Source organism: Scomber japonicus, chromosome 4 (assembly GCF_027409825.1).
Source record: "Scomber japonicus isolate fScoJap1 chromosome 4, fScoJap1.pri, whole genome shotgun sequence".
Lineage (NCBI taxonomy): Eukaryota > Metazoa > Chordata > Actinopteri > Scombriformes > Scombridae > Scomber > Scomber japonicus.
Window position 1 is genome coordinate 25,248,076 of NC_070581.1, and position 121,896 is coordinate 25,369,971.

Sequence of the window (121,896 nt, forward strand, 5' to 3'; positions counted from 1 at the left end):
TGAACATAAGTTTTGGATTGTGCCCTTTTATTATTTCCCCCTGTTAATGTTTCTGTTGGTTTTGTGTCTGTTATGTACTGTGTTGTACAGACAAGAAAGTAATAAAATGTCAAACTTCATCTTAAAAGAATGTATTTTCCTCATCGGGATAATAAGATCTCTATCTTAAGTAGAGGAAAAATGCAGTTCCTTCCTTTACCACACCATGTCATCAGAGACCTGTAGGGAGCTGTGTTTTCTTAAGGATACATCATCGAGTACATTATGTAAAGACTTGTCTCAAGGATGTTATTGCTGCTTTTTAAGAAACATCTCATTGAGGAGGAGCTGTGGCATCTGAAATGGTGCTGATCCAGGTTAAGGAAATGAGAAGTTTAACCACAAAGCTCAAAGAGAAAGGAAAGAGAAAGAGAGAGAGAGGGAAGCACGACTGACCGCTCTGACCCTGCTCATCTCCTTTTCGGTCTAACCCAGACACCCACATGTTTTTCCACGTCTGTTATTCTCTCTTGCCAGCCTTGTTCTCATTGTGGAGCCTAATCCGTCACCATTGTGGTCACTGGAATGTGAAATCATGTGCTTTAGCAAATACTTTGGGAGGTGATTGGTTTCTAAAACGTGCACAGAAGTTCCCCATACTGAATAAATATGTTTCAGCATATAAATGACAAATATATTCACTAACTTGTGTTTTGAAAATATATTGCACAAATAATTAAGGCCAATTTGCAGTGTTGAAGGAAGTATTCAGAATCATCATAAGTCTGTCTGCAAAGCTAACCTTATCACATAATTAAATGTGAGTATTAATGAATAAATTAACTTAAAGTATCAAAAGTAAAAGGTACTGAATGTAGAATAATGGCCTCTGTGATTATATATTGTACTGTTTAGATGATTAATGATGCATTAATTGGCATTTTACTGTTAAGGTGGAGCTTTTATTTGTTTTAGGAATCTAACAGTAGATTTTAAAGCCTTAGTAAAAACCCTTATTTCCAAAGTAGCCGTCTATGGAAAGATGCAACAATACAATACATAGACATGCAACACCAAAAGATAAAACTATAAGTCCTCCTTGTCATTTCACAAAGATCCAGACTCCCCTCCTATGAGAGGGGTCTCCTCATAATGCCGCCTTTACTTTTTGCTTTAAATAGTGTCTTTGTTTGGCTTTATTTAATATGCAGGGATGGTTTGTTCCATAAGGAGATCCCAGTGTAGAAAAGTGAACTTTGTGCAATTTTACTATGAACCCGAGGAACACTACAAGACATTGTGCTTCTTCTTGTGTTGTACTCGTGTTGGCTATCGGCCAACTCAATGCAGTTCAAAACATATTGTTCAGTTTAAGGTTTAAGTTGTTTGACTTGATCTTCCAGTTTATAATAATCCAACTTCCTTCATCTCCACACGTCCTGTATGTGTCTTGAGAGGTGCATTGAGCATATAGCTAATTATGTTTTTCTGTGCTACCTGAAATGAGTTTTGAAGCTTTTAGTGAGTGTAGTGATGTAAAGACTTTTTGCAGTTTTCGATACAATTGTAGCTGCAATTTCCTCAGATTGACAGATCGGCTGACGACACTGGTTTTGCCTTCAGTAACATTTTCTTCACACTCTACCTAAATTGTAGCGCTTCTCTTAAGCTTGTGTTTACAGCCAAATAAAATGTACTCTGTCATTCCCAGGTGTAAAGACAGGTTGTCAATCAGTCCGTCAATCAGCTTGAGTCATCTGCATTCAACATCATTTTAGGTGTCACTGTTGCCAGCATATCATTAACGTAAATTAAAAAAACAAGCAATGGACCCAAAATGGAGCCCTGTGGTACCCCACATGTGACATTCAAGACTGTGGTCAGGACATCACCCACGTTACACACCTGCTTCCTGTTTGCCACGTAAGATTTCAACCAATTCACAGGTAGGTGTTTTTATTCACACACATTTCAATTTCATTAACTCAATCCTGTGATCAACGATGTCGAAAGCCTCCTGTAAGTCTAACGTGACTGTACTTGTTTCATTCTCTTTCTTGCTTTCCATTTCAAGCATGTGATTGTAGCTGCTCTGAAACCAGACTGGTGCTTAGGTGCGGGGGTTAGTCCAGTACACTAGTATCACCACCCACTATAGTAATAAACAATTAGTTTAAAATCACAGTGGTGGATAGTAACTACTTAACTACAGTTTTTGGGGTTTGCTTGTACATTACTTTTTATGCCACTTCCACTCCATTTCACATTCCACTACATTTATTTGACAGCTTTAGTTACTTTCAGCTGAGGATTTGACACCATGGATAATATAACAAGCTTTTAAAATAGAACTCATTGTTAAAGATTAAATCTTTTGTGTAGTCAGGCTCACATTTCAGATGTCTGTGAGTTGTTAACAGCTCCACCAAATGGGGATTTTTCCCTCTAAACTCCTCACATGGTTTCATTTCAATAAATGTTGAAAAAAAAAATCAAAGATTAGAGAAAAAGACCAAAACCTGAAAACAGATTTGTGTATCAGAACTTTGTTTTTTCTTCTTTCCTCTCCCATTAATCATCTCATGACCCCTCAAATGTATCTGCTGACCCTTGGGAGGAGGCCTGACCCTTAGGTTGGGAACCACAGGACTAAACTAGCTAACTGTAGGTGGAACTGATGTCTTATATATAATAATATATCAGTCAGAGGGACCAAACCACTACTTTTACTGTAATACTATATCTACATCAAGCTCATACCACTTCTGTACTTTTACTGTAATACTTTAACCACATCAAGCTCATACCACTTCTATACTTTTACATAAGTAGGATGTTTCCTGCAGGACTCTTACTTATAATGACTATAATACATTACTGCAAGTAAATGACCTGAATACTTCTTCCACCTCTGTAAAAGCTCCACTTAGGACAAATGAATCATATATATATATATACGGTATGTATCAGCACTGATTTTTCTTCGAGTGGGCTGAGTGGTAATTGCATTGTTACAGCTGCATAACTCCTGACAAGTTTGCAGATGTGTGCAGAGCCGGTGTGTGTGTGTGTGTGTGTGTGTGTGTGTGTGTGTTGGTTAGCAGAGAGGGCGCAGAGAGCGGGCTGACTGAGGCGGTGCTTGACAGGAGAGGGATCTGCTGCTTTGCTCTGCTGTGCTGTACTGTGCTCAGTCAGTCAGTCTCAGCTCTGCACTACTTCACAGCTTCCACTCCGCCGACCTGCCACCGTCGCTGCTGCTGCTGCCGCTACTGCTGCTGCCTCCATTTAAAGTTAGCGGCCACTTTCCTTTTTGCCATCGGTCGGTAAACAGGATTTTTTTTGGACGGGATCTAGGTAAAGACAAACGACGGGAGCGGCGATAGGAAGGTAAATAACCCCTACACACACACACACACACACACACATACACAGTCACACACATACAGTCACACAAACACTAAGAGAGGCGAACGGGGTTTGAAGTTTCAGTGCAGCTCTGTACGGGTTTTTTTTGTGCTGCAGCAGTAGAAGCAGTAGAGAAAAGAGGACAGTGAAATACGAAGGGAAGGAGATCATTTGAGCTTTTTATGCGCTCTTGTCAGGAACTGCATGTAAAACCCGACGGGATGCATGTGTTTGTCTAAGTGGCAGCTTTCAGTTAGTCCACTGAGGGTTGTTTTTTAGTGAGTGCTGCAGATAGTCGTGTGTTGATAACAGAGTAATTCACTCAATGGAGAAACAACCGGCAGGGCTTTTAAATGCACAGTTTCTTTTTAATCCTTATAAATATTTCTGCTCCTTTTTTTGTGTGTGTGTGCAATAATGTCACTTGCCTACTTAAATTACCTGCGGGGGAATCCTCTCTCTCTCTCTCTCTCTCTCTCTCTCTCTCTCTCTCTCTCTCACTGTCTGTCTGTCTGTCTCAGTCTGGGCTATTTAGAGAATTCATCTGTCAAAATTGACACTCTTGAGCCAGTAAGAGGCATTTCAACTATCTAGGGTGTCATGTATGTCTGAAGATACTTTGGTGTAAAGCACTCCTCTCTATGTTTAATTTAAACTTGCCAAGACATGTAATATTGAGCAATAGTGTTCTTGTCTTATCAGAATGACTCCCATTTGAGATTGGGTGTTTGGGATGCAGGACACAGTAAGGGCTGAGTCTTCAATCAGAATAGATATGACACCTGGGGGAGGGTGTGTGTGTGGGGGGGGGGGGGGGGGGGGGGTTTCGCTGTGTTTTTGTCAGCAAAAAAGGAGGGGATAGTGAAAGTAAAAATCCTTTCCATGGTGGGTGGGAAGGAGGTGGTGGGTGGTGGGTGTTGTCACTGCCCTGTGTGGTCATCGTTTACTACAAACGGTGAGAGTGGTTTCCTCTTCCTGATGCTGAAAGTCAAAATATACAAGAAAGTCTTAATACTACGTAGTGAAGTCTGTACCCCCCCATCCTCCTCCTCCTCCTCCCCCCTTACCGCCCCCCTGTTTTTTCCTCTCCTTGAATTCTCAGCTTCAGAAGAGCCGCTTTATTTCCAGATACTCTGTGTGTGTTCATTAGGAGCTGGTTATTTAAAAGCTTGGAGGTCTCAGTGGTATTCATTTATTTTGTAGCTGCAAGAGAGTTTTCAGGCACAGGCAATCAATACTGCAGTCAGGTCAGCTGGCCCTTTTGTTAATGTCTAAATCAGAGGGCCAGAGGCTGTATGTAAATCAACCAGAAATGAGCTTGTTTTGTGATTTTTTTTGAATAGTTTGTTAAACGTTAGCTTGTTGCATTGTGTGGTGTGATCAGAGAAATGGCATGGTCCTTTGTTTATGGACTGTTTCACTTCTCTAAATACATCAGTGGCGTCTATTTAGCCCTCACTTCCTTCATTGTATCATCAACAGGAGTCTGGCTGAGTCCTGTGTGAATGACAGTCATCCACTAAACTGCCATAGGTGATTCAATACTTAATTATCAAGTCAAGTAAGTGATTAGGATTTTCCTTTAGGGCAGCCTGACTCACAAATGCAGGAATTTATCACCTTGCTTATTCACCCTCGGCTATGTTAATTCTTATTTTTCATAGTTATTCACATTAGCAGATATAATAATTCATATTTGACATCTTTCTGAACCCCCCCCCCACCCCCACCCCAGACTCTTGAAGATCACTGGAGAATATTATGCGGCTGCGTTTTTTAGATTGAATAATTGAAAACACTGAAAGATGTGACATTTAATGTTTAATTTTCAGTAGCGGATCAATCTGTGGGCGAACCAGGCGAGACTCCTCTGATACGTGCAAACTCTTACAACATAAAAGCAATGTGGCTGTTGTACGACAGCGTGCACCTCACAAGTCTGGGCAGGTTTGAGGTTTCTTTTTTTTTTTTTTAATGCAGCGTGATGTTCAGCAAGGCTGCCTCCTCAAAAAAAAAAAAAAAGTCTATTATATAAATCACATTCAAGTCTGAACTCAGTGTGATGGGCAGTCCTCACTTTGAAGCCACAGAGCGAAGAGGGAAACAAAACAGAGCCTCGCCTACATTTTCCAAGAAATCTCTGATTCATACTGTGGTGAAAGTCTTTCGATTTGTTTTTCATCTTAGTTATGTGCTTTTGTCTCATTTACAATCCATGTTTACTGTGCTCAGGTTCTCCAGTCTTCCTACACACTGATGTCTGCTACAGAGAGCATTCAGTTCTTCCAACATTACTCTCACCCTCCTTTTTCCATTATTACCCAACACTCTTATTCAATTGATAAGTCTTACACTATGCAGATTATCTATCCAAAGAATAATCCCCCCCCCCCCCCCCTCCCGTCCTGAACCAAAATACTGTATGCATAGTCACACTGTGTTTGCCAGTTCAACACTAATATTACACTGAACTAAAGTGAAAATGTTAAACAACCAGGGGAAGTAGTGGTTACAGTTTGGAGCTCTCGGGTTAAATAAAAGTTAAGAGGTACCTTTTTTTCTCTTCCTTTGATAGTTAAATATTACTTGTGGTATGTAACTTCTGTCTCGGCCTGCAAAGTGACCCCACGAGCAAACAGTGTATTTATAGTAAGGGAGTATTCCCTTGTTCATGCAATGAGTCACAGTAGCATCTGCATGTAGAAAGCAATTTAGAGCGTGGCCTCTGGTTTAGAAGGCCAAACGAGGCTCATGGCGTGGGAGGAGGTGGAGCTGCAGGGGAAAGACTCACTGTCACAGACACTGGGCTCCCCCTTCCCGGAGCTGGCTGCCTCCCTCTCTGTGTGCCTCCTCCTACCTGTTAGTCACCCGTGGCAGCGCGCTGACGGGGAGCAGCTGATGGAGGGAAACACTTTCCATAGCAACCAAGCATGTCCGTTCCTCCCCCCTCTGTTCACCTAATGCGATCTGTACACACTTCACTAAGAGAATTGTTGTAGTTTCAGGAGGAAAACAAATGCTAGACCCCAGATGCAGACTTTGTCGTCTGTTCAAAGAAACTACGCAGTGTTTTCCAACCACAGAATGACGGAGTCAATGGCTTGCACTCTGCAAGTGTTGCAAAACAGCAGATTTCCTTGACACAAAGCGTGGGCGTTACAACAGCTTGCACAAACATTAGCCTACATGGAAAAAGGTCATCCCCGAGTATACCTTGAAATGCTACGTTTTATGAGTTGTTGACAGTTTTACAGCGTTTTACAATAAGGAATTGAAAGTACATTATTAAACTAACAGCATGTGTGAATGGAAATGTCTACTTAGCTGTCCACTCCAGTTATTTCACTGTGGGGTTTTTGTTTTTTTGTTTTTTTCTCCATAGCAGTTGTTTTTACCTTTGGTGTTTTTCATTTGATTGGTCAGCTGGAGACGCAGGTGTTAGGCTCCAAACTGACGGTTTTTCAGAGGATTACGGGGGAGGAGATGCTGCTTTCATAAGCCATTGCTACTTGAAGAACTGCTTTTTTATTTAAATTATCCTTCACTGTTATTTGAAAAACCACTGGTGGCCCCAGGTAGAGCCAAAAAGCTGCAGCTCTTCATTTCAGCTCAGAACATGTACCACACCATATATTTTATACTGAATATACCGAGTGACATTCTGTTCAAACAGAATTATACCTCAGAGTATCTGTCAGTGGAGCGATCCATTCATCACACTGATTGATGGCTATGTGACTCCTGTTAACCCACATTTAAAACCCCTCTCAACTTGTCTCTACCACATAAATGTTTCTATAAAGCCACATAAACATTTTCTCTCATAAAGCATCCACCTTTTAACTTCAAGCCCGGCGATGTGTCCTTATCGAGAGTCAGGCCAGAAGCTGTCGGTCACATGGTCTGTATTAAGACTTACAAGACTCAGACATTCCTGAAACCGCCTGAAATATTTATAACTTGCCTCAGTAAGCTCATTTAGTCGGTCGCTTTTCAAAAACTCCATCCAGTGTTTGAGAGAGTGAGAGTGAAGGATACATTACTATACTCCTCTCTTTCCTCTCTTTAAGTGCAGGGAATGCCTCTTCCTGTGCTATGTGCTCTGACTGGTTCTCATTCCCTCTCCTCTCTGCATCGTGCATGCAAATCATTATCTAATCAGGAAGCGAGGAATCAGATTACTCAGATTGGCTCGAGATCTTGTTGGACCAGACAATAATGATGATGGTACTCAGCTGTTAAGGAGACAAAATAGAAATGATGATGCTCAGGACATCACGCTCCTCTGGAAAGCATAAAAAAAAGAAAAACAACACCCTGGAGTTATCTAAAATGATAAATGTGTTTTATGTGACACCTCCCAAGCTTATTTTTAGTTTATTTATAAGAAGAGGGAGTCAGGAGAATTTTTATCTTAGAATAAACTGTTCCGACTCTAATCAGGTGACGGGTAGCTTTTTCTCTTTTCATGATTCCTTCATGTGTCACTTCACTGTCGGGCCCACCTGATCGGCTGCATAAACAAAACTGCTAGGCAACGCTGCTGACCTTTTGAGGGAATTAAGTGAGGACAGTGTGAACCTTTCAGAGTCCCAGAGCAAATGTAATCACATGTAAGGAGTGGGTGTTGCTTCAGATGATTTCATTTCTTTTTTCTTCTTTCTTTTTTTTTTCTCGGTACGCTCTTTGTGCTGTAAGTACTCTGATTTTCTGCTCAGTGCAGGCAGCCGTCACGGATACCTGCACTGAGCACTGGCTGCACCTCAATGTGTGATAACACCTGAGGACAACTGTGTGAACGACACATTTACAGTCCTATTCATCTCACAGAACTGAAACCCACCACATGCGCTCTTTTATTCGCTGTATTTTTATTTGTATAGCTGATGAGAGAAAAGTTTTTTACATGTCATAATTACCCTTTAAAGCTGTCAGCATCCGCTTCAGTATATTTATTCAATTATATTTTAAACTCTTTCCCTTTGCAATTTCCTTTGTAGCAATCATATTGTTCCGTGGGAAATTACAGGAATCAGCACACATTACTTGGTTTTAAGCCAAAAGTCAGCTCTTGTAAACCCTGAAAACATATTTAACTTGTGACAATGAGCAATATGCTGCTACATAAAATATAAAATATACTGTCAAAGTTGGCACAGTTTTGTTTTTTTTTTTCATATGAGAGAGTTCCCTCTTTGTTGTTAGCCAATGCTAGCAGCGTAGCTCGAGGGTTGGCAGTTTCAGTCCACCAGTTTTTTTTGTTTTTTTCTTCTAGATAACAACTAAAATGTACTGCAGATATTCAATATCTCTGGAGGATGTGTTTTAATGATGGCAGCGATGCTCTAATGTCATCTATGATGCCACCAGCAGCTCAAAGATTTCACATATGCTGCAATATATTTCAACATCTACTGTACTTTATGTATCGGCACAAAATTGGGTACAGACATTCATGATTCCCAGACAAAGTACTCTAACAACAACTCTACCTTTTCTTTTAGCATCACCATGATATTGTCTTTTATGTAACTTTATTCAATTAAGACTACAAGACTATAAACTGATTGCTTTGAGTAGGAACTGTAATAACTTTGATCTCCTGACTTTTCATCCAGCCTAACTTGATTGAAATTTCTTGGAAAAACTCACAAACTTCCCGTCAGTCTCAGCTGCACTAATTAACAAACATTTGCATGTTTGGACACTAAACCAACACAGTGAACACGGTAAATATTACACTTGCTTAACATGTTCACATTATTGCTGGGAGCATGTTACCATGACAATAGCCACACATAGCCATTAGCACACTCTTAATCTTGTTTTCTTTTCTGGTTTTGTGCACCAATCATCAAAATTTGCATCCAAATTTGATGTGGAGTAGTTTGTTTAGTGCCATGCTGTCAGTGTAAACAGTAAAAGATTGTGTACATAGTGTAATGGAGTCATAAAGTCAGTAACCGGATGCAGTGTCATCAGTTATATCAATTATACAATTATATCTAGCCTAAGTTTGCTAGCGTTATCTGCCTTAATTTACCATGGCAACAAAACCACTGAGAATATTCAATAGATTACTTAAGAATTTCATTTTTTATTAACTCATGTTTATTTGTAAGTGGGAGAATTTGTTATTTAATCTTTATTAATTCTTAAAAATTACGAGGTCTCTTTGACATAATTTTTATGCCTCCAGGCTGGTGACAGCCGGAGGCATGAATGATCTTAGGAACGCCTCATGGGAATTTCTTCATATTTAGAACAAATGTTCACTTGGACTCAAAGATGAACTGATTAGATTTTATGGCCAAAGATCAAAGATCAAGGTCACTGTGAGCTCACAAAACACGTTTTTGGCCACAATTCATAGAACAAAGACTTCATATGCTAATAATGACAAAGTTTCATACATGTCTCATAGGATAAAATGAGGAAGTGATACTATCAAAGGTCAAAGTTTAACTCAACTGTCACATCTTAATGTTCTACAAAAGCACTATTCTGGACATTATTCAACATAGATTGTGACCATATTTCACATTTGTTCAAATACTGAATTGTTGACATCTTGGTTGAAGCTGTAATGATTGTTTAGATCTTCTGTGCTGCTGGGTTGAAGATGAGTGTGAAGCTTCCACATTTTAGCATTTGTAGCGTCTCTGCAGCAACATCCACATCTGAGGCATTGTCTACTGTCGTGGCTACAACTTTGTGTTCAATCAGAAGCAGCTTTACTGGCCAAACATGTGAACACACACAAGGAAAATACACTTACAGTAATATCCTTTATTAAATTCCTTCAAAGTCTTCACTACAAAAATGATATCAGTGTGGACAGAAATGGATAAAAACTGCAACTCTGCAGAGGCAAAAACCACAAGGCAATATTTCTCTGAACTTTAAAGTACTCTTCATACTGAGAATGAATTTATTGATGCTTATTTTCACACACTTACCCGGAAACATTCAAGTTCTTAGCTAACATAATTGCAAAACATATTGATTATCAACTGCATTAGTCTTTCTGTATTGATCTATCTCTACATTTCTTATTGCACTATTTTATTGGCGTGCATCTACCGAAGCAGCATTACACAGGATGTCAGCGTGGCAACTCTCTCCTCTCCATTAACTTGTTCCTCCCCTTTCTTCAATGATTAATGAACTTTACATTTGTGGGTTAGTTTTCCCGTCATTGAGGAATCTCCTTCCGTTATAAGAGCATGTTTGCCTCTTATGGAAGTATTCATTACCAACCGGCCCGCGTCATCCAGACTCCATCCTTTTTCTGTGTCAGGGGTTCAATTTCATGCTCACTTTCAGCCGTGTATGACATTTAAGTCTCTTCCTTTTATCTGGAGGGGGAGGTCCCTTGACAGAGGTGTTATTATTTATCACTATAATTTCACACTTAACTGTTCTTTTCTGTCTATATCTTGTGTTTTATGAAGCTAATATGGGCCAGTGAGTGAGTGGAAAAAGATTTTGGGTGCAGACAATCCCAAGAGTGGAAGTATCATGGGTGCCTTTAGCCTGACACAATTTTTTACCAGAGTTTTGGCCCAGTTTTAAGTGTTCCTGATGACGAGAGATGTGAAATACAGACACGGTATAAAGACATGAGTACACAAAATTGTTCAATCATCACATAGGTGTGCCTTTAACAACTTTATGGGCACGTTGAGTAAACATTTATGAACATGAGCCACTGTGTCATCACATATGATGGCAAGGCTATTAAAAATTGTTCTCACCTAAAGTAGAAAGATATTTCACACGTGTACAGCGTTGGCTATAGATGTCCTGAATGTTCTTACTGGTTTCTGAGTCACTCAAAGTTTGGATGTGGAGTGTGAGTCTCCCTGTCTACCATCATGGATTTTTACCATATGAGATAGAAGATACTATCTTTTGCTTGCAGCCATGCTTTTATTCTTTTACTCAGAAGCAGGCTAATGTGCACCCACTTTCTCTTTTTCTTTCCGTCTATATACCTCTCACTGTTTCTCTCGTCTGTGCACAGGCAGTTCGTGCAGAAGCAGGCACCATGTCCACCCCCACAAACCCAGAGGTGAAGGAACTGAACCCTGTCGACTTTATCCAGCTACAGCAGTACATTGAATGTGAGTACAGACAAGCGGGCAGGCGGGCAGGCAGCTTTTCTCAACGCTTAACGCCCCCCTCCCCTCTCTCCACTTCCACTTCCACCCACACATACACACTCATTTATACTCGCTCATGCTTCTCATATCTAGAGGAGGTAACAGTCTGCCACAGTCTGTTTTTTGCAAATAAAGCACACACATATTCTATTTTTCTTCGGATAAATTTGTCGTGTAATGATATGATGTTTCAGAAATATCAACACGGATTTATATTAAAAAATCGACACTCGTGAGCGAGCCTGATGTACAGAAATACATGTGTATCCCTGTGTGACCTGTGTGTGTGTGTGTGTGTCTTTGCCTCCAGACTGCAGCTTGAAGGTGAAAGACGTGCTGAGGGAATTTGATGCAGATGGCAGACTGGCCCGGCACAGACACGGAGAGGTGAGGGGACGGTGTGTCCTGATTTCCCCCCCCATCAGGTCTGCCACTCCGAAACTCACTCACAGTGATATCAGCTACAAAGCACATAACCAAGCTGAATTATAGCTCTCACTGGAGCAGTTTAGTGAGAAATGAGCATGTGATTTATGAACATTACTCAGTTATTAATTGTCCTACGCTGATTAATTAGATTCAAACACATCGATCATGTTGACTGGGCTGTCCATGAGAAATATCTTCGATGCATTCGACCGAGGTTGCAAATGTAAATTACCTCCTTATTTTTGCCCACGCAGCAAGGTCTTGCTGAACAGTGTGCTGGCTGCCACATGCAGTGTAAGCTCAAATGTGACAGAAAAAGATCTGTACAATACTGTACATCAGTGGCTGACACTGCCAACTAATTGATGCAGGAAGCAAATGTAGTAATTTCTGATGGATTATTATTATGGCTATATACAAGTTGATTTGATAACCGGAAGGAAATGTTGGGATTTTTTTATGATGAACAAACACTGCCATAAAAATAGTTAGCAGTTAATGACTTGCAAAAATGCAGAGGACATTGATGGTATTTCCTGTAAATACCGAATAATGATGCCGTTTCCTCGCTCTCGCTCGCCTCTTTTTTCTTCTCTTTTTGTGGTCCGGCTGCCATGCAGTAACATTATTTATTACTGGGGCAGCTCTGCAGGGTATCAACCAGGGAATGGAGTAATGTCAACAAGAAATGGGTTTGTGGTTCACCATTATCGAGGGAATGTGGCTTCTTCGCCCTACAGCATACAGTCACATGAGAAGATACCAGGTCAAACAGATGGACTGAAATCTTGAACCAAGAATTTTTTTGTTGTTGTTTCATTTCATTGTCACATGAAAAAACTTACAGTCTAATTTTGGATACATATTTAGAGTCATGTTTCTATTCATAAATGATGGGTCAAATGTCTCTTTGCAGCCTGAGAAAAGTCTTTGACCTTTGAAAGACTTCTGAAATATGTTTTTCTTTTTTTCAGTTACTGAGAAACAGTTATCAGTTACAAGGCTTTCACATGAGTGCAACATTATGATGATCTTCCTTTATTTTTATAAGAAGTGAATTTGCAAAATGCAGAAGTTTGTGTGCGTAATCATTGTGTGCACACCACACACACACTCAGACTTTTCAGACATTTGGTTTTAATTTTCTCTGGATCACCATAAACTAAATATGACTCTCCCATTCATTTTTTCCTCCTAGTGCATCAATGAAGAAGGATTTCGTCTGTTCCTGAAGACTTATTTAGAAGTGGAGGATTTCCCTGTGGATCTCTGCCAGCGACTCTTCCGCTCCTTCCAAAACTCTGAACCCACCCAGGAAGACAGCGCCAGTGAGATTAAACACAGCATCTTAACACAACTCATTGCCTCCACACAACTTTGCAGCAGGCCTTCATCAATTTACACCATGGCCTATTTGGCATACATTCATTTATCACCACATGCCTGTGCAGTAGTGTGTGTGCAGCTATGGTAACCATAGTATTCACCCCCCCCCCCCTCTCCTCTCTTTCTCTCTTTCCTCTTTCTATCCCGTAGAAGAAGTCTTCCTGAAGGATGTTTCATGTTACTTCTCCCTGCTGGAGGATGGCCAGCCCCGGGATAAACTGGAGTGTGAGTCATTTGTTTCATTCCTGCTCAAAAATAATAAGAGTGATGACTTGGACCAACACTTCCACTTTCATTTCCCCTCACTATAGTTGCTTTCAAGCTCTACGACAGAGACGGCAACGGAGTCCTTGACAGCTCTGTAAGTTTTTAAGAAAATATGATGTAGGCTACTGTTAATATCACTGCCAACTGCACTACTGTACTGACACGAGTGTTTTATTACTTTTTCAACTAACAGGAAGTGGATAGGATTATTGCTCAGATGATGCATGCTGCAGAATACCTCGGTTGGGATGTGTCAGAGCTCAGGCCGGTAAGTCCCAGCATGCTCTTCTCTGAAATGTAAACCACCTGAAAAAACACATGAAAGCCTGCCTATGTACTGCACCTTAAACCACACATTATAGTCATTGTATATATTAGTTCTTTTCTAGCCCAGAGACTCATTAGTTTGCACAAGATATGATTTACGATGTTGTGTACAGTTTATGGCAGCACTTGTAACTGATTTACTAGGGTAGGTAAAATGATAAGCAACCCTGCACCCACAAAATCCACACATTCCCACACGTGAACAGTCTGAGAAAACACATGGCCTTCTTAAGTGAGAGGAAGTGTGTGTGCTGATTGGATGATAACAACCAAATGTCATTTCACCAGGTACTGAAGGACATGATGACAGCGATAGATGCTGACAGCAGCGGCACAGTCTCTCTGGAGGAGTGGGTGGAGGGAGGCATGAACAACGTTCCCTTACTGGTCTTGCTGGGTTTGAAGGTATATTAAAGCAGCATGTTCTCAATTTTATGAAGTGTTCCCTCCAGAAGTACTGCCCAGATATATATCATTTTTACAGCAGGTATCATACCACAAAGCGGTAAAGCCTACTTTTACTGCTCCATGGCCTTGCGTGCCTCTCCCCTGTCCTTTGCCTCCTCCCAGTATACAAAGCCATTTTTTGCCGACTCAGTGTTACTGGGTGTGGTAATGTCATCTCCCCCTCATGCAAGCTCTGCACCATCCGAGTGCTTTAGTGTTTTCCATTTACTCGGCACAATCTGTGCCCACATTTTACAAAGTGCTGGCACAAAATAGCCATCTCTGAGCTCACACACTATATTTGACTAGAGAAATTAATGATATAAATATTGGAAGTATACATACAAATGGTTGCCTACCTCAAGGACAAAGCAGTTTTCTGTTTCCGGTGCTTTTTGACGTGTTACCCGGAATGTAAAAAGCGGCTTATTGTCAGTAAGTGTCGGGCTAAAACCATGAACTAAACTCTGTCACAGGGTTTGGCTTCTAAAACAATGCCAGGGACTTCCCCTCAGGCTATTTACAGCCACCAATGGACATTTGAAGCCTGGGGTGCATGAATCCAGCCCCCTCACATGTTGCTACGTGCTGCTATGAGGGCTACCCGCTATGTCTCATGCAGTAAGTGATAGGATGATGCGTCATGGTTAAAAAGAAAGCTTCTCAGTCTGTAATCTGGATAAGAGTGCTGGTCGTCCCATTAAAGGATTGAAAGCAAACCTTATAATCGTGAGTTTGAGAATGTGAGATTACAGTCAGTGTTGATTTGAATATCCATAGTGCTGCACAGTATGTCATGATATGTAGAGCCACTACATACTGCATAATCAGCAATCTCATCAAGGCAAGGTTAGTCATGAGTGGGTGTTAAAATCAACTGTGAAATACCGGCCTTTGCCACAAGTACGTTTATAGAAAGGGTTTGTGTAGTTTGATCCTAATTTGAACAAAGAAACAGATAGGTAAGTTAAGTTAACTACAAACATTTAGCAGGGAGCAGCCTTCATGCTTCATGTACGTTTAACAATTCTCTACTTTCACAAACACAGTTGCATCATCTCAAAGATCCTTAAACCACAATTTACTTTTCTTTCTTGCATTGCCCACATCGACCAGATGACTCAGAAGGACGGGCAGCACCTCTGGAGGATGAAACATTTCAACAAGCCGGTTTACTGCAACGTGTGCCATAGCATGCTGCTGGGTCTGAGGAAGCAGGGCCTGTGCTGCACCTGTGAGTACCTGAACACACCAGGAGAGGGCGACACTGATGACAAATCTATCACTATAATTGTAAACTGCATTATACAATTAGTGCCATAATTGAGAATTAGATTATCCGGTTTAGATTAATACCCTTCTGTCAGCTATACATATGAGAGGGAGATTATTTATATGATTATTATTGTTGTTATTATTATTATTAATGAATGGGAACATGATATGACTGTGCTGTGTTTTGTGTCCCATTGTGCAGGCTGCAAATACACAGTCCACGGACGATGTGCCAACAGGAACCCTGCACCTTGCACCAAGACTTATGTGAAGTCAAAGAAAGAAACAGGGGTACGGCAGTGTCTACATCACCTTTATCCTGTGTGTGTGTGTGTGTGTGTGTGTGTGTGTGTGTGTGTGTGTGTGTGTGTGTTTTATGTGGTGTTAAACAGTTATCCAACATTTCAGGTTCCAGCACATGACTGGGTGAGTGGGAACTGCGACTCTAGGAAGTGTGATAAATGCCAGAAGAAGATCAAGAGCTACCAAGGCTTAACGGGCAAACACTGTGTGTGGTGCCAAAGTATGGTGAGGAAACATATACCGTTATATTTTCCTTCTTTCTATTATATTTATATTCTTATGTATTCCATCAATCAAACTGTATCTATTGCTATCTACAATGCCATTTTAATCTAGATCATTGGTTAGAGTAATACACTACATATGGCCTTCTAATTGTTGCATCTTTATTTATTTATATTTATTATTATTATCATTATTATCATTATTATTATTAACCTTTTCTCTCTTTATTTGTATTACTCTATTTGCATCCTGTCCACTTTTCTGGTTTCTTCTTGTGCTGCTGTAATGTGAAATGTCCTTTTTAGGATCAATATAAATTAAATTAAATTAAATTAAATTACTTTTAATTTAATTTAATTTAATTTAATCTTAATTTTATTATGATTTATTTAATTCAATTTTATTAGTATTGAGTCAAGATGTGCAGTTTGTTTATCAGACATTATAGTTGAAGTATAGGCTCTGTACCCATGATGCTTCTGTTCAGATCCTGCTGGGGGATGTTTGATGTTCGTCACCTCCTCTCGCCTACTTGTCTTGTCTCTTTCCGCTGTGAGCACTAAATGAAGCAGAAACAGCAAAAGAAAAAAAAAAGGAGAAAAAAAAAGAAGTTTTAAAACAGATACATTTGTATGTTAATGTGATGAGTCACTGCTGGTGTTTCACAGCGTCACGATGAATGTGCGGAGCAAGAACCAACAGAGTGCACATGTGGGCCGCTCAGAGACCATATCCTGCCTCCATGGGCAATATATCCTGTTATAAAGGTACAGTGTTATCCCCAGGCACATCTCAAGCACATGTACAGTACAAACACTGCCTGTCACGCCGACGCAAAGAAAACATCAGCTCAGGGCTGTTTCTTGTTGTTAGTACACCCTTCTCACCTGTGTGGTATATCGACAGGCACGCTGTGGAGATATTTTTCTCTGTCCTCAAAAGGCATATAAATAAATAAAAAGCTATTACATTTTTTTCAGGTTTACTCACTCTTTGCCTTTTTGTTTTGTTTCCTGAAGGAGAGACCAAACAATGTCAAGAACGGCTGCTCGGGCTCAACAGATGACGAGCTCAATACTACCCCTGATGGACAAGTGCTTCAGGTGCTTTTATATTAATAGCTTGAAATCTGAGTAGGCAGATTCCTTTGTTAAGAAAAATGTGCAGTAAACTCAGTATAGATACTTATTTTTTATATTTCATCTGTTATATAATATTTATTTTCTTTCTCATTGAACAGATCAGCCCTGTGTCAAACACCCATCCTCTTTTAGTGTTTGTCAACCCTAAAAGTGGTGGCAAGCAGGGAGAAAGGTGAGTCCAAACGCAGATACACTCGTGGAGAAATAGATGTCTGACACATGCATATTTTTAGCCCGGTTTTATGTATTTCAGAGTCCTGCGTAAATTTCAGTATTTACTGAATCCACGGCAGGTATACAACCTTTCAAATGGCGGCCCGGGACCAGGGTGAGTAACTGGTACAAAGTGATTTGGTTCAAATTACACAGATTTAGGATTATTTTCAGTCTGTAGTTAATCATCATCTTCATCCATCATCTTTTTTTTCAGACTCAGTTTCTTCAAAAATCTGCAGAATTACAGGATCTTGGTGTGCGGGGGAGACGGCACAGTTGGCTGGATTCTCGATGCGATAGGTGAGATTGTTGGATCAAGTACCATGAAAGACGCAACGTGTGAGCCTCATGAAAATCACTCTGATGCATTTCCTTTTTTCCTTCCCTTTTTTCGTCTTCGGGTGATCAGACAAAGCCAATGTGCTGGTACGGCCACCTGTTGCTGTGCTTCCTCTGGGCACAGGAAATGACCTCGCAAGATGTCTTCGATGGGGAGGAGGTGTGAAATGAAGAGAGCTGGATTGTTTCCTTTTTATGAAAAATACTAAAATGTGTATATTTGTTGCAGTTGCACAAATGAAAGCAATAAGTCATGTTTTCTATGTTTTTAATTTTGCAGGATATGACGGTGTGGATCTGAGTCGTATCCTTAAAGACATCGAGGGGAGCTCTCAGGTGCTGATGGACCGCTGGAGTGTGCAGGTCATCACAGACGAGAATGAGGAGAAGGGCGACCCAGTGCCGTATGAAATTATCAACAACTACTTTTCTATTGGAGTTGTGAGTTTTCCCAGAAATACAGTTTATCATAGCAGAGGAAGTGTTAATTTTTGTGTCACTTTCACTTTTTGGTTCATTGCTGTGTTTTGTTTTTTTTTGTTGTGTTTGACAGGATGCCTCCATCGCTCACCGGTTTCACACGATGAGGGAGAAATATCCCCAGAAATTCAACAGCAGGTACACATGTGACACTTTTTTAGTTTCTACAGCTTCATGAACAGCAAAGAAGGCCCCTCTCATAGTTTAATTATCATAACTCTAACAGATTCACTCCAGCAATAAAGCAGAGCTGAATTACACTGTTTCCCTTTTTTTTAACTTTAGTTTTCTTTGGCTGATGATTATGATTTTTTTTATAGCTGCAAAAAAAAACAAAAAACTGGATGCAGGTGGCGGCAGCAGATGTCTGTGACAGCAAGTGTTGCAACATGACTCCTCCTTCTGATGAGCTGTGTGCGCTAAAAAGAGAAAATGTTCTGTGAAAATGAAAACGTCACTTAATGACACTTTTTTTTTTTTTTTTTTAAATGAACACAGAATGAAGAACAAGCTGTGGTATTTTGAATTTGCAACTTCAGAAACCATCTCTGCTTCCTGCAAGAAACTGAGCGAAAGTCTAACAATTGAGGTGAGAATTTATCAACAGTGCAGGTGTGTATTTTTTTTGTGGGTGTGAAGTTTCGTTGATGCAATGAAAGATTATTTCACAGACACAGCACTGACGCTTCTCTCTGTCTCTCTGGCCCTCCGCCGTACCGTCCTCAGTGCTGCGGTACTCCGCTGGATCTCAGTAGCCTTTCTCTAGAGGGGATTGCTGTCCTAAATATTCCAAGCATGCACGGTGGGTCCAACCTTTGGGGTGAGACCAAAAAAGGGGACACTAAGGGGCTGACGAGTCAGGAGGAGCCCGAGGTGATCATCGACCCAGAAATCCTGAAAGTGACCTCCCAAGGTAGTTTGTTATGTGAGATCATCAGTCTGACTTAAAGATGCACTAATCAATATTTTTTTTATATTAACAATTAAAGAAGTGACAACGTGTAATTTTGCAGTTCCCCTCAGCACTACAGAGTCATTTAGCCTCCTCTATTTCACAGTTTTTTTGTCTAGTCATCCTTGTTAAAACCGCTGATAAACTGACTGTCCCTGTCCAGCACCAAATGACTCACTGACAAAGTAAGCAATTAGTAAGTGAACATAGTGTTCTAGACTTTAACCAAATTAAACAAAAGATAGGAAAAACACAATAAAATGAAGAAAACATCTTCATTACACAAGTGCAGCATCACCAAAAACACTAAAAACATAGAAAACACAACCAAATACAGACATGTGCCACCAAGGAGTCCAATTTACTGTATTTCTGTATTTGGTTAAGTCGTTGGTACTTGCAGAACATTTTATTTTATTGCATACTTAACTTTAAAACTGCATTTTCAGTTTTTTTCTCCATGTGCATAATGTTTTCTAAACCTTCTAAACCTAAAAACTGTATTTCGGCCACTTGAGGGCAGCAGAAACAAGCTGTGAACACAACTTTGACATTTCATCCTTCCACCTTTTAAATTGATATGTTGAACTTGTTATTGCTTATTTACACATCCAGCAGTTGCACATTAACATTATTATTATTTATTTGGAGTTGTGTTTCTGTCAGCCTGGTGAATTCAAGTCCAATATTCACCCTCGGTCTCTATTAACTCCTGAGGGAAGATATCTGGCTCTTTACCTGCTAAATGATCCACTGTGTTCACAGCTAACTGTGTCAATTTGCTGTTTAGTGCCGAGCCGGTAGTGTACAGTAGGTTTTTAGAGCTTTTCCTCCGAAGGATACAAAGTGCTGTGGTTGAAAATTACATTAAGAGAGCGCTGAGAGTGAACTAAAACAAAGAGGCTCCAGCTGGTCCACTAAACAATGAGCTGAAACTCACCTCTCACATTGCACATTATACACTGTAATGAAAAATATTGATTATAGCCACTTTAATTTGCAGTGCCTTGAGCGCTCAGTGAAAAAACAGCTAAAAAGGAGAGTGAATACTCAACTTAGATTCATGAAGTGATCAGAAACACGACTCCAAATGAATGCTAATGTCTGTGTGTGGTGGTGTGTAAACAGGCAAGGGGAGAAAAAGAGCAACTTTATGAGGTGATAATATGTCAGATGTTGTGTTTTCAGCCAGACTTTGAAGCAAAGCAGCTTTAAGAAGGTCATTTGCATAAATCATTAAGTGCATAAAATAAAACTGTCCCTCAGGTGATGAAGCAATTAGTCTGATTTGATGCATTTTCATGCTGCTCTGGAGTAAAACTTTAGTATCATCATATAATTATGTGCCTTATAAATTCGGTTTATGTACAACATGTGTCTGTTTTTCTGCCTGATGCCCACTTTCTGTCGTGATGGCTGATGTTTGGGTTTGCGTGTTCTTTTCAGACTTCAGTGACCGTCGATTAGAGGTGGTCGGCCTTGAAGGAGCCATGGAGATGGGACAGATTTACACAGGCCTCAAGAGTGCCGTGAGGCTAGCGAAAACATCACAGCTCACCATCAGGTGAGAAAAAACAGCCGCACAGACATGCTCAGACTTGTCAAGCTTTTGGGCTTTCAAGCTCAACGACTTGAATTTGACTTTGTTCACCAGCTAAAGATGATCCTTAGCTGCTTCTTTACATAACAGTTATTACACTCATTGGCTTCCCTTTTGGTATTTTAATTACACGTGATGGTAATTGATGTTGTTACCTGATGCATGTTGTTGATCCTCCTCTACGTCACCCTCAGGACGAAGAAAGCGTTACCGATGCAGATAGATGGAGAGCCGTGGATGCAGCCTCCCTGCACGGTAAATACTGCACCAGACACACAGACACCACAGCTGCTTTATTACATCTTAAAGCTTTCTAGTGACTATAAAATATGTGGAAATGTTTTATTGTGAATATACTGTAATAAAATTATTTAATCTTTCTATTTTCTTTCCAGATTCACATCACACACAAGAATCAGGCCAGCATGTTGATGGCTCCTCAGTCCAAATCTTCTGGTTTCTTCAAATGAAAACGACTGCACATAAAGCAGCACTTGTTTATTGTATATAGAAAACTGACACTTTTTTTATATATTAAATCAGTTTGAATGCATATGTTGTAGAATAATTGCATCGTAACAGTTAAAGTAAGGTTAAAAGCTTCAAGGCATCCCTTTAACACATAACCAACGCATGGCAGTATATGAAAAACAAACTGTGTGGTAATATAAGACTCGTTCGCATTACGGCAAAAAAAATGATTTTGACCAAATTTACTCAGTGTTTCTATCAAGTACTCACTTGCTGTTTCAATGCTTCTGTAGAAACTTAAAGATAGGTTAAACTAAAGTGAATATCATGCTATAAGGCGAATTGTAAGCTTCATGTGCCTTTTACAATCTGCTCTTCATGGTTCTGGCTTTGGTAGAAGACATACAGAGCGCTGTGTAGACGTGCACTTTGGACATAGTACCTGTGTTATTGCTGTTTTTGTTGTGACTGTAAAGTTTTAGAAATGCTGCATTTTACTAAATCTGTCCTTGTCATTTTGTGTGAAGGAGAGATGAGAGTGAATCTCAGATTGCAGCTGAAGAAAACATACTTTTTTTTTCATACATTTCAGAGGATACTTGAAAGTGTTTTGGGGAACAGTAACAGTAAAATCATTGCCAAAAGTGCTGCATGTTAAATATCTGCAGCAGTCTATGTATTGAGCTGTTCCTGTGTATGTATGTATGTGCGTGTGTGTGTGTGTGTGTGTGTATGTGTGTGTGTGTGAGGGCAGAAAGACTCGGCTGTACTTTCTGTTTGGTGTAGAAAAGCTGATGTGTTCACTTCTAACTTATACATTTGTGACGAGTTTGATTAGAGATTATTGGTTCAGGCCTGTTTAAATATGTATAACCCTTATTTAAAAGCTCTATTGGCCATATCATATCAATATATCAGAAGGATGTGATGGTAACATGCCTGAAATAACACAATGTTTAAGATTTTAATAAATCATCTGAACCTTAACATCTTTTTTTACTTTCTTTAAACATTTAGTACAAGTCATGTTTCATGTATTATGTCTTTGATCATGTTTCAGTCACAAGGGGGCGTCCTTCTCTTTTTAGTCAGAACTGCAACATGATCTGCTTCACTGACTCAAGATAAGTGTCTTCTCTGCCTCTCTTTAAGGCTTTACCTTAAATCTAATTTAATAATCACTGTATGAATATAATGTTCTTATCATTTAAGAGTTTAACTTTTAAAGATGCACCACTCATTAGATTTTTTGTAGTGAGTATTTCTGATTAGTTATTAATGCACAAAACTTTAATGGAGAGCAACAGATGCTGCCTTCAAATGTCGTGGGATTCAACAGGAGCATCGACATGAGCATGTTTCCAAACTTTGCATCAGCTGTTGCACATGCAGTAAGACATCCGCTTTAAGGGTTGTGTCACATTTGTGCAACAGGGCAATTCTTGTGAATTTTCCACTCCTATTCTTGAATGGAGGAATTTAGAAACACTTAAAGCTAAAACCGTGAAAATGTCTCAATGCTCACCGTGAGTCTGAGTTTATGATGCAGAATATGTGACACAACATCTACAAGCTTTTCAAATACAGCACATTGTTAAAGATGGAACCAGTGGTTTCCTACCTTTTTGTCTTTTGTAGCAGTGTGTAGTCAGGGTCACATTTCAGATGTCTATGAGTTGTTAACAGCTCCACCAAATAGTGATTTTTCCCTCTAAACTTCTCACATGGTTTCATTTCAATAAATGTTCAAATGATCCAATATTTCACCATAAATTAAAGATTAGAGAAAATGTTCAAAAACCAAAAACAGGTTTGTGTATCAAAACTTATGAACTGTATTTTTTTCTTCTTTCTTGTCCCATTAATCATCCCATGACCCCTCACATTAACCTGGTGATCCTTTGGAGGGGCCCAACGCAGTCCAGTCCAAGCTAACCACTGGACTAAACTAGCTAACTATATATAAAGTAGTGTTAACTAGCTCCACCTCCAGCAGCTACAACAGTAACATCCTGCTCTAACACTTATGCTTCAGTATTAATCTAATAATAATCTAATGATGTCATAATATAATAATATATCAGGACCAACCCACTACTTTTACTGTAATACTTTAACTACAGTTTACTGCTCATTTATGTACTTCTGCTTAAGTAGGATTTTCAATGCAGGACTTTTACTTATGGAGTATTTTGATTCATATATTTATTTTACACTGCTGTATTTGTCCTTATACTATAACAGTAAAGGACAACAACAAAAAACACTGCTTCTTAAATTTGAACTAGAAACGTCCGAGGTGCACCTGAACGCAGCACAGAGGATGCACGTCAACACCACTATTGGCTCACACTCGTGTCTTTCTACACAAAGTCCCCGCCTCCATCCTATTCACAAGAAACGCTCAGAAGTGAAATTGTACTTGTGCTCCACGTTGAAGCTCACAACCTCAGTCAGCATCTTCCTAGGCGGGAGGAGAAACAACAATAACAACAATAACTTTAAAGTGAAATATAATTTTAAACAAGTAAAAGCCAACATGACATTCAGGAGGCTGAAGAAGGTGAACTCTAGCGCACCAGACTGTGGAGCAACATCTCAAGACAACGACATTTATTTCCCTTCGTCAAAGTCAGACAGCTGCAGGACTGTGGACCCGTCGAGAAACTCCTCGGAGGTTTACAACTACAAGACTCTGGCTTACTCTGGAGGGACTCTCCCCAGAAACTTCAAAAGGGTAAGAAGGAATTATTTTAACTTTTTTTTTTTTTTTTTTTAAGACTTGAATGTACCTGCAGCAGTGCTTGTTTTTAATATCTACCTCATTCATTATTTAAAGGCTATCAATGGTTTTTTTGTGTGTGTGTGTAAAGTCCTAAAAACAAGAGAGAATAAGTTATAATCTTTTTTATGTGATGTTTAATTGAATTTTAAAGTTATAAATGTTCATACTGGACACTTCTGCTTAAATACTATAAAGGATGTCCAGTATTAGAGGAAGCAGAATAATTTAATATATTTGTTTTTATCAGCCTTCAAATTATGTTCAATCATGTCAGTTTATTGCTCAGTATAGTTGCCACTTTTATAGTTAAATTTTATCATTATAGTTAAAGAAGAAAGAGATTTACAGATTACTCAAACTGTTTATCAATTCATGTCAAGCAACAATAGTCTGCCCAGTTGAGTTTCTTTGCTCTTTTGTTGTTGTTTTCCTGGGTTGTGTGTGTAATACAATGAGGAGTTTTATCATCTGAAGTTGTTTTGGGGAGTAGTTTTAAAGTGTATCTAAAGAGGACATCTCACTGACGGCTGACTGAGAAAGGACCACCCAAACACTGAATCTGATTTATGCTGTGTCAGATACACCTGGGCCACCCCTGCCCTGCTCCTCTTCATACATGGAGATACACAGATTGAAGTGTTATTTGACTTGAATACAAACCTGCAAGAAGGCACGTTTATTCACAGTAGGAGTAACCCATAAACATAAACTCATTTTCAGATGCAAATGACTCATTTCCTCAGGTCTGTGATGAAAAAAATGTTTGCTGAGGAGAACGTTCATTTGTTCACAGTATCACAGTACAGGCAGCTAATTGTGATATTATACACAACAAAATAATAAGTAATAAGGAAACACAGTTCTGATCAACCTGAAAACGAAAGCGTTTCTGTTCGAAATGTGTGATTTAACCTTAAAATGAACTCCCAATTGTTTACAGTTGAGCATAAACAGCCAATTAAATACACATTGGACTATATTTATCAATCAGATTTTAACTACTGGGCTCACTTTGCTGAAAAGTGGTCACACAGTACAAATTCCTGCCTGTCACGTTCTTATTCAATCTGCCATCTTGTACTGCAATAGAGGACCGCAATGGAAATAAGCCTTAGGCATTTTTAATCCTCAACAATTTAAAACATCTCACATGGAGTCAGTCTTTGTGCTCAGCCTGTCATGTATGTTTTAAATCTTGTCAAATAAATATATCTATTTAAGTCTAAGAAATCAGACTGATCAGGATTATTGTAGCCTGACATCCTGGATCAGTTAAACCACATATGAAGACCAGGAGTCCAGGGTTGAGAGCTCCTGATGTTCCTGATGGACAGAATGACTCCAGCTTTAGCTCCAGATGTTGCGTAACACTGGCTCAAGGGTCAGTAGACAACTTTCCTGGCTATTGTGTCTGTCCTGGAGCTCCTTTTTGATTTAAACAAATGCACTTTTTCCTCTGGTGTCTGGCACTGGTCGACACCTGAGTTGGAAAACCAGTACAGAGCAGACATGTGTAACACTGTACTGGCACAGTTATCCACAAACCTAAACAGTGGTTTGCAGTAGCTGGACTGAGGGGCTACAACAGCGCATTGTGTACACACAGGGACGTAGATCCTGCTTGGAGCCACCCCCGTCAGTCTCTGTGGGAAGTTGAGAATAAATGCACTCATTGAGAAAGAGGCGCGGGACAATTCTGTAAGTGTTGGGACATAAAGAAAGCAACATTTTACTACGCTGGGAGACTGCGGCACAAAGCGGCCTTTCATAGGAGCAGCATTTGAAAATGATTGAGTTGGAACAGAGGAGGATTTATTGTAAGTGATTAAGTGTAGCCTTCTGGACAGATACCTTCCTTATTTACACAGTCAGGTAGGGCAGGGTCCTGACCTGCTGTTGACTTGGACTTTCCCTCAATGTCGTTATTGTGGCAGAAGGCTCAGTGTTCATGTCTTATTTGCTTCTTTAATAGGTTGGAATTTGCACAAACTGCCTTCAATGATCTTTCATTCCAGATAGGCCAACAGTTTGAGTGCCTGGAGGCAGCTCATTTAGTGTGAAATTACAGCTAAAATTAGTCTCTTTTCTGACGTTGTAATTGCTCAAAGTAAACAAAGAGCAGCAAGACACGCATTTCTGGTTTCAGTGCCAGTGTTTCCATACCGGCGTGAATGGCCCGGTGGCTTAAAAACACAAACACACCGCACGCCACACACGTGTGTGCGGCTTCAAGACTTGATGGACCAGTCGATGCACTCGTGTGTACAGTGGGTGTGTCCGGGAAACGTTGCGGGGGAACCCCTGGTGTTTGATCTTACGTAGACCTCACGCAGGTGTCTAACAACCTCCCTGTCTTCTTTCATTTTCTTCTTGCAGGGTGGTGGCGGGTCGCAGAAGTGGAAACCCCAAACACAGTCACCAGAACCACAAAGGTACAATCGCCCTCATCATTCATCAGCATGGATTCTCCCTTTTTACAGTAACCTTTTCATGGCGGCATCTTCCTCCTTCCTCTGAAAGTCGATTACAAGCCAGCAGCCTCATCTCAGAATGAAAGGCTCTCATTCATGCTGTGAGCTCTTAGGATGGCAGCTATTGTTATGCATGACAGTCTTCAAGCTTTTTCATGAATTTTCATGTATTTAACCGACCCTGCATGAGAGAGTTTGTGGTGCTGTCCCTCCGTCTAACAGACCGTTGTACTGTATGTCAGACTGTGACGTCCAGATGCTGCTGGACACAGAAGAAGTCCTGTGTAGCCAGCAGAGATATCTTGTTATGCCAATTTAGATAAGGACCCACATGAAAGAGCGAATTCCTGCGTTTAACATCTTGTTTACCTCCTCCTGTCCTCATCTTGTATTTTGAATTTGAATCTGAGAGTCTTTTCAAGATGTCATCATTTATCAGTTTAAATGCTGATGGATGAGCCAATTCAAAAGTTACTTACTTTAATTCTGTTATGATACTGTGAGGATTTTAGGTTTTCCTTTCAAGGTGATTTAATACATAAAAACATCCCATATTAACCCTAACCCTAACCCATATTACATATATGCAACTAATGTTTACTTTCATAAACAGTTCATTTTTCTCAGTTAATCATTTGATCTGTAAAACATCAGAAAACAGTGAAAAATGCCAAAGTCAAGATATAAAATCTCTTCTTTTGTCCAACCAACAATAAAACCCCCCCAAATATTCATTTTTCTATAAAGAAAGACCAAGAAAAGCATTTTAGAGCCGAAAACCATCAAATATTTTGGCCTCTTCGCTTGAGAAAACAACCTCTCGTCAAAATCGTTGCCAATTAACTATCAATCAATCGACTGCTCCGCTTGAAAGGTTGGGACCACTTTAATCACATTGCTCACATTACTTTTAGTGGAAAATTCAATTGCTACGAGGAAATCTGAGGATGTTGCAACAATGAATCGATCAGTTGATGAACTAGTTCAACAAGCGTTAATCGTTCAGTCGTTTTTAAAGAAACAATGTCCAATTTTCTGGTTCCATCTTCTCAAATGTGAATATTTTCTAGTTTCTTTAGTCATTTTTAGTTAAGGACTGTTGGTCGGCACAAAAGGAGACATTTGCCGATGTCATCTCGGCCTGTGGAGAACATTTTTCTTAATTTCAGACATTTTATAGACCAAATTTCTAACTGATTAATTGAGAAAATATGATCTATTGTGAAGTTGTACTAGCTGCATAAAAGAGTTCAATTAAAAATGTCTTCTTCTCTTATTTCCAGAAAGGTGGTGGTCCTCGAGAAGAAAGATGAGGAAACGTTTGGTTTTGAGATCCAGGTAAGGGGATTATCAGATTATCAGGGATATATGGGGTATGTGTGTATGTGTGTGTATGTGGTGGGGAGGGGGGGGGCTCTGAGCCTCTCGAGTGCCATTTAACAGGATTCCCCCGATCGGCCGCATCTCTGTCGACAGATGACGATACTTGAAGCATGTTCATCTTATCCCGTTAATCTCTTAATGTAAGCATTTGCCTTTGCCAGCGGGGGTGAAAGGTCACACATCAGTCAAATAGCTGGTTGATGTTAGTCCCATGACTGGCGAGAAGAGGAGATGGTTTTTCTCCCAGCGTCTGTATTTTAAGCCGTGTGGTTTACTCACACGCTCTCCATGTAATACCTGCTTCACTCTCACCCCGCTCAGCAGGCAGACGCTTCGCACATTTAACCTCAATATCTCTCTGATCTCTCTCGCCCGGCTCATGTCTCCCTGAAGCGCTGCCTCACAATGTCGGCTCTGTTTTCCGCAGGCCTCGGGTCGATGCCATTCTTTAAATAGTTTTCTGAAATGGTTAAATGTTTATTCGGCTTGTTTGAATCTCTCTGTGTGCCTACAATAACGCGGCTGTGACAAATTTTTAAGATTTTAAGGTCATCTGAAGTCTCTGGAAGTGGAGCGTTGCATCAAGGATAGGATATGTTTGTTCTATTTACAGTTTTGATGGAGGCTCCCACCCTTCCTGTCTGCCTGTGGCCAGAAGGAAGTGAGATCATGAGGGCAAGTCATGACGGTCAGCACAGAGAGAGGGACTGACGAGTTTGTAGTCTTGGGTTTCCTGTTGGTTTTCCTCTCCTCAGCGCCTGTAATTTTAATACTGATGTTGAGCTGAGCATCCAGCATGTAAATGTAATATTTGCATTTTGACAATATTTGCATGGTTATATGTTTATCTATCAGTCGGCTGAGGAGGAAGCTCACAGCGTGCCGGCAGCAAACGCACGGGCAGGTAGATTTTAATCACCAAATTTCCATAGGAGAGACTCGTCCAAGTTGGATTCGTGTTTTAATCGGAACGCTCGCATGTAACCATCGGGAATCTTGATAGCTTGAGAGTTACTTCACGAGACGCTCTCCTGGAGGTTTTAGTCGGTCTCTCAACTGTTTGTCGAGGGGGGCGGGGGGTTCTGAGTTTCAAACTGTAACAGGGGAAGTCTGTCTGTGTCCCGAAACGTTCTAACCTTCTGCAGTGCTGCTTTGGTGACTGAAACAAGGAAGAGTATGCAAATACATGTGGAAGTAACAAATGCTGTTTCCAAGACAACAAAATATTAGGGCTGTCAAAGGCACACACGCGCATAATGAGATGCGTCAAATACTGTGATAGCCAAATATCCAAGTCATTTCTGGATTTAGTAAGGGGAGCTGCTGTTTTTTTTATGAGAGCAGAAGGTTCAATAAATGTCTGACTTCATTGTCAGTTTCATGCTTGGATGTTAGGAAAGTCCACCCATAGTTTGAGTTTAATCAGACAAGAGCAAACAAACCTCTGACTTTGCATGTTTGCGCCACTTCTCTGCATGTCCAGCGATACGATCAGCTCTCCCTGCGTGCACCCTGCATTGTCTGTCATGGCTTCCTCAGCTTGTCATTCAACGGTTTTTATCAGTGTGTGGCACTGTATGGTGGTTGCATTATCTCAAAACTGCTGACATCAATCATATTGTGTAAGATCATTCCTATGCATCAAGAAAAAGGAAGCATTTCTGAGCCTTTTTACATTTTTTTCTGGGTATTTTTGTGCAGTGTGATGAATTGTGTTCTGCTTCTTTCTCAGACTTACGGCCTGCACCATCAGGACCAAAACTCAGTGGAGATGTGTACGTTTGTGTGTAAAGTGCACGATGAAAGTCCAGCCCAGCAAGCAGGCCTTAAAGTCGGTGAGTCACAAAACCCTTTTTTTTTTTTTTTTTTTTTTCTTTCCATTTCTATATATAAATAAACTAGTGTCTCATCTACCTTCTGTTTTTATTTCTCATTTTTTGTGGCCCATCGAAGCTTGAAATAATCTGGAAAACATTCAAAATAGACATAAGGGGAAGTGAGCGTGACAGGAGGTTTTGCTTCAGCTTTCGTCCTCTTTTGTGTTTGCCAGATGACATTCGAGCACCGTGCGTCAACAAAAGCACTCATGAGTATCAGCCGGTCGTTCAGGGAAGTACAAATATGAGTGTCATTAACCAGTCAACAAACATTAATGAGCAGCTGCTTCAGCCAAACACACATTTGCCAGCTCCTCTCACCGAGGTGCCAGATAGAGCCGAGCAAAGACAGCCACTCAAATGCCAGTTTTAAAAGCTTTATTTTTATTTGGCAAACACGTCTTGTTTCATTGTTGGCGCTTCTAAAAAAAAAAAATCAAAAATAGAAGTAGATCTGCAAGTAATTATTGTTGTCATTATCAATTAATCAACCTAATAGTGGTTGACCAACAGTCCAAAACCCAGAAAGAAGAAATTCAATTCACTGATACTACAACAAGAAGAAAAGTAACAAATCCTCAATCGTTGAAGCTCTAGATAGAAGCAGCCAATGTTGATAAACCAGCATGTACACTTCACATTTTGGCCCCACAGACATTCAGCGAAAGTTATTTTTGAATCAGGAAAATATCTTTTTAAAGTTAGACGAGAAGAAGCAGCTCTGTGCTCGATGTCATGCTAAAGAGCACTGAAGCGCTTGTTCATTTTGCTTTTTATAAAATGTCTCTGGTTTTCTAACTCGTGACCGCTCAGTCACAAGCTGGCTGCTCTCAGCGTCACATTCATGTGTCAACAAAAAAAAAAAAAGAGAGAGGAAAGACGATTCTCTGCTGCCTCCTCCTTCCTTCATCCACCCTGCATATGTCACTTCAGTTTCGCTTCCTACATTCTTGTCATGCCCGGCCTATTGTTCCCTCTGTCTTGCTTTGTACACAATGACTTCATAGCATGAAGCAGGTCAGGCAGTGGTTTTTGAAAAGGGAAAATAGGCTTTGTTTGTGAAGCCTCACAAAGGTCGCTGTCACGCATGAGAGTTCACACTACATCTAATAAGAAATGGACTGGTGTGACTTTCGTAAATAAATAAACATTTATGGCTTTGACACGTTGAAATAAAGCACTTTCTTCTCACGTGCAGGTCAGCGATGAGCCATATGCCACGACTGCACATACATGGCTCTCCACATTTGTGTCGCACATGTGTTTCAATTTTGGAATCAAACAAGCTTCAGTTAATTGAAGCCATAGCGGACTGAAGTGCATCCTGATGGCTCCTGGTTAACATACATGTATTGTTTTTGTATGTGTGTGTGTGTGCAGGAGACACCATCGCAAGTGTGAACGAGGCCACCGTGGAGGGATTTCGGCACAAGGAGATAGTTCAGCTCATCAGGGCCTGCGGCAACTCACTCAGGTACACAAATTTACAGGAAACGACATCAGCAGCCGTATTATTACAACCAAAACACTGTTAGAAGTCTTTCTCGGGTCTTAAATTCATTAGTTAATATATTCAGTTTATTCTAGCACTGAAGCAATTTGTGGGTTTGACAGGAAATTTGCAATTTTTATAATCAATTAGTCTTTAAAGCCAATGAAAGTTACAAGGTTTGGATTCATGTGGGTTCAATAAGCAAATAAGTGCTCTCAGCTTGCTAACAAGAATATCAGGACTCAGGCAACATGACATCAATTACAAGAGGGGCGAGTCTGAATAAAGAAAAAGAAGTGATAATCACCGAGCAAATGCATCAGTCAGATTCAATATGTGAAGTCTCTATTTCTCTCTCTGCTGTCTGAAATCTCCAAATTGGGCAATTTTGTAGTTTTAAAGCCTTTCATTTGAGTCATGTTCTGGATACTGTTTTGGCAGTGCAAATAAAGTTCATATTACAAGTTTGCTCAATAATGCTGATGCTCAATGAATGAAAATGAACTGGGAGGATTTATTTTCACTTTCAACATCATGGAAAAAGTTGTGTGCTTGATTTGATTGTTCAACAAAAAAAAAGTTGACATCTACAAAAATGACTTCTACTTCTTCTCTCTCATCAAATGAGAGTCATGTCCAGAATCTGCAAACATACATATTTTTCATTTCAAAGTCCATTTTCGGTCAATTCAACTAGTTGTGATGTCACAAAATCATGCTTGGCCCTCCCCTTAAAATTCTATATTTAAAGAGCACAGAGAAACTTCCACTTTTAGTAGATAAGCATGAAAACAGCCTTTAAATGTCAAACTCTGCACATACATGAGTCTGCACAATAATAAGAGGAAACAAAGTGGAGGGACTTTAACTAACTGAAAATAATAAAAAAATACTGATTCTAGCTTTTCAAATTTGAAGATCTGCTGGTTTTTTAATTTTATATCATTATCAGTTGCATATATTTTGGTTTTTGTCTGTTTTTTGGAGGATTTTTAGGCCTCAAGCAGCATGATATGGATTTTTCACCATTTTTATAACATTTCATAGATTTAAACATGAAAAATAATCAAAGGATTTAAAAAGCTCTATTTTACTCACAGCTGGAGTACGTTTCACATCTCTATCAGGATTTGATATCAGGCATTTTGCTGAGTGGGTGTTTTAATTCGAACCACACTCTCTTCCTCACCCTCCTTCTCTGCTTGTAAAAGATTAAAAGGACAATTAGCGAGGCCCCGTCTGTCAGCCCGAGAGCTGCTGCAAAAGAAGTGAGGTGAACCGCATCACAGTGCCAGATTTTATTGACTTGACATCATCAAATTATGCTTACAACTCAAGTCCTTATAAACTGTAAGCGTCACCTCCCCCCTACTCATGTGATTTTAAAGGATTTGCAACATTTAAATGTCTTGAGTGGAAACTGTATTTATTCCTGACAACCCCCCCCCCCCCCTCCACCACCACTACCCTCACCCTCACTTGTAAACTGTTGACACCAGACTTGTTCCCGCCACCCTCTTATGAAAAGAGTCTTTCATACGGTCAAGATTTTTTTTAAACCGCTGTTTTCTAGCCTTGTAGTTTTTATAAGTACTTCCTGTTACGCCTGTTAATTTGGATGCCATCTGGTTTTTCACTTAAAGGCTGGAGACGATTTACAGTGACTCGATCCGAAAAGCGGAGCTGGAAGCCCGGCTGCAGTATCTGAAGGTGAGTTTTTTGGCCTTCTTTTAGTCTTTTTTCCATAGTGACTGTTTGTGTGTGTCCAGCAGCTTCTCTCCCTCCCAAACACACACACACACACACACACACATACACATACATTATGTTACATGCTAGATATAGACACCACCACCCGCTCCCTCCACACCTGTCTCCCCAAGCAGCACCACCTGTTGCATCAGCATGCTGGCTGATGGCTGCAGACATTCTCCACCAGTGGCTGTTTTAAAACTTTGCCTGTGAAGTGGCTCAAGAGAGCGAGCTTTCCCCAAGATTACAGCAGCTGTCCGGCTCTAATCCACGAGTGAGCTGCCTGCAGCACAGCCGTTTTTCTGAGATACTAATCCAACGTTTAAAGATTAAGAGCACAGATAACCTGCACTCTGCTTTTAATGTACTTTAGAGGAAAACATTTATAGATCTTTCTATAATTACAACATACAAGCAAACTCATTCGTGTTAGAGTGTTGAAAAAGCACCTAAACCTCCATGACAAACACTGATTCAGTCATATTTACGATACTCTTATTTCAGTCAGGGATGTCTGGGAAAATCCTTCTTCCTGTTTCTGTTTTAGCTTGAGACTCCTGATGTTTGTTGATGAAGGCTTTCCATGCCACACCTACAGGGATTTTTTTTAAAGAATATTCCCCTTGATTCCCATTGAAGTTATTTAGTTGATCGAAGAGCTAAAGTCCCTTTCTGTTTGAGTTGTTTCACAGCATGCACGTCTTGGTTATCCTGTCACAAGAATTTAAAATATCTCTGTCTTCTCTTCTAGCAAACTCTTCATGAGAAATGGGATGAATATCGGTCGTTGATGGTGCAGGAGCAGAGGCTTGTTCATGGTAGGTCACCAGTTCCTCTTCTTTTCACATTTTAGGATTTACAGCAGATACAACAAACTTTATAAAAACAAAAATGTGCTCAGGCTCAGTTTCATGCATCATGTGTTTCCAGGAATATGGTTTAGTTAGATTCCCAGTAGTCCACTATCCTCACTGCCTCTCTTTTCTTGTAGGTATAGTAATGAGCGATGCTGCGGTGTACGAGTCCCTGGAGTCAGCAGGCATTTACGGCAGCCTCGGCGTTCCTAGCCCCGCCGTTCAGAGAGCCCTCCGCTGCACCGGCAGCACCAGCAGCAGCGCCAGCATTCTCAGCACGGCTACTGAAGACGACCCTCTCTACCAGACCTGCCTGTACCAGGGGGACGGCAGCGTGGATTCAGACAACACCAGCGTGGACAAACTGAAAGAAAAGCCACCACAGAAGCAGCGTCTCCGACCGGCCAGCGAGCTCTTCACTTCAGCCAAGACGCATCTGACCCGCAGCGCCAGCACACGCAGCTACATGAGGGGGAGTTCATCGTCGTCGTCGACCACCTCGGGGGAGAAGCAGGGAGGGTTCAACTCACTGCAGAGGAAGCCCAAACAGAAGAGCTTCCGCAGGCGCCTTCTCAAATACATCCCAGGTTTAAACCGGCCGCTGGAGGAGGAGGAGAGCAAACTGTGAGCTGTTCATCAGAACCAAAGACTTGAATCTCCAGTGACTGTCAAACTAAACGTCCAAAGATGAAAGTGCAAGCAGCCCCAAAGAGTGAAGAGATCGAGACCAAAGTGTGAAGGCTCTGTAGTTGCACCTCTCCATGTTTAAATGGGTAGACCAGTGAACATTTGGTAGCCTCCAGTGTTTCAAAGCTGTACATAGTTTTTGTTTTCATTTGTTCTGTTCTTTAAGTTATTTATTTATTTTGACATGCCTGCGTTATGTACAGAATGAAGGATTTTTCAGTTTTTACTGCATGCACCGACTTATTTTGACAGCTGAATAAATGACCCGTTATGACTGTGACTGTGCAACGCATCATTTTGTAACAGAAACGTTTGATATCTACTTTAGATGATTCAGATTGATCCTGTTTTTTTTTCTGCTAAAAATCACAATTCCTAAAAATAAAATGTGTGGCATATTTCAGATTATACGCTCGTTATTTTGTGCAGAACTTGCAAGAAAAGCTATTTTGTTCCACAAGCCACAACTGTTTGTGGGAATTGTAGCTGCCAAACTTAAATTAGCGCCCAGACCTCGAGTGTACACACAATCTGTTTGTAATTTCCCCCAGTGGAGATGTGTCTTATTCCATGTGATACTGTTAAATATAGCGAGCCTTTATAGTTCCACAACTCTTCCCTCCTGTTCAGGAATGTTATCACCCGAGTTTTGGAGCTCAGTGTGTGGTTTTTGGATGCTTTAAGGCTTTATTATGGAGCTAGGTGTCCAGAATGGAGGCTGTTGTGTCGGCTCTGACACAGTTTATTGTTGTGAGAATAGTGAGGAATGTGCGGAGAAAGGCATGACCCAAAATTCCAAACACAACCGCTTTCTTTCAGCTCCTGCAGACGAATGCTGATTCCTCCTCTTCCACGCTCCCATATTCCCATGGCGGCTTCAGTTGTCCAAGGGCTTGTTGGGTGTGTGTCTATGTGTGTATGTGTGTGTGTGTGTTGGGCGGGGGTTGCTTGGAGTCTTTTCATTCCTGGCTCCCAGCTGACCCATGAGGTCATGGTGGTCACTCTCTCCGTTCGCTCTGTGCAGTTGATCCCTTTTGTCCTCCGCCGCTCATTCACAGATGCGCCAGGAGTGTTGACGGTGGTGAGCGATGGTATGCGGCCATGTGTTAGAGCCAGCCGCTATTCGTGCCCTCCTCCTGACTGTTGTGAGCACATTAAGAGAGTGAGAGAGACAGAGAAGAAGCTGGAGGTGGAGGGTGGAGGGGACGCTGACATAAGGGATTGTTATGCAAGCTCACTGGTGCTTGAAACATGAGTTTAGAGAGAATGGGCTGAATGCATAACGAGGGGATGATTAGTCAAGATGATGGTACACTAAAAACAATGCGTTAAAGGGCCATTTAACATGGAGCCCAAATAAAGAGCGGGCAGTTGCTCAGCAATTAACACAGTTGGAGTTTAGGATGGGGGTTGGCAGCCGGCTATGAATACAGTTGCATTTGTTTGAATGTCACCATACTGCTAAAAACACAACTGTTGACTCAAGACTAATGAATTTGTTTTGTCTGTGCACCAGTGTTGAACTGGGTTTGAGGAATTGTTCAGTTTCTGCTTCCTCTTGTAAATGTAACCTCTGAAATTTAAATGTTGATACTATGCTGTAAGTTGAGGCTGATTCATAAGTTTTCCTGCGTTGTTTTGATGAAGTTGTTGACAAAACAGGCCCGGTTACTGAATAGATGATACACGCACACATGCCAAAACTGAAAGTGCATGCTCCAATAGTCTCCATCCTGTCATCAACATCACATGCTGGTGGTTAAAAACAGAAGACTTTAACAAAATATTCAAATGTATACTTAGAAGAACTTGAGATTGAAACCACATTTTCATGTTTTTAAGTCCACACCTGCATTTTATTAAATGGAGGTCCAGGCAACAAAATAACCATTTTAATCAAATGTTTTTTAAATTTATTGATTAATGTTTTGGTCGATGAAAATGTCCGTCACAATATCCTAGGGCCTCGAGGTGATGTTAAAAAAACCCCAAATATTAAATTTACTGTATTATAAGACCAAGAAAATCAGCAAGTTCTCAAATTTAAGAACACGCAACCATCAGATGTTGAAAAAAAAATAAGTTTGACAAAGTGACGATTGATTAATTGATTATTAAAATAGTTCCTGGTTAATTTCCTCTCAATCAACCAGTCTTTGCAGTTCTAGTGCAGATAAACTAAAAATAATGGCTCCATATCTCACCTGTTATTTACACCTACTTGAATATTCTCTTAATTTTAAGATAGAAAATGCTTTATGTTGCAAATCCAGTCTTGGGTGACGTGAACATTAGATTCTAGTACATTTTCCAACTTTACACTAGAAATAATCTCACTTTCATCGTGGGGACCGAGACCATTTATAGTCTTAAAAGGTTTGCTTAAGCGCTGTACTGCCGCCTGTCAAAAAGTTGGACAACTCCATATATTTTAGCACTTTACTTTTGTACTTTCTTCCACTTATGGATTTATGATGGATCTCATGGATTATGAGATGATGGGCCTCTGGGCACAGTCAAGTAAAAGCCCCCAACCCACTCAAGGATGCCACAAGCAGCAGCCTGTGGCCTTCAATGTATTTGGTACAGCTGTGTTAAAAGGAGGGAAAAAACAGTAAAACAAGAATATAGAAGGAATAAATATCAGAGAGTTTTATGGACAGATACTTCATATTAAAGGCTCGGGATCAGGAGGAAAAGCTGCAGGACTTTCCAACAAGAAATGTCACTTAATTACGTCAGATTTTCCTTTTTATTCCTCTTTTTCTTTTGCAAACACCAGGTAACCAAACTGGTGTGTCTCTTTAAGTGTGACTTCATAAAAAATGTTCTGCATCAAACGTTTTCAGTGAATGGAGCCAACAGAAACCCCTGAGGGACGAGATTGATACTTCAAAAGGCGAGGACTCTCATGCAGATCTCCACATGTGTTAAAGGGTCTGGAAACCATATTTTTAATCTGATATATGTATGAAAATAGAACAAACAATAACAATATTCAAATAAAACAAACAAAAAGACATGTGCACACTGGTCCAGTCCTGTTGCCGCCTGTCAGTGGTGACAGATGAGATCTTTGAGAAGAGGAAGCAGAAGAGTCTGTAGGACAAAGTTTAGCGACTGTGGTGAAACAGGCCAGACCAAAATGCTGTTTCTCAAGCGTGATATGCGTCACAGCGACTGAAGAACCGTTGGTGTGTCTGGTCAAATATATGGATCTGTGTCGATGTTCCTCTGGTTAAGAATAGAGGAGGTGGTTGAAGCGGTCTGACATTTGTTCTCAGTACTCGAAGCATTTTATGCCATTGCTAACCCTATGTACACAGAAAAGACAAACAGACAAAACCCCACATTTTAATCTCACACAGTAAATGAACCCACTTAGAGCAAATATTAACTAATTTGAAGCAGAAATGAACCCATTTGAAGGAGGGATTTTACTCAGTTGGGAGACTTTTGGTGTCATAAAGCGTGGGTGGCCAGTATGGCTTGTTGGAGTTGTGTCTGATGTAGGGAAAGGAGCTTGTGTGGGCTGTCAAGGCACAGGATGTGGCTGACAAATGTGCCGGAAATCCACCATAAAGATAAGATAATACCAACTGAAAAAAGGCACCATTACACGTATGTGCCTATTTGTGCCATATTTGTCTGTCTGTGTGTGTTTAACAAAGAGAGAGTAAATAGGTTACAAGCTGTAAAATGAGCAAGCACAAACCAAGAAGCGAGGCCTGCCTTTTGAACCTTTTGAAGATGAAAGGTGTGAATTCAATAGTTCAACGTCAGCTTAAACAAAACTGTCTTATATCTAAAATGTCTACAGAGCTTCAACTTTAACACTTGACCAACAGGCGGAACTTGAATGGATGAATCAGCTCAACTGAAGAATTTCACACGTATCTTAACACTTTATAAAAGTAAACTTTCTTCACAATCACTATCTGAGATAAAGACTCTGGTTTCCCAGCAGCAGCAGCAGCAGCAGAGAGCTGGTGCCTCGTAGCACGTATTGTCTCTTGGTGGTTTTAACAGCCTCTTTCCTGAAGCTGCTGCTCATAATTTCCACCTAACAGCTTGTTAATGCACAGCTCAGTTATACAATCAGAAGCTCAGAAGCTCTATTGTAGGAACTGGGCAGCAGATGTGTATTTTATCAACCCCTAGATTCAGTCCAGAGAAAGTTTCTAGTAGCTGCTTTAGTCTACCAGATCCAAGAAACACATTTTAACACATAGTAACTGGCACGTGATAATAAAAAGTTCATTAGGATATAAAAGTAGCAGCTTATGTATTAAAGAACATCTTAAAAGCCAGAAAACCTGTCAACTTTTTATTATGAGCTATGAGGGTTATAGATAAGTGGTGGAATATAACTAAGTACATTTACTCAGGTGCTGTACATAAATACAATTTACAATTTTAAGGTACTTTTACTTAACTTGGGTAAAATATTGTACTTTGGATTCCACTACATTTATTTGACAGTTTTATTTACTTTTCATAGAGACTCTCTTTCATAGAGAGAAGCTTTTAAAATACAACACATTGTTAAAGATGAAACCTTTTTTTATCTTTTGACATCTTACAAAAAAGCAGCGTGTGGTCTGGGTCACATTTCAGATGTCTATGAGTGTTAAGAGCTCCACCAAATACAGTTTTTTCCCCTCTAAACTTCTCACATGGTTTCATTTCAATAAATGTTCAAATGATCCAATATTTCACCAGAAATCAAAGATTAGAGGAAAACTGAAAACACATTTGTGTATCAGAACATTGTTTTTTCTTCTCTCGTCTCTCATTAATGATCTCATGACCCCTCACATGTATCTGCTGACCCTTTGGAGGGGCCCGACCCCTAGGTTGGGAACCACTGGACTAAACTAGCTAACTGTATATAAAGTAGCGTAAACTAGCTGCTCTAACACTGATGCTTCACTATTAATAATCTAATGATGTCATAATAATATATCAGTCAGAGGGACCAAACCACTACTTTTATTATACTTTAACTACTCATTTTAGTCATTTTAGTACACTTTTTCATGCAGGACTATTTTGCAGGAGTATTTTTACTTATTGGTTCCTCCACTGGTGATTTGTGTGAGAGATAAGTCAGCTTATCTTTTTTTGGCTTGTAGAAACAGTTACAGCTCTTTCCTGCTGACAGTTTAGGTCGTTTTGGTCTCAAGAGATCTGTAGCTGTGATATTTGTCACTTTTTGAAAATATTTCTGTGGTTTGATGTAGGCGTACAGTACCTCAGTTGCAAAATGGTGATATCACATATTTTGTGCACAATTCAGCAACATTTGAATCAAAATTTGATGACAGTTGTTATTTTCTTATGTTTCCATCCTCCGCCAACAGCATGGTTCTTTATTTGAGTGACAAATATGGAACTGTGTTATAATAATACCATGACATGTTTTTTCCAAACTTTAACTTGTTGTTTATGTAGTTGTGAGAATTTAATGTTATATAGTAATACTTAAGATTTGAAACCCAGGGCTTTAATATGCACCAGTTTGCTAATGAAAACTAACGTGTTACTGGGATCTTTTGGACTTCATTGCTGGAAAATCCTGATGTTTTTCTGGTCTGCATCTAAAAGCAACGAAGAGATCTGACAAAACTGACAGAGTGATGCATCATAAAACATTTTTGACAGACGCTTACAGAAACAAATATTGGACACGTCTGAACTGAAAGTTGTGATCTGGTGGAGTTTTGTACTGGAAACATAGAAGTGGCTTGGAATTTATTATCTAATATAAATGCTTAATATAAATGATCTTTTGACCGAGTCACTCCGCCAACTTTACTCATGAAAACTTCTCAGCCTTTGAAAACAGTTGTATAACGTCGTCCATGGGTCTGAAGGGACCTTTTTAAAATCTGACTAAATAATCACCCAGATGAAACTTGTGACTTCAAATTTTTAACGGAGGTCAAAACTCCAACAAAACTTGTAGTATAAAGAACAACCTTGTTGTGTTGTATGGTGACTGATGAAGGCCACAAACTGAATAATCACAATAAAGATGTTCTGTATACACACGTAATGAGTTTTGACCTCGTCAGACTTTCTCAAAGCAGTTTGGAAGTTCACATTTCCAAACTCTTCTTCACATTTTTAGCAGGAACTAGCTTGGGGATTGATTTTGATGCTTCAAGGCAGACAGCATTTAATTGGGGGATCCAATGTACTTGGAGATTGAACTATACTACTCAGGATATCTAAATTTTGACCATTGTTTTTCAGTAATCTGCCTCTGTGAGTCCCAAAGCGTAATGAAAGAACTATGCTAAATAGCTGGAGTATCTCTGTAAAGGATGAATACAAAAAGCAATTAAAAATTTGGTTTTACTCATTGACTGTATACAAAGATGGATTGGTTTGGAGCTGGTTTGAAGCCCTGAAGATTGCTCCGTTGGTTGGAGCCATCTTTACTGTGTGGAGTCAGGACCCTCCAGATAAATGTTGCTTTTCACGCTCTGGTAACACGCACCGCTACCTTAAACCAGGCAAACATTAGCTCACTGGAAACGTACTTGGGCTAACGTTAGCTACTTTTGCTAAGTTGTGCTAATGACTTTATTCATCACCCTCTCAACCACTCATATGCGCAAACACACACACAACACACACGCGCACATATATATTTATCGGCCGTTTAAGGGGGTGACAGGTGTGAATGTCTGTGTTTTTATTTCCCTTTGCTGCTCACATGTCAGACAGATCACAACCACTTCTTTAATGCCAACGCAGGAAACACAACAGCTGCAAGGGGATAATCCCACTGTCATTTTAAGGGGTGAATGAATGAATCATTAGTTGTTTGATATTTTCCCCCACATATTATTAGGAAACACGCACTGCTACCTTAAACCAGGCAAACATTAGCTCACTGGAAACATGCTTGGGCTAACGTTAGCTACTTTTGCTAAGTTGTGCTAATAGGACAGGTAATGTGAAATATTATATTGCGATAACAGTCCGACTTACTGCAAGTCTTGGAAAGTTGCTGCTTACAATCGGAGCCATCTTTACCGTTTGGAGCCAGGATTCTCCAGATAAGCACTGTTACCTCGAACCAGGCAAACACTAGCTCACTGGAAACACACTTGGGCTAACATTTTTGCTAATAGGCTAGATATTTTAATAAGGTAACGTTAAACTTGCCAAAATATTGTGACCATAGTCGAACTCAGTGTGACTCCCAGAGCCATACTAGCAACATGGTAGCCAACAAAGCAACTATAAGTCCTCAGATCTTATTAATAGAGCAATAATTTGGGAAATGACCACCAGCACACTTATTAGAGGTTCGAATTTAGCAATTAAGACCATAATACGTTTTGGTTTTTTTTAAAGAGAGATGAATTAGTCTTTCTAGAGAGAAGTGTTTTGAATGTGAATCAATTGGAGCCAGCATCTAGTGACTGCTGGTTGCAGGCCATCACCCCCTGGTATTTACTGGGCAGGGAGTGTCTAACTGAGTGTCATATCAGGAATGCTTGACCCATACATGAGATTTATAAAGCTAATATGAGTTTAATACTAAGTGGCTGACTGGCTAGAGTACCCTTTTAAAGGATAAGCACGAAAAGCTATTAAAATTTGGTTTTACCGTACAGATCTTTCAACACGGTAAAGTAATTGCAGGACCTGATAGATCTTAGATGATCATTGTATGTTTTATTATATAAGTGCCAGTAAATGTTTGCGAAACTAACAGACAGTCCACAGCCATAAAAGAGCCCTGTGTTCGGTTACTGTAGCAACACTTCCTATTCATCATCCTGTGGCCACAAAGTAAGACCTCAAATGACTTCATCCATCACCCTCTCACCCACTCATATGAGCAAACACACACACACACACACACACACACACACACACGCACATATATATTTATCGTCCATTTAAGGGGGTGACAGGTGTGAATGTGCTTTTATTTCCCTTTGCTGCTCACATGTCAGACAGATCACGACCACTTCTTTAATGCCAACGCAGGAAACACAACAGCTGCAAGGGGATAATCCCACTGTCATTTTAAGGGGTGAATGAATGAATCATTAGTTGTTTGATATTTTTTTCCACATATTATTAGGTAGTAACAACATCCTGAAGTGGTGCATCATAGGCTTTAGTTTTAATATATCACACATGTGCATGAGTTTCTCTTTTCTGCCCTGCTTACAACAGCATCAGTAATGCTGCAGATCTGGAATAAATTTGCACATCTGGAAGGATAAATCTGGTTTAAACTTTCTTATTTGTAGGTATTTTTCTCGATTTGGGGCATCTGGGATGCTTTTCCTGAGGATGTGAAACATGTAGTAGTGCTTGGTGTTCGTACATGTGGTGTACAATGGGCCTCAGTTTGAAAGTTCAGTTAATAAACAGGTTCCTCTTTTGAATCGTGGTTTGAAAACACACAGCGTTAGATAAGGAACCACCTACCAGTATCGAATTCAAATTCAAATTAGCTTTATTGGCATGTGTCACAACAACAATATTGCTACAGTGTCAAATGTCACTGAAACAAAATCACAAACATTATGATTTGTATATAGTAAGTCATTCACTTCCCCTCATGTTGTGATACATACTGAGCAGCAAGATATTGAAGAAGTTATAACTGACAAACACTGCATTAATAAAAATGATCTGCTTAGTCTTATAAAACGTTTATTTATACTGCTTATACAGTAAATAATACCTACAGGAATTTAAAGTAACATGTTAGCAAATAATTGAATGAGGAAAACAAGATTTTTGTGGCATAGCTGTAATATGAAAGATATTTGACATGCAGTCAGCTCATTTCTGACCCACCCATGCATGTGAGGGTTTAGTACCAAGCCTCTGTTATATAAAACCTCTGACAGCTGTGAGTGTGAGGGCAGAGCGTGCACACAAAGACAGAGAAAGTCCTTAAATACAATGGCAGGAAGTGTCACGGGGTTAGAAACACCATGGCCTCGATTTGAAACCTTTTCCCAGAAATAAAAAACGTCTCAGTTAGATTATTTGCCAAATCAGTTTTTCCCACATATACACAAAGCCCCCAAAAGTATAAATTTCGTGTCACCACTACAGTCTTGTGCAACATTTACTCGTGTGTTGAAATGAAGAGAACGGCGACAGTAACCTCTTCCTGTCTCCAAACAGAGGAAGTGGTGGAGATCAGCTTGTTCTGGACGTCTTTTTTTTTCTTTTCCAGGGGATGAGAACAAACAGAACGACCACGTCCACACTGTGCAGTACGGCAGACAAGAGTACAGCACATTGTCCTCATCTACCCACCACCATGTCTGAGCAAATGAAAACCAGCATGGCAGACTGAAAGCTCGGGCTGTGGATGGAGCAGCAGCGTCTGGGCTTCAGGAATGCTGTAAGCTGTGGTGTTTGTCCAAGAGGAGAGAGGATGTTGACTCACCGGGGCTTTTTCAAGAGCCAGCTCCCGGAAAGCAGAGAGGATGGAGCTCATAGATACTGTACCGTGTTCTCAGAAAACATTATGATTGCAATTAGCTGGACTTCTATGTTCCTAGATAAATTATATTATGTTTTTGCTTGACGATAACATGAAAAACAAGTCACAAACAGACCTGAAATTCATGAGCCCGGGTCTGAATTAAGTACCCAAGTAAGCTCAGTAATATATCATGTTTATCTTTATGTGGGTACAGAAAAGTGCTTTTTTATCTGAGGTGTTAAGAATATTCTCACTTTTCACCCACACACTCCACCTCAAAGTCTTTTTCAATCTATGGAGGCATAATTGACTCATCTGCGGTGTTGATGACACACACAGACACACTTCAGACTGAGAGCACATTTTAATTTCGAGGGGGATAGTGACACCAGAATGACGACTGGGAAAGAAGACACCCTCCAAGGTGTGAAATCATATCACTAAAAACCAATGTAGCTGGTCATCATTTATATACCGGTATATGTATACACTCTTTTTTTTGGGAAAGAAGGAAGTGCGTCTGCCAAGTCTACTTGGTTGTGGTTTCTTTCTTCTTCTTTCTTTTTTCCATTACGTATTAGATCACATGATTACTAGAGTGCATCTTACAGCACAGCATGGCATGTAAGAGCTCAGGTTGTGTTAGTGTTGTAGTCTGGATGTCAAAAAACTCTCCTCTGATAAATCTTCAACACTTATAGATCTGTAGTTTTTGTATGACTCACTGTTTCATTGTTTGTTTGTTTGGTTTGGTTTCTTCGGAGTAGTAGGAGGGTTAGTTTCTTTGGCTGCATTTGTGCGGTGTGACGATGAGACCGGGGAATTCACTGTGATTTGAGAAGAGACCAAACATAAGCACATTGGGGGCAAAGCTATTATCCATTTCCAGCTGAATGGCAGCTGTGCTTATGACGTCTCTCACACCCGCTACAAGTTTCTCCAATTCCTGTGTAACGCTCTCAAGCGAGGCTTTGTATTGTTTGGGGATTTCTCTCTTGCATCGGTGCAAACAACTCCTGTACGCACACAAACTCTTCATAAAGTCCCCCTTGCTTACTCTTAAACAACTACCTCCTGACCTTGAACAGGTCCAGGAAACTTTGAGACAATAACACCGCTATTTCATCCAGAGACTGTATCTGGAAAAACAAGAGGAAATTCATTGAAGAAAAAAAAAAAAGTTAAAGATGAAAAGGGGCCAAAGTCAGCCAAGAGCCAATATGTGAGTCACTGATGGCGACTGTCCCAGGCCTGGAGAGGAATCAAAACAAAAGCAACAGCAGCAGCAGCAGCAGCAGCAGTCCAACACGCTGGCCATGAAGGAGATACTGGTTTAAGGGAGTTCCTGGAGGTGTTTGGCGCTGCCTCTCGTTTTCTGTGTTTGGGGCCTCATGTAATGCTTCCTGTAAGTCTTTTCCTGTGAGACCTGGAAAAACATTCCCCACCCTTATCCACGCCTCTGCTTAAAGACAGCAAGCGATGACCACAACTTTCGATGACATTCCTTGAAATCCAGAAGGAAAGGGACACAAAACTGAGGTGTGAATAAAAGCTGAGGGGCTTCCTGATCCAGACTGACCTCGTTGTTTTCCCAGAAATTTAACTTCACTAGAATTTTGAGTCACTTCCTATTTTACTACGTCATATATTTAAATGTTTATGCTACCGTATAAAGGTCAATATTGTACTTCGCTATATCACTTCAATGCTGTTTATGCCTAAATTATATCTTAATCATATATGTAAATAATAAGCTAATAAAACAAGTCATTGTTGAAGATTAGTCATTCCCCACCTTTTAGTTTATTACACATCACAGAAAAACAGGATCTAGGTTTGAGCCCTTCATGTTTCAGATGTTTGTTTGTTGTTGGCAGTTCCACCAAATTGCAATTTACCATCTAAAGTGCTCAGATCCAGACCCAAAGAGTTGAAAGTATTCAATATTTTACTAAATAACCTAGGAAAATATCTAAACATCAATACAAAGTTGCTAACCCTAACCCTACATTCATCTTGGGAACTTCTTGGGGACTCCGACCCCTGTGGTAGATAGGACTGAAACTAGCACTTAAAACTGGCTTAAGAGTAAATGCTACTTATGAAATGATACATCAGTACAATCTAATCATGGGGGATGAATGCTTTTACTTTTGATTCATCATACTTAAGAACAGTAGGCTACATTTTGCTCATCATGGTTACTTTGACGTAAGTGAATTTAATTTTACACCTCAAGCACTTTTGAATTGATATGGCTTTCTTGCCGAGTGTTAAATGAGAAGATTCATATCTTACAGTTGTCTGTTTTTATAAGGCTAAAATCAGCAGCTGGTTGGCTTAGCTCAGTTGAAAGACTGAAAACAAGGGAAATCTAGCCTGGCTCTGTCCAAAAGTGACAAAACCTGCCTACAAACTCACTGATAAGCATGTTACATCTTCTTTGTTTAATCCATTTAAAGTGTAAAATTGGCAATTTTACATTTTACAGTCGGGTTATAGACTGGACTATATCTTAGCTCTGCAGGCAACAAGTGTAAAATAAAGGAAATTGTCGTGCCTGCCTAACAAAAACAACCAGGTCAGTCTCGATCAGGAAGCCCCTCGGCTTTTATTCACACCTCAGTTTTTTGTCCCTTTCCTTCTGGATTTCAATGAATGTCATCGAAGGTTGTGGTGTGCCTAAGAAATGTCACATAAACCGACATAAACCGGCATAAATTGACGTTTTTAGACTTTAAACTGATCTCCCATTGGACATTGTTACTGCCTCTGTTCTCAGATTATTCTAAGTTAAACTAATCAGCTCCTGACTGCAGTTATCAGTTTTGGTACGGATTAAACAAACAAGATAAACCTTTAAATTAGTCAGCTTTAGAGGTTTTGGGATTTATTTTAACCTTTTCCCCTCTGTTCTGTTGCCAGGCCTTTAAGCTAAGCTACGATATGTGAGTGGTATCAAAGCATATTTCCCTAATTGTCAAACTATTCCTTTAAGTGGAGGATGTGAGTACTTCTTCTACTGTTTTCTTATGTGATCAGCTCCTTGTAATCCACACCTGCTAACCCTGTGTGACATCAACAGATCTGTCCTTAAAAATGAACCCAGTGCTGGACCAGTGTAGTGTGTGTGGCCTAACACATGTGGGCAGTCGATGAGGGAGGAATGCGAGAGTGGGAAGGACTCAAAGGGGGACATTCTTGTGACCTACAAAACGGACGACAGAAAAGATTTTTGTCTCCCAGGCTGACAAAAGACAAGCATGTAGACAGAGCTCATTATTCATTAAGTGTGCTGTGATGAAACGTCTCTGATGACAGCAGGGCCGAGCCTTGCGTCATTTTCATTTAATGTAAGCAGGATGGAAAGTTATTGTTCAACATTGACAACCACACGCCAACTCGGTCATGAGTTTGTGAAGTAATTCGAGCATTTATTTCACCACACATACACCACACATGAAAATAATTTCTATGTTAAGATTTAGAACAACTCTCTTATAATTCAGAGTTAGCACAAACCTTTTTTTAGCATATGTATGTAATACTTTAGTAGCTATTAACATGTTTAGTTACTGAATGTTATTATCAGTTATTCTTTATTTTCCTCTGTAAGTTGTGTGTCTGTTTATCTTATTTCTGTCTTCACTGATAACATATAATAGTAGCTGCCATTGCTGTATTCCTTTAGTCCCTTTTTTAAAATCTTTTTACAGTCATGTTGAGATCCTGTCATGTATTTTGTGTTTTGTGTTGTTTTACCTGTGCTTAATAACTTAAATAACTCATTAACAACAACTAATATTCCTTAATATACTGCTGATAGTGGTGATGTTTCACAGCTGTTGAACACTCAGCCAAAACCAAACACATAGTCAGTTATTGAAATACAAGTTTTCTCATTTGAGTGGTTAATTGTTCTTGTAAAACAAAAAGATATAGCCACAGTATCCCTTCAGTTCATATGACATTGAGCGTCATGTTTAAATGAAGTTACTCAGCCATGTTAGGATGCTGCCCTCCAGTGGTAATTAAGTTCACAAACGTGAGGTATATACAGTCACAGCTAGACACACTGTTGAGGGTGTTCACTTAATTTAAATGGTGAATGTAAAGTGGAGCACATGAGGTCATGAACTTTGAATTCGGAAGATACAAATGGGCTTTTTTATGCTCATTTCAGGTTTGAGATTAAGTTTTTATTGCTCAGTGTGTTTTTAGTTTGTGGTGAAATTGATCTTGTACACAAAAATGTAAAATATATGTAACAGTTGTCATTTTGTTAATACTGGCGTGCAAATATGCAAATGTGAAGGGAAATGCAGATTCACAGAGAACAATGTGCTGTCAAGGCCGAGGATGTACAGAGGTCAAAGGTCAAAGGTCAACACCATAATGACATTCTGACTGGTAGTAGTACAGATGAACAAAACGTAGAATAAACAATGTTCATTGGGCCTCCAGACATGATAGTATGAATGAAAAGTGTGTTACAAAATGTTATAAATACACACACACACACACACACACACACACACACACACACACACACACACACACATATCTATAAACAGTGTGTATATATATATAAAACATATGTAAAGTCTCAGTTCCAGCTATTCCATACAGTAAGGCTGCTTTAATTTCTATTTTAAAACATTTCTAACCCTAACCCTTTAATTGACATTTTAGATATTTTAGATGTTTTTTTTCTTTTTTTATGTTTTAATGCATTATGTTAAGCACTTTGAATTGCTCTTGTGTAAGAAATATGCCGTACCAATAATCAAATAAAACAAATAGAATATAGATAGATAGCCTTTATTGTCCCATGGGGAAATTCGTTTTCACAATCTGTCAACATCATGCCCAAACACCACCAACCATTAAACAATACACACACACACACACACACACACACACACACACACACACACACACATACACACACACACACACACACACACACACACACACACACACACACACACACTGTACAAACTAATAAAAATTAATAAAAAAAACAATGATTTTTTTTACTCTGAAAAATAGCCCCCCCCCATGAAAAAAACAACATTATACATTTAAGTCCAATCATTGTAAGCCTTTTTAGAGTTCAAATAAAATACACTTCCTTTAAAATATTGAAAGTCGTATTACCTTTTTGTTCTTCACATCTTGGATTAAGGTGCCACACAGCTTGAATTCAACAGTAAACTGATGAAAGCGGGTTCGAGTCTATTTTGACTATTTAGATTATTTATGGATGTGAAATAAACTGAGAATGATCAGCAGTTGAGTTATATGCTGTATCTAGTACTCTAGTCCATCCAACTGACCACAAAATACACACTTTCACCAACTTTCCTGTTTATAAGATTCTGCATATTTGAATGAGCAAACAAATAAAATACTGTTACCTTGTCTGAATAGCAAAAAAAACCCAGAATCTATATTTAGACAACACTTCCTTTTACAGGGTTGATAAAAATAAAACATTTCCTGGACAGTACTGAAGCAATCCCTTTACAGCAATCATTTGTCATAAAAGGAAATGGTGTTGCTAATAACATTAACGAGGGCGTGTAAATGTTAATATTTACACCTGTGCTTTTCCAGCTGTGACATGACAAAAGATTTATCTCTTACTTGTATCATCTCTTCTGTGTCCAAACCATATATTACTGTTATTATTTCACTATAACTATTAATTGTTGTATTGTTAGTTAATTAGTTAATTAGTAGTCTGTCTAGAGTTTTCGTATCACGTGCAGCAGATGATGATTTCTCATTAGCAGTGTTGGTGAGTAACCACTTACATGTAACGACATTATGTAATTTAAACCAAAATAATTGTAACTGTAATCGATTACTGAGAAAATAATGTTTTATTAAATTGAAAAATGATTACAAAGGGGGTTACATTTGAAGTCAGACCTTTTGCGCAGAAGGGGTTTTCCTCATTTTACTGAACACATATATTGCTGTTTTTTAAAATATTTTGTAATATTTTGTAAATAAATCATGACGTGGGCTTAAATGGTGTGACAGTACCAATGTAAGCCCATGCCAGACTTTTGACCATTTTCATATCTTTATTTTATGTTCCAAAGTCTACATGAACTAATGAATACATTTTCAAATGAGAGATAAATCTTGCTTTATAAGAAATGATCTCCCTTATAAATCATGTCAGTATATGAAAAACAGCTGAACTTAGATTTTGGTACACTTGCCCTCATAGCTGAAAACATGTGTTAGAAAATTAGAAAAGTAATCAAAAAGTAATCAAATGTAATAAGTTACATTACTTTGATTAAGTAATTTAAATAGTTACATTACTTATTACACTTTAAATAAGGCAACTAGTAATCTGTAACCTTCCATAGCAACCTTCCCAACCCTGGTTGTCATGCAATTATAAATATTCCAATTTAAAGTTTTCTGAGCTCTTTCTTGTGGACGAGGAGTTCTTCTTGATGCTGATTTAAAAATTGAGAGTGAAAGTTGATTCTTGACCTTTGAAAACTGCAGTTAGCAAAACAGTCTCGCCTCAAGGTCCATTAGTGGCTTCTGATCATATCACACAATCTTCCTCAGCAGAAGGAGTTTGTGTTGAGATAGTTTGTTACCAAGGCCGAGAATTAACTTTTAAATATGTTAGTATATCATATTGTTTGCACCTCAGCATAAGATTAAACTCCAATCTATCAAACACTCTCCCTGGTCTTATTTTCCTTCCACTTCAGTAATGGAGTGTGTGATTTGTTGTCAGATTCACGCGTCTATTTTTTGCCACAAATGTGCAGTCAAGACCAGACACAAACTACACAGGATTTACACTTCAATGTCACATTCCCACACTGCGCCACCAGATGGAGCATGAACAGTATGTGATGCATCCTGTGGTTGGTGCATATGTCAGCAAAAGTTGAGAACGCATATGAGATGTCTATAAAGTGTGATGTCTCATCCTCTTTTCATTTGAGCCTGGAAAGTGGAACCCGATAAGGACAGTGGTGACTTAAGCTTCCTTGAGGAATGTAGGAGCGATAGAAAACTGCTTCACGTGTTTGGCCATAAAAAAGGGGAAGAGTCTCAGTAGACCTAGTCATGTTTTCGTCATGGGTACAGCAGCTTCTCCAAATATGTCACTCGTATGGTCTGTGTTCTCTGTTTTATTGCAACATTTTCCACATGTGGTATTAAAGAGGATATGCAGTATATCGCTGATATTTTCTCACATCTGTTTTGTAGAAGAAACATAACTGGTGGATTGTGTGTGGTTGGGAATGTAGCGTTACAGATGACAAGAACTGAAAATGACACAGACAAAAATGTTTCTTCCAGCTTATTCTTGTAAAAAATATGACTGTGAGATCATATTTCATTGACCAAGATAAATCTGAACAATAAAATGCTGTAATAGATATGACCAACTTGACCAACTCACCATTTGGGAATCTCTCACAAATTAAAGAAAAAAACCCGAAATGAGGGGAGATACACAATAAATCCAACTGAACACCAGTTGGGGAATTTCTCCTTTCCACCTTCATCTAAACAACAAAGGAGTGAAATCCTGAAGAATGGTGTTCATCCCATCAGTCAAGTTATTTACTGCCCTGAAACGTTTTATTCATTTTATGGACGACGTGGCGCCTCATCCATCAGATAGATCGCCCTGAAATTTTGGCAGACATTCAGGATCCCCAGAGGATGAATCCTAAAGACATCGGTGACCCCTTGACTTTTATAGCACCACCGTAAAGGTTGATATTTATGGGTTTAAGAGAAACATCTTGACAACTGCTGAATGAATTGCAATGAAATTTGGAAACAGATATGCATGGTGCCCAGAGGACAAATCCTAATGACTTCTGATGGTCCCCAAGCTGTTCATATAGCGCCACCAGTTGGTCAAAGTTTCCTCTTATCAAATGAAATATCTCAACTGCTATGGATTAGCACAAACGTTCACAGACACTCATGTCCTCCTTGTAAAAACTTTGGTGATCACTTCACCTTGCAATGGTAAACATTAATATCTGCTGAATATTAGAATATTAGCATTGTCAATGTGAGCATTTTAGCATGCTGACATTAGCATTTAGCTAAAAGCACCACTGTGCCAACATATAGCCTCACAGTGCTGCTAACACAGCCGGAGATACTTACTTGTGTGATTTTCTATGTTTTTCGTATTGTCAAAAATCTCATGTGCAGAGCCAAACCAATGATGAAGTATTTTCTGTGTAAGCTTCCTCTGCGTCATAAAGTGATGTAGTATAGGTGTTTGAGAGACGAGCTGAAATAGTAGAGAAAATCACTAGCCGAGGTGATGGGCCTGCATACCCTTCCCTATACAGTACATACACGTGACTTCATGTTTCATATCATGTTGCAAACCGTCTCTACGTTTCACTTTCTATTAAAACATTGATGTCCCTGCTTAACATAAAGAGGCCAGTGAGTACCCCTTGAACCTGTTCGCCAAGAGTTCCCAATCGTCTAATGAGAAAAACTGAAATTCGTCAATTTGAAATTAGTCTTTTATAGATGTCAACCATATGTATGTCATTGACATCCATCCAGGCAGCTTTTCAATGTACAAATGAACAGAAAAATAGTTATCTTTTTGTTATAAGGGAATCACAATAGTCAAATAAATACCAGTCTACTCTACTTTTAGATATTTAATTGGGTGACTGCTGTTGGCATAGTGTCAAATGGTCACAAGATGCAAATTTTTGAGGTTGCAGTTAAAAGTCAAATGTCAAATAATAAAAACAAAAAACAAAATACAATAATATCACAGTTTACAGCCACAAAAACTAAGATAGCTGTTCCATTTCATCACATACCATCGTACATGTGTTTCTATTTGTCAGGAAGTACATTATATAAGAGCCTCTCTCTGAGCACTAACTATAGGATCAAATGCAGACAGAAATATAACACACAAGGAAATACATACAGGTCCACACATGTATACAAACACGACTTCATATCATGTTGCAAAGAGCCAGACAATCCATACCTTGCACACCCCATAAAGCCACTAATGTCACTACTTAGCATGAAGAGACCACTGAGCACAAAGGCATGTTTGAACCCGGTCACCGAGAGTTCCCGATGTTCTGCCCGCTAGGAGAAGCTGATATTTTGAGTACAGAATATGAGCTGTGTCAGACCCAAATGTATCTGCAAGTCCTAAAAGAGACAGGTGTTCCTTTACTCCCGTCGTGGTCATGCAGTGTGTTGTCACTCAGGGTAAATGCTGACACTCATTATTGTACAATCTGAAAAGGACAAGGAGGATGGCAAATCTGCTGGTGACACAGATATAACACTTACTTTCAAACCAATGAATGAGGCTGTAATGTTTTACATGCAGAGCTAAAATCAGCAAGTACTAATTGTGCATATGCAGAAGAATCCTCTAAAGTTTGGAAAAAGATGCAAAGCACTACTGATAACATCATCTCTGCCTCATTTACATTTGTATGCAAACTATCAGGGATCTAATAGACAACTGACTTCAACAGCTGTAACAGCTTTTTTTTCTCCCGCTATAACAGTTGAAGCTCAAGTCTAGCTGATGAAAACACTTCATGTGCTGCACTCTCAGCCTTGTCACAATGCTGAACTATTTCACAGAGTCCCCATCGTTCCCCTGGCAGCTTGGGGATTTGAAAGGAGATGTTAAACAGCTGAAATCCCACCTAACAGTGTTTTAAAGACATGACATGTCTGGCCTGAAGAACTAGCGGATTTCTCCACAATGACAAACATCTTCTTGACTCAAAAATAGCTCCCTGAAGGAGCAACAGGTGGTGGGTGGAGCTCTGGCCATGCACATGTGATAATACTAATAAGTACGTGATGTGTGTGAACAGTTGCACTTACAGTTGTATGCACAACTTGTCAAATAACATAGCTGGATTTTTATTTTTTTGATTGAGACGATGTAAACACAGCCTCTCTAGGATATAGAACAAAAAGCACAATATTTTCAGCAAACATTAATGCATAGTTAATTTTTATGTCATAAGTTTAACACAAATAAATAAATAAAAACATTGTGGTGGCATATAAAAAAGTTTGAGAACCGTAAAAGTTTGAAAGTATAATATTCTTGTAACAAGGTCCCAGACCTTAATCAGCTTGTTAGGTCTGAGGCATGTTTGTCATTAGGACAATTTCAACGTTTTACAAATACTCTGACACCTAAAACCTTGTGAAAACACTCAGCAACCATGGTTTCCTCTACGCAGCCGCGTAAGACTGAAAATGAAAGATAGATAACGACAATGCAGGGGAAGACTACAAAGAGATAATAATGTGTTGTCAGCTTGCAGTTTCCACAGTGAGAAATGTAAATAAGAGATGGCAGTTTAGGAGAATTGTGGAGGTCAAGGTGAGATCTAGAAGACCAAGAAAACTCAGAGAGAACTGCTCATGTGCTGCTGGTCAGAAAGGCAAATCAAAATCCCCCATTTGACTGCAAAGAAACCTGCAGGAAGGTTTAACAGACCATCATGGAAAAGTCCCACTGTCTGTAAAATAGCTGTTGCTGAAAAGAAGATGTTAACTCAGGATAATGATCCTGAACTTACCTCGAAATCCACAATGGACCACCTCAACAGATGCAAACTGAAGGTTTTGGAAAGTCCCCCCATCTGTGGGTAGATCTTTGTGCGTAGAGCTGTGCATGCAAGATGGTATGAGTATATTGTAGAACTAGAAGCTTTTTGCAGGTAAGAATGGGAGAAAATAGAATTCACAGACTTTTAGGTAGATACAAAACACATTTACATCCTTTCAAAATATGTTATTTGTTAAGATCTGTCCAAACTTTTACATACAACTGTATAAGCCACATTTCTCTCATATCACTCTGTAAGCTCTTCTTTAACACACTACGGAGTGATATGTGTACAAATGCTTAACCTAAGTGTTTTAGGGAGAAGTAAATAAATGAAAATACAAGAAGACCAGCTTAGCTACCTCAAAATATATAGTTGGCATTTATTTAACAATAACACCGAACATGGTACAGTTCTGACAGGTTCAGTTGTTTGTTAGTTGAGTTCTTGTTTTTCCCCCCAGTATGCTGTCCTTTAAGTCAGAGCTCTGAGAAAATAACCTGTTGGATGTTCATCAGCGAATTTGAGTTGTTCTCTCACAAATCATCTGGTGCAAATAAAAGAGCCAACTTGCATAAAAAGGACAAGATTTGATGCAGCTCAGGGATCCATTGGCAGACATATAGGCAGACATGGTATATTATATTCATAAATATGTTTTCATTAGAGTATAATCACCTTACAATAAGTATAGTTGTGTTTTTATTACCTTAGAAAGAGCTCTTTGCTCTTTATATCTATATAGGGAGCCATGTTGTACTGCCATGTTTCTACAGCAGCACAGAACGAATATTGACTCTTTTTAAAAAATGATTATTATTCTAAATAGGCATCTAATGCTTGGCTCAAAACAACCTTTCCTTGTACTTGTACATATAATAAAGTTTTCTCATCTTAAAGCTATCTTACATGCCACTAATCCTACACAGTGGTCATTTAACTGGTTATCATGGTAATCATTCATACGTTCTACTCTGCGTGGTTAGTTTCCTTTCTGCTTTTAGTTGTCACGTTCCACTCTGTCTCTCACCCATTGATGTATAGAGAAGTAGATACAGCGTCAGAGACGTCTTTCATGTAGCTTTCGAATCTGTGGGGCCCACTGGCGACTTGTGACTTCAACCAGCTGAGCCTGTTACTTTTGGTTTAGACCTCCAGCTAACTCCAACAGACATAAAACAATTCAATCAGTCTAGACTTTCCAGATGTTATCAGACTGATTATTGTGGTGAAACAAAGTCATTTTGCAGGGGTTGTGATGCTCAACGTCTCTTTTACAATGTAAGTCTATGAGAAAATTATTTTTGGGCCTCATGTGACCTTTGGCCACTAATTCAAACTGACATCAAAGCCGGTGCTGTTCCTGGTGCCTTGCTCTAACCGGGAAGCACTGGTGTTGTTTTCCTCTCTGCAGCGCCACCACTACAGTCTGCCGGACTAAAATAGCTATTACAGATGGGAAAAGGCCAGGACGTAAGTTCACCCTGATTATAGGCTATTTTGAGTAGGTTGCAACTTTATAACCTACATACTGGTACACACACAGAACAAAATAACTGAACTGTTTTTGTTCTGATAACAACTTTGTCCATCCTCTAAATAACTTGAAGCTGCTCTCTGACATCTGAATGAAAGATCAACAGAAAGGATCCTGTTGATGTCACAAATGGCTGTGTCTGATAATCCAGATCAGATAACCAGTTAAATCAGTTTCTGTGCAGCAGGGAGGCCCAGCCTGTGTTTGCATGACATCACAGGTGCCAAGTCATTCATAGGAAGAAAAAAATAAAAACTCCAATGGGAGGGTGATTACTTTCCACCTCTGACTGCATGGTCAAAAATGTGTACTGTCCCATAATTTCCTCTTGAAGCTGATAGCAACTGTCTCTTCTTTTGAGAACGGCCTTGAACGGACGGCTGAGGATAAGGACTCCCTGCATTAAAACATGCAGCATTTCCATGATCACAATGTCAGTTTGATCTATCTCCAATATGCGTGGCGTACTTCTTCTCTTGTGACCAGCTCTTCCTCCCAATTGGAATTTATGAATGACATTCAGGGGAAGTGAGCACATTATGAATGAGCTGCTGGGTGTTCAAAATGCTTTTAGAAAACCAAGAGAAGTAAAACTTTGAGATGTACATGGACCTCAGAGAAGGCCTGAAAAGAGTTGATGTGTTGATGTGTTTTGAGTCGATGTCAAAAGTAGTTTCTGGTGACGATGGAGCAGGAGAAATATATAGACACAATAAAAAGTTGCTCATATACAACTTTACAAAAGATTCATCTTTAAAAATGACAATAAAGTAGCAGGTCTGGCAGTCTCAAATAATTCAACATTACAAGCTTTACAACGATGATTATCATCATGAGGACAATAATTGTCTTTGTTTTACAGGTGGCATTGTGTCTGACTCTCCCCACTCTCTGTGCAATGTATTCAGTTTTTCTATGCTAGGATACCACCTGAACCCACATATGCTTTATGATAATTTGATTAAACAAATATTAATTAAGGAATATGCTAAATAGAGTCAGAACACCACGGACTGAAAATAATATGTATGTATGTGAAAATAAATGAAGCAACTTTACATAAAGACACAATTAAAAGGATGCGTTATGATATATTGATGTACAGTAACATAAAATATTAACTTAAAAAATGACACTGAAGTTGCAAGTATGACAATCTCAAATAATTCAACATTTATAAGCTTCATAAAGTCTGTGTTGTAAAAGTGATGTTGTGTCAATGTCACGTACATGTTTGGAAAAATAATATAAATAAGAATTATTTATATATTGCACTCTTTAAAAAGTTACAAAGTGCCTAACAGAAAAACAGACTGAACAAACAACAATTAAAAACAATCATGAAACTGCAGGGAATAAAAATGAGATTACACAAAAATGCAATAATAATAATAATAATAATAATAACAATAGAAATTCTCAGTCTCTGTGCAATATTACCAGACTACTGCAAGATTTGCCGTGTCATACTTTGAAAAAACACAAACTAGTCGAATATGACAAATGGAAACTTGAAACAGTACAGTTATATTTTGACACAGGAACTCTCTTCAGTATGGAGTTGGGTAATAAAACATGACCCAACTTCTCATATGAGTGGATAATGTGCCTTTTCTGGAGCATATACCCAAACAACTCTTTCATGTAATTGGTGTAAACCAGTTCCCACACACTAAACCTTTTTTGGGGCTCTTGGATCTACAGACCTCTGAAGTAGGCAATTGCTGGTAATTAGTCATGGAATATCTATTCTATGGTAGACTATTGATCAGATTATATAGTTTTAACTTTCATTCTCCACAAGACATCATATACTAATTTGCACAAACCAATTCACACACACTACACCTGGAGCTTTTTTGGGGGGCTCTTGGATTTACAGGCCTCTGAGGTAGGAAATTGCTGGTAATAAGTGATGCAATATCTATTCTATGGTATACTGTTGATCAGATAATATACATATTTTTAACTTTTACTCTCCACAAAGACATTAAAAATAGCCCCTGTCTCTTAGAAAAACCTCTGAGCTACTGTGACTTCCTGTTTATATAAAGACGACAGCGATGATGAAATCATATCTTTTTCCATTTTATCAATGAAACAAAAAACTCTCTGTTTAGTAGCGAGTTGCATAATTTATTATCTCTTCCTGCTTCCACCAGAATATCACATTTTTATTCATCTTTATTGAGTTTTGCTTTTTTGTTGTTGTTTTTCATTTAATAGCAGCTATGTGTGCGTGCGTGTGTGCATGTGTGTGTGTGTGTGTGTGAGTGTGTGTGCGTAATGAGTGTGTGAGTGAGTCTCAAGAGGACAATGCTGCGGTTCTTCGCTCTACGCACGTCAACGGAATCCCGTAGTGCGTCACCCGTCGACTATTCTCTCGAAAGGCGCGTCGTGATTGGTTGGAGGCTGGAAATCTCCCCGCCCACCGACAACCATGTATGGAAACACTATCCTACGTCATGGGTACAATATCGCCAGCGCTATAAGAGAGATGTGAAGTTGAGAGCTGGGGGACTACTGCACCAGCTGGGAGACACTGAAGATGATCGACTGTCAATTGTGGAGTACAGACAGTTCAGAACACTTGTAGACCAGCCCTAATAACAGGTAAGAAATATTTATTAATTTTTTGTTTTTGTCCAACAGTGTCGACTTTTACAACAGCTGCTTGGGGGCATCAAAATGAAGTATAAATGGAAACCCTTCTCATTCACTGTTTAAAAGTTATATAGTTTACAAGGTGCTAAATCGACATCTACTGCAGGTCTCAGAGATTAATGGATATACAAGATGAAACAGTTTGGGGTTTTTTTTGGGGGGGGGGGGGGGGGGGGGTTGCAATAGAAAATAGTGAGTAGCAACTTTGCACAAATCATATTTCAGATTTTTTAGATCAGGCATTTCATTATGTGCAGCTTAAGTTGTAGAATATAATTTAAAGTGTACCAGAAAGGGTTTCCCATACAGTATGTGACATGTGTTCCTGTGTGAAAGTCAACCCTACTCTGCAATCATGTGCACTTGACTTTTCAGATTATTCATATGTGCAGTTTAAATTGTAGAATAAAGTGTAACGTGTACCAGAGAGGGTGCCTCAGTGATTCCCATACAGTACGTGACATGTGTTCCTGTATGAAAGTCAACCCTACTCTGCAGACATGTGTACTTGACTATATATAGGCTACTACACAGTAATATTTGATATGATTATTTAACACTGTTGCTAGAGCAAATAACTTTCTAGGTTTTCCAATAATATGACAGATGCTAATTTATTTATATACAGTTTGTCATTTAATCCCAGGTTCTCAGACTCATAAATCCTCTGATTCATTGTGTGTCAACTGGTTTATGCTAACTGAATTACATTATAAATACATTATATTTTAACTTTATTTAGAAATACACTGATATTTTAAGGATCTAAATAAAGGATTTGCATTATTACTTAACTTTCAGACACTGTTTCAAAATGTATTTTAAGACCATAATCATTTCAGTTGATATTGTGCTTACATGAAGCAGCCCATGTTATAATGATTTGTATTTAATCAAACTACCACACAGCAAAGGCTCAGATGCTTAATTCTTACCTCTAGTTGGTTAATTGGCCATGGCTTGAAGTTTTAAAATAAAGTAAAATGTCTGAAAAACACGCTCTAATATTTGTGATTACATCTTTTTCAGCCTTGCAGCCATGACTTGCATCCACTCCCAGCATGGATCTCAACCCTATGACAACAATCTTGGCAGCTCGGAGCTCCAGAACGCAGACTTTATCTCTAGGTTGGCTGTGGATATGAGCAGCCCACGGGACCACCTCTCTGCTCCATCTCTGCCAAGTATCAGCTCCCTGGTGGGCACTCAGGGGGGCGATTTTGACGCATATTCATGCCAGTTCACTGCAACCCCTGCCCACATCACGCCGCCATCAGGCCAGGAGGCGGCTCCATTCAAACTAGATGACCTCCAGGTTTACGGCTGCTACCCTGGAACATTCACGCTGAGTTACCCGGATGAGGCCGTTTCTCCCGGGGGGTCTGATTATTTTGGCAGCCCAGCATCAGCCCCGTCTCCATCAACCCCCGGTTTCCAGAGTCAGCATGCGCCCACTTGGGACTCAGCTTTTGGTCCTTACTCACCCAGTCCAGGATACTGGGGGACTGAGGAGACCTCAGTGCAACATGCGCCCTCTTTCTTCACATTCAGTTCAGGGTCTGTGGAAGACATGTCTCATTTGGGTCAGCCTCACTTACGAGAGCAGGACCCTTTCACTTTGGCCCATTCTCATGCATCTACACTCACCTTCCCTGCCTTGGCAATGGAGCAGGCATGTAGCCAAGATGGCACAGACCAGCTGGACGGGAGCTTATCACCCAAATTAAAAAGTCCGAATGGAAACGAGGGCTGCTGCGCTGTGTGTGGGGACAACGCCTCCTGTCAGCACTATGGGGTCCGCACCTGTGAGGGATGCAAGGGGTTTTTCAAGGTAATAAGATCTGCCTGTGCAGCCAGTTTTAAAACAGATAACTTTGCAATGCAAAAATGTTATCTAACTGAATTTGTCAGTGTTTGAGTCATGTTTCCACTAATTCTTCTTTTTATTTCACAGCGTACAGTACAAAAGAATTCCAAGTATGTCTGCCTTGCCAACAAGGACTGTCCTGTGGACAAGAGGAGGCGGAATCGATGCCAGTTCTGCCGTTTCCAGAAGTGTCTAGCTGTGGGCATGGTGAGAGAAGGTGAGCTCAGCAGAAATAGAGATGAATCAGAGTAGAATTTGCATGTTTAATGTGAGCTAAAAGTAGGCAGTTTTTCAATTTCACAACAAAAGGAAACATAAGGTGATTTCCCAATTAACACTGATGTCACAATTTTTCCAGTTGTAAGGACAGACAGCCTGAAGGGACGAAGAGGTCGCCTGCCCTCCAAGCCTAAAGTTGTCCAGGATGTGACAAACACAGTGTCTCCTGTGAGCATGATCGCTTCACTTGTGAGGGCCCATATTGATTCGAACCCCAGCGTTGGCAAAATGGATTATTCCAAGGTAAAAACAAAACAAAATCCCTTTTTTTCTCAGCTTGTTGGTAGTAATTTGACTGGCCGCTTACATTAAGCACTTCTTTGCTGTCTGTAATTTCAGTATGACGAGACAGAAGTCAGTCCAAACCAGAAAGAGGATGCAAATGACATCAAACAGTTCTACGACTTACTCACAACCTCCATGGAGGTGATCAGGAAGTGGGCGAAGAGCATCCCAGGATTCTCTGATTTCTGCATGGAAGACCAGGAACTGCTGCTGGAATCTGCGTTTGTTGAACTATTCATCCTACGTCTTGCATATCGGTGAGTCAAACTAAAGGCAATGGTAATAAACAGTTTGAATTTCAAAATATGATCAAATCAATAACATATTGTGTTTTCTCTTTCCTTTTAAAGGTCCAATGCTGAAATGGACAAGCTCATCTTCTGCAATGGGGCCGTGCTTCATAAAATGCAGTGCGTCCGAAGCTTTGGGGACTGGATTGACTCTATTTTGGAGTTTTCTCAAAGTCTCCATCGCATGAAGCTGGACGTCTCCTCCTTCTCCTGCCTCACAGCCCTGGTCATAATCACCGGTAAGAGCCTTCAACACGTCTAACAGAGCAGGATTTTTAAAAGCACAGCAACAGTTTGCTTGAGGACTCTGGTTTCATTGGTGTGGACAATACAAGCCAGTTATACAACACATAGATTGGCACAACAGCTGTAGGACAAAATGTAACACGGCCTCACATATAGCACATAGAGGATGCACTATATCACCGCCGACTAAACATAACCATACAGCCAGTTTACATTTAAAGCAAGGAATTGTTTCAATGTAGCAGCTGACAATACTAAGGCATATCTATTTTAGTAGTGCAGTAGTTCACTAAATAATCTTTCCAAATACAATCCTTAGTTGTGTTGTGATTTGAATCAAATGAGCAAAAGGGAAACAGATTAGTCAGTGCAGGATTTACAAGTTTGTAGTCTCTGTTATCAATGTGTATTATTTAGTTGCAGTCATCATAATGAAGCTTTATGCTCACTCTCAACATGCATCATGTTTTCCTCTGCAGACCGACATGGTCTTAAGGAATCAAAACGTGTGGAGGACCTGCAGAACCAGCTCATCACCTGCCTGAAAGATCATGTCTCTGGTTGCGCCTCCGACTCCTTGCGGCCCAATTATTTGTCCAGGCTGCTTGGGAAGTTGCCTGAGCTCAGGACTCTGTGCATTCAAGGCCTCCAGCGCATCTTTTACCTTAAATTAGAAGATTTAGTTCCTCCACCACCGATTGTGGAAAAAATCTTCATGGATACTCTTCCGTTTTAAGTGTGCAATGTGAGACTGACCATCTGTGGTGTAAAATCTGGAGTTCATATGAGAACCAAAGAGAACAGACTGAATGCTCGTACTTCGTGTTTTGCGTAAAGTGAACCTGCAAGAGACTAAGAAGAATAATGAACAATTGTGCAGCTCCAGAGTAAAAGGGCTACTTGTGAATTATAAAGTGAATGAGTTATACAACTTATGTAAAAAAAAAATAACAACAAAAAAATATTTGTTGGGCATCCCTAGGAAATTGTGTACTTTCCAGATGAAATTAGACAGGCCAGCTCATGGACCAAAAAGGTGACTGTTTACATACAACAAGGTGCCATGAATGGAAAAATTTCTAATGGAGGGAAGATGATCACACTTTCCAAACAATAACAAAGCAATACAAGTAATATCGGCAGCGTCATTTCAAGAATGAATTGAGCACAATTGTTTTTTTGTTTTGTTTGTTTGTTGCAATCTTTTTGTTGGGATTTGGATGACTGTAAATTGCACATCAAATATCAGACAAAGCATTATCATGACATCTTTTGCTGAAGTATTAATAATGGTCAAGTTTATATTTCTTTAAAAATATATATAGATATAGATATATATGTGTATATATATATATATATATATATATATATATATATATACTTCAGCATGTTCAAACAAGCTTAGTATGCTGATGTTTTGTGAGTCTACACACATCAACATACGAAGCATCAGTCCTTCAGAGCTCCAGGTTGCTTTATATTCAATACAATCATGTAATTTGGTGATGATTGAATAGGTTAAACCTGCAGAATTATTCAGTAGTATCATTCATGTATCATGAATAGACATTGAGCAGCTAACATATTGTGTATCATCCAGTACAGTCTTATTCACTGGTCTTCTTTGTAAATTAATTTTGAATTTGTTTTAAACCTGCTGGTGTTATTGCCTGAACTGTATTTGACAGTCTGGGGAAATGTATTTTTGTTTTGTGCCTGTTATTTTTACATACTAAGCAATGATCTTTTATTGCAGATAAACATGAAATAAAATGTAAAAATGCTTATCCCAACTGCTTTGTTATCTTTACTCTGAAAATGTAAAGAACAGGCTCATAAATGTACAAGTATGTCCTAAAACAGTCAAAAAAGTTTAGTTTTCAAATGAATATTGAAAACAGGTTTTTCTCGTTACAATCATTCCTCCTGTTCAGTCACTATAATCTGGGAATTAAGTTTGACCCTCAGCTGTTTTTTGAAGACCATATATGGCATCTATGCAAAACCGCCATCTAAAAAATATCTCTAAACTCTGCCCCTCTCTCCTCCCTGTTAAGTACAGAGAAACATGTTCATGCCCTATATACTGGACTACTACAGTGTGCTCTTCACAGGGATCCCTGGCAACTACACAGCTACAATAAATCCAGAATAGCGCTGCTAGGATCCTGGTGAGAATGAAAATACAAAACCCCCAACACCAAAGCTGTTTTGTCTTATTTTGTTCCAACCAACAGTCCACAACCCAAAGATATTTAGTTTACCTGACCTGCTGGAGGAAATGTATGGTGTGTAACTGTCAGCAGGGGACGGGGGTGTCAATGTTATTTTCAGTAACAGTGAGGCTCCAGTTACACTGCGATTCAATGCTTTAAAACAAGACTTTACAGGGTGATAAATGCATGAACACCTAGCAGAGAGTTAAAGATATACAAAGAGGTATTCTGCTGATTTTGTGGCTGCCAGAAGCGCTTCTTCCTGTTCACAGACTCTCACACTCAAGCGTGGGGGCTGGGGGGAGGTGGGCGTTATCGTTCTACCATAAATTTCATGACTCAGCATTGGCCCCGCCTTGTCAGGGCTAATTTCAAACCACGAATGACAGGTTGAGCCATTTTCAAATGTCAGTTTTTATAAGTTTGGTGTCAATGTCAATACTAACACCAGCATCGATGTGTTTCAGCACAGTGCAGTCATATGATTTTGCTTGCAACTCCAAAAACACATTTAAGTATGCAGTACCCCCCGACAAGCATGTAGGACAACCTATGATGAGTGTGAAACTCTCAGCGAATGCAGAAGGTCCTCTAGAGTCAGTGTTAGGTTTGTCCATTCTGGGCTAATGTAGACAAATGGCAGGCTCCAAGGAAGAGGACCCGCTCCCTGTGTAGGTATAAAGAGCTCACTCTCGTCTAAGGTAACTAAAATACAAAAATCTTATTTTCAGGTGATTGTACACTAATGAAAACACACTTATCAATATTATATTCCATTTCTACCAAGTCTGTTCTGCTACATGCCACCAAAGTCAACAGACTGCACCTTTAAACAAGTTAGTCAACTGTTTATTCTTCCATTGTGTGGCTGTGCTGAGGATCCTGCTGTGCCAGCAGCCAGTAAACCTGAGTCAAGTGTATCTTCTTCTTTTGGCAACAGATCAAAAACTACCACTGAAAAATGTTACCCATTCCACCTCCCTCCCAGTTATGTACTGGTCTCTTTTTAGATGGTGCTGGAATTCCCCTGTCCAGTCTCAAGTGACCCAGACTACTTCATCATTGTGTAGTGCTGCACTCACACATGAATGTGTGTGTGTGTATGAATATATACCTTGTATTACTCAAAGTAAATAATACGGAAATTCTGCAACACATCGGGGCAATAAAATACTATTTATAGATTATACAGATAATAAGTTATGCACCTGTTCACATCACATGGGCATCTGTCATCAGTTATTAAAGGACAGGTTCACAATTTTTCATTGAAATTGGTTTTCCTCCTGTTCATACTGACTTCATACTGCTGCACTTTAGCTGATGATGCCACTGGATGAGAAGTCAGCAGATCACAAACACTATTAAAAATTAGTCTGATCGAGGTCTATCTAACATATTTCATAGCAATCCATGAAATAGTTCCAAGGATAATTTACTTAAAACCAAATATGTCAAACTCATTTTGACACTAGTGTAGTAATCAGGGGATCACCAAATTCAATCAAAACAGGGTCAGCAGTGAGAACAAGCGAATTCAACTGATAACAAAACTGAGGACTTAGAAGAATCCCCTTTAACAGGTTTTGCTATTTGTTACCCTACAAGGCTGCTGCCTGGGTTGGTGGCACCAGGCTGAGGCCAACTCCTGCCTTCCCCCTGCCTTGCACTCCTTCGGCGGGAAAGCAACGAGCAACACAAGTTTGAGTTCATCTGACCCCGCCACACATTGGATGAGTGCATTGAGGACAACCACTACATCTATGAAGAGGAAGACCTAGCATCTCTCTTCAAAGATGACAACTGGCTGGCATCCCGTGGCTATCAACGACCTATTTGGTCGACGACAGCTCACTGCAGCTAACTGCTGGGCTACTGCTCCACAGGCCTTGTACGAGGCTAGGCTTCCGACGCCATTGCCTGTCGGCAGACCATACTTTGGTTACCTTAGAGTGTTGCCAGTGCTATCTAGGTTAGCATTGGCTGACATGTCTCACTGACTCACTCAACCCCAACTAGGTGTTGTAGTACTCTGCAGGCCTTGTCATGTCTGAGGCCTGCCATTCAGGCTACGTCATTAGTTATACTAGCAGGTTAGCCCTAGCCACATCATGAGTTGTGAGAACTACTATCTAGCACTAGCTAGCAACACACCTTCGCTCACTGACTCGATTAGTACACTGCAGGCCTTGTTGTGTCTCAGGCTTGGCCTCGTGTCACACTGTTGCCCTTTGGCGACATGCATTTCAGCTAATGGTTAGGCTACTGCTGCTCAAGTTGCTGGGTTAGGACGTGTGATGCAATCCGCAGATGAACTTATAAATTGCCCCCCCCCCCCCCCCCCCCCCCCCCCCTCCCAAGACCTGAGGGCACACTCTACCAGAGTGTCATCATGTCATCTATGGCACTTTTCAGGGGTGTCTCAGTGGAGGATATCAGTCTGGCCTCTTCCTGGTCGCCCACTTTAACCTTTGTATAATCATATCTCAGGGGAACTGACTGCTGGTTAATTGTCTCATTCAGTGCTTTCTACACTGTCTGGAGGGACCTCATCCTCAGTAGACTGGACCCTCAACTCACCTTTGACACTCACATCAAATACCTCTGTAAGACTTCATTCTACCACCTCAGGAACATCGCCAAACTCCGTCCAACACTCACCCTGGAAGATGCAGAGAAGCTTGTCCACGCCTTTGTCTCCTCTGGACGGGACTACTGTAATGCACTCCTCATCGGGATCTCTGGCAAGAACATCCAGAGACTGCAGTACATCCAGAACAGCGCTGCCAGGATCCTGATGAGCTTGCGCAAATGTGATCACATCACCCCCATCCTGAAATCTCTTCACTGGCTCCCTGTCCCACTTAGAATTGAGTATAAGGTCTCCCTTCTCACATACCAGTGCATTCACGGACATGCCTCCCTGTACCTCCAGGAACTCCTCACCCCCCAGACCTCCTCACACATCCTCCATTCTGCAAACATAAACACCCTCCAAGCCCCCAAAACCAAGCTCTGCACCATGGGTGATCAGGCCTTTTCCTCTGCAGCTCCGAGGCTGTGGAACAGCCTCCTGAACACCTGAGGGCCCCACAGACTACAGATGTTTTGAAACGAAACCTAAAAAACCTGTCTTTTTTATAGGTCATTATTGCTGGCTTTTTGCAGCGTGGTGCAAGACCCTGGCTGGGTTTGGACTAGTGTTGGTTCTGGTCCAGCTAGGAGTACATCTGATCAGTAACATCCTTCGCCTTAGATTTTAACCAATTCCAAAGCCTGTTATTCAGTGGATCATGTACAAGTCAAAGTCAAAGTGCCTTTATTGTCATTATATTGTGAACAATACAACAAAATTAAGTGCTGCTCTGTTAAGTGCCACGAATAGCGGATTCACATCACAACTCAATCTAAAATCATAAATAAATGAATAAAATAAATCAATAAGAACAACATAGAAATAGTAGATACCTGGATGTAACTCCAGTTCTGTGAGTTCATGTGGGGCCCTCTAACCACAAACCCAGCTGGCCCCTGTTTGTTTCTGAATGCACTGGGGCTTAGAGGGAGGGTGCTGCGCAGTAGTTACCTCTCGATTGAGCAGTGAGTGAAAAGGTCTTTCTCAGGTGTGAGGCTGAGCCTTGTAGGGTAAACCAGTAGCAAAGCCTGTTAGATGGCTACTCATATACTCACAGAGTTACGTCATGGCAACTACTATTTTTCTTGTTTTTAAATTCTTGCTTACAGCTTTGGGTTCTTGTCCCTGATTTAGAGAATACATTTACAGAATGTATCTTTTTGTTTTATTTTTACATTTACAATTAGCTGACCTAATATACACGTTGGAGAACTTCATAACTTTGCAAAGGTGGACATTATGTTACAAGAGCAACTGGATAAAGTTAGCATCACTCTGATTACAGAGCGTATGTGGACGATGGTGCACTGACAACAGTGGTGTTGATTGGACTGCTCTTGTACAATCTACCAATCAGGCCTCATTGGAAACTAGGGAAAGTGAGAGCAACTTGAATGTGGCTTGTCTGAGTGGAACGTGAAATGTCAGTGATAATAGAGGATCACAAGCTTCAGACAGGGTTACAGGATTTGACACCAACTCTAGAGCTCGGACTGCCTACTGCACATTGTGCAGGACTCTTGTGTCTGTAAGAATATGAGAATGTCATATTTATAAAACAAGACCGATGAAGAGGCTTCAGTTTCACTTGCAGGCGACAAGCCTGGGATGCGTGCCTGAAACTTGTTTGCAGAGTGTCCAGCAGCCAGCGTGAGCATGACAACTTTCCTAAGGGTCACGACTCAATGAGGCTAGCAATGTGTTATAAACTCACCACTCTGTAATAAATGAATAAGATCATCAACTCAAACAATGTAACCATGAGGTAACTGAAATTATGCTACAATATAATTTCAGGTGAAAAGTTCAGATGGTCAATGGTGACTTAAACCATCAAGTGACATACTGGGGTCGCATCTGTTCCCTCAAAATGTCAGATACTTAAAAAGTGAATTATGCAACGACACTTTTAGGGAAATATATCGGTGTCTTAAAGGTTGATACCACCCTAATCATGCCACAAGAGAAGAAGAAAATTATCTTGTGACCGACTATAAATTCGGTTCTTTGCTCCAGTAGACAGTATTTCTCCCACTGGCAGTGCCTCCAGTACTAGGCACTTGGTCTCGAACAGGTTGTCCCAAAGCTATTCAGTTTCATTTTATGTTGCTGGTTGGCAGGAGCGTAAATATGGATTTGGCATCGCATGTCTAACCAAAAAGGCAAAAACATTTTTAATGAATGATGTTTTACTACTGATCAATAGACACAACAAAATATGATTTGATTTCAGAGGAACACTGTTTGATCTAGCATCTTGATACAGTATTAATTAAACACTGTTGCATTTTCATTTATAGACCTCCAACTTGAGATTAAGCTGTATAATAAGGACATCGAAACTTAGAAAGTAGAAAGTAACTTGTACATTAACTCAAGTACTCCACCTTAAATATTTAAATGTTATGCTAGACAAATAATATGCTTTTTACTTTATATCATTAATTCAACAAGTATGAGTTAGTTTTCATGGAAGATTTTCTCACCAAGCATAAAAGACATCTCTTTATAAAACATGATTCATTGTAATAGACTACCCAACAATGTAAAAAATTGTTAAAATGAGCTTCTTCTAGACCAGAAATGATATGAATGATGAAAACCTAACACACCCTCCTCCGAGTTCCTTAAATGTACTCTCAATACCTTGAAATTTTACATTTATATTTAAGTATTTAAAATTAATTCAGACAGTATTCAGACTTTTTGCACTTTTTATGACGTAGATTTAATTTTAAATGGATAAAATCATAATGATGAAGAGAAAACATGTTTTTCAACTTCTTTGCTAGTTTATGAAATATTAAAAACTGAAACCTCTCATTTTACAAATTTTCAGACCCTTTTCTGTGGCAAGGTAAATTATGGCCAGGTGCATCCTGTTTGCTTTAATGAATCTTGAAAAGTGTCCATCTGTGACAAGTGATTAGACAGGTACACACAAAAACTACACCATGTAGTCCTAGATGCACCCACACGCTTTCTGTTTTTATCCCGTGTTTCCCTGCTGCACAACCAATTAACCTTTGTGGACAAATTGGGTAACTGATTGGTTAGGAGCCTTAGAAACTTTATCTTAATGTCTGCCAGCAAACCGGATAAAGTACATTTCTGTCCATTTTTCCATGTGTAGAGACTTTTAAGGAAATTAGAAATTCAAAATTATTTTCATGATGAATTCCAGAGATGAACAACCACTGACTGTGCACAGAAATCAGAGAACATCTCAACAGCTATTTATATCATTGACTGCCTGACAGATCAGATCATTCTCCCACATTCAACTGGCTGCTTCAGATCCTGCTGCCACTTTCTTACAGGTGTAACACATGTGTGGGCAATGCTGAGCACCAAATCATATCACTCAGTTAGGTTCTCACATTTAAACCCTGTCCCTAACAAGTTCAGAAGTTCAAAACTCAATTCATGAGCCGCTGGATGACCCACAGTAAAGTCTATGAAAAGGTAGTAACAGATGTAAAGAACATCTAGTGATTCCTCGATAGATGCGTGAAGTCCATAGATGTCCTGCACGTACTGTGTTCTGAGGAGTCATATCTCATCCTTACGGATAGTGATAGGGCAGCACGGTGTCTGTCTGAACACTTCCAATAATAGCAACAACAAAAATAGACAGTCATCACATGAAATCAATAATGCCACTTAGATATGACAGTGTGTTGGCAGGCCACCCTCACACTGGAGTTATCCTGACACTCGTCCCTCTGAGCACCTTAGGCAATTCCTGAAAGTAAAAGTTCAAGCAAAAGTTTATGCACAAATGTTGCAGTTTATGCATGAAAAGTGCCCACATTAATACTGTTTGATAATCAGAAAAGCTGCTTCAATCAAAATGAAATAATCTAATAAAAGGAATTGGGTTTCAAAAGGTCTGGAAGTAGGCTGAGATAGTGGTCATGTCAGGGCTGCCCCACAAAAACTAACTGAGCAGTACTGCCACCCAGAGGCCGAACTATGACACAACACACATCTATAAACAGCTGTTTCCTTAAACATCTTGACTTTAAGATTAACTTTACTCAAAGACATGTTTATTATAAAAAAAGAAAAGACTGAGTTTGACATCTAATTGACTGGATATTGTCACTGATATTGCATGTTTTTTCTCCCCTTATCGGTTAAATTTTATCCTTTTTCCCCCCTCATGATTTTCTGTAACATCTTTATCATTCATTCTTTATTAGTATACTTTTAATTTTCACAAATATTTGTAGTGTGTTGCCTCTGTGCATAACCCTTGGGTCACTAATTAGATTATAAATAGTAAATGTAGTTCTTATTACAATATGGAACACATTAGTCTTCATGAAAGATCCTCGATCACATTTATGGGCTCAGTTTCAGTCACTACTGCAATACTTGTGGTTTATTTGTGTGGACTCGTCGATCACCTGTGCAACCTAACACAACAACTCGGCTATAAATTCTACATTCATGAAGCTTATACATTTTCAGAAAGGTGGCAGTTTTTCTTTATGTTAATTATTGAGGTCATAGTGGGAGTTAGTCATCAACTAGAGTGCATTAAATTGAAGTGTTCCTAATATTTTGGACCCACAAGGTGGACAGGAAGCAGACTAATCACCTTTCTGACAATGTCGAGGTTTCATAAAAAAGCACGATTGAGTTGTTCTTAAATAAAATGCTTGTGTTTATTTCTACATTCATGCAACATTTAACTGTCGACTACACTACTTGCATATATGTACCAAAAAAAAAAAAAATTCTAATTGGAGTGACATGTTGACAGAAATGAAGACAAACACTAATCTACACATGAACATATTAAAACATGTGATTTTCAAACTTTAAAGTCTTGCTGAAACAAACAGACTTCCAGATCATTACAAAGACTGTCCCAAAAGTGTAACCCGTCATAAGCATACCATTACCCTACATGCATCTGTACCACTGAGTAAACATAACCAGAGGCAACAGAGGCTGATAATGTATACTGCACATCCATTTTCCAAAAAAAAATGACATTGGTGCCTCGATCCAAAAAGTTGTCAAACAAAGTTAACACCAAGTAGATGGAAAGCCTCATGGCCCGGCTCACTTAATAGGAAAATTGACATAAACAGATGAAGTCTGGCAGCGAAACTAATGGAAACATTACTCACAGGCTATGAAGTGACATAAAAAGTAAACTTCAGATTTGGGTGGGACGTCAGCATTTCACAATCTCTTGTTTTCCCTTCTTGAATGTAAAAAACTAGAACAACAAAAGTAGATTAAAAAAAAAAAAAAAAAAAAAAAAGCTAATTCTTTTCAAAACACCTTTATTACAAACAAGCATGCTGTTATTGTAACGGGGGAAATGCAAGATAATACAGAACAAATAGATTAGCTTTATGCAACTTAGCTGTTAGTTTACTCTGCAAGATCAGCACCAGGTGACTAAAAATTAGATCTCTGCAACCTACATCCAGTATGGGAAGATTTTTAGATACAAGTCAGTTTAAAACTTAAAGTTGTCTGCACCTAATTAAGAACAGATTTTTAAAAAGAAATCTTAAGAAACAGTAGGCCTATGAAAAGCTTCTAAACGAGGGCAGATTAGGAGCTATAACCCGACCACGGGAGGGTAGCGGGTGCTCTACAACTGGGGCTGAGATTGTTGGTGAGCCTCGTCTCGGATCTGCAGGAGAGAAAACAAGACAAAGCAAAGAGTTAAAAAGAACAAAGAAAAGATGCACAGGTGAGCGATAAAGAGCCGAGGTGGGCTACTTACTTTTGAGTCAACATCGTATTCACACCCCACACAAACGGAGCCGCGCTATCGTCAGCCTCTGCAAGACAAAAAAAACAAACATCTGTTACCTTCACAGACACTGCAGTGGAAATTAATTTGTTCAAATATTAAATATTGAGAGAATATCACTTTGGATATTGTGGAAGCTATTTAAAAAAAAATAAAAAAAATTAAAGACAAATCACCATTTCACTAGAAGTTAATGTGCTGGAACAAAATCTAAAAAGGGACTTTTTGAGCCTCTACTTGTTTCCTGGCAAAAAAAAAAAAAAAAAAAATCACCAGGCTCCAGGAAGTAAACTGCACCTGGCCGAGAAACAGCCGTGCACACCAGCCCGTTCAAAACCACAACTTTGTAGTTCTTTCCTTTAGCTATTTGGCCAGATTAGAAAGATGAGATGGAACATGTAGATTTGTGAGCCTTAAAAGTGCTGATAGGGAGTATTGGGGGATTTTTAAAGCTTTAAAAAGGAAAAAAACAAACAAAACACAAAGGAGCTTTTAGATTGACCGAAGGATTAAATCAGCCAATAAGAAAACAGTATTTTCATTACCTCCAACGTCCTATTTGAACATAATTTTTTTTAAAAAGGAAAAAGATTGTTACTCCGTGACATCAGACTGAGACCATGTCTGCTCTAAAGTGGCTACATTCATAAACATAAATGTTTTGGCCCTTCACAGATGGAAGATGGACAGGAAACTCTTTGGGTGAGTATTATTCTCTTCATTATCTATTTTGAAAGCTTGTTTAAAGTTAAACGTAGCCCTCTAACGCCTTTCTGGTGCTATGCTGGTAAATGCACAATAAATAAATCAGCAGGATTAATCTGCCAACAAGCTGACAGTATTTAACCCTGACATTTACCATTAATCCAACATCTTGTTTCAACATGAATAAAAACCACTGCAAAAAGATGCCGATACTTGGTGACGTCAGACTAAGCCCTTCAATTCCTTTGTCATTAAAGATTGTTAATGTTTGAGCATTTGACGACTGTGCTGGGGGAAAACAAATCCTTACAACTACTAATGCTTGAAGTGGCCTGCAATGTAGATAATGGCATTCATGTTATGTAAAGTTTCTTCTGTTACCTTTGTCCCAGTCCTCAGACATGTCGGGGTTAACCCAGGTGCTCACTGGAACCTGCCTGAATCCATTTGTGTTTCCTTCTATTAAAAAGAAAGAAAAAAAAATCCAACTCAAGAAACACAGAAGATAATAAATCTGCAGGGTAAAGGAAGACCACCCAGTGATAATCTCACCATGCTCAGTGTCCACAGATATTCTGTCCTCGCAGGTTTCAGTGTGGTGTGTCAGCTCGTGCTTGGGAACCAGGTGGCGAGCATTGAACGGGCAGGTTTTCAGCTCGCTGGCCAGTTTTGGATGATTCTACGTCAGCGAGACACAAATTCAACAATTAAAATTTACAGTCAGCCGAGCCGAGACATTAGATGGCAACAGTTTTAGACATGAGTACTGAACAAACTTACATCTAAAGAGTAGGGCTGGGCGGTTATGGCAAAAAGCTAAATCACGATTAAGTGAACTTTTAACCTCGATTACGATTAATGAACGATTATCTCCACCCTTGATGAACAATTATTTATTTTCACGGTTTCTTTAGTTTTGTATTTTCCACTGCTGCCCTCACACATGAGTATCGTTAGGAAGTGAAAATAAAGACGTTTTAAGGTGTGACGCTGTGGTTAATGTCTAGTTTACTTGATTAGAACTATGTAAAGATCATGGTTTGGGTTAAAATGATCACTGGAGGGTTAGGGTTTTCATATTCCTTAAAAGATATGCAACCTTTGCTGTCATGGCAACAGTGAACACATTGATTAATTGACATGAGCAAGATTAAGTCGATTAGAGTTTCTAAATGTCGGTTTCGTTTAATTGCCCAGCCCTACTAGAGAGTCTATTAAAAAGAGCACAAAAGGCACTGCGAGAGAAGGTATCCTCTCAAGTAGTTGTTTGGTCCAGAAAGTGTCAGAAAATACTAATAATGTTCACCGTTTTCCAGAGTCCTGTCTCGTCCACAACCCAAAAGATAGAGTTTACTTTCATAAAGAACTAAAGAAGCCAGAAAATATTCTACATTTGAGAAGCTGGAATTAACTAATTTGGACATTTCTTCTTGAAATGACTCCTAATAATTAATCTATTATCAAAATAGTTGTTGATTAATTTAATTGCTACAGCTCTACATGAGTGAATTTCAGTCTTGGTCCTGGGGCTGGGGCTGAGGCTGAGGCTGTACTCCAGAACCAGGAGTGAAAAACAAGCATGCCCCTGCACCCTTATTATGTGAAACTCCAAAATGGTAATGGTATTTTTCCACCCCGATGAGTGTCTGTAACAATAAATGAGAGCTCAACTCACCTTCCTGCACTTTATGAGATGGTAGGGGAAGCGGCAGGCCCGGATCTGGTGGTTCTTGTCAAAAGGACACTGGAGGAGTTTTTCAGGGTCAGTGTTTCCTTTTCCATCTTTAAAAATAAAACAATTCAATTCAATAAATTGCCGATAATAATTTTCCTCATTGTAAATGTGGACGAATAGCTTCAGTTTTACCCATTTCGTCGGCCAACTGTGCTCTCCCAGCAGTGCCAGTGGTGCAAGGGCCAGTGCTGGATCCAAATCTGATGGTGGTCGCCATCTTTAGCTGGGATTTAATGAACGACACACCAACTGGGTCAACTGGGAATGTCAAAAAGATGCAAATTAGGTTAATCTGGAATGCAAAAAAACAGAACAGTAAAATAGCAACAAGTTCTGACAGGTTGCTAGATGCACACTCAGCATTTAAAAGCTGCAGAGCCATGACAACACATCACTTCATCTGTGTGCAGGATTATTTGCATCTCTGTAGGTAAAAACCACATGTGTCACATTTAGTGTCCTAAAAAACGTCTTTGCTCACTGGTGTGGACACAAAGGACACCTGAGCACATTAACTGTTAGTCAAACTTCATCAAAAAGGTTTAAAAATCCATTTTAGTCGAAGTAGTTTGCAGTGGGATCATATTATCTACTTATTTTAAGACTTTTTAGAGAATATGCATTAAAAAGCACATTATATTATAGGTTTTTTTTTTTACTCTACAATGCATCCTGAGTTTAAGTTTCCACCACAGCATGCGGTCCCTCTTCACCTGCACGACATCAGGCCCCCCAAAAAAATCACCAGATGTTTACATTTAAGTTGCAGCTACAGTTTAAAAGCAATTCACTAGTTCTAAAAATCCAACATTTCTAATAATCTCACATATATATATACCACATCATATTTAAAGTAGTCAAACATAAATGCCGAGCATGCATTAGGAAGTTTTTTGGGGCGGGGTTTGGCCTGCAGCAAAGTCAGCTAACGTAAAAACTGGGCAAGTCGCCGGAAAGCAAAGCTAACATACATCTATAAAATACTAAAGTTCAACTGTTTTAACAAGTGCTTTAGATACAGTCTGTAAAAATGCAGAATTATCATCAGTTATCAGAAATAGCGCGTAATTTAAGACCTTAAATTTACTTATTGATTCCTGCTGCTGACCCACAGATGACCACCTCCTCTTCTTCCTTTTGTGTTGGATAACAGGAAGCAGCGACCCTTTAAAGAACACCTTAACCCCGCCCACCCAGCGCCAGACCACGTGACTGACTCCCTGGTGTGATGTAGTTCTTATTTTTTTAAATGTATTTTTATTTATTTAGACAGGGACAGTGCACAATAAAACAGTAACATGGTATAAAACAATGAATAAAACATTGCACAAAAGTACAAAAACACAAGTTCATGAATTTTTTACAAACATTATCATCCTCATATAATTTATAAACTTGTGCAAAGAAGTTGCAGCATTCAAATGATCAGGGCAGTCATTCCCAGTTTACCCCCCAACTTTCAAAAATATGTGCAAAGTATAAATGTAGTGTAATAAAATGAATTTGGTACAATGCTGCACATCCCAAATCCTGACCATCCTGCCAGTAACTATAGCAACGCAGAATGATTTCAGGGATGACCACAGGTGTATGTGTCCAACCATTTATAATAATAATAATGATGATGATGATGATGATGATGATGATGATGATGATGATAATAATAATTCAAATCTTTATCTGGTTTTGATTTTTTTTTCATTTAATTAATAGGAATCTTCTTTTACTGGAACCAACAGAGAAAAAACTCACTATTTAGTGGAGCTGTGAACCAGACTACACAATGCTATTTGTAAAAGCCAAACATGCAGTGGTGGAAAGCAAGAACGCAAGATAGACCTGACCACTGTAGGTTCTCCTACATACTTGGTGGTGGTAGGATTTATTCAGTTGGTTGCAATATACAACCTCACCACTAGATGTCACTAAATCCTAAACATTGGTCCTTTAATTTTTGCTTTGCTGTAATTCTGCTTCCTTGTTCTCCGCTCCCTCTCTACTCAGGTGCTCAAGTGCTGTTGTTGTTTTCCTCTCTGCAGCACACCACTGCTCTCTGCTGGACTAAAAGCACTTTGGGGGCTCCTTCATACCAGCAACCATCAAAGTGCACAACACTCCTCACTTAACCTCAGGAACAATGTAAACATAATCTCAGGAACTTCTGCATATTACACATTTATGTTTTATAGATTTATTTACACAGAGATTGTTTACTGTATATAATATTTTATTTAATTTTACACTTTCCACTGTACGTTGTTACTTTTTTCCCACTATACTGCTGTTTCAATTTGAATTTCTCCTCAGGGGGGTCAATAAAGATACATTTTATTTCTTATCATATTTTATTGCAGATGGGAAAAAAGACTGGAAATAACATACCCTGATGATAGACTATTTTGATGGGTAACAACTTTCTAACCTACATACTGGTATACACTCAGATACACAGTACATTCAACAGTATAACTAAACTTTTTCTGTTCTGACAACAGCTTCATCTGTCTACTAAATAAACGTTTTTCTCTGACAGTGACATCTGAATGAAAAATTTGAGTTAGTGCAGGGTTGGGAAGATCACTTTGGAAATGTAATAGGTTACAGATTACTAGTTACCTTATTTAAAATGTAATAAGTAATTTAACTATTTCAATTACTCAATCAAATAATAATATCACTTACTACATTTGATTACTTTTTGAATGACTAACAGATGTCTTCAGCTGTTAGGGCAAGTGTTCCCACTAAGCACCAAAATCTAAGTTCAGGTGTTTTTCATGGATACTGACCCGATTTATAAGGAGATCATATAAAGCAAGATTTAACTCTCATTTGAAAATGTATTCATAAGTTCATGTAGAATTCTGAATATAAAATAAAGATATTTTATCAAAAAAGTTTAAGCCATTTAGGCCTACATCATGGTTTATTTACAAAATATAAAGAAATTTCAAAGAATTAAAAACAGCAATATATGTATTCAGTAACATGTTAAATATTTAGAAAAATAAGTAAAATCTTTAAGGTCTGACGTCAGATGTAACCTTCTTTCTAATCATCAACATTTTCATCAGTAACTGTAATTTAATGACACATTTTTATCTCAGTAACATTTGTTTTGTAATTAAATAACATAATTTATGTAGGGTGGATTAGGGTAATGAGGGACATTGACTAATTTGGGACAACTAAGCTTTTTCTATTCAATTATTACTAGTAGCCTACTAGTTTTTTAATCTATCTGATCTATCATTATGATATAAGGTGGTGGATTCATGTGTAAATATGATACACAAATCAGAAACGCAACAAAAAAACAGTGCCACTGTACCCGAATCCACCCTGCGCAGCGGATATTACGGTAACTGGCGGTTGTGTACTACGTACTACTGCAGTTCATGTCATGCGCGTCATCCGGCGTCATTACGGTAACCAGGCGGAAACATGGCGCTGTCCTGCTCTAGCCTGTGCAGCCGTCTGTCTTTGATCCGGCTCTGTGGTCTCAGGGCCAACATTATAACTAATGGCCTTTATTCTCCCAGTGTGTCCCAACAGTCCAGGTATGTCTGAAACCCTCTGAGGTCCGTCAGTCCTTAGTGTTGACACGTTGTTTTGCTTTCATCTTCTCTTCAATACTAAGCTAAGCTAAGCTGGCTGCATATCTGGTTTATCTGCTCATCTTTGCGCTTTTTTATAAGGACATTTAAACATATATATGATTTAATAAGAGTTGTCCAGTTTATATGCTTCTTAAATTATACTATTCTGATAGTTATACTTATATCTAGTGGTGTTTTCTTTAATTAATGTCTAACCAAGCTGAAATGATAAAGATTCAGGCATAAAACAGTAAAAAATGACTGTTACTAATACATTTCACTGCTTCCCCCTCCACCCAGACTATATTAAACCAGCTCCACATCAAAAACTACTATGTTAAGACTTGACTTAGACTGTGTGGAGGTCAACCTTGCAGACAGTGTTCACCTGTTACAAATATGGCTGTGTGTGTGTGTGCCCCCCTCATGTTTACAGCAGATTATTGCATCATGTAGCATTGTGGTAGTGGAGACATGGCATGGGAAGTGAAAGTGTTGAAGTTAAGTGGTTATTCAAAGCAAAGAGGGGATTTCCCAGTGTTATATCATAGATAGGCTCAAGGTTTTTTAAAGGGGGGGGGGGGGGGGGGGGTTGGATCTACTGGCAACAAAGCATGACCAGGCAGCAAAAAGTGGCCACACCATCTCCGACAGATAGAAAAACAACTTCATCACAGATACAGAATTTGATAAATAAAGAAACTCCAATCGGCAAATGTCCTGCCAATAGAAGGCTGTCTTGTTGTGATCTCAGCAAGGACAGATGTTTGGATGTTTGGGGTGAGCTCAGAAATACCAACATTTCACAATAAAAGCTTGAGATTTATGGCAGGAACAGATGGGTGAATATAAAGAGACGGACAGGAAGAGAGAGAGAGAACATGATGCAGTGTTTCCCACAGTCAAAAGCATCATTATGGTGCACTGTGAGAGCAAAATTAAGAGGATATATCCATAAAAAAATGGTGCTTTAGTAGTTTAATAACTGGTTGTATAGGTATGAATGGTGACGACACAGCAAAAAGGTCACACCCACAAAGCATGGGAAATAAATGTTTACTAGTTCATTACTTAAGAACATATAAAATACTGTTAGATTAGGTTAGAGACTATGGTGGGTCGCCACACTCTATATAATTAGTGGGAAATGCTGATGGTGTGTGAGAATATTGAAGTCTGGGTAGATGTTTTACCGACTCCTGCTCCGAATTGACTCCACCCTGACTGAGGAGAAGCACCGCTCCTTCTTTCATACAGACCTGCTGAACCCTCTGGTTTGCATCATTGTGGTGAAGGATTCATACTGCAGCAGCTTAATGGCTCCAAACACACCTCAAAGTTTTGCAAGAACCACTTAAAGTCCAAAAGAAGACCCACACCTTTTTTTCGTCTTGTCAAACCAGCTTCTCACCAGCTTCCTCCCACTACATGCACATCCAGTTTTTAGATAAATATCACACAATATGGGCCATCTCTTGTATTAAAATATATGTTAAGGATTACTGTAGTCATTCATCTTCTTCTTCTCCTTCTTTTTTCCCCCAGGTTGTCCCTGTGTAGATACTACTCCACATCTAAAGTTAGGCGAGGTATCGGTCGCTACGTCTCCTCCAGGCTCCAGTTGGCAAATGTCAAATATGAAAGTTTCCTCAAACGAAGATTTCCCCGCTTTTATAAGCTCTACCACACTTTTATTCAAGGTAGGCCCACTGATACCTCCGAGACTCTCTGTTGTTATATACTCTAGATATTTTGTTAATGTTTTAAGTTACGTCACAATATTTTTATTTCCTTTTTAAAACTATGAACTGATTATTTTTTGTAACACCATTCAGCTTGGCTTTAAATTGAATCTTCAATGTATTCCAGTATGTAGAAAGATTGTATTTAATTTTAGAAGCAGGAGCACAATGCCAACACTGAAGTTCACTTATAAATAGCTTTGGACTCCAGCTCCTCGTCTTTCTTAGCTGCTGCACATCATATATATAATTTAGTTGAATTTTATTAACGTAATTAAAAGAAAGATACTATATGTCCTTCTTCTCCTGTGGATTTTGGTGTAAAGGAAACATTTTTCAGAGTGAGGTGTAGACCGACGTGAGCTTCAATAAAAGTCCATTAGGATTAAAACAGGTTAAAACAAACTCTTGTCTAGTCCACTGTGCTTTATCCACCAACGTTTTCAGCTATCTGGCCTTCATCAGGGTGGAGCCTCAGGCCAACTTGGCTCTCTTGGCCAACACAGCTCTCTCGGCGCATGCTCTGCTGCGTCGACACTGTCTGTATTCACGGCCTCTCCTGTCTTTTAATGGCCTCCCCACCCCCGACCCCTCAGTCCTCCCAAGGCAAAGCTACATACAGAGTAAACAACACTGTTTATGACCTCATACGCCCCTTTCTTCACACTGCTTCCATCTAGGCGTAGATAAAGATCCTTGGCCTGAAAAACGAGCATGTTATGGCATGAATTGTGTCCCCTCAGTCATAGCATTGCTAAATAAAACACCCAGATGACTGTAACTGTGTGTATGATTGACTTACATGTAGTTATGGTTCTCTATTTATGTATTCATGTGAGTCTCTGTACAGACTGTGGCAACAAATCTCCTTGAAGGATAATAAAGAATCTATCTATATATCTAATATACATTTCACTGATGACTTTTTCATCTCAAGCTGTCGATCAGTAAACAAGTAAATATTTATCTTCCAGTTCAGGCAGGCTAATTCAGTATTCAAACCAGTATTTCAAGGCACAGCGTATTTACATCATTTCCATTTTTTAACATTCATGAATAATCTTAAATGATTACAAAGTTTATTTTTACAAAAACAGGTTTTAATTTGAAAACAAACACGACTCAGTAAACACAAAAATCTCTTTTAGTTATAACATGGATCCATTTTTATTAAAATGAGTCAAAATTACGTAATTTCACCATTTTGTGGCATCACACACTGTAAAAAAAACCCCAAACTTTTATTAAGGTCAGTGTGACACAAGACGGCTCAGCTCAGGAGGGAGGTGTTGTTGATTAAATTCTTCGACTCCTCCTGATCTTATTTTAGGAGTTGTTGAGCAAGACATGAACCATAATCGCTCCTGATGACAGGTCAGCGTATTGCACATCACCTACTCTACCACTGGTGTGTGTGTGTGTGTGTGTTTGTGTGATTTTAGAGGCATGTTGTAAAGCACTCAGGTAAGAAAGCACCATTTCAAAATTTTAATGTCCTTAACATCCTATTTTTATCATCGAGTTACTTTAGGATTCAAGTTACTTTTCCAAGACGCTAAAGATGTGAGTCGGATAAAAGTGAAGATGGGCAGCCAGAATCTGCAGGTCCAGGATTTACCGTACAGGGAGATGGAGAAACTCAGACAGGTGAGTCAAGTGTCTCACCACAGATGTACACACACACAGCACGGGGTATTTGACTCACATATAAGCTTGTTTTGTAAGTTATTTGTCTTTTTATACATATGTGAAACACAGGTGGATGACAACATAAAGGATAAACTGTTTGGGAAATGAGGCCTTAATTTGACTTGTAATACTATTTTTGGGAGGTAAAGTTGACCAATCACATTGACCTCATTTGTTAATGGTTATCATACCAAAGTATTATAATTAATTTAACAGTGTATTGATGTTTAAAACTGCTTCATGTATCTTTAAAATGCAGGAATGAGCAGTGCATGGAATAGTTAATTATTGATGAAAGATTGCATACATCAATCATATATTTAATGCTCTATTCTAGCATTTTATTAATTAATAATTATTAATTGTATGTTTTAATGTTTCTCAAATTACATGTTTTTCTGTTTTATGTAGAGCACATTGAGTTGCCATTGTGTATGAAATGCGCTATATAAATAAAACTGCCTTGCCTTTCCTTACATTACAGATTAAATCTAATTAATAATTTGTGGGTGTTATTTTTAATTTATTACCATGCCATTGTTTCATTTCAGGTCTGTAATGTTTGTTATTTGTATATATGTTGTTTTACTTACTTTGAAACATTTGTTCCAGTTTCGCAGAGACGTGATTAAGGCCATTCCTCTGGTGATGATCTCAATCCCGCCTTTTGCCAACTACCTGGTTTTTGTCTTGATGTGAGTTACTTTAAAATGACCTCCTTCTCAGCAAATCATTGTGAAATGATTGATAGTGTTTATTTTATGAGCCTTAATTTCCCTGCTGATCCATATTCTCCCATCACTCCAGCATTTCATGTGTCTCTCTCGCCACCTTCTTCTCTTCACTGCCAGGTACTTTTTCCCCCGTCAGCTGCTCATCCCTCACTTCTGGACTCCCAAGCAGCAGGTGGAGTTTCGGGGCGTTTATCATTCCCTTAGGGCACAGCACCACCGGCCGGTGCTCGAAGGGCTCGATTACGTCAGCGGCCATGTCAAAGACGGTCAGCTGCAGAGTCGCCTTAAGGACCTGTGCGCTAAGGTCAGTGAACGCAACACAAACTCTTGGTGATAAAAACAGTGTATTATGATGAGGAAAACGCTCAGAAAATTATTAATGTTTAGTTTTCTCCTTTTTACACATTTTTACTTACATATTTGTGAGCCATCTATTCAAATCTTGGATATGAAGCTCACTCCTCGATCATAAATTGATGTATTTTAGCATGAAGTAGGTATTATTAGACTATTTATTTAAAAACAGGATCACAGATATATGTAGTATTTGTTTTCTACAAGTTGTGTTTAAATCTGTGCTCGTGGAGCTGTGGTCATATCATTTATATATTCTATAGTTGGATATCTCCTGAGACATCACATGTAGGCGTGTTCATACTTGGATGATGTTAATGTGTTGTAATGTGAGATGCTGGTGTGTTTACCATGTTTGGTTTGTTGTTAATTAATGTCTTTGAATAATTCCCTTCATGAGCAATGGGTTGTGTAAAAGGCCAGACATGAAAATAAAACCATCAGTCTGTCTTCAATTTGCTTGTTTTGTCCCACCAGAAGTCCAATACCTAAGGTTTTTTAGTTTACTGTTCTCACATCTGAGAAGCTGAAATCTGAATATTTGACTTCTTTGCTTGAAAATGATCAAAATAGTTCCAAATTAATTTAGTGTTAACTAATCGGCCGCTTGTTGCAGCTGTGGATCATTTATTGAACAAACTTTTTAGAGCATTTGAGTCTCACAGTGTTGTTGGGATATGTTGATGAACGTTTTGGATCTCTGCCATCAAAGTAACGCTTTTAAAAGTTCTGTATGGTTTAATTTCACCTCCAGCTCCGTTAGGAGACCGTTAAGTCTTTGTGAATACAGCCTCGGATCATTTCCACCACAGTAAACCTTCAGTGTAAAATCACTTAAGCAAAGCTGTTGAAAACGGGTTTTACCTGTGATTACTAGTCTTAGTATAAAAGGACAAACCTGTATCCAGTGTTGCATGAAAATTGAATAAGTTGACTTTCTGTGTGTAAACAGGTGCAAAATGGAGGAAGCCCTCAAGTGTCTGAAATCCTCGCTGTCCGACGCCTGTTTTCTGGACCTCCTCTGGGCATGAAGAGGATGAGAGTGGATCAGATGGTCAGTAAAAGTCACGCTCATTCAGTTGATGTGAAAAAAAAAAAAGGCTCGGGCCAGAACATATTTGTGCTCTTCTCTCCGTCTTCAGAGACACATCAGCCCCCTGCTCTTCCTCACGCCTCGCCTCCCGGGCTTCCTGATTGGCCAGCGGCTGCAGAGACACGCCCTGGAGCTGCTCCAGCTGGACCGCGCACTCAGCCGGCTGGGCGCTCACCAGCTGAGTGACATCGAACTCAGACATGTCAGTAGCTCGGAAAACTGAATTATATGATCATCTGTGTAAAGATGTGTGTTTTTATAAGTGAATCATATTTTCTCTTTTTAGGCTTGCTTCGTTAGAGGGCTGAACTCTGATAGTCTGAGCACTAACGAATGTCGCGAGTGGTTATCTCAGTGGCTTCAGATGTCTTCCTCTTTGAAAGGTATTCTTGTGACTATTTTGTCTAATATTTAAAATGACTTCGACACTTCAAAATATGCTCATTTAAGTTTCTTGCTGAGAGAAGATGAGAAGATCATTATCTCGCTTATGTCAGTGTGTTATCCCTCACATACAGACTCTTCAGAGTACCCCCTCATAATAAGTCTCTAACAATGAATACGTCATCAGTCACAGACGATAAACCAGATTAATCCTTAAACTTTCAGAGAGCTGAGAGAGTTTATCATTCAGTTTTTACACTTCTCGTTTATGGAGAAAAAACAAGAACTATAGCTGCACTCAAATGTTAAAAGGAGAAGTCATCACATTTCAGGCTAAAAGTAAGAAGTATTTAAAGTTTACTGCTTTCAAAAATAAAAATGGGTCAACTTTGACCCTGAACAGTATGTACAGTAAGGGTTAAATAAAGCTCCCAGCAGCTGGTTTAGCTCTGCCCAAAGGTCGCAAACTCAATCTACCAGCTTCTCTAAAGCTCTCAAATTAACATGTTAGTTAACAAGTGTAGAAGTTACAATTTGTGGTTTTCTTGTGGGAACGGGGGCAGTAAGTACAGACAGAGCCAGGCTATGTCCAGTCTTTAAGCTAAGCGGCTTTATATTCATCCTACACACAAGGTATCGATCTTCTCATCTAATTCTCACCAAGAAAGCACAAAAAAGTATATTTATTTTAAAATGTTAAGTAATTTCCCTTTTTTTTCTTTTTCAGACTCCGAGTTGTCGCTGCTCCTGCACAGCATTGTATTTCTCTCAGCCAACAGCCCAACTGGCTCTGACCGCCACTGACAGGAAGCCTGAAGCAATGTGCTGTTTTGCGATTACGCTCTATTTTGTGCTACAACTGCACAGCACAACTTCCTATAAGTTGTCAACATCTCCTTTCACACCAAGGAAAAGTCAAAAAGAAACCCATTTTACAGCCGTTCTTGGCACGATTTTCAGGTTTAGGGAAGAAGAAGAAAAAAAACCTCTAAAAATCTAAAACTTAAAGTAGGTCTGCAGTAAAGAAAAAGACCTCGTTGTAGTAGAGATTCTCATTTTGCCAATTAAATCTGCTGTTAGTTATTAAAAACCCCACTAATATGAAGTGTCTGATACCACTGATAACACTAAGTTAACAAGCTTATCATTTACAGATATAAAAAAGATGAACAGTGTCTTAATTAGGTCGTTAGAACTCCATACATTAGGTTAAAACAGTGTAAGAAGATCATATAAATAATTACAAAGTCTTGAGTAGTGTAGTTCCCGTACTTGACAGCACGTGAAGTACTTAAACTGTGATGAACTGGACAAATATTTAGTGGTGACGTTTTAAGGTAATGTCATTAATTGCCCGTCGCTGTATCTCGAGCTCGTTACCACTTACAGGCGCACGCTTGATCTTGTTTACTTCAGAGCGAATACACACGTTACGTTTCACAGCTACAGAAACAAGCAGGGAAACAAAGAGGACATCCTTAAAGTTCAGCAGTAGTTCCTGGTCAGTTCATATTATTTTTTGCGTGTGGAATGACGCAATCGTTCGGACACATTCCATTCAAGAAAAAATACAGATGAAAAGAAAAAAAAAGGCTTTTTTATCGGTGTGTTAACGTTCTCATCAAACACTGTACTGTATTTTCTCATACTTTTACCTCACTTTGTACTTCTTTTTTTTCCTTTTCTTTACCATCAACATGCAGAAAGTTGTAAGCTTACGTGTGAAGGAGAAATTTAGTGGGCGGCAGTCGATAGAAAAGAAGGATTTTGTAAAAATGCTGGTCGTGATTGAAAAAAATCATTAGTGAAGGCACCTTTTTTTAGAAAGTAAAAGAAAAATGATGGATCTAAATAAGAGATTGAGAGAAGAAGTAAAAAAAAGAAACCATTGATTACTCAATTGCAAGAGACATTCATTGTTATGTATGTGGCAAGAAGCTGAACTTCCTTTTACGGATGAATTTAATCCTCATAAACCTGTTTGGGGTGGGGAGCTCCGAGCTGTCTGAAGAGAGTTGTGATGGCACTTTATGTTTTGTTGTATTTGTTTACTTGATGTTTTTCTTGCTTTGGGAGCTTAAAAAAAAAGAAGACATGGATTTATCCCCCCTCGGTCAGTCCGCACTTAAGCACTGAATTTCATTGAAGCTTTTTTGCCTGCTGCAGGGTGACGGCTCAAAGAGGAACTGCACATCCTACGTGCTGCTTTTTGTGTTGTTCAAAAAAGGAAATGTCATGCTTCCTGTGCCTTCTGCAAGGACAGGCACGTTATATTTAAATATGAGTTGCAAACTTATATTCTGTTTGGTTTTTCTTTTCTTTTTTTAAAAAAGTACTTTTTGCTCAACAAGCTTTGAATGTGATGCTGTGCCATATTATATACACTCTGTAATGGAACTGTGTAATAAAATACCTGATGGTGCATTTATTGTGTGAACACTTACAGTCAAATTCACATGTAATTTAAAAGAGTCTTTAATAAAAATAGAAACTGAGAACCAGCAAGACATTTAAAACTCTGCTCTGAACAGATCCAGCAAAGTAAAAAGATGTTAGAATTCCTCAAAACCAAAAAAAAGAAAAATATGTCACCGACATAAAAGTGTGAACGTTAATCTCTTCTACGTATCATTTTGTACTTCTAAACATAAAAAGTATCAGACTGCTGATCGCCTATGAAAATATATACCAAAATCAATGTGGAGGGAAAATATATTGTTCTGTGCATTACAGTCGTAGTTATGAGACAAGAATATTGAACTGTTTCTCTAAATTAAGCTCCCAATTAAGTGACCCCCAACGACCGACCCACCAAACCAACCGATCACATGACTTCGTAGCCGCTGCGGATCCCTCTCATCAGCATGCAGGAGAACACGATGCCCATTATCTGCAAGGAAAAACAGTCCAAATGTGAGAAGAAGTGGATAAAATCACCACTGTTTAAAGAAAAATGTGTCTTTGTTTAATCTTTTCTTTCAGGGCAGAAAGACGTGACAAATGTCAGGACAAGTTCCCATCGTCTCGTTGTTAGGAAGTTAATGAAGTGGCCGGTCCGACTGAGTCATTCTTTGTTAATTCAACATGCCTTTGTTTACTGATGATACATACCTGCAGGAAAGCAATGACGAGTGCTGCGACTATCACCCACTGGATGTTTTTCTTCAGTAAAGCTTCAAGAGCATCGTGGCAGCCCTGCATCAGAAAGAGAGAGAGAGAGAAGTTAAACTCTTGTTCTTTGAGAGACACATTGCTCAAAAATTACTTCTTTTTTGTCAACTTTGACTTCCTCATCGTTCGAAGAACCACACGACCCGGCGCTGTTTGTGTAACAACAACGGTCTTTTCTCTTTTGACACAAACTGGACTTACAACCATAAAGCACTGTTTTTACACCATATGAGAAGATATTTTAGTTTAATATATTATTTATGAGCTTTGCATGAATATATTTTAAAGCTGCACCAATTAGCTGATATTATATGATATATAAGAAAATTAAATCAACCATTTTATTAATTTATTAATCACTTTTGAGTCCAAATCATCTTGTTCCAGCTTTTCAAATGTGTCTTGTGTTAATCTTACATGACATTTGAGGATCTTAGCTTGAGCTTTAGAGGACAGGTGTGTGTAAATTAGACCTTTCTGACTCATCGTGTGGTGACCGCCTGACACACGCACTGTCCGTGTGTGTACACACACACACACACCTATTTGGCGTCATGTCTCTATCTAATATTTACTCTCCTTCAAGCTCCGGTTTGACGTCGACCAGCTACTGTGTGAAATACTTTACAGTACGACTCTTAAACTCAGTAGATGTTTGACTTTTACAGCAGGAAATGGCTCACTTTGTCTGCCATTTAGTGCTGTTTGAATGGAGTTTATACAACGAACGAAGAGCAAGCTGCTGAGTTGCACCTTATTTAATTACTTTGTGCGGCATTTTTCACGTCACATTCGAGTGATTGAGATCATGGCAGATATATTGGTGTGTATGTCTGCTGTTAATTAAATCCTGAGGTCACATTTGAGGGAATTTAGAAACAGTGTTGCTATAACATGGTCTGTCAATGAATAGTTTGTCCATCAGAGAGCACTAGGGCTGCGTATCAGTACTCATTCTCTTTCTATTTTTCTGTACTTTGTTTTATTTTTGTTATAATTGGGTTGGATGGATTTTATTGTATGTTTTAATGTTTCCAATTTCTATTATAATTGGCTTTTATTTATTTATCTTTTTAATTGTATGCTTTTATGCTTCCAATTCTTACTGTCAAATATTTGATTTCATGTTAAACACATTGAGTTGCCTCTGGGTATGAAATGCGCTATGTATATCAGCTGGGCTCCACTTCAAACATTTGTTTGACCTTTTTTTTTACATTTTTTATTTGTATGTTTTAGGTTTCCAATTTTTACTATAATTGGGTTTTATTTATGTTTTTTTTTTTTTTTTAAATTGTATGTTTTTATGCTTCTAACTTTTACTATATATTTTTTTTATTGTATGTTTTTATGCTTCCAATTCTTAGTGTTACCTGTTTGTTTTTATGTAAAGCGCATTGAGTTGCCCCAGGGTACGAAAAGCGCTATACAAATAAAGCTGCCTTGACTTATTCAATATTTTGTGACATTTTAATCCTTTATTTGACAGCAGACAGTAAACGATGTCTGCACATATATCAGTTCCTCTTCTGACTAACTGGCTGCCAAGTGCACTTGCTGTTACCACCAGCAACCACACGTGTCACCACATCCACTGCAGGTTTACCTTCTGGTACACTTTGGCAGAATCCGTCATGGTCTTGGCTCCACAGTTTGCAGTGACGTTCTTGCAGCACGAGTCAGGCACTGAGGTTCCATCAGGTTTGAAGTGTTTCCAGTCGGTGGAGCTGTTGGCACCGCAGCATTTCAACTGGAGGAGGAAACGGGTCAAAATATTTAATAAGGAAGTGCCAGTGATGAGGTATGGCAGCAATCACATGACCTATACGTAGTAAAAAGGGCATTTCGTGCCAACAGATGGTGCAAAGCAAAACAATATAGTGTCATGTAACAGCGACCAACAGGATGCAGCACTGTTATGTGAAGGTGTAGTCAGACAAAAGCAAACAGCGAGTGTCAAGAGTTTACACTGAACTCACATCCTCCTGCAGTTTGTCCACAGCGTCTCTGAATTCAGCTGAGCTGTTGTTGTACTTGGTGATCATTTCAGTGAGACTGTCCTGGACCACGGTTGAGATCTAGATGAGGAGAGGAGAGGAGAGGGAAGGCATGAAACTTAACACTCACTTTCTGCAGAGTAAAAAAGGACAGGTTCACCTTAAAAACAACAGTCAGGTGCCAAAATGAACATTAAAGCTGTTTTCCTACTGTAATCATTCCTCATGTTTAGTACCGACCATTGTAAGATCCCTTACAGTGTAAACGATGGAGGACAAAATCAACAAGGCTCCTACTGTGCAAATAAACTGAGCTAGCTGATATGAAGCTTCAGCTATCCAAATTATTCAAATCAAGTAGATATCCTTCAGTGTTGCAGTCCTTTTAGTGTCTAAGTCCCTATTTTTGTTATTATACTTCCACCACAACTCAACAGGGAAACACAAAGAGGGAATCTGATGCTAAAAAGACTAAATGTGGCAGATATCCACTTGATATGACAAACTCAGACTGCTGAAGCCTCATTTATACACACTTTTAAATGCATTTTTCCTCAAATCGAGCCCTGTGGATTTTGCCCTTGATCTATTAAATTGTAATTTGAGAAGATCTTCTAATAGTCAACAGGACTAGGAGTGGACAGGACTGCTGTTTTAAGACACTCACTTTGTTTCTGAAGATGTATCCGGCAATAGCTGCGGCGATCTCAACAATGATGACGAGAGAGATGAGGATGGCAAACTGGGAAGAAAAAAAAATACATGAATTTAAACACATTAAACACATTAAACAGATTTCACACTCATGTTATTCATGAATCTGATCCACAGCTAATTAAATATGTTTAATCATGTTGTGATTGAGTTACCGTGGTGACCATGCAGTAGTTCTCTTTCCAGGCGCCACAGCAGCCGAAGAAGGCGATGAAGAAGATCACCACACCGATGCCGATGAGGACGATGGGAGCTCCCGAGGCCGTCGCATCACGGATCATGAAGGTTTTGTGCAAAGCTAACTGAACCAGTATTCCCACGACAATCAGTGCCAGACCGCATATCTGCAGAGGAAGAGAGGAGACCAGTTATAAGGATGGATTCAGGGGATCGTTTCTTGATTCTTCTATCTGAGGCTTTGATTTTTTGAATAGCACAGAAAGGCTGTAATAATTATATAAGAAACTAAATATGTACTTGTGAAATTGAGAAAGGCGCGACCAAATACTTGCCACCATCAATCTGAACATGTGCTTTTTGAATTCCCATCTGTCATTTTCAGAGAGTAATTTCAAGTTTTGTCATTTCAAGAACCCTTTTTTTTTTTAAGGGTGATAACATTTAGTTTTTAAGTGTTTAAAGCCACTCATCTGGACTTCTGTTTCTCACATAATTTACCAGACAGAATCATGTAATATACCCCAATAACTCTCTAGGGTTTCAATTTGTGTTAGTGTTTCTATGACTGCTATACTATAAAAGGGTTAAACCTTAAATTAAAATTCACACTTCAATGCAAAGTTTTAACCCTCACACACTGTTCAGACCATCCACAGTATCCCTGCATAAATTAGTCTCTAAAACTCATTCACGTATAAGTCATCAACACGCTACAAAAACTACATGTTTGTTTATTCTGGATCACATTAGGAGGAGTCATCAAATGTCAGGCTAAAATTATAAAGTATTTAGTGTGTTTTTTACAGCTCTCAAATGTAAAACATGGGTCAAGTTTAACCCTGAACAGGATGTAAAGGATTAAATACTCAACGCTTCAATTACATTTACTGTCTGAATTTTTGAATCCTAAAAAAGATGAGAAATCAAACCATGTTTCTGATCTACCAATTACAAAATTCACCTGACTTTAAGACTCAACCTTGACTGTTCTTACATACCAACGCCTCACTGAGTCTGGGTGAGTAAGCACTGAGGATAAACAGATAGAGGGAAGTTGTGATAGTCTCTTTGGTTCCTGTATGCAGATGTAAAATGAGTTGGCGATAAACCGAGATGTCCGCGTGTCACCGTTCAGGGCGCGGTGACACAGGAGGAGCAGCTCATCGGATCCTCTGCAAACAACCGTATGGGCGAAGTGTTTGACCCGGGATGGGCCAGGATCATCTAATAAGCGCTAAAGCAAATATTAGAGAAAATTGCCTGTCCTTCATTTTTACAGCAGGGCAGCGTACACATAATAAAGGTGGTGAAAGCTGCAACAATTAATCGATTCATTAATTCATCAGTTAACTAGTAAATTAAGATTAGTTGATTTCCTCTATTTTACAGACTAGTAAACTGATTATTTTTTAAGTGTTTGCTCATGTGGGAATGTTGGTTCTCTTTAATTTAAATATATGTAAAGTGCCTTGAGATTACTTTTGTTGTGATTTGGCGCTATACAAGTAAAGATTGACTGACTGACTGATTGATTGATTATCTTTTGGTGTTTGACTGTTGATGGAGCAACATTAAGACATATAAAGTTGTCGTTCTGTGCAGTGGGACTGTGCAGTACTGAATTAATCCAGAAAATGATCAGTAGCAGTTTCTGTAATGGCAGTAATTGTTAATTGCAGCGCTACAGTACAGAAATAAGCTAAATTTGAGCAGGAAAAGAAGTGTAATGTTGGAAAAAATCACCTACATTACCTGGTTTGACAAAATAATCAATCTGTTGGCATCATTTTGGGCTTTTTAATAGTGTGATTTTAAAGGTCATAGTTAATCAATAAATCGAGAAAATAAAAGCCAGATTATCACTAATGAAAATAACAGTTGCAGCTCTGAATTTATCATTCATGTAATTATTTAAGGTTATGCCAAACATTTACTCACTCAACTGTGAAAATATTCTGCTTTTTTATTTTTTGTAAGATTAAACTGAACATCTTTAGATTTTTTAATTGTTTTTTTTGTACAAATCAAGCAATTTGATGACATTTGAAATATTTCAGTTGATAAATGCACTGAGAAAAATGATTGTGAGTTTAATCCCTAATGGAAAATAATCATTAATCATTATTGTGACTCCACTGTGTCTGAGATTTTACTCTCCCTCTCTTTCTCTCTCTCTCTCTCTCTCTCTCTCTCTGAAGAGGTAAGGCTGTTTGCAGCAGAGCTCAGAGAGTTTATCTCTAAAAAAGCAGAACAGGAACAGCAGTGTCGTTTATTGGCGCCATATTTCTTCCACATTAGCTGTGAAGAACTAGCATATTCTCACGAAGGAAGTAACACAATCCCCTTTTCAGCGCTAGCATAAATAAGCACCTCGTCAAGCTACGGACTCATCTTAAAAACACCCACGCTGTACGTAAATGATGATGATTAATCATCCATGAGGCTGTGTGGGACGTCACGGGTCAACTCATAGATAAAATAGGACAATGGAGAGAGGAAGAAACTCACCACAAGACAAGAAATTCTGTAAATTCAAGTGACTGACTGTTAATGTGACTCAGAGACATTACTGATATAATTAATCTAATCTGCCTCTTCCAATTCCAATTTATCGTTTAGTCTATAAAATATCATAAAAGGTTCAACAGTAAACAGTCCAAAATGTTAATAAATATAAAAAATACTAAATTAATCATCATAAAATTAACAAACCCATTTGAGGATCTGAAACCATCATATGTTGCTGATAAGATGTTATAAACTCATAATGCTTTAGTGTAACTTGAGTCAGGCTTTATTTACTCTGTCGTTCACTCTTAATGTACTCCGAGCAAAAAGCAAACATCCTGACAGGAAGTAGGCATAAATCCAGACAGGCGTTAGTGACAACTCTCTTTCTTCTTTGAATACCAAACCTTTCTGTATCAGTTTTTTCTTTATCTGTTAAAAGATGAATAAATAAATAAATGAATAAAAGGAAGCAGCATAGTTGAGTTGCTGTTAAAGCTGTAAACTAACAGATGGCCTGGGAACAAATTCTCCCGGACAAACTGGTCTTTCTACTCTTGTGGTGCTTTCCACTTACTGTTAAGTGTGTCAAGAAAAAACATAAACAAAAACAAAAAAAACTGAAAGAAAAAAAATATCACCTAAAAAGGTTTTACACCCGTATGAAAAGCTGCACCTTAAGTCCTGCTATGAGTCTGCCTGTCTGGAGCTTTAATTTCCGACGACCGCGGGTTGTTATGTTATCCCTGTTAAGCCCTCGCTACAGCTGACGACCTCTCCTTGTTGGCACCACCAATGTAAATATTTGAGCAAGAGTCAAATAGGTGGCTGATGGCCGACGGAGGGAAACATAAAGAAGGAGTGAACAGAGCATGTAAAAACAGAGCAGAATAAAAAAGGGTTTATTCTGACTGCTTTTATATATTTATTTCCTTTTTCTTGATGAATATGTTGATACACAGGAAATAAATCTGCAACCATTTTCATGCTCAGTTAATCAGGGCTGCAACAATTTGTGGATTAATCAATCAATTACCGACCATTCAATTAATCGCTAGCTATTTTGATACTAGATTTATCATTTAGAGTCAAAATTGTCTGATTCCAGCTACTGAAATGTGAATATTTTCTGGGGTTTTGTATTCTTTTATAACAGGAAACTGAATATTTTTGGGTTGTGAACTACTGGTCGGGACAGACAAAGGCATTTGAGGACGCGTGCTTGGATTTTTCACTATTTTCTAACATTTTATGCACCAAACAACTACTGCATTTAGGGCTTGGCGATATGGACAAAATCAAGTATCACGGTATATTTGACCTCGATATCGATATTGCAACGATAATGTAGAGATGACTCTTGATGCTTTCACAAAATATTTACATTTTGAAATGTTTGATAAATAATCATCGGTAATGTTGTTATAATGACAAAGTGGGTAAAAGATAGATAACAGAACAGCTAGAACAGTCTGGTACGTTCAGAAAGTTACACATTTTTACAGTAATGCAACATTTAAAAGCAGGACCAATGACATATTACGATATTACGATATCCTAAATCTAAGACGATATGTAGTCTCATATCACGATATCGATATAATATCGATATATTGCCCAGCCCTAACTGGATTAATCAAAAAAGTAATTTTTAAAGCAAGAACAACTCAAATTCACTAATTCCAGCTTCCTTAATGTAAATACTTTCTGGTTTCTTAGTTGGTTTGTTTTTTTGTTTTATGGTGATAGATTTTGCACTTTTGAAGACTGAACTTGGGTCAGCTTGGACTATTTTCTCTAACTAATCTAACTGAGAATAAGGAAAGTAATTTTAGTTGCAAGAAATGCAGATAAAAATCAGCATTGTCATTCAGTGCTTCCTCTTCTCTTGGGTGAGATGATTATCTGAGTGTTACAGAAAAAGAACAAAATAACCCAAAGTTCACTGTTTAAAGTTTTAAGTGGCAACGTGTCAGGAAAGGAGACGAAAACATTTTAAAAATGGGAAAAAACTGAAAAATGGATGAGTCACATGATGCTGTTACACTTAAATCTGGTCATAAGATTCAAATTCCTCCATCATCATCATCATCATCATCATCATCACTTCTTAATCTGAAGCTCCCAAACACACACAGAGTGAGAGAGAAGCGCAAACAGGTTACATCCAGGAAACAGGTTGGCCAGGATATTTGAGATAAATGCCTTGTCCTCGTGCTCGTGCTCGTCTCCCCAGTCACACTTTGGTTCATTTGATATTAACCAAACATGTGAGTCAGGCAGCGAGTGTCCAGGAACAAGAAATCAAGAGGAGGATGTCAAAAGTTGTGTGCGTGTGGGTGTGTGTTTTTCACTTCATCAGCTGATTTTATACATATTATGACCTTAAAGTCAGAAGCGGGAAACACCAAGAATTCATGATCAGTGAAAGTCAAAGTGAGAGAGAGTTTTGAAACGAGTCCAGAACTGTAAATATTTCCACCAGCCAGCCAACACAAAAAAAGATAAGCTAATTTATCTCGATAACATAAATCACCAGTGGTGGGAGAAGTATTCAGATCCTTTGTTAAAGTAAAAAGTATCAAATCAGCAATGTAAACATACTGTAAAAGTCCTGCATGACACATCCTACTTCAGTAAAAGTAGATAAAGTATTATCAGTAAACTGTATTTAAAGTACTACATTAAAAAGTGATTTGGTCCTTTTGACAGCAGCATGTTATTGTTGTAGCTGCTGGAGGTGGAGCTAGTTTACACTACTTTATAAATTAGCTAGTTTAGTCCAGTGGTTCCCAACTTAGGGGTCAGGGCCCTCCAAAGGGTCACCAGATAAATCTAAATGGGTCCTGAGATGATTAATGGGAAAGGAAAGAAGTACTTCAGTTGTTGCATTCTTTGATCATTTGAACATTTATTAGTTAATGTTTAGAGGGGAAAATCACTATTTAGTGGAGCTGTTAACAACTCATCTGAAATGTGAGCCTGACTACACACTGCTTTTTTGTAAGTTGCCTTTAACAATGTGTTGTAGTTTAAAAGTTTGTTATATTATCCATTGTGTCAAATCTTCATCTGAAAAGTAACTAAAGCTGTCAAATAAATGTAGGTAGAATGTACAATATTTCCCTCTCTGAATGTAGCCTACTTCATGGAGTTCAAGTATAAAGTAGCAGAAAATAGTCAATTCTCCACCACTGCAAATTACACGGGACATTTTAACGTGACCATATTTCCTGTTTACTCTCCGGCTACTTAAAAACTTCTTGTTTTTGGTGTGATGTCGTAATTTTTCACAAGCTAACTTCACTTCTTTATATAATTGCAGCTGCAGTACTCACCCAGAAGATAAAGTTGAAAAAGAAAAGCAGGAACTTGACACATTTCATTCCCCCCTCTACACCCATGGCTGCTGATGACGATCGATTTCCTGCATCATTACAAAACGAAAACAAAATTAATTAGTTGCACTTCATGGCGTAGTTTTTTCTTTTATATATATCAAACACACACAAAAAAAGGTTGAACTGTATGCACAAAGTTACATCAGCTGTAACATGAGCAGCAACAGCAGCATACTGGAAGATCTGAGTCACTTAAAGACGAAAAGTGATTAAGCTTTTAGGAATAACATAGGGATAACAAATGCAGTAGTGTTCGGTCAAAGGACTAAACAAGCAAAAAATGTCTTTTTAAAAAGCCTTCATTGTTAGACTGAATTAATCACTAATCCACACATATTACATGTTTTTTAAAAAGTTTACACTCACTGATTTTCATGTTTACAGTGCTGTATCACAAACAAAAGGGCAGGGCTGCACTTTTTAAAATAACCAAATTAAGTGTGTACAGGCCAAAAAACAACCAATCGTCTGGGCCATTAATGGGGGGATTAAAAAACAAAAAAAGTGTAGTTTTTAGAGAGAAGAGGAGTCCGTGCAGCCCAGGCCCGTTACTCATGGCAACAACACCAGTTCTGTCCTAAGCTAAATTAAGTTACTAAATTATCAAACAACAAGCAAGTTCACAGTTTAACTAAGTTACTCTTAGATAAACAAAGATATGTCGGCGAGATGTTTATCGAAAGCTGGAAAAAAAACACATCCTCTTTTCTTTCTTTCTTTCTTTTTTTTTAAAACGTACACTTTTAAGTTAAGAAAAAAGTCTTTAAACGCATCATTCCAACAAGTTTAACAGGAACTGTTGGTGATGAAAAGAAAAAAAGAGTAGTTTTTAAATAGTTTTTTTAGGCCTACCTTAGTGGAGAAGTATGGGAAGCCAACGTAGAGAGGCGAAGACGACGAAGTGTGGAAATATTTTGGAAGGAGAAGCTTGTGCCCGTTTATAGTCTCCTCCCTTCTGCTCCTGTCTGCTCTCCACCTCCTTCTCACGGTGCCTTCAATGACTCCTCGTTAACCACACAGCTCCTGAGTTTATCCTAGATTTCTGGGTGTAGTCAGCTTCTAGTTCACACAAGACTAATGTCCCTTTTTTTAATAGATTAGTCATATAAATCATCCAGTAAGCTATGTTACATGCAATGGCGTTACTTAATTTAATTATAATATAAATGTAACTTGGGGGTCATAACTGAGGTCAGGCCTTTAAGATTCTGCTCATTTTTTAACCCTTAAATAGGAAACGTGCACCAGGAGATACTTTGACACCCTGTTAGAAGCATGATTGGTTCAGTTTTATTGCCTTGAATCAGTAGAATTGTTTGTGGTAGGCCTATACTTTGATAGAAATTATATACAATTTATAAATCTCAATTTAGAAACTAATATGTGTAATATTAATGACCAGCGAAAGGTACTTTACATCTGAAGTCAAACCTTTAAGATTTTGCTTATTTCTGACCCTTAACCCTCCTGTTGTCCTCGGGTCAATTTTGATGCAGGGCCAATATAGTTTAATTTAAATGAGGCCTATTGACCATAATTTCCACAACCATGTGTCAAACCTGTGGGAATAGGTTGGAATGAAGTTTTCCAAAAAGTTCTAACACAGGATTGGGTGATCATTTATACCTTATGTTTCATAAACAGTCAAACCTCACCAGGTAATTTTGAACCAGAAGGACAAAAGTTGCACACTTAACAGGAAGATAACAGGTGAGTTAAACAGGCAATGTGCAATGCGGAGATACAGACTCTTTGGCACCCTGTTAGAAGCATGATTTGTTAATGTGGTTGTTCAATTGTATGTGCCTTGAATTGGGGTTTGTGGTAGGCCTATACTTTGACAGGAATGATAACACATACTAGTTTCTAAATTGAGTAATTTAGAAACTAGTATGTGGTATATTAATGACCAGAGACAGCAAGGATGTATCACTTCTCTTTATTAAATAAAGCATTCAGTCGTTTAGCATTACGCACATTTTTATGCCTTAATATGGACAACATATCTTGGAGGAGATATAACTCATAAAAAACCCAAATTTCAGAATATTTTAAAAATAGATTTATGGAAATGTTTAACTTAGGTGCACATGAGATAACTAGGATTTTATTTTTCACATCTCATTTTCCACTTTATAACATTTAAATAGAGTAACTATTAATCTGTAACCTACTACATTTCCATAGTGACCTTCTCAAACCCTGTCTATACTATAAATGAATTAGGAAAGTGTTTACCGAGGTAATAAATCAAGTAAGAAGTAGTCAGAGAAAGAAATAGTTTCTCATTGTCTTCCATACAATTGGACTTCTGTTTGGAGCCAGAATGCAGGTTTAAGTCACTTCAGCCATGGCTTCATATTTTCAGACCTGCAGTTCCACCATCAGAAATCAGATTGAATCTATTTCCCAATGCTTTTAGTTGGAAATAATTGCAAAATGATGAGAAAGAAAGGCAAAAGGGAAGTCTTAGTGGTTGCTATTTTGAAAAAAGAACATGACATGTAACATTACATTTTTAATTTGTACAGTTCTGAAATGGCAACATCCAATCACAACACTACTCAGGCCAAATGAACCTATGACTTCTGAATCATACAGTAAAGGGAACACAGATGATGTTCCAACCATTGCACACATCTCAGATCCCTTTAAAAAGAAGCGACAGGTAAGCATTGAATGTGTTAATGGATTTATAACAAATGTCAACAATCAGTGTAAAGACAAGAAGCTCACACTGTGCTTATGACATGAATATTATTTCTACAATTGAAATGAAATAATTGTATGAACATGTTCTTGTAGCCTACTGTAAGCATTATTTTAGGCCAAAGATCACTGTCTCATCACAACAGGGCCACAAGAAGGGAACAAAGAGTTAAAACCAACCCTACCCTTCATATAAAATGCCAATAAACATGTTTTTTATAGCATAAATGATTAACACAACTTAACTTCACAGCTCTTAAGAATGAAATATACAACAGTGCTAGGAAGCATTGTGACATATATGAACTTCCACCCAATCATCTTTAAGGGTGATTCAAACTCTGTTGCATTTTTTGGGAGATGAATCATTGTGTCAAAGGTCGGCCTCTGTAAGACACCCACTTCTGCAAAAGCTTCCTGTCCCACCTTCTGGCCGCTGAATAACTGCCTCCTTTAGCAGTACTTTCAGAGATTTCAAATGACACTGTGACCACTCAATTTACGTCACAATGCAGGAACTAATTTATATGAGCTTTCGGAGAGAATCAGGATTAATTCAAATCTAAATGAATGCGCAAATCCAATTTGACAAAGTAAGCATCAATACTAAGGAGGTAAACCAAAAGGAAACAACTAGTGTGTAAGACTGAACAAAGAGAACTTGTTGCTTAAAGTTATGGTCATGTGGTGAAAGTCACAAGTCATTGTGGATGTTGTGGAATAATTCATTACTGAAAACTCACATTTCTACAGTGTCAACACTCTCCAACCAGTTGATTTAGACTAAAGAGAAGAAAAGAAGGAAGATGAGAATTTGTTGTTTGTTATTTTCTCTCTAATTCTTGATTAGATAACGTAGAGACCTCTGACTCAACGTTGCATGATCTCCTACATCAATGCCTGTTAATGTTATCTGACTCAACGTTGCGTGTTTTCTCATGTTAATGCTGTTAAGGTGAATGGAGCAGACAAAATCGTTGACCTCAGTTAGTCTCGCTGTGACTCTGTACGCTTACTGTACAACAAGCGTATCAAAAAGCAAACACCTGAGTGGCCCATATTGCTATGCAGACCACAATGAGCCACTAATATCAACTTGACCTGGTTTACTGGTTTCATATACAGGAAATGCATTACTCTAAAAACAACGTAATGTTCATTTTTACTAGTTTAGGAAGTCATGGTGTGTTATTTTGACATATTATATTTAGCAGAAGGGTTCAATTTAACCTTCTTTTTATTTAATGCACTTTGTAGTCACATTCATATTTATTCTTTATCTTTGCACTAAATGTTACCTGATTAATATTGTTTGATGTACTGTTGTATTAAATGTGCCTTGTGTCCTTGAGTGCTTTGAAAGGCGCCTTTTAAATAAAATGCATTATAATTATTATTACTATTATTATTATTATTATTATTATTATTATTATTATTATTATTATTATTATTATCACTACTCCAGCCTTTATTGTATGCAGATAGATATTTAAAGCTGTGGCCATACAGTGGTATCAAAGTGGAAACGCGCCCTCATGTGGTTTAACTGGGCATTGCAGTATAAACCACATACTACAGGAGACTAGTCAGGGGTTCAGTCTGACTGTTATCAAGTCAAATAAGATGCATACATTTCTCTTCTTTTAAACCCCACAGAATTTTAGTTAAATGTGCATTTGTCATTGACACAGCAGCAAATTAGGTCATCAAGCTGCAGGTTTCACACATTTAGTTAAATAATAAAAGTTGTTTTTATTTCAACTCAGCACAAGTTGCCCAAAGTATATGGAGTCTAAGGAGTGCCATAAAAAAGAAATAAACCTGTAAAATAATAAGAAAATAATTATTTAATATGATAATTTATATGCAATGAATAAATATTTCCACATATATTATTTTTATGACACTCCTATGCCTCCATAATGTGAGCCAAGGGGCAACAGCTGAAGGGAAAGTTGTTTTTTTAAAGTAACGTGAGCCCTAAGTTTGATCTTTTCAGTTCTGTGTTATCGTTTTTTTTGTTTATTGCACTCTTTATTTTATTTCCTTGTGGAAGTCTGTGCTTCTATTTGCCTGATTTCACTTGATTGTGGTGCTGAAATGTTTTCATCTTGATTATCCTGTGTAAAGCCACTTCTAATTTTTGCGAAGGGGTGAGGGGAAAAAGATTAGAGACTTTAAAAAAAAAGAAGCTTTCATGTAATGAGAGCCCAATGTAAGTAATTGCTGCTTATAGTTCACTTAATTGTACTACTGAAATATTTTACCCTTGGTTATACCTTTTTCAAGGTGCTGTACCTATATAAACTTTATTATTAGTAGTAATTTGTAAAAAAAAAAAAAAAAAAAGAAGAAGTAAAAATATTCAGTTCATTTTGTTGAGTTTATTTTATACATAGCACTTCTAGCAGGAAAAGGATCAGGTGTCACTAACAACACAAACAATGGCTATGACCTATTACGTGTCCCAGTCAGCCATCACAGTGAGTAAGCAGAAATGCACCGAAACTGAAACGAGTAAACAGAAAACATAAGTACATCTGCTGTGAAAATTGTCTGCTGATTTCTCTTACAAAGCTGTCATTGTCCTCAGGCTGATGGTGTTTCTTCTGATTGTCCACAGGAGGGCGCTGCAGGGTTCAGTCAGTGTTGGGTTTATGGAGAATCTGTTAAATACATACATTGTTTTTAAATCTACAGTCTTCTAAAATGCTTTTGGTATATTTGGCAGTAAATCCAACATTTCCAACCTAAGATTGCTGCCAATTCAACCAATAATAACCTTTGATTGACCCCCCCCCCCCCTGCTTTCTTTCCTTATTAAATACATTCAGCTGACATTTGGTCTTTGCTGAAGTTGTATCACAAGGTTGGATTGATTGTGAAGATGAAATGTGTCTATATATGTTACATTTTCTTACAATGATCCTTTAGATGTATTACTGTCCCCACTGTTTACATTCATCACAGTGTTTTTATTGGACAAATCCAATGTTGCACCTTCATTTACAGTAACTAATGCTCCAGCAGCTTGTGTATCTCTAGTTGTGTTTACTGACTCCACCAATGTCAAACTACATCCTCCTCTTGTCTGTAAAGAAGGTAGGTACACAGTTTGTCTAAAGGGTTAGGGTGGTTTCCATCTGGACAGCACCCAGGCGAATTAGGGAAAGCACTTACAGACACTAATTACAGCCACATTAGACTATTATATAATATTTCTGGTTTACATAATTGTGATTCTGTGTGATGTTTGGCCAAGCCTCTTTCCAACAAGGGATTTAGATCTGAAAGAGCTCAGTATAAAGATCACAAATAACAAACAAATAACACACACTTTCTGTGCCACAGGATTATAGAAATACTGAGTCCAAGTCTCCCAGCAGCCCCCCCCCCCCCCACCCCCTAACCCACTTAAGCAATATGTATTAAAGAAATCACAAGAGACAATTGTATCTCCCAAAATGTTGTTTTAAACTCAGACTTATTTGCTTAAAAGTCAAGTTTAAGATATTTAGTAAAACAAAAAAAGAAGTCAGAATCAGCTTTCATGTGTAATATGTTATTCCTTCTTATGTCATTGAATCCTCCAAATACTTTTAATTATTTTCTGATGTTTTGTTTTGTTTGTTTCATAGCACTTTGAGTTTGGCTTTGCAAATGTAAAGTGCTTTATAAATTAAATGTATTATTTCTCATCATTATTATTATTATCATTATTATTATAAATAATAAATGAATAAAAAGGGACATAAAGGTCTGTGCATGGAGTATAATCCATCTGCATTGTTTATGTTGTATCATGAAAAATCCCACAAAGAAGATAAAATATCTTAATCAATAAATCAATTGACATAGACAGGGAAAAAACTAAATAAATAAAAAGTAAAAGTATAAGTGATACACATTTTCAATTAAAAACATTTGAGTACATTTTGAAAACAGATGTACTGTTCTTATTTCTTATACAGTGTGGAGACTTAAAATAATATATTATAATATTTTATTTCAATTAACATTAACTTAAATGATAAGGTTATTTTTGGATATTTTTGATTTGTGGATATAAAATGTTCCTTAACAAAATAAAAAAGGTTTATAATACTACAAATATTGGTCATTTGAATACAAATTGCAGCATGTCCATTCAAAAAAACAGCACTAAGTGACGTAATGCAATGCGGCGCTGTGATTGGCTGGGAGGCCTGTAACTCAATGCGGAGGGTCGAGGAGGAAGGGGCGGGACTTAAATACGTCACAGAGAGTGCTATCATCATGGCGGGATGCATGAAAATGACAAACGGTTTCATTTTTACAGGCGTTAAGTCAGTGATTTTCATGGTGCTGCTTATCTGCTTACCTCAATCTTCACACCAGAACACGGGTAAGATGAAGTGGTACGCGGCAATGACGAACACTTAAGTTTAATCGACACGTATTTAAAACTACAGAGTATTTACCGGCTAACTCATGTTAGCTTGTTTTAACGTGTCTGAAGCTGCGAGACTGCACAGAAGTTACTAAACGATGAGACTTTGTACCTTTTCTCTTATTACGGGTTCACTTCTGTGACTGCATCCCTTTTATAGAAGAGACATATTATTTAAATCAGTCATTTATTGTTTTATTGTAGATTTGCTGATAACTATGGCAAATCTGAACGTTTCTCCACCGTCATAAACACGCCCCGCCCTCATGTTGATCTTACAGTCGTAATAATGAAACTGAATCACCAAACCTGTTTATACAGAGGTGGAAGAAGCTCTCAGATCCTTTACTTAAAGAAAAGTATCAATACCAAAGTTAAAAAGCTTGATAAGTAACATCCTGCTATTAAAATCATACTTAAAGGATACGTTCACATTTAAAATCGCAGTCAATTGCCATAATTAACACTGAAACGTTTTTTTCTTGCTGTAATCATTAGAAGATCCCCTCATAATGCATTTATAATGTAAGTGATGGGGGCAAAGTCCAAAAGCCTCCTTCTGTACATAAATGTCGTTGATCTGAAGCTATTATGAAACGTCAGCTGTCCAAATTAGTCAAATCAAGTAGATATCTTTCAACATTACTGTCTTTTTAGTGCCAAAGTGCCTATTCTTGTTGCTATACTTCCATTGCAGCTCAAGAGTGAAACACAAAAAGTTCACTTCATGCTAAAAAGACTTAATGTGACAGATATCTACTTGATATGACTAACTTAGACTGCTGAACCCTCATATAAACTCATCATTACTTTTGTATGTGGGGGAAAGGGGTGAGAATAATAAGGAGTTTTTAACAGTAAATAATGTCAAAATATTCCAGTAGAGTCCCAGAATATAAATATAGACCTGAAAATGTACATTATATGTCCTCTACACAAAGGCCTTCAGGTTGAAGTCAGGAGACTGATTTGTGTTAAAAGTTTTTCAAGTCTGTATTTAAACAACAGTCAGGAGCCCAAATGAACACTGAAACATGCTGTAATCATTCCTCCTGTTCATACTGACCATTAGAAGATCCTTTCATAATGAACTTATAATGTAAGTGATGGGGGACAAAATCCAAAAGCCTCCTTCAGTGCAAAAATCTATTTAAAAGTTGATTTGAAGCTTCAGCCATCCAAATTAGTCAAATTAAGTAGATATCTTCCAACATTACGTCTTTATAGTGCCAAAGTGCCTCTTCCTGTTACTATACTTCCACCACAGGGAAACACAAAAAGGCCACTTCATGCTAAAACGGGTGTAAATGTGGCAGTTATCCACTTAACATAAGCCTCACATAAGCTTCAGGTAAACTTTTAAATGCAGCAACAACCTGTTGTTGGTTTTAGTCTTTTCATGGGATTAAATGACAATACATCTTTCTCTTAGAAAACTTTTTGACATGTCACAGTAGGAAAAACTGATTAAAATGAAATGTATTGCAGCGGATTTAATACTTTCATGTTTACTCGTAATGTTGGGGGCTTTCCTACTTTAAAAATGTATAGTAGAACACCAGCCTGATACTTTAAATACATCTTTTTTGAGTCTTTTATTCATGTCACATAATGCAGTCATACTAACACATACATGTTTCTGCTCATTAAACCCAGGAAACAAACCTCAAGTACATGATCTCCGTGATGGAGAGCTGTACGGGATGACAGGGACCAATCTGTTCTGCTATACAAACTCCATAGTGCCGACCTGGAAGCATGTTTGGACAAGGATTCAGGTAAGTTATGGTCCACTGTCAAATTAGGAACGTTGTTATTTTATGATTTAATGCGTTTTTCTTTCTTTTTTTTTTTTAAATTATAGCATAGTGAAAAAGTGCTTTCTCTCAATTTAGCACATTTTCTACATTAAATCTTTCATTTCCAACAGTTATTAAAACTTAAGTTAAACTTTGCAGCACTTCAACATTTTCCACACAGTCAAACATTTGATCAAAGTGTTTTTTCCTGACAGGTCAGAGTGTGGAGTTCAACCACGTTTAAGGTGGAAACTGTGGATGGTGAGCAGGAGTTGCAGGAGTTGGACCGCTTCAGTGTCTGGGGCTGGTTCCAGAGCATGTTACGAGAGGGGCACAATGAGACCACCATCAACATCAGCCTGTTCAGCAAGAAGACGTGCTTCAAGATCGACCCTGCGGATGAAGCTCTGTACACTCTCAAGCCAGTTCGTAGTAAGTGGGGGGGATAAAAGAACATTATTAATTTGCTTGTTATTGATAAATATCCGAAGGCCAATAAAATGTTTGTTTTCCTTTGCAGAGTTTGATATTTATCTGTTTTTGGTATTCCTTTCTGGAGCGTTGTTATTCCTCTTTGCAGACTCACTCAGCAGGTAACTTTTTTAAATGTGTTAAATCTTAAATATGTTCTATTGTTAGGATTTAACAAGCTTATATGTTATTAACTACTTTTTTTTAATCTCTCATATGAAGGAGTCAAGCTTTCTTCTACTCTGCTGGTACAAGCACAGGGATGATCGCCTCCCTCATCATCCTCTTGTTTATAGTGTCTCGTTTTTTGCCAAAGGTAAGGTAGTTCTTTATCCTCTAATATTCATGATTTTACTGAATAATCTCTCTAATCTCTTATGTTAAGTTTTATAACCTTTGTGTTTGCTGTTCCCACAGAAAAGCCCCTTTTATGTGTTGATAGTGGGCGGCTGGTCATTCTCTCTGTACGCCATCCAGCTCGTCTTCAGGAATCTCAACACGATTCTGCGAGAACACTGGCACATGGTGTTAGGTACAAACTCTTCATGCATACAAATGTCATGTAGTTAAATTTCAAAAAGATAGGCTCACAATCATTCCTCCTGTTCATACTGGCTGTTGCTGTCAGTGGAAGTGATGGAGGCTGAAGCTTATGTGAGGCTTCAGCAGTCTGAGCTGGTCATATCAAATGGATGTCTGCCACATTTATACTCATTTTAGCATCAAGTGGCCTTTTTTGAGCTGTAGTTGAAGTATAGTAACAAAAAGAAGGACTTTGGCACTAAAAAGACTATAATGTTGAAACATAGACTTGATTTGACTCATTGTGACAGCTGAAGCTTCATATTAGCTTCAGATGAACTTGTAAAAACTTTTTGGCACAGGAGGAGGACTGTGGATTTTGTCCCCCATCACTAACACTCAAGTTCATTATAAAGGGATCTTCTAATGGTCAGTATGAACAGGAGGAATGATTACAGCAAAAAAACCTATTTCAGTGTTATTTTGGGCACCTAACTGTTGTTTTAAGACAGAAAAATTGTGAATCCGTCCTCTAACACAAATCAATCTTCTGAATTCAATTTTAAGGCCTTGGATATTTGAAGTTTTTACTGCTTCAAGAGGATATATCATGCACGTATCTGTATTTATACTCTGGGTCTCTATTGGAATATCTTTGCATGATTTATAGTTAAAAACTCTTTATTTATCTCTCACTGGCCCTTTATGAGGCCCTTTATGAAGCCCTTCAGTTCAGCCTCTGTTTCAAACAGGCAGTTTTAGCCCCCGTCCCCACTTACACAACTATGATGAATTGTGGCCCTCGTCAGACTGGCATTTATACAGAAGCTGCAGTTCAGCATGCAGGCTTTACATTGCATATCTCACCACTTCATTAGTTCTTCTTAAACACTGTGTAAGTTGATGTTTTTTGTGTTTTTCAGGTTATGTGGGAGTTGTAGGATTCATCAGCTTTGCTGTGTGTTACCGTTACGGCCCTCTGGTGGATCAGAAGAGCATCAACATCCTGTCGTGGACGCTGCAGTTGTTGGGCCTTCTCCTGATGTATTTAGGAATTCAGATTCAGAAAGTTGCATTTGCCATCATCGTGGCACTTTTTGTGTCCAAAAATCTGGAGTACCCCTTTTATCTGGCAGTTATTGCATGGAGGTGAGTGTTTTTAAAATGCTGCCAGAAGGTGGCGTAAGAGTACAGTGATATGTTAAACTCTTTTTAACAGCGTGTGTGGCGTTTCTGTTATCTCAGGCAGTATAATGTAGAGCTATTATTGTATGTACAAGAGTTTCTGATACTGCACAATATTATCTGTGATCTCAAGTGTAAAATGTTGCCTGATGCCTTATTTTTTCCTTCCATTTGACATTGCCTACAATACTGAATCTCAGAAGTTATCTACTTAATAGCCTGTGTTACATTTCCCTTTTAGTATCAGTGGTCACACTCATTTGTATATTTGTGTAATTGTTTTAAAGGAGGATGAGACGGCTTGTTAATTGGAAGCCAGAGCCACGTCGCCTGCTGACCGAGGAGGAGTATCAGAAGGAGGCGGAGGAGGAGACTCAGCGAGCACTGGAAGACTTGCGGAAGTACTGTCATAGCCCGGAGTTCAGCCCGTGGAGGGCAGTGTCCAGGCTTCAATCCCCAAAAAGGTGGCTATTTATACATTTTTAAACATTTTCTTTTCCCACTTTTCTTTATCTTTGGTTAGATACATGATGTGTTCTTGATTTTGGCCAATAACTCTTAAAATGAGGAGATTCTGTTAGTGTCAGTCATGCAGTACCTTAAAAAGAGCATATAAATGAGATTCATCCCCTTGAATTTTAAAGTAGGTTTAAAGGGGAGCTCTGCCAATTTTACACATCTGCTTGAATCTCAGACTGAACTCTTGATGTTTGAGTTGCATTGTGGGTAATGTAGATGCCAGGTTTTGACAAGGAGGAAGAACATGTAGAATAATCCTACACTGTTACAGTAATACTGCTAAATTGGTGGAGTTCTCTTTTAAAGTGGTTGTTTTGTCACTGATCAACAGAAAAGTGTAAGACCAGAGAGGTTGTAGGTTTTGTCATCATTAAGACTCAGCAAAAGTTGGACCATCCAGATGAAGCTGTTTTTATCCGACAGTCAACTAAAACCCCTCGACTACACACAGGTGATCTCCATTAAACTGATTGTTTGTTGTTTTAAACCAGTTAGCTGCACCAGTGATTATATACAATGTCTGTCTTATTAAAGGGTGTGAGTACTTACATTATTTAATTGTTATTAATTAGTTTTATTAATCAAATAAGACATTATATGGCCCAATACTTCCCTCTGTTGCCCTCCAGGTCAGGTTCATCAATAGGTTTTTTTATTTTTATTTAATTGATTTAAGATGCTAGATTGATTGAGAGTCTTAAGTAGAGATGTTCAGATACCATTTTTTCCCCTCCCAATACCAATTCCGATACTTGTGCTGTAGGTATCGGCTGATACTGAGTACCGATACTGATACCAGTGTGTTTAAAAAAAAACAAACCAATATAATACTACGCCTGCATGATTGTGATATGATTATCATTGTGGTAAAGCCTGGCTCAGGTTAAAGCCTTTGTAAAACATTAATGAATACAGCAAATGGAAGCCATTTATGTTTTGAATAAAACCGTAGTGCAACAGCAACTTAAGTAAATAAATCTAGGAATAATAATTTAAAAAAATGAAGTGCAGCCACAATATTGTAAAATAAAAAAGGCAGTTTCCAGAGTTTGCTGCTGCAGTTTGTCCTTCTTTTTCCCCTTAGCTTTGGTAAATTTGTCGTACTCTTTAGCGTGACGCGTCTTCAAATGTTTGATTAAGTTGCTGGTGTTGAAATTTGCAACACTCGTGCCACCCTTAGACTGTATAAGAAAGGTGCCACCCCTCGAAACTGCTTCTTTGCATATGTTGCATGTCGCCGTCTTACTGGTGGGAACATCCACTGTGAAGTTTTGCCAAACCGCCGACATGATGCGCTAACGCTAGCTCCTTGTTACAGGTGTCAGGTGCCCCTCTTAAACAGCAGCTGCCCATGACAGCATAGTGCAACTGTTTTAAGAGCAGCGAAGAAGAAGTGTGTCGGAGCTAACCAGTAAATAGAATCCTATTTCTAATAAATTACGTGGCATCAGATCGGATTACGCAAACTGTGTCTTTGTCCAGTTATATCTACATGAATTCATCCAAAATGCAAAACTCATAAATTAATAGAAAGGTCATATTCAAAAACCTGTTGGTGTTTTGCAGAAGTGAAACCAAATGTCATATTTCTGATGTAAATGTACCAGCGTATGAGTACCATCAACCTTACACTCCTACAGAAAACACCTGCACATAGTTTGCATATAACATGTTAATAAAATGCTGATATTGTCATTATAATTCACAGGTTTGCAGATTTTATCGAAGGGTCGCCTCACCTGATGTCCAACGAGGTGTCTGTCCACGCGCAGGAATACGGCTTCGGAGGATCATATTTTGAGGACGAATTTTTTGACACCGACGACGAGGAGGGAGACGATATTGAGCCGATGGTGATACCAGAGTGATGAAGCACAGCGTCACAAGGGCGACGTGTAAAAAAACAGAAACAATCATTTACGCCTTTTAAGAAAAGGTGACGGGTGAACAGCTCGCTAAACATCCAGACTGACTTAGAGCGATGGCTACGGAGGCCCATGTTGTTTATTTCAGTAAAACGAGCCACCTTAAGTCCCAGCGTTCATCAGACAAATCACTGACAGAACAGAGTGGTCAAGCACCAAAGACACATCTCTTCTTTTTGGAGAACAAAGGCTTCTGTTAAAAAAAAAAAAAGGTTTCAAACTCGGTAATGTAGAGCGGTCGGTCGGGGATCAAAGCAATTTTACTTTTTTACTGTATGACTGTAGTTTGTGTTTTCTTAATGTTGTAGCTCAGAAATGTGTCCATGTTTTAATTTTTTCACAACTCTTTGTGTTTGTTTACAGCCTTCAGGCTCTAAATGGGCTCCCTGCAATAAACTGCGTTGAGAGCTTTCAGGTTACACGTGTGTGCAGCATTGTGACGAGTCCTCACTTCTGAGACCACAGCATGATGAAGTGGAGCCGTCATGTTTATATCCCCAAAGTATTTTGAATAAAAAATATATATTTGAGCCCTGGTATGAATTATTAGTATCACTATAAGAAATTATTATGATACCAGTACCAACCCAAGTACCCTGAAAGTGATTCAGATACAAGTTAAGTACTTCATTTGATACCCAGTACTCATTTAGTGCTCTAGCTTTTATCCGGTGTAACAGGCGTGTAGTGTAGACACACTTTAGAGCATTTAGGTGGCATCTTGGCTGTTGAACCACTAAAGGTGCTAACCTCAAATTCCGCGACTTCACCACCACAGACTGGTTTTAGCTGCTGTGGCAGTGGACCGATCACATGTCACTTTAAATGGAAGAACGCTTGTGTTGTTTGGCAAAAGGATGGATTGCAGGTATCGTTTGATGGACTACTTGGTACTGATTTATTTTTTGAAGGTATCGAGTATTGATACCCAGCCCTAGATGAAAAGGTTGAGAGGCTTTAATTTAATGTTATTATGAAATGTATTTAAAACCAAAAAGCTAAGGTCTTAATTTTCCTATTGGATTTTCACCTTTACTAAAATGGGATTTCTGTTTTTCTGCATTATTTTCTAAGAACAATTCAAGATATATTGAGTTTCATGTGCAGCTGTTTGCATCAAGGGCTCAAACTAATGATTAGTTCTGTTTTTTTTATCATTTAGTCTATAAAATGAAAGAAAATTGTTTTTAAAAAATGCTCATAAGTTCTCAAAGTCAGGTGACGTCTTTAAAATGTTTGAAAAAACAAAAACAGTCCTGCCATTCAAAGATGTTTAATGTATGAGACAAAACAAAAGCAAATCTCTGCAGTTTAGGGGCTGAAAAAAAAAAGCTCATTTGCATTTTTTGCTCCATCACTGACTTCATCTGTCTGTTGCTTTCTATTAAGTAGATGACATTAGAGAGACATGACTAGTTGGAGGAAGAGGAGGAATTTCCACTCTATAAACAGTAGAGGGCTGAATTGTACCAAACATAGCTTTTGCAGAAGCTGCGTATGACTAACAGCAGCAGAACACAGTTTTAATCTGTGTATCTGGGAAATGACTTAAAGCCTTATTGATGAACATCTTTCGATTTTTGTCCACTTCACAGAATCAAACTTTGAAAACCCCACCGGGCCCCTCAACTGATTTTTTTCCCTTAGTTGTTCCATTTCTTTTGTCCTCTGTTACATATTTAAATCTTTTGTTAAACACGACTTTAATTTCTAAGAAGGCTCAAGAAATTCTACCAACTGGGAAAAGTAGAAATTTCTGACCTTTTGTCTTATCTGCACATAACTTCCATCATCTCCTTTGGCATATCTTTTCATACAGATAACATTTTTATTTTTTGTATTAATTTGATGTCATGTCATATATCTTAATTTCATATCCACACTGAGTCCCGAGTCAGTTTTAAATATTCATCATACATCTAGTACAGCTCATCGAGGTTTGCCGGGTTCACACTAAGTAAAAAGTGGAAGCAGAACTGGGAAAAACTGCAGTGGATGACCTAATCTGCTGCTCAGACCAGATAGTGTTATCTTAAATCTTTCAGTGTAATATGTAGAGAGAAAAAAAAAAAGATTCATCCTTTTTCTCCCTTTCTCTAGTTCCTGGTAGCCATATCTGATATCTTGAGGAGGGGGGGCGTTTGACATTTAGCCCATCTATGCTCTGCATCCTACTACTGGCTCAGTGTCATCACCTGAGCAGCTCCTGAAGGCAGGGAACACCCCAAACACACTCGATTACACATGTTTGAAACAGCTGATACAGCTAGCGTGATTTGCATGTTTCCCAGAGTATGGCTGGCATAATCAACAGAGTAATCACATTCACACGCTGATGCATTTCCTATGAGCTACTTCCCCAAAAACACGCTTCTGTAACAGGGAAACCTCACTGCAATGCAAACACAACCGCACATGCGGAAGGGGGGGGAAACCCTTTGGATATATGAACATATTGCACACAGTGTGACTGCCCCCGCCATGCTGCCTTCATGTAAAGTGTCTGGAGTTCCCCGCCGCTTACAAACTGGCCCACGTTCAGTCGATTAATTCTTAGAAACCTCCGCAAAAAAAAAAAAAAAAAAAGAGGACTTTGCAGCCTCTGGCCATATGGAGTAAAGATAAGAAGACCACCCACGTGTGCACATCGTATAGCTCTCACTGCTCATTTTTTATACACATACATGGAAAAAGAGATCCAGCTTTTCATGATTATGTGTATCATAGCAAAACAAAGTCTGCAGTGTTTATTGTAGATGTGTAAATGCATGATGCGCGTGAACCCTTAAAAATAAATCACAGAAAGCATGAAGAAGAAAAAAAGAAGAGGTGAAATTTTACTCCGAACATGAACCACACGTTGAGTAAATGGAAGAGATTGATTCACATTTATGGCAACAACCAGAAACTCAGTTTTACAGACTTGCAGCCAGCGCAGTTTGTAACAGTAAAAAGCTGCGTCTAAAGACAGAGAGGGGAGATGGCATGTTTTATGTATAGTAATCGTCACATTCGAAAGCAGTGCAGGTGAAACTTTGCTCTTACTTCACAACAAGAGCAAAGACGTCTGGCTTTTTGACAAAAAAAACAAAAAAACAGCAGGAATGTCCATGAAGAAAAAAATAAAGTAACTTTCATGTAAAACAGCAGCAGTGCATTTACCGCGTTCTTTTTTTTTTTTTCAGGCTGCACAAACTGCAACTTTGATATATTACTCCACACAGTCTGCTCAGATTATCTCCTTCTCATCTAAACCTAAAATAGTTCAGCGGAAACAGAAAAAACATAAAAGTCCAGTTGATTAAAATCCAGTGCTTGAATCATTTCTGTCAGTACTTGTTGATCCCAAATATCCGTACTCCGTGAAACTGAGGTAACTTTGGGAGGAGGACGCTCAGGAGGGAGCCCGTGTTGATTAGGAAATGTGTGGGATCGTATTTTGTGTAGAAACTGGCAAGAATATACCTGCAGAGAGAGAGAGAGAGAGGTGGGGAGGGGGGTGGGGGGTATTAACAAATCAGGATAAACATCTGTTGGACACTTTGAAGCAACGGTATGAAACCTTTAGAAAGAGGAAATAAGACAAATGAAAGACATTCACAAATGAAAAGTTGAATTCATGTGCAGCAAAAACAAACTTCTGGATGAAACACTCAGATGCCTTCGATATGACTCTTAGATACTGACCTTTATGTGATATTATGATGCTAATTTGCTGGCTTTATGATTTCAGTTTGCTTTCACACTGTTTTAACATTATAAACTAATGGTTCAGTGATAATAGCTGACACTGTTCAATGTGACTCTCAGATAAGAAATCAAAAGTGAAAATAGAGCCTTTAACTAATACCACAAAAGCAGAAGCTCACAGGTTAAGAGTTTATTATGCAGAGCTTTTGGTTTACAAAATACATGTTGAGCATTGAGTCAGTGTCTGTGACTGCTGCCCAGAGGTGAATTTGAGACTTTAAGCAGAGGATATGAAAGATTAGAAGTCACATGTTGCAACCTTCTTTTTACCGAATCTTTCACTGTTGTGTTTCATCATCAGTTTAGAGAAAGCCTTTTAATCTGAAAAGCTTCACAGCTGAGCAACTGTTCCTGCTCTCGGCTTTCTGATCGTGCACTGAAGTTAAGATGAACGTAAGAACATAAGATGACTGCAAAACCAGTTTAAAACAACTTCCTTAGTGAAAAGTCTGCATATTAAATGAAGGACATGTGAGAGCACAGCTGATAAAAGGTGCTGTATTTGTCTAAAATCATGAACCTGTTCTTTTACAGTAGGGGAGACCAGGTACAGTTGTAACACGGGACAGAAACAAGCTAGAGTGATGCCACTCACTGTGCACATGCTCAGTTAGATTGTCTTCTTGTCCTCAAAATAGGAGCCAAATGTGGAGAATGTATCTACAAAAGTGTGTTTTTGAGGTATTTTTGATTTATGTATTTTTTGGATACAGTCATGAGATCAAATATCTAAGAATTCAAACAGTTATTACTGAATTCACTGTTTTGTAAGCTAAAAATAGAAATGGTTAACACATGTCTAGTCAGCAGTCAAGCTCTATAGCATGAAGGAGAAACATGACTGGTGATACAGGGACAGTTGTAACGCCTTGTTACATTATATCAGTTTTTAATATAGTCAGTTTTTAATATAGCAAATTGACTGTTCCAGTGTAAACAGTTTCTGATTTATTGGGAAAATTGCTAAAAGTGTTACAACCGTACATGGTCTCCCCTACAAAATATTTTGAGAGGTGGATCAGCAACGATATTGTAAACATATGAGCTGTGTGAAAATGACAATGTTAACAGGCGTAGCAACAGTAACTATGTGAGGTGGGACTTGGATAATAAATAGTTTTTAAATAAAAAGAAGGCTATAATATCCCCAAATAGCCTGGACATCGGTTAAGTCATGCTGCATACCAATGAAACCATCATAATGAAAGCAAAAACAGCACGGACGTTGACCTTTCACTATGAGCAGCAAACACACTTACAGAACAATTGGTGAGATGGTGAGGAATTTACGCGACGCTGTGAATTGGACGCCGTAGTCCATCTGTTCCCAGTGAGTGAGCAGACGAGCTTTGCCTTGGTCCGGCGTCTCGAAGGGAGTTCCCTTCACTGTGTGTAGAAACAGGTACATCACCTGCAGAGATACAGGAGGACACCATGACCAGCAATCACAAAGACAGATCAATAAAATCACACTCTGACAGAAAGCTGTATGATTATATATTGGTTTTATATCTTCTCTATGAGGTACTCTGCAGGTCTGTTACATCTTTATGCAATCAGGGGTATAATCACATCAAAAGGAAGTGTGATTAAACTTTAATTACAGTTTTAGTTTCATCTAGATTATAGTTTCCAATAAACAAGCTCCAGTATATCTCTGCTGCATTAGCTGCCCTCCAACGACATCATGGAGGATTTTCACCCGAACTCTCAATATCAACAAGTTCTTTATAGGTTTACCACATACTTAAATATCTGAAATATGGAGTTACTTGATCATCAAATCTGCCCAATATAAAAGGAATAATTACACAGAAGACTGATACTACTGTCACATCTGTCTGTTTGATATGGTTTCTGGAGTCTGGAGTCAAAACTAAACATTGAGAAGCAGCATTCATTTTTCATGCTCCACATATCTGGAACAACCTCCCAGAAGACTGCAGGTCCGCTCCAACTCTCACTTCTTTTAAATCAAGGCTGAAGACTTTTCTGTTCTCTAACTTTTTATTCTCCTGTTTCGTTTATTTCCAATTTAACACTTTTAATTGTGTTTAAATGTCTTTGTAATTCACCATGTGTTGCTTTTATATTCTGGCTTGATGCATTTTATGTTTTATGTGAAGCACTTTGAAATGTGTTGTTGTTGAAAAGTGCTGTATAAATAAATGTGCCTTCCCTTACTCCACTACTAAAATATTTAAGAAGTCACTGCACCCGGCTGTACTATGCTAAGCTAAGCTAAGCTAAGCTAACTAACTAACCACTGGCAGTAGCTCCATATTGAATTGATAGATGTTGTCCTCTCATGCAGCTGTGCAAGAAATGACATATAGCAGTCTCATTCATTCATTTTGAACATTACCCAAAACTTAAAAAGAGCGATATTAAAAGGGATAGATACCAAACTTTGTCATATTGCACAACCCTAAAAATAAATGCTCTATATATTCTACTACGCTACATAATCTACACAATTCTCTTGAGTAGATTAACATTAAAAAAAAAAGATAATTGCTGAGTTTAAAATAATCTAGCAACCTAAAAAATGCGCTACATTACCTTCAGCGTGGCAGTTTAATCATTATTGAGTGCAGTCGCTCTCTTTTGTCATCATCAGTGTAACTCACCAGGTTGTGGATGACGTTGGTGAGGGTCCAGACGAGCGGCACGGTGAAGAAAGGGATGCTGAGCAGCACGATGTGCAACACGACGGTCAGCAGCAGGTAGGTCAGCCATATTCCTCTGCTGTTCATCACCCGCGTGTTGGGGTTCACCTCGCTGTGAGCTACGCCCACGTTCATCTGGAAGAAAGGAATTAGATAACTTTAAGAGTTTAGGATGCTGAAAATAAAGAACTGTAAATATCTGCCGATGTTTGGGAAGCTAATTCAGGTGGTAAAAATTCCTAACAGTGGTCATGTGGTTAATCTACTAAATTAAGTTAAAACCAACATTTCTGACATCATTTCTTCATGTTATGGCCGATGGTCCTCACCAAACATTACAGATGCAGCATTTATATTACAGAATATAAATAAGGAAATTGTCACTTTAATTAGAGTGAACTAACTCAAGGGGCAACTAACAATTATCTTTACTATCAGCTAATCTCCTGATCATTATCTTGATTAGTTGTTTAGTCTCCAAAATGTTTCACAGTTTCATAAAGTCCAAGGTACTTTTTTTTGTTGATCCCAGCAATTGTCCAAAACCCAAAGATTCAATTTGTGATTTATATCAAACAGAGAAAAAAAAAACAAATCCCCACACTGGATATTTGATAGGACTTAATAAACCAGAAAAATATTCACATTTAAAAAGCTTGAAGCAGAGAATTTGGACATTTTGTTCTTAAAAAATGACTCAAAGTGATTAATTGATTATCAGAATAGTTGGCAATTAATTTAATAGTTGGCAACTAGTTGATCACTTGTGCCAGCAGCTCTAGACCAAAGTGATTAATCCCTTTATCTGGTGATCAAGTAATCAGCTCCACATAAATTACAAGTTTTCACGATTAATTTAAACATTCATTAACAAATCTGTTTTAAATACTAGGCTCTGTACAGTAAGCTCTAATTAAGAGGAAAGCATTTCAAGTGATTTCATATTTATCTTTGTGTTGAAACGATTATTCGATCAAGAGGAAATTAATTGACAAAAATTTGATCAAGCAAAACACATCAAACATTTGTTGGTTCCAGCTTTTCAAATATGAGAATTTCAGCATTTTTTAATTGCTGTACTAGAGCTGCAACAATCGATAAGTCGCCCCATATTAAATTTATCAACAACAGAAAGGTGGGGAGGGCATAGGGTTAGATATTGGGTTCTTAAAATGTTAAATCACTTCAGGGGAAATTGTAGCCTGCTTGGGGGTTAGGGGATTGGGAGGACTGGTGGTGATTGGGGCGGCCCCTCAGACTGGGAAGGTTTTGTGATCGGTTGGTCATGTGTGAAATGTTAAAAGGGTGGAGATTTATATATATTGATCTTAGGGGGGAATGTATGTTAGAGGTTACGTCTACATCTGTGAAGGTTGAGGTCACATCATGAAACATCAGGGACTGCGATAAATTGACAAAGGTTTAACAGATACTTAGATTGAAACAAAAACACTCAACACCAGGAATCTCAATGATGCCGTGTGATACATATAACATTTTTTTTCTGCTTCCTATGGTTCCCTTTGCCTGAGGAGTTTTCATTTGAATTGATAGATTTCAGATCCAGAAGGTAGATACATTATACTTGAAGGGATCTTATTGTATGAGAAACTAAACTTAATGAATGTGCAAAGTGCCAATGAGGATGACTGACCCTACACTCTTAGATAATTCAATCCTCATCTTATGAAGACTCCCAAGTTATGTCATCACATGGTTTTAATATATTTTAATGTTGCCCTTAACCCACTAAAACACTACTAGTTTAGATAGGTCTCGTAAAAGAGCCAGAAAATCTATATAAAATTTTATAAAAGATTTAACCTTGCATAAAATGTCTGTAATTTGGTGGGAACTCAATCTTGTCAATTAATGTTAAAGTTTTACCAACCACTCAATAGATTACCATTGGGTTTTATTGGCAAGTGAGTGGAGCAAATCTAGGACTGCCAATATAACAGCATAGTAATATCAGACCATGTCCTTAAATCTTTTACTTATAAATACTATTATACTAAATTGGTTAACAGTCCACCAGGGAGATAAGGTTTCTGTGTTAAATGGCTACAGGACCATGTTTTTATAAACTTTGTAGAGAAACAGATGTGTGTGTTTTTTTTTTAATTAATACAACACAGAACTTGGCCTGTACGTAATTTAAAACCTACGGTCAAAAACTGGAACTGGCAATAATTAAAATTCTTGAGAAAGACACATTTTTGGATGGCTCAGAAAATCCACACCAGGAACTAATACTACTCAAGGCTGAATTCAACAACAACAGCATATCCACGGAGTGAGCTGTTTCCTCACTCCGTGGGAAAACTCCTGGTTTGGGAAACTCCTGGTTTGGCAAATGTTCAGAATGAGGTAACTGTGGACCCTAAAAGAGGTAAATGACACCTTCAGATTGTTCTATGTGTATCTAAACTCAGAATATTCATTTCATTCAGATACAAAAACGTCTTTCTTAGATATTTTAAAATTCCCAAACATTTCAAAAGTAGCAGCAAAAAACCCCGGATCTGACAGTGGATAAAATTATAGAAGCAACTTATGCCACTAATACTGATGATGCAGCTGCTCCTGATGGGTTACCAATTGATATTTATAATTAAATTAAAAGGTAAACTTCTAACTTTTACTTCTGATTATGAAAATGTATGAAAATGGCTCACTTCCTCCCATTTCCCACTCATAAATCTTTCCGTCTGATTTCACTCTTAAACTCCAAAAATAAAATCCCTTGCAAGGTATTAGCGCGCAGATTTTAGTCTTTTTATAGACTTGGGTCAAAAGAGTGACACAGCTTTCATAATGTACAGAGTGTGTTAAATACATTACATAAAAGCAAAGAGCATGTAGGGCTGGGCAAGACAGATAAAATCAAATATCTCGATATTTTTAACCAAATACCTTGATATCGCAGCAATATTGTATGGATGACTATCGGTGCTTTCACTAAATATTTACACAATGAGATTTTTGATAAATAATCATCAGTCATTTGGATAAAATGACAAAGCTGGTAAAAGCCAAAAATACAATAGGTAGAACTGTCCGGTAAATTCAGAAGATTACATAAATTTCCCGTAATGCAGCTTTCAAAACCAAGAAAAGACAACTCTTCTGCTTTATCACCATATTACGATATCCAAAATCTAAGACGATATCTAGTCTCATGTCACAATATCAATATAATATTGATAAATTGCCCATCCCACGGAGAATGTGCTATATACGACGATGCTGAAAAGGTGCTTGACAGAATCGAATGGTTGTTTCTGTTTGCAACACTGGACCGGTTTGGATTTGGAACAGCTTTCTGTAAATGGGTGAGGATACAATCAACTCACAGCTGAAATTCTCATTAACGACATTATTTCTCAACCATTTAATATCAGTCACCCCTCGTTTTTATAATAGCTATACCCTTCACCACAGCAATAAGGACACCCAAGGGTATTTCTGAAATCAGGTTAGGACAGACTGATCGTTGCACAGCACTATTTACAGATGATGTCATTTTGTTCCTTGCAGACTTATCAAACTGCATTGTGGAAGTAATTAAGACTTTTGGGAAGTAATTAAGAATTTGGGATATCTGCATGTTTGAGAGATAAAATCAAACTATTTGTGGACATCATAATGTTTTTTTTCCACCTTTCAGACATTAAGCAGTAGACGAATAATTGAAATATATATCGATATTAAATGATAATGCTTAGAACAACTTTAGGGAAATGACTCCGCCCCGCTGACTCTTTCTATGTCACTAAAACAGGCGCTTCCTCTCCAACATGTAGCCGCAACATTCAGACAGAAGCTACAAGAACCAAAAAAACAACGTAACAACGAAATAACTGTGGGGTTAAACTGTGAAATGTGAGCCTCCTCTATGAAGACAAGCCTGTAGCAGTTCAGATACTACCCACACTTTATTTTATTAACTTCAGTCTGACAGTTAGCGTTTAGACACTCTGACGTCCACAAGCTAAGCTAAGCTAGCTGCCGATCGGGTTGCTATAACTACAGGTTGCCGTGGTAATGTTACAGTGAGGCTGCAGGCGGCGGGTTATAACTCCTTCTAATCAATTGTGAAGAAATAAGCCTGACACTTGCAGCTTTAAATGGTGTAAAAAGTTTACATTTCAACGGAGCAAACTTTACCTTCCCGTGTTGTCGTAGCTCACCAGGAAATTCCTTGTTTTTTCTTAAACCCCGCCCTCCCTAGGTCCGGGTCCCCTGATGCAGCTGCAGCTGACATCTGGCAGAAGAAAAAAACTCCAGCCCTCCTCACCTGATCACCTGCAGGCAAACAGGTGTGAGGGGGGGATGCATTAGCTTACACACACAGGTCAGCTGTCTATAAATTACTCAGTCATCACAGTAACATCATGGGGACTCCTGACTTTCACTTCAGCTTTCAGTGAGTCAGCACCTGCATCATTTCAATGGTGGAAAGTAACAGTACATTTAAGTAAAAGTACAATCAATCAAATAGCTAATTTATTTCGAGGTACTTGTACTTTAATTCATGTGATGCTGCTTTATACTTATACTCCACTATACATTTATTTGACAGCTTTAGTTACTTTTCAGATGAAGATTTGACACAATGGATAATATAACAAGCTTTTAAAATTCAACACATTGTTAAAGATGAAACCTTTTTTGTCTTTTGACGTCTTACAAAAAGCAGTATGTAGTTGGGCTCACATTTCAGATGTCTGTTGTTAACAGCTCCACTAAATAGTGATTTTTCCCTCTAAACTTCTCACATCATTTCAATACATGTTCAAATTATCCAATATTTCACCAAAAATCAAAGATTAGAGAAAAAGTTCAAAGACTGAAAACAAATTTGTGTATCAGAACTTTGTTTTTTCTTCTTCCCTTTCCCATTAATCATCTCAGGACCCCTCACATTTATCTGCTGACCCTTTGGAGGGCCCTGACCCCTAGGTTGGAAACCACTGGACTAAACTAGCTAACTGTATATAAAGTAGCGTAAACTAGCTCCACCTCCAGCAGCTACAACAGTAACATGCTGCTCTAACACTGATGCTTGACTATTAATAATCTAATGATGTCATATATAATAATATATCAGTCAGAGGGACCAAATCACTACTTTTACTGTAATACTTTAATCACTCATAATACGTATGTACTTTTACTGTAATACTTTAACTACATCACTCATAATACTAATATGCTTTTACTGTAATGCTTTAACTACATCACTAATAAACTGTAATACTTTAAC

The 121,896-nt window shown here is 38.6% G+C and overlaps 8 protein-coding genes across 8 annotated transcripts; 5 read left to right on the forward strand and 3 right to left on the reverse strand.

Annotated features, from left to right (window-relative positions):
• The first annotated feature begins 3,251 nt into the window (after positions 1–3,251).
• Positions 3,252–22,389, forward strand: dgkaa (diacylglycerol kinase, alpha a). The gene is made up of 24 exons (XM_053316923.1): positions 3,252–3,366; positions 11,411–11,510; positions 11,860–11,936; positions 13,177–13,306; positions 13,515–13,589; positions 13,676–13,725; positions 13,825–13,899; positions 14,247–14,363; positions 15,522–15,639; positions 15,883–15,971; positions 16,089–16,208; positions 16,877–16,975; positions 17,228–17,311; positions 17,449–17,522; positions 17,604–17,678; positions 17,781–17,866; positions 17,976–18,065; positions 18,186–18,346; positions 18,459–18,523; positions 18,884–18,974; positions 19,112–19,298; positions 20,784–20,901; positions 21,132–21,192; positions 21,333–22,389. The coding sequence occupies exons 2-24, from the start codon at positions 11,435–11,437 to the stop codon at positions 21,405–21,407; spliced, it is 2,193 nt and encodes a 730-aa protein (XP_053172898.1). The 5' UTR covers positions 3,252–3,366; positions 11,411–11,434; the 3' UTR covers positions 21,408–22,389.
• Positions 22,390–23,811: 1,422 nt separating this feature from the next.
• On the forward strand, positions 23,812–35,091 carry tamalin (trafficking regulator and scaffold protein tamalin). The gene is made up of 8 exons (XM_053317645.1): positions 23,812–24,145; positions 26,570–26,625; positions 27,948–28,002; positions 29,780–29,882; positions 31,305–31,398; positions 33,060–33,126; positions 33,920–33,986; positions 34,160–35,091. Exons 1-8 carry the CDS (start codon positions 23,948–23,950, stop codon positions 34,648–34,650), a joined length of 1,131 nt encoding a protein of 376 aa, XP_053173620.1. The 5' UTR covers positions 23,812–23,947; the 3' UTR covers positions 34,651–35,091.
• A 23,817-nt stretch (positions 35,092–58,908) lies between these two features.
• On the forward strand, positions 58,909–63,794 carry nr4a1 (nuclear receptor subfamily 4, group A, member 1). The gene is made up of 7 exons (XM_053317265.1): positions 58,909–58,989; positions 60,070–60,871; positions 60,995–61,124; positions 61,266–61,429; positions 61,526–61,728; positions 61,822–62,000; positions 62,487–63,794. Exons 2-7 carry the CDS (start codon positions 60,080–60,082, stop codon positions 62,741–62,743), a joined length of 1,725 nt encoding a protein of 574 aa, XP_053173240.1. The 5' UTR covers positions 58,909–58,989; positions 60,070–60,079; the 3' UTR covers positions 62,744–63,794.
• Positions 63,795–72,438: 8,644 nt separating this feature from the next.
• Positions 72,439–75,300, reverse strand: zgc:56699 (uncharacterized protein LOC405758 homolog). Its single transcript, XM_053318004.1, has 6 exons — positions 75,216–75,300; positions 75,024–75,130; positions 73,901–74,027; positions 73,730–73,807; positions 72,614–72,671; positions 72,439–72,520 (listed from the first exon to the last, which is right to left on the reverse strand). Exons 1-6 carry the CDS (start codon positions 75,298–75,300, stop codon positions 72,439–72,441), a joined length of 537 nt encoding a protein of 178 aa, XP_053173979.1.
• A 3,227-nt stretch (positions 75,301–78,527) lies between these two features.
• letmd1 (LETM1 domain containing 1) lies at positions 78,528–85,604 on the forward strand. Its single transcript, XM_053317663.1, has 9 exons — positions 78,528–78,643; positions 80,228–80,382; positions 81,956–82,071; positions 82,726–82,808; positions 82,965–83,151; positions 84,154–84,255; positions 84,344–84,496; positions 84,581–84,677; positions 85,406–85,604. The coding sequence occupies exons 1-9, from the start codon at positions 78,528–78,530 to the stop codon at positions 85,480–85,482; spliced, it is 1,086 nt and encodes a 361-aa protein (XP_053173638.1). The 3' UTR covers positions 85,483–85,604.
• A 1,541-nt stretch (positions 85,605–87,145) lies between these two features.
• Positions 87,146–97,598, reverse strand: cd63 (CD63 molecule). The gene is made up of 8 exons (XM_053317664.1): positions 97,502–97,598; positions 96,587–96,675; positions 90,716–90,904; positions 90,514–90,588; positions 89,829–89,927; positions 89,456–89,599; positions 87,790–87,873; positions 87,146–87,568 (listed from the first exon to the last, which is right to left on the reverse strand). Exons 2-8 carry the CDS (start codon positions 96,650–96,652, stop codon positions 87,503–87,505), a joined length of 723 nt encoding a protein of 240 aa, XP_053173639.1. The 5' UTR covers positions 96,653–96,675; positions 97,502–97,598; the 3' UTR covers positions 87,146–87,502.
• Positions 97,599–103,633: 6,035 nt separating this feature from the next.
• On the forward strand, positions 103,634–110,646 carry nemp1 (nuclear envelope integral membrane protein 1). The gene is made up of 9 exons (XM_053317798.1): positions 103,634–103,742; positions 105,444–105,565; positions 105,802–106,018; positions 106,107–106,179; positions 106,280–106,373; positions 106,475–106,589; positions 107,503–107,728; positions 108,052–108,228; positions 109,992–110,646. The coding sequence occupies exons 1-9, from the start codon at positions 103,634–103,636 to the stop codon at positions 110,149–110,151; spliced, it is 1,293 nt and encodes a 430-aa protein (XP_053173773.1). The 3' UTR covers positions 110,152–110,646.
• A 2,173-nt stretch (positions 110,647–112,819) lies between these two features.
• On the reverse strand, positions 112,820–120,845 carry ormdl2 (ORMDL sphingolipid biosynthesis regulator 2). The gene is made up of 4 exons (XM_053317518.1): positions 120,798–120,845; positions 116,589–116,762; positions 115,218–115,369; positions 112,820–113,673 (listed from the first exon to the last, which is right to left on the reverse strand). Exons 2-4 carry the CDS (start codon positions 116,760–116,762, stop codon positions 113,538–113,540), a joined length of 462 nt encoding a protein of 153 aa, XP_053173493.1. The 5' UTR covers positions 120,798–120,845; the 3' UTR covers positions 112,820–113,537.
• Between the last annotated feature and the right edge of the window lie 1,051 nt (positions 120,846–121,896).

Excerpts from the sequence above, each read along its gene's own strand:
- dgkaa (XM_053316923.1), top strand. The coding sequence starts at position 11,435 with ATGTCCACCCCCACAAACCCAGAGGTGAAGGAACTGAACCCTGTCGAC. Across the intron at positions 11,511-11,859 it reads GCTACAGCAGTACATTGAAT|ACTGCAGCTTGAAGGTGAAA; the intron begins GTGAGTACAGAC and ends CTTTGCCTCCAG. Across the intron at positions 17,312-17,448 it reads CTGATGGACAAGTGCTTCAG|ATCAGCCCTGTGTCAAACAC; the intron begins GTGCTTTTATAT and ends CTCATTGAACAG.
- tamalin (XM_053317645.1), top strand. The coding sequence starts at position 23,948 with ATGACATTCAGGAGGCTGAAGAAGGTGAACTCTAGCGCACCAGACTGT. Across the intron at positions 28,003-29,779 it reads CGTTTGGTTTTGAGATCCAG|ACTTACGGCCTGCACCATCA; the intron begins GTAAGGGGATTA and ends CTTCTTTCTCAG. Across the intron at positions 31,399-33,059 it reads GCCTGCGGCAACTCACTCAG|GCTGGAGACGATTTACAGTG; the intron begins GTACACAAATTT and ends TTTCACTTAAAG.
- nr4a1 (XM_053317265.1), top strand. The coding sequence starts at position 60,080 with ATGACTTGCATCCACTCCCAGCATGGATCTCAACCCTATGACAACAAT. Across the intron at positions 60,872-60,994 it reads GATGCAAGGGGTTTTTCAAG|CGTACAGTACAAAAGAATTC; the intron begins GTAATAAGATCT and ends TTTATTTCACAG. Across the intron at positions 62,001-62,486 it reads AGCCCTGGTCATAATCACCG|ACCGACATGGTCTTAAGGAA; the intron begins GTAAGAGCCTTC and ends TTTCCTCTGCAG.
- zgc:56699 (XM_053318004.1), bottom strand. The coding sequence starts at position 75,300 with ATGGCGACCACCATCAGATTTGGATCCAGCACTGGCCCTTGCACCACT. Across the intron at positions 75,131-75,215 it reads ACAGTTGGCCGACGAAATGG|ATGGAAAAGGAAACACTGAC; the intron begins GTAAAACTGAAG and ends TTATTTTTAAAG. Across the intron at positions 74,028-75,023 it reads ATCTCATAAAGTGCAGGAAG|AATCATCCAAAACTGGCCAG; the intron begins GTGAGTTGAGCT and ends TCGCTGACGTAG.
- letmd1 (XM_053317663.1), top strand. The coding sequence starts at position 78,528 with ATGGCGCTGTCCTGCTCTAGCCTGTGCAGCCGTCTGTCTTTGATCCGG. Across the intron at positions 78,644-80,227 it reads AGTGTGTCCCAACAGTCCAG|GTTGTCCCTGTGTAGATACT; the intron begins GTATGTCTGAAA and ends TTTTTCCCCCAG. Across the intron at positions 84,678-85,405 it reads GATGTCTTCCTCTTTGAAAG|ACTCCGAGTTGTCGCTGCTC; the intron begins GTATTCTTGTGA and ends TTTCTTTTTCAG.
- cd63 (XM_053317664.1), bottom strand. The coding sequence starts at position 96,652 with ATGGGTGTAGAGGGGGGAATGAAATGTGTCAAGTTCCTGCTTTTCTTT. Across the intron at positions 90,589-90,715 it reads ACTACTGCATGGTCACCACG|TTTGCCATCCTCATCTCTCT; the intron begins GTAACTCAATCA and ends TTTTCTTCCCAG. Across the intron at positions 89,600-89,828 it reads TGGACAAACTGCAGGAGGAT|TTGAAATGCTGCGGTGCCAA; the intron begins GTGAGTTCAGTG and ends TTCCTCCTCCAG.
- nemp1 (XM_053317798.1), top strand. The coding sequence starts at position 103,634 with ATGGCGGGATGCATGAAAATGACAAACGGTTTCATTTTTACAGGCGTT. Across the intron at positions 103,743-105,443 it reads ATCTTCACACCAGAACACGG|GAAACAAACCTCAAGTACAT; the intron begins GTAAGATGAAGT and ends CATTAAACCCAG. Across the intron at positions 106,019-106,106 it reads CACTCTCAAGCCAGTTCGTA|AGTTTGATATTTATCTGTTT; the intron begins GTAAGTGGGGGG and ends TTTCCTTTGCAG.
- ormdl2 (XM_053317518.1), bottom strand. The coding sequence starts at position 116,762 with ATGAACGTGGGCGTAGCTCACAGCGAGGTGAACCCCAACACGCGGGTG. Across the intron at positions 115,370-116,588 it reads CCAACGTCATCCACAACCTG|GTGATGTACCTGTTTCTACA; the intron begins GTGAGTTACACT and ends GTATCTCTGCAG. Across the intron at positions 113,674-115,217 it reads ACCATCTCACCAATTGTTCT|GTATATTCTTGCCAGTTTCT; the intron begins GTAAGTGTGTTT and ends CTCTCTCTGCAG.